Source organism: Polyodon spathula, chromosome 2, assembly GCF_017654505.1.
Source record: "Polyodon spathula isolate WHYD16114869_AA chromosome 2, ASM1765450v1, whole genome shotgun sequence".
In the NCBI taxonomy this organism is placed as follows: domain Eukaryota; kingdom Metazoa; phylum Chordata; class Actinopteri; order Acipenseriformes; family Polyodontidae; genus Polyodon; species Polyodon spathula.
Genome location: NC_054535.1, coordinates 82850879 through 82995057, shown reverse-complemented (window position 1 = coordinate 82995057; position 144179 = coordinate 82850879). Strand labels below are relative to the sequence as shown.

Genomic DNA, 144179 nt, shown 5'->3' with positions numbered 1-144179 from the left:
TGTACATTTAATAAAGTTTAATATTTAATATTTAACTCCTGAGTTTGGAAAAATTACCCAATTTCTCAAAAAGTGGGACTACAGCATGTAACTCATTCCATTTAAACTCATCTCATTGATATTGAGTGCTCTCTTTGTCCAGTGCAATGACAGATGTGTTCTTTTTTTCTAATATAATCTAGATAACACTTTTTAGACAAATGCTAGTAAATGCAGATTCCGCATGAATGCAGAGTCAGTCTATTTCATGGAAAGAGCAGGTGTTCCTAATGTTTTGTACACTCTGTGTGTATGTATATATATAAAATCTGTGTTACATTCTCACCACACTTAATGAAAGCTTGTCCTTGAGTGTAAACACAAGTGTGCGTCCACTCACCTAGGTTCAGAAGGTTTCAACATTAGGCTCCTCCTCGTATCCTCCCCCAGGGATCCAGAGTGACTTTAATAATAGCCACTGTAATGCCTTGGCATTTCAGCCCATTGAATTAAATAGATATGGATGACTGGATGCATATACCAAATAAAGGTAAAATAAAAATAATCCAGCCATATATTTCTGCAAAAAATTCCAGTGTTTAATGTCTTAAACAATGAGAAGATATGTTGAAAATGGGTTATTGTTCTTATCTGAAACATTTAGCTGTTAATTTATATTTCAAACATATGGCACAGATCTTAATGCCAAAACTGTTATTTTTCAAAACTGTGCAGCCTTTTAATCCTGAGATAAAAATGGAAAAATTGTAAAAATTTATGATGTTTTTGAAAGGAAATACAGCTGGGTGGTGTAAGTGCTAACTAATCCAGCTCCTCCAGTAATTGCCTGCTTTATGGGACCTGAAGAGAATTTCTACCAGTATGTCATTGGGCCATTTCAGGTATTCTCTGAGTTTTTTATTTATTTTGGTGCACAAAGACCCTTTGCTAATAAGCTATTTAAATAAGTGAAACCCTCAGCTTACCTACAGTGCAGTGACCTCACTTCCGATGGAGTAGCAGGCTTGAAAATCATATTTTCCAGTTTCCTTGTATACTTATTTTTGGGTTCAGAATGCAAGGGTTCTTACTAGTCATATATGATTTCACAGCAGTCTCTTAATAAATTAAGAAAACAATCAGCGATGGCCATCATTATCATCTTTGCATTAGGACCTGATTGGCAAGATTTAAGAGGTTGTGTTCCATTTTATTCATCTGTTATGACTACAGCATTGCAGAATATAGTAAAACACATTTTAACAACTTTACTAAACTCAGTGCTCTTTAATTTGACTTTATTTTTGTTTACATTACAAGGCAGTACTTATAAAAAAATATATATATCTATCTCTCTATCTAGGAAGCTTGACAAACATAATGCTCCTTGACTAAAAATCTTTTTTTAATGATATAAAGTCTATACCTCATACTGTACCTCTGTGAAGTAATTAATTCCAACAGATTCATGTTATGGTAAGCATAATTCCACTTGATGCAAGGAAATTCTGAAAGATCAGACATTTAAAAACATGTAAACACTTACCAATAAATTATTTGAAGTATAAAGTGAATTTATTTTAAAATTTAAAAAAAAAAATTCTTTCATATAAATTAAAAATTTTATAAAGTCACATTCCATATTATACAAATACAGTTTCCGTATTTTCCAATATGCTCCTGTGATGGAATATTTCCTATACAAAGCAAGTAAACAATGCTCCTTTTATTATTATTGAATGACTGTCAGTATAATATACAGTGCCTTTGGTCATCCTGATCATTGTATTATATATGAAAATAATCAAGTAGCAGTGATTGGTTACCAAGGGAATATTTACTAGTGGTCAACATTAGTAAACACAAGCAGCATCAGTAATAGGTAAGTGTGTGTGTTGGCCAAGTGTAATCTTGCCAAAGGTTACCAGGTGGTGTTGCTGGATTGCTTTTATGCAAAGCTTATAATTTACAGTTCCTTCTATCTGTGTTGATGTTGTGAGCTCAGTGGTGGCTGGTGCAGTGGTGACCAGTATGAATTAGTAATGTAATAAAGATGTGCTGTGTTTGAACTGGCCCATGGCAAATGCAATTATGGTTCAAGTTTTATCTGGCACTACAGTATATCTGCATGACTCTAATTACATAGTTAGCAATATAACTACATGGTAGATGGTATATTTACATGGTGTGAGTATATTTACATGGTTTAATATTAATTTGTAGGTGCTGTACTATAAATGGAGCAGCCAACTTGTTTTCTGTTTTAATTTAGTTTATTGCACTGGAATGATGGGAATCAGAGAAGTCTTGTTTTCTGTTTTAATTTAGTTTATTCCACTGGAATGATGGGAATCAGAGAAGTCTTGTTTTCTGTTTTCATTTTGTTTATTCCACTGGAATGATGGGAATCAGAGAAGTCTTGTTTTCTGTTTTCATTTTGTTTATTCCACTGGAATGATGGGAATCAGAGAAGTCTTGTTTTCTGTTTTCATTTTGTTTATTCCACTGGAATGATGGGAATCAGAGAAGTCTTGTTTTCTGTTTTCATTTTGTTTATTCCACTGGAATGATGGGAATCAGAGAAGTCTTGTTTTCTGTTTTCATTTTGTTTATTCCACTGGAATGATGGGAATCAGAGAAGTCTTGTTTGCACGTTGGAAGTGACCTTCACTTTCTTGCCTGTGTTATCGTTCTGGTCCCTTAGTGAAACTAATTTAAAGATTTATATCTAAAAAATAACATTCACTTGAGACTGTAATTCATCATTTTCTCGTTGACTTCAAAATAACATCTGTCAGGCCTCTAATCATTTTCAAAGGGACCATGTTTATCGAATGTTAAAATGTACAAGAAATGCCAAGAATAATCCTAGTTTTTTTTTCAAGAATTACAGTGTGGTTCCATTATAAGCATCACAGGAACAGGTTGCCACAGCATCCATTTTTAACCCAACCCACATATGATTTGCTAATGATTGATCAAAAACAACCCCAATTAGTACCCAAAATATAAGCAATTCAATTTAATAAGGGTACCCCTCTGATAATGTGAGCAGGAATATACCTCCAGCTGACCTACTTAGGCCTCCGTGGAGCCAGTGCCCGAATGTAGGGATTACACGACTAAACCACCCACCTTGTTTAAATGTTAAACATCTGAAAAAGAATCTACAAAGAAACTAAATGATAATATAAACAAAAGGACTGGCTTAAAAATTTAAAGCAGCAATTGTAGGCCTTAAATGTTATGATGTCACCCAATCTTCTGAATAAAATTACTGCCTTGTATTTTCATGCCCTGACATCCATTACACTAGAAGTATATGTATATTTGTCTTTTGTATCACTATCCTGGAAATTATTTGAGTTTTAAACTTTTTTTTTTTTTTTTTTTTTTTTTTTTTTACATTTGTCTTACTATTTTGCCCAGAACAACTCAGAATAATTACAAATACCATAAAATAGTAGTGTAGCAATGTGAAAAAGAAACGCAATTAAAATGACATTTGAAGCACAAAAAAGGTTAACCTAATTTTCATGGCAAGTTTTTATTAAAGTTCTGTTTTACTCCTTAAAATATAATGACAATTTAATTTATAGCTTCCTACTGATCAGCTTACTACACATGTACAATAGTACTAGCATCATGTCTATTTGACAGTGATACATAGACTATTTTAGTTCAGCGTAGGAGTTTGTTGAACACTGCAGCTTTCATTTTAAAAATAATTAATTTTATTATGTCTGAGTTTAGATTTATTAGGCTTTCAATGTCATGCTCATTTCAAACAAAGTCAGTTTATGTGAACCCTTACGGTTTCCATCAAATTAAATAATGAACTTCTCTGAGGAGTCCGACAAGCTGCATACACTCAACTTATTTTTCATCTTAAACCAGATTATGTTAAAACATGGCTTGGCAAAGGTCGTCATGCAGTTACTGACACCAACAATAAGGCACGAAACCCCCAAGCAGATGAGTACTTGAAGCATATATGATTGCTGTAAATCAAGGTCAGTACATTATGCCTAGCAACAAAAATCCTTTCCTCCTTCTTTTTACTTTTTAGTAATTTTAGTATGGTACAGATTACGTACAATAATCTGAACAAATCATGAATCTGAACATCTTGATCAGCACATGTAATGTTGCTGTTATTCCAATAAAAATGCAAGTTCATAAAAATGATGAACAATCCCATATTTAGCAGTATTATAAGTAACAGTAATCTTAAATCCTTTCCCTACATTATGGTTGTTTACACACCTATAGGTCTGCCTTTATAGGCTATAATTTATTGTTACTGATACAGCTGGTAGCACTCCAGCACCAGTTTATTCCTTATACAGAAACACTGACGACTTGCATCCACAGTTTGCTGTTCATAGGCCTGTATTATTGTATCCTGGTTTTCTGAATGATTTACAAGGTGTTCGTGGGGATGTTGAAATCTGCAGCAACATCTTTCTTTTTCTTCTATGGAGGTACATTATTCACAGCGTTTAACCTCTCCACTTTTGTTGCAAGGATAGTGTACATTTTTGCAGTGCTTCATGGAAATGGCATTGATGCGTGAGCACCATGGCAATTCAAAATGCATCATAGGATCAAAACAGCACTAAAATACAGAACAGAGGTTGTAATTGGATGCAAGTTAATACATTTTCCAATATTCTTTGCACTCAGCTTTTCAAACTAGGGCAATTCATTTATTTGAAATAGTTTTCCCCTGGAAGGGCTACAAAATAATTAGCACTAACAGGAAATTTGTGTTAAGTGAATTTGTATTATAAGAAGGGCTTTACAATACAGGTAAGCAACTGCTACATTTAGCTGGGACCATGTAGAAATCTACATTCTCAGGAAATATATCTAATCTGTTTTAACAAGAATTGACTGTATATTATTTTATTGACTGCTTATTGGTCTCTTTTTTTGAGAACACATCTGAGAGTTTTGGAAAAAAAAAAATCTTTAACTTAGTCACTGGCAATGATTTTTACCCCGGATTTCTCCCCAATTTGGAATGCCAAATTATTATTTTTAACCCGGTTCACCTTTGCAACTCCCGTGCCAACTTGGGATATGGTGGCAGGATACATCCTCCGAAACGTGTCCTGCCGAGTCGTCTTTTTTCGTGCTGCGGGTCTACAGCGAAGCCAACAGACCCATAGTGCCGGAGGACAACACAGATCTGAATGGCTTCTACAGCAGTTTTCCATTTAGTTTTCCGTTCAGCCCTCTGTTTGGGTGAAATTCTACAGTATGTCTAATCACAATACAAAGATATTCCAGGTGAATACCCTTGACATAATTCATGTGTGCCCTCATATAGCCATGCAGTATTAATGCTTACAATCAAACCATATTAATTTGAAATGCTGAGAAGTAATTTACATATTTTTCCTTGACGCAGACTCTGATTCTCCTTTGCATCCACTTAATTCTATATACAGTACATACTGTAAATGCAAACCTAACTCCACAAAATCCTTTTCAAGATACAGTGTACTTTGTTTATAAGAATCACTGATATAAGAATCAACCGCATATGGTGATCAAAACCACTGGGACAAAATCGTTCCTATACTAACCAATGTAAAATAATCTACTTGTAATAGTCAAGCAATCAGCTTATAAGAATCATTTCAGAGCAAACTGACTACATGTAATACAGTACTTGATCAAGTCCAATGACATGTACAGCCAATAAAGGTGTTTTTGAATTTGAATTTGGTCACATCTCACGTGATTAGGTACGTACACATCATGGATAGTGCAATGATGCAGGAAACACTGTTTGTAATCAAATGTGACTGCACCACTGCATTGAGCAGGTATGTTTTTTGTGTTCTCTCTTAGTGAAAATGTGTTTCAGTAAAGTGAATACACCTTCAATGAATAAATACCGAGTACAGAGGAGAGGGGAGGGGAGGGAGGGGGTTACGGAGCCTTGCATTTCCGCTTAGTGAAAAACTGTGAGATTTGCATCCCAACAGAAAATAAGTAAGCCACAGATGCTTAAATGCAGTGGTACGTGACAGTAAAATACTGTACTGTAATGTCATTTTAATTCAAAGGCCATTGTGCACCACAGTAATCATATCGGTTTGCTTATAAGAATCAAAACACCCGGGATGGATGTGATTCTTATAAACGGACTGCACTGTACTTAGTTTGAACTGTTTAGAATCCCTGTCATTCACACAAAACAGTGTTAAAGTGGAGCTGACATATACATTACATTCTATCTAATTACTAAACATCTCCCAGCTTTTGGAGACTTCATATTTGAAATGTCATGAACCATCTTCAATAATAAATGCACACAACACCCCTAAGCTAATCAATTTGAACAGTGTTGCAGGGGCAAAGTTAGTTTATAGATTTTATATGATTTTCTCACTTTATTTCTGTATGTATTATTTGCACATTTGGAGACACTTTAAATATTTTTTGGAATACAGAGCATCATCATTGTTATTAGTATTTGTTATGATTATTATAAATAGTAGTAGTAATATGATTAGCCACTTTAAAATATTATATTGTAGAGGCAGGGGAAACCCATATGGAAAGAAAACATATTTTCAATGTATCTAAAAAAAATGATATGAAGAATATCGTCAAACTATATAAAATATGTGTTTACATATGTAAAGTGTAGGAACAACCTGTATATTATAAAGCTATATAATGCAAAGGTATGGACGCATGGATCAATTTTAACATGCCTGTAATGTAATTGTTTATTTTAAGATTGGACTTCCACATTGTTTAAAAACTATATTGTTACACAGAATTGATGTTACATATTTGTTACTTTTATGGTTTGAGGTATGTTTCTGGGTAAATGTAGTGCTGCACGCTGAGAGTAGTTTGGTCGAGCTCTTAGATGGAAGGGAAATTTGATGTAATTGTCTAAACTGGGGTTAAGGGTAGCCAGTACCTTGCATTAGGTGAGGCTGATGTAATCACCACCCCCATCCTCGACTGGGCAGACGGTTAGGTAATGAGGTGATGAATGCGGCTGTGTTTAATATGTTTGGGTCTTTTAAATGGATTCCACTGTATTTTTATTATTTATTCTTTTTAAAAAAAGCAGTTCCTTGTTTTAATATAAATAACTCTCTCCTTATAATTCTAATATACTAGCATGGTGGTCTCTCTCTTCAGGTACTGTTACTGTAGTGCTGCTCCTCACTAAAATAGACACTAACCTGTGGGCTGTGGAGAGCTCCTTATGCTTGTAAACTTAATGCACCGTATGTCACTACACATATCTTTATGACGTGATACAGAGACATGGCAGTAACCAGCTCTGTCACATTGCTACATCCCATTAGCATCATTTAATGAAGTTAGCAGATACTGAGACTGATACTACAGTATTATGTACAATTAAGTGAGTTTATGTGTTGGTTTAGTGGATTAAATCCTACTTCACCTTGTTAATTATAGTTTTGACTTCCAGAGTCAATGGGATGCAAACATTGCAGTGTAATGAAAAAAAAAAGCCAGTGTAGTTCAAACTGGAATTAGAAAATGATTCAGTACCATCAGCTTCCGGCTCTAGTGGGCTACGGTCAGACGGTAGATACTTGCTGCTACGTCATGGCACAAACTGTATATATATATTTATGAACATTCAGGTGGAAAAAGTGGTTAAGTGGCCAGTGTTTTTTATGCCGATCTAAGAGGATATGTTTGTGTCCCTGAGTTGTTGTAGGGTATGGTGTGGCTGCTAAATGCTCAGACTTGTAATGTAAGGGTTTTTTAAAATTTTTTATAGAATTACAACCACTTTATTTTGTAGGCCTACCTAACTAACAAATATAACTTTGGCTTACTCAGTGTTGTACCGCCACAGTCTATTTTTCCTCCCTCACCTCGCACAACCTAACCTGCTCCCTTCTCCTATAGTAAGTAATGTTACTTGCTAGTAAGTAATGTTAAAACTGTACAATGCACTAGTAAGACCTCATCTTGAATATTGTGTGCAGTTCTGGTCACCTCGCTATAAAAAAAATATTGCTGCTCTAGAAAGAGTGCAAAGAAGAGCGACCAGAATTATTCCAGGCTTAAAAGGCATGTCATATGCAGACAGGCTAAAAGAACTGAATCTGTTCAGTCTTGAACAAAGAAGACTATGTGGCGACCTAATTCAAGCATTCAAAATTCTAAAAGGTATTGACAGTGTCGACCCAAGGGACTTTTTCAGCTTGAAAAAAGAAACAAGGACCAGGGGTCACAAATGGAGATTAGACAAAGGGGCATTCAGAACAGAAAATATGAGGCACATTTTTTACACAGAGAATTGTGAGGATCTGGAATCAACTCCCCAGTAATGTTGTTGAAGCTGACACCCTGGGATCCTTCAAGAAGCTGCTTGATGAGATTCTGGGATCAATAAGCTACTAACAACCAAATGAGCAAGATGGGCCGAATGGCCTCCTCTCGTTTGTAAACTTTCTTATGTTCTTATGTTACCTTCTCCTCCCTTAGAGCTGCCCTGCAATACCTTTCTCTTTCCATGATTAGCTACTTCAGAGACTTTTACAGTTTTAATGGCTCATATTAAAGAGCTTCTGATGCATAACTCCCATCATGGTCTACACACGGTAGAGCTTTCATCTACCACTTAAATAACTTCCTGATATGCAGCATGGATAGCCAGTCATACAGTGTAAGTGACAAACACAGTTGAAAAAATGTGTGTAGCTCACATTTCAACCCAGCTGGAGGCTTTGGGATCCTAACAGGAGAGGTTTGGGGACATACAGTTACAGAAACTGCAATGTGAGCACGCCATGGGCAAATAGCAGAAATACCACTGAGTATGAAAGAATTTAATGCTCTGGGTAGATAACTGGTGGTGCATAAATTAATTGTCAGCTGAAAATTTAGAACGGAACACTTTACTTTGATAAGGTTTAATATTGTGTTAAAGCACAGATCTTGTTTCAGCAGGATGGCTGTTTAACCCTTGTCATTGTTTGGACAGCTTTTGGTGTTGCTAAGTAACCCAACATGGTGACTTTGGAGAAGCTCTATGAAGCTATTAAAAAAGTTGGCTCCATCATCTCTTTTGCAATTATGCTTCTTAGTGAAAAATTGTTACATTATTTTCTGTTTATTCTTGACACAAACAAATCTCCTTATCTCAAAAAGGAAACGAGAAAAGTAAGCTTTTGGAACAAAAAGGTGCCAGACTATTATTTTGGTTTCATTTTCAAGTCTAATATATATAGTTTTTAAATGACCATTAAGAGAGTGCAGAGTAGAAGTCTTGTTAAGTGTGCCAGCAGTCAGGAATGAACTCATTCTAAATTCAAAGCAGTCATTCTTGGCTCAGGTCCCTCCAAGATTGCTGAGTGCAAATCCAGCTGGCACGTACAGGTAAACTCTCCAGCCACATCTGTCTGATGGATTTGGCATGTGGGCCACTATGAAAGAAAAAAGAAATGCTGTTTATACAAATCCTGTTTTTGCCATCAAATTATGTAATTATGTAATTTTTGTCTCTATATATCTGCTCCACTGATTCTCAAGGCAGTATTCAAATGTATTCTCTGTTCGCAAAGCAGCAGGAGAATCTCTTTTTACTCAAATGAATTCAAATTGCGCATTCGCTGTTCCCAGTTGACTAATGCCCACCCTATCTCCTCCAGGATGCTAAAATGACCCAGAGGCATAGAAACCCAAAGCCGATACCACTTTAAGATGGACAGGTAGGGCTATATTCCTTTCTAACGGACACTCTGAATCGTCCTTAATCGCCTCACAGAGATCCACAATCGCAGCCTTGACTAGTCTGAAGGGATTGGCTCTCGGAGTGTAAGGGCAGCTCTGCAGCATACAATGCCAAATCAAACATTTCAATGGGCAGGTGGCTTATTTGCATGCTAGCTTCAGATTTAGCTGGCAAAATAAATATTTATTTTGTGAAAACCCAATCAAAATATATGTCAAGAAAAGGGGGCGGTATAAAAAAAGGTTTGAGCACCACTGATTTGGAGGACAGATCTCAAACCTCAGTGCTCTAAGTGGCCATTTTGAAACAGACTTTAAAGTTATAAGTGTAAAAAGCTGTCAGGATGTTAACAATGAAAAGAACAATTACAGGTACGTTGTTTAAACAGTTGCAGCAACACGTGGGGTCATGGAACGCTATATTTTTCAGAACCCTGCTACTTGCTTTTTAAACTGTTGGTTTTTTTTATACTAATGCAAACAAAGCCTTTCTTAAATAATTTAACTGTCAGCACATTGTCTAAACAGCAAAAGGTGTTTGTGTGGTTCAAACTGAAAACGGCAATAACAAAGAAAACCACAAGAACAACAGATAAATGACCTATGTTGCAGCTTAATAAGTAAACCAAGATATATACAGTTTAGCCTCTTAAACAATTATTCATGTAACTAACTACGCTTTGGAAAACTTTGAGTTGTGTAAATTACTATAACCAATGCTGCAACTGAATGCTGTGTGCATTTTTATTATAGGTTCTTAGTTATGCATCTTTCAAGCAGAGAGGTAAAAGAATGAATTGTAATATATGTTCAAAGGCTTATGTGATTTACTGTAACAGAAAACTGTAATTTGCCAATTGCGTAAAATAATGAAATACAACTTTTTCCTATGAGAATGCCAGTGTTGAGTGTGAGTTATTTGAGGTTCACCGTCTTGGTAAGGAGTTTTATTAAAAGGTAGTAATCAGTGCTCAACCCCTATTGGTTTACTGCCAAACGTATAGAGCTACCCTTATATTCTTGTGACATCACAGGTAGTGCCACGAGTTCCCACATATTCCTGCAACACAGGGTCCGTCACAGTATCAATATTAAAAACAACTAAATACATATTTGGAAGCAGTGCTTGTGCATCGATATGTTTTCTATCAAAATTGAACATTTTTGTGCGCTCATCCAGCATGCACTCATTTTTTAAAGAAGAGAAATATATTCGTGTTTGTTTATGTGACATTCATGAAGGAATCCTCATTTTCTGGTGACCTCTGTAGTAAATATCATTCTCAAATTCAGAGAACCTTGGTGAGCAAAACCAAAGATATTGTGAGGAACACCTGCAGCTTGAAGCATCACTGGTTTCAGATGTTCATTACAGAGCAGTTGGTACTGCATCGGGCTTGTAAAAACTGAAAGCACTGAATGCCATGCTCTGTGTATACTTCTATCTCTTATAGACAACAGCTGACAATGAATCATAAAAAAGTCCCAGCCTATCCAGACACATTTATATTCCAGGTGTCCTTCCACAATATTAGGCTGCAGATGAGATTATGTCTGCCTTTTTTTTTTTATATCGCTCGCTCTGTTGGCTTTACAGCACAGCTTCCCTAGTGGTCTGTTTAAATACGAATTTAGACACAATAGTTGGTCAGTTGTGTTTTTTTTTTTGTTTTTTTAATTATTCTCTGGATAAAGTCAAACTAAAGGAAATGCTATATATTAGCTATTACAGATGTCTTCATTGTACTTCAATTAACATATATTAGTATTGCATGTTGGCAATGTATTTATTTTTTAAATTTAGTAATAAATAAAGCAGACCAGTCACTGTGCAATGTTGGAATGTTTTGGGTCAGTGTGTACAGCTGTACAGCCCACTTTTTAAATTTTAAAATGCACAATTTCTTTTAACTGAAGTCTATATTATGATCCAGGGCCAAGATCCATGGAAATGGCCTGAACCGCTTTATTAGGCCTGTTACACATACCATATGGGACTGTAAAGAATATACACTGACAATTTTATCAGTTGGCCACAAATAATAATCTGGGGGCTGATTAAATCGAAATTCTGTGCGTCTCATGAGCTAATGCGGGATAAATGCTAGTATTAACCAGAAATTCAAGGCACCACACAAAGGGTATGCTGCAGCTTCTCTGACACACCACATGAGGGGGGGAGTGGGAGGGGTCATTTCATTTATAAAAATATATTCATGCAAGTGTTAACGGTGGCTTCTTTTTTAAAATAGCTTTGAAGACGCTCATGTACAGTGTGCTTCAAAATTCACGTTTAAAAAACCGTAACGTAACAAACAAAACAATAAATGGGTTATATATCATCTATAGCCTACCCACAATGGCAATACTTCTACACACTTAAAGATATGTACATATCTGGGCGAGATGCTTCAGGTAATACATTAGATAACACATGTTTCTCCCCTTCTGTTGTTTCCATGCTCCTAATGCAAGTGTTTGTGTTGTTCCAGTCCCTTCTTTTACTTCAATAAAAGATGCCTGACTCATGGAAATTGTAACTTCAGTTCCCTCCCAAAAAGGCCAAACATTCCTGTCTGCTCCCATTTTGTATTTTTAGAATTAGTTGTTTTTTTAATTGATGCTACTGATATAGAAAACATATTTGCAGTATAATTCATGTATAGTGAGTAAACATTATGAACACTGTTACATTAACTTGGCAGAAGCACAGAAGTCTAAATAATAATAGATGTTTTTAATAGAGGGTTCTGTCACTGTGCAGCTATCCGCAGAGATATTTGAGAGAGACAGAGGGTTTGCATTTGAAACACCGCTCAGGTGTCCAGATTTTATTAACAAACAGCCAGTGGCAGTGGTTGCTGGCCACCAATAGGGTAACAGCAATGGCATCACTAGTGCAGAAGGACATGCACACAGGTGTACATAATACAAAAACACAAAACAAAACACAGTGGGCAAAACAGCTAAAAACAAAAGGTTGCCATCCAATGCTGCTCCCACTTCAGGAACCTTCTCCCTACCACACTGTAGATAAACTGGGCTGAGATTAAAATCCCCTAAACTAATCCTGAGCACTTGTGAGAATTCCCAGCCAATTAACTTCCAGTTTGCTGACAAAGAACAAAGAACAACAAAATAGAAAACAAAGGGCTTGGCTTTCCAGACACTTTTTAAAGGCAGGTGACCAGTGTTAATTGATCATCAAATATACAATTGACACCTGGCCACCTGCTGTACATTCCTTTTAATTAGGCCCTGCCATATCCAGCACATACTTTTAATTAAGATAAGTATACATTTTTATTACAAAACATCAAACAAATTCCACCAAACCATATTTATAATGAAACAAAACTATATTTTACAGGGCAGGTCTCAGCCTAGCCACAATGTTTTACTTGCAAAAGCCAAATAACTATTTTAAAATTAAGTTGACTGCAATTTTCTGTCTGCATTTACCCATCCATGCAATTAAACATTTGTTAAAACAAGTTTAACTTTGCACAGGAAGTGATTTAATGGGATTTGTTCTTGATTGTTAGCATTTCAAACATTTTTGCTGCTTTTTTCCCAACTAAAAGTTTGGTTTAAAAACACCCATTTGCTGATATAAAAATAAATATAGCTGATTTCTGATGCCTGCAGAGAACATAGCACAATCTTATTTTTTGCATCTGTACAGGGCACTTCAACTGCATATTCAACACATTTAAGGTTTATATTTAAATGAATGCTCTGCAGGGTTAATGGGATTTATTTATGATTTAACTACCCTTGTGCAATAGCTTGTTTATACATATTTACTTCAGAAGTGAGAGACCATGCTTTTAGAATGGTCTGAGCTTAATTACTTTGGGATGGCTTTTTTTTTTTTTTATGTAACCCTAAGTTTAATTGTATGTGCCCCTCAGTGTGTTTATTGTGGTATTTTATTTTTTCTGGAGGTGTCTGAGTGCCCTTTATCTAGATTGTAGGGTTATATTATATACACAATGGGTTTGAAATATAGTGGCCCCAATACAGTGGCAGACTGCAATGGTACTACAATGGATTAGCAGTGGGCACAGATTAATACCAATGTGATTCTGTCAATGACCTTGTATCTACACTACCATTTTGCTGTTATAGTCAGTGTAATGCACAGTAGCCCTACAATTCTCCCCAGGTCAGATTAGAATTAATGCATTGCCCCTGCTAAGTGTACTGATCTTTAATTTATCACAACTATTTTCTACGAATTTCAGTTGATATAATTCAGTCAGCTGTTGAGGGAGGAAAGACCATTGGTTTTACACATCTTGTTACAGCCCTATAATCAGATTCATGTGAAGATCTCCATTGAAAATCAGCCTGCAAGGGGCTTGGCTATATTCAGAGAAAGAAAACAAAAACGGAACTTGCATGTAGCTAAGGGTCTCTTTTTGAATCAAGGAATAATGCTGAAATGTTTTATCTTTTAAAGCATTTTTTTCATGATCTTGCCACCTATTTAATCCACTGTAAAAGCTCCTCTGAACCGTATGGTTTACACCAGAGCACACATTCAGTATGAAAGAAAATGTGTTTATTAAGCACATGTCTAGAATAATTTAATTCATATAATTTGTTTTACATTTCCAAGCCTAATGAGACATATAGATCCTTTACTCTGTATTTGGCATGAAGTACAGTGCTGTGAAAAAGTATTTGCCCCCTGTCTGATTTTCTGCATTTTTGCACATTTTTCACATTGAATTTGTTCAGATCTTTTTGTGGGTTGTAGTAGTATATATAGGGAGTCTGAGAGAAAAAAAATGACACCAAAGTTTGGTGCTTCTTTCATTTGTTTGGTGTGCAAGATAATCAAACATGCAATCTTCAGGTGTGAAAAAGTTATCCCCCCCCCCCCCCCCCCCCCCCCCCCCTCAACTCAATTAAAGGGATAATTAGGGTCAGCTGTTTGAATACTTTGGTTAACAATCAGGCCTGATTTGGGCCAGCCCTACCCAATATAAATCTGACTAACTTTGGCCCTTACCATCAGAGTGAAGTTGTCAGCACACAGGTTCTAGAGCACATCATGAAATGATCAAAAGAAATTCCTGAAGACCTCAGGAAAAAAAACGTTGACGCCTATCAGTCTGGAAAGGGTTATAAAGCTATTTCTAAGGCTCGGGCTCCACCAGACCACAGTCGGAGTCATATTGTTCAAATGGAGAAAGTTTGGCACAGTAGTGAATCTTCCCAGGAGTGGCCGTCCTGCCAAAATCTCTCCAAAAGCAAGGCGTACAATCGTCCAGGAAGTCACAAAGAACCCTAGAACAACATCTAGGGATCTGCAGGCCTCTCTCGCCTCGGCTAAGGTCGGTGTTCATGACTCCACCATCAGAAAGACACTGAGCAAAAATGGGATTCATGGCAGAGTAGCAAGGCGGAAACCACTGCTCACTAAGAAGAACATGAATGCTCGTCTCAAGTTTGCCATAAAGCACCTGGATGATCCTCAAGAGTTCTGGAACAATGTTCTATGGACAGATGAGTCAAAAGTGAAACTTTTAAAATCAAAATAGGATAGGTTATGATGTCTAAGTAGGATACAGTAGGTGGTGACCATCTATTAAATAATTTTAATTCTGTCAACTCAGACTGAATGTGAACTTGCAACTTTAAGGAAGAGCGTTCTGCTAAGCCACTAGCTAGACCCTGTCAATTAGTTTGTTGTAATATTTAACAAAAACATACCTTTGTATGTATTACAGCTTTGTAAATAAAACCTTTAACGGTTTAGCCCCATTTGTGCTGTTAACATGCCAGCAGACCATTAAGAAATATAACAAACTGTATCCTGAGTTTTTACTACCTTATTTTGTTTAACTGCTGTATGTTGATGCAGGACATACTGCTTTTTACAAAGGAGATACCACCGAAGGAATAACCGTGTCATTAAATATCATGGTGAGTAACACATAAAAAGCATTTAACAAGCATGGTGACACTTTAAAGCCACTCACCCTTAGAGGTAAGAACCATACATGACGCTCAAAAGCACTTCCTAATGACTAAAGCAGCTGCAGAGGAGCATTGTAGATCCTTATCCTTAGAAGTATTTAAAAAATTCAGAACCTATCAGAGGTGTCTTTGACAGGCTACAAAGGTAACTTTTTTTTTTTGTTTACCCAGATTTTCTACTAGGGGTGGACAATGCCCCACTTTAGATGGTCTGCTCATAAATTTGAGATTTTAGCTCACATGTATTTGACACATTGTGAGTTGCATGGAACATTTTCTTTTGGTACAGGGTGATGACTTGGGTCATACAGTGGTCACTCATATCCCTATGCTTGCTACAGAGGAAACTTATGGTGGTGCTTTAAGGGTTGCCTGTTAACTAGATATGGGAGTCTTTCATCCTAATGTCTGTTAGTTTAACCTTAAGGGCTACGGTTATGCAATTGTGAAACAGGACGCTGACCTTCCAGGGTTAAGCATTTCAGCATTTCATACCCATTTTATGGTCAGGGTTTCAAGGGGCTATAAATGCTCTCAATCACACGTTTTTGAGAGTGTGGTGGTCACTTAGCATACAAGTGAATGATATTTCATCACTTATTTGTGCACAACTACATGCTGTCTAAGAATACTGTGAAAGAAATAATTGAAAACTGTATATTTATACTTTAAATTCAGATATCAAGAAGCCTTAGGGAGTTATGCAGATTCATTTGTCATTGTCAAAAGTCTGATTTGTCCATGACTGCAAACGTAAACAGTATGTGCTATTTAGGGCAAAATTAGAACAAGTCTGCATTCGTTGGCTAGAGTACTGTCTTTGTCATGGGTAAAGTATGCCATATAATTTAGGAACAATTTTTAACATGATATCCAGACGGCAGAAATGGTAAACGATAACCAGCTATTGATTACATATAAAAGTTAAATGTTAAGTTGTTGAATTTTAGGCAATCCTCGATTTGCTTCCCTATATAAATTAGTACATCCTCCCCCTAATACTCCCAACCTTAACATTGACTCCTCTTATAGCTGCAATGACCGCTTAAATTATTTTCAAAATACAAATCTACAGAGGATCCCTTCATAATTATATCGATTAGTCCTTGGACTCCAATGTCCTGAATAATTACAGGCTAATCTCCAATCTGCCATTTTTAGCGAAGGTTCTAGGGAGAGTTGTATGTAATCAATTACACAAATGTTTAGCTCTTAATATTGTACAGGAAACATTTTTAGATTTTGTGCTGCACATAGCAAAGAGATGGTCTTTATTACTGTAGTAAATCATGTTGATAAGCTCTGACTCTGACTTTCCCTCAATTCTCCTAGATCTAAAAGCTGCTTTTGATACTGTGGACCACTCCATTTTATTGAATCATCTTGATTCAGTGGGTATTTGTGGAAGGTGTCCTATCTTAGTTCAGGTCTAATCTATCCGATAGATTTCAGTTAGTCTATGTTGGGGAGGTGGAATCGGCATTGTCTGTGTTGTTCCAAAGGGCTCTATTTTAGGTCCTTCTTTATATAGGTTACCTTTAGGTGACATCATCCGTAGACATGGAGTGGATTTACATTGTTATGCTGATAATACTTGGCTATATTTGCCTTTTAAAGCCAGGAAATACTTCTGCTGGGGTGTTATTAGCTGCTTGCCTAGCTGACATCAGGTGTTGGATGTCTCAGAACTTTTAATGTTAAATTCTGATAACAGAGGTTGTGCTAGTGGGCTGTCAGAACCAACTAAAATATGCCAGACTTTAGCAATCTCTCATCAGAACTAAAACTAGAAATGCGAAATACTGTATAGGCTATTTGTTTTAGAGGCTGCTCTTTCATATATGTGTTATGGCATTGGCTTAGGACACTTGACTTTTGCCTTAGTCAATTGTCTAGGAGGCAATGCCTGCCGCTGAATTAACTAAAGAGATCCTGTGTGTAGATCAGTGTTTTTATATACTGTCATGTTTGTCACAATGTAGTATTAGATTAACAAAGTGGAACCTTGTTCTTAAACTGTGACCAGGGCAGCACACTAATCGCTGCCTTTGAAGATTATCAAAAACCAGATGTTTTATTGTAGATTTTATTTACAGATCTTGCTGACACAGTATATTGTTAGGGATAATTGGGGTATTTCAGTAGCCTGGCTGATTGGAAAGTACAGTAGCATTTGCAAGATCGTAAGAGATGTACTTGTGCCAAGCTCCAGTTGGATGGCTTTGCTTCTGAAAGTTATACTGTATCAGAAAGGCACAGCTATTACAAGGACCCTGAAGTAATGACCAGTTTTTAATGTCCTCATTCATTTAATGCTTGCCATAATGTGTAGTTCTTTCAGACCCCAGAAAGTAATACTGTACCTACAGAACATAGGGAATTGCCATTTATTACAAGTAAGGTTGTGGGAATTAATTAGCTTTGTACAGTAACTCCAAAATCCCCTCAGCTGTATATCGTTTTAAAATGGTGTTTGCATACTTGTGTTTGAGTGTTTTGTGTTTGTGGGATTGTATTTTTGGACTCTTACCTCTTGTGTTTTGCATTGAGAGAATAATCTATTCTGTATTCTTCTGATAGAGCTTTTAAGAAGGTAGACAACACACATACAAATTTTAGAACCAAATATAAAACATATAAAATAAAAATACTAATATGACAATTGGCAATATGATTAAAAGCATATGTCCCTGGTTTTCCTTTGAGACAGCAGTTTATGATTTATCTCCTGTCAGAGAACAATTTTAAATCAAAGCAATCTAATTGTTTCTATCAAAGACACAGCTACTTGGTGTATCTGCTAACAAAACTTAGTAACATTTAGCAGAGGAAGACAAGGTTGTGTTCATTATGAACTGACAATAGCCATATATAATTGTTTCATTATTTTTTCCTTTGTTTCTTACTCCTCTATTGTTAATACAGGGAATAGAACCAAGAAGACATTTTGTTAGAGGACTGAGAATTGATGACTGATGTTGAGAGAGGAGAGGGGGCGGGGCGATCAGAGTGGGCCAAAGCTTGATGTCATACCTAAATATACCCAGTTAAGCATTACACCATAAAAGACCTTACACACTGAACTGTTTAGTTATATTTTTAGTCTTTCAAAAATCACAGACTCACTGGACTGCAATACATGGATAACAGGCCCCTATGTGTTTGGTAACTTTCTAGGTTTTGCATTGTAGTTTTTTAAATATCCTTAAAATTGTATATACACACGAGTGACAAAAGCAATGATTCCAGTAAAAACGTATCCATCTACTACATCTTAAGCGTTTTGCATTTTCGCCTCCTCTAAAAAGTAATTTTGCTTTGGACTGAGCTATTGTGAATGAACCACTTGCAGCACAGCCAGAAAAAAGATAGTAACTTTGCCTGCTCAGTTCAACTCTCTTTGGAGTATTAACAAATAAAAACTGCTGTGCTGTGTGCATGTTAGGTTGGTGATAAAGTTTAATTGGTCACTTGGATGTCAACTGTTTAGAAATTCACTTGAAACGAATGCTGCCTGATGTACAAAAACATCCTAACGTTGTAAATGTCAAAATTAATTATGATCAATAAATAAAGCATGTACTCTAGGGAGATATGTGCATGCAGCAGCACAATCTTTAAGGGAACACTGGTCTTTCTCTGAGGATAAATAACTCCACTTTTCAGTTAACCTGGCAGTACATTTTTAAACATAATGACTGGTTACCCTTAACTTTAAAGGGAATTGTAGAAGCAAGTAATTAAGAGCTGTATAAAAGCACACACTGATGCGACAGCACTTAACGCTTGTTGAGGAGAAACAGGAACAGGTTCAGAGAAGGGCAAGACGAAGAAGACCATGCATATTCCCAGTCACTTTGTTTGGGATGCCAGGGGATGTGGTGCTAAAGCATTATCGTCTCACTCCGCAGGTCATCCTAGACCTAATAGCTGGATTGAGGGATGAGCTAGACCCCACTGTCAGTCTAGGGACTGCTATCCCTCATGTCAAAGTGCTGTGTTCCCTGCACTACTTAGCCTTTGGTTCCTTTCAGACCACAGTTGGAATGTCTGGAGGTATAGCCCAATCCCCATTTCCCAGAGTGCTAGGCAAATTTCTGGATGTCATGCTAAAAAGAGCAGGCCAAGACATATCCTTGTCTAAGAATACTAGCATAACTGATGTTGGCTAAGGCTTTTCCAAACAACTGTTTCACGCTGAGTGACCTTAGCCTTTAAGACTCTCAGCTCTTTCTCAGAAAACTTTTCTTTTCTGTGCAGCAAGAAGACTTTTCTGCCCGTCCTCATTTTTTTGGTTTGTATTTTTATGCTACACAAATGTCATACAGCAACTACTGCTCTCTGTACTACTAACTAAAAAATATATATCGATGTGCTCATTGAGACCCTCATTATCGTAACTGCGGATCATTATTTGTGTGTGTTGAGTAATTTGCATTGCATTTAAGTTTACATAGGATGCAATGCAATTTGAATTTTGCATCCGCAATTATTTGCACTGCATCTATACTTATGTCACCACCACAGTGTACTAATTTCATATTTATTTGTTTTTTTTTTCTATTCCTTGTGCGTCAATTGTTTTACCAGAGTAAAACAACTGCTTCCCGCTGTGTACAAAGTGAATCGACTACCAGGAAGTAGAACTTGGAAGCTGGAGGGAAGTCAATAGAGGGAAGTTTCTGTGCATCCCAGCATGGAAGTGATTTTGATCGACTCCTGCTACCAACACACTGTGCTAAAAGACTTGTGCTTTTATTAGCAGAGATGACACACAAAACTGTATATTCATTAAATTATAATGGGTTCATTATGTTCTGCACCCACATTAACAGAGTACACACTTTTACTGAAAAAGCCAAAACATTGCTGAGCGTGGCGGAGATACATTAAACTACACAATGACACCATTGTCACACAAGCAACAAAAAAGATAGAAATGCTTAGAACTAAATTATTAAAATCCTTCTGAATAGTCCAAATGACCTCACACAGGCTGGCATGAAAGCCATAGGACTTTAGGAAATGTTATATTGTAGAGGCTTTTTAATTAAGTCTTGGCACAGAGAGCAAAGAACTCGCTACCAGTGGTTAATTATCAAATTCTGGCTGATTTAGTATGCAAATGTGTAGGAAGCAAGTGCTTTCCACTTATTCAACTGCAGATAAAAAATGTAAAAAAATACACAAGGTTTTGATTGTACGTCTCTTCTAAAATTTCTTTGTGGATACATAACAACCAACAATCAATAAATAATAATAGAACTTATATCAGTGGTCTACATAGTAAGTTATACAGTAAGTCCACCTCAACACATTTTAGGATGCACTTCCTAAGTGTTTAATAGTGTTATCAAAAGTAGCACAAATTTTGTGCACTTCTTGTGGATCTTCCCATTTGTATTATTCTCTAGCCAGAAACAGAAATCTACTACATCAGCATTAACATGATTGACATGCATCTTGTGTACACCCAGTAGTAAAAATGCTAATTAGGTCATTCATATTTTAAACACTCATTTAAAATCTCAGTAAAACTGAAAATGTGTCCTATTTTGTATGGTATGTTTGGTTGCATAGCATTGACAGATACAAAATGTGTAGATGCAACCAAAAAATACAAAAACACAACTATTTATTCCCTGTTGTAATAATGCAGTTATAAGAAAGTGGTGCTGCATTTTTAAAGGAATCTAGCTATATGAAGCTTCTTTTCCCCCCACTACAAAGAAGTCAAATGTTTCTTAATAGTGTCATAGAAGTTGACAGAGAATTCTGAGTTGACTTTTCCTCATGCTTATTGGTTTTATGATGTATTCGTTTTCCAATATATTTCTCTTCACTCTTTAAACAAACCCTTTCTTCTCACAAGCATTTCAACTTTCATGTTTTGGATGGATGAGGGAGTTTGTTCAAGTGAAAATCTCTCAGCACAGGGAAACAAATACAGGAACTATTTAAATAAACAACCAGCTTTTTATCCCAGTGCATAAGTCTTTGATCTATATTTGGGAAAGGAGAAAAAAAAAATCTGATCCTAATACCACCCTAATGTGTGCCAACTTTGAACTTCCATGAAAAGTCACTGGACTGGCAGAGCTGGTTGCTCTTTGTTGTAGCCAGTGACAAAATGGTTCAGACAGTATATCGTAAAAGCAGATGTCATTAATGGGCTCTACTAAAAAGAGGCAGTGGTTAATTGAGAGAACATCAGTTTTGGTTTATTAGATTGATTGAGTGGGGCTTGTCTGAGGGACATTGTCCTGCCACTATAACCACACAAAGCTTAAAAATATTTAAATGTTTTATTTATTTTAAACTGGAAATTGTGCCTATTGTGCTATACAGTGTATAAAAAAATAAGTGAGCCTTGGTACAAAGACAGAGTTTTCATGAGCATTAATTTGTAACATATTAGCATGATTTTCCTTTCAGAAGAAAAAGAAAAGGTGTAAACACAGAAATGGAGAAAATACTCTGGCCTGTTTAGTTTTCCTCACAGGACTGGGTGCTATTTAAGTTCAAGTATTAAAGTAAGTTTCATGGAAAATTGCTTCAGGCTTGTAATTTCTTTCTTAGAACTACTGTATTATGGATAAAATGGACCTCCATTATTGAAGAGACTTTTGAGATTTGCTTTTTCCAGAAAATATAAGGCAAAGGCAGTGCTTAGTACAGTTTGGTGTACTTTGTTGAAACATTACATTACATTACATCATTTCCTTGTTATTAGAAATCTCATAATTCTCTTTAGACTATTATATTTTTATTTATTTATTTATTTTTGCAGTTTTACCCAATCAGAGCGTCAATGCAGTTTATGAGGAAAATTCCAATCAGATTTAAGTGTACTTCTGTGGGTGCAGAGTAAAGTTTGCAAAGTTTGCCAACATGATCTCTAAAATATTCCAGTGGGATTGTATTTGGGGACCTTTCACATCAAACCAGATTTTATTTTAAACAATAATCTGATTCATGCAGAAATGTATTTGGATAAATAGCTGTCATTCATACAACCACTTCAAACACCAACTTCACAGTTATTCTGGAACATTTTATCATCGTTTTCTGCTAACTACATGATGTACAGTTGACCCAATGGACAGTTCACTGCAGAGGTTCGGAAGTAGTTGCATGAGCAGGCCCTGCCTGGCCCTTATGCCTTGTTAGGGAGAGGTCTGCTCCCTTGCAATAGTACAATTGTAAAAAGGATATATTACCAGTGTATTTAAAAGAGCCAAACCTGGAATTATGAGGGGGGATGTGAGGCGAGAGTGTATTAAATGGAATGTCCAGACAGTAATTTATGTGTACAGAAATAAAATAATTTATTTTTATTATCTATACACAACAAAATAATTAAATAACAAAAGAAAACAAAATGGTGTGAGGGAAGGAGTTGCAGGGGTGAAATCCAAAACAGACCGTGAGAACTCGTCTTTAATCGTCTTCGTGGCGAACCATACATAAACAAAAAAAGACAAAAGAATTGTTAGTGTTTTTTAAAAAATCCCGCTCCACGAAACTAGTCTCTCCGGCCACCCGTTACTCCTCCTATTTTACTTTCGGACCAACCCCGAACACAGTAGTATGTTCCCTTTAGTATGTAATGTCCCTCCTCTGTAGTCAGTGGAACACCAATCCCCAACTGACAAGTGTCCTTATCCTTCACTTGACTCCAGTGGCTGGAATTTACATACTCGTACTTCCGCCCCTCACCAAGGTACCACCCCTCAAAAAGATGACTTTTGCCATGGTCATGAGATCTTGGTAAGGGAAGTCCCGAGTTGGTTTGATGCCATCTACTGTCAGGAGGCTGAATCACAGACCGAAATCCCTTTGACTCATCACAGGGGATTATGGATCTAATGTACTTTTTCCACACCACACCTTGTTACATTACAAGCAGACCTCAACTAATGTTGTTTTTCCCTCTGTGATTCTCCAATCTAGAATTGTATGTGTTCATTCAGTTGCCAACAAGCCAACTGGCCACCACATAGTACCTAAACATCTATAATGGAGTTGCATTAGAGATCTCCTACAAAGTGACTGACTCTGGGAGTGTCACTCTATTGTTACATGCACAGTTGGGCAGTATTGAAAATACACGGGGGGTGAACTATCTATCTGTCTATCTATATATATATATATATATATATATATATATATATATATATATATATATATATATATATATATATATATATATATATATATATATATATATATATATATATATATATATATATATATATATATAATGTAATATATATTTCAGTTTTGTTTATTAAATGTATTTTGTAATTTCAAATTGTATTTTCCCAGATATAATTGTATTTTGTATTAGAAATACATTTCCTGAGTATTTTGCCTAACCCTGGTGACATGTGTATATATAGTACCATGTAATGGGTTACTGCTTTTCGAGGCACTAGTACACCAGTGTGTATAACTGAAAGTTACACTCATCAGAGATCAACACCACTGATTCAGAAGTATAGGAAATATTTGCAGCACAGCATTGCATTACCAATTCCAAAAACATGTGTAAATTGACTGTGTTGAATTCTGTTTTTTAAACAAAATATACTCTTTCTAGTATTCATTTCCAGTACCCGTTTATATATTCACTTCTATGTCTGTCCTCTGTGCTTTATTTTGTTTACATTAAATCGATAATTTCACACCGTTTAAAATAATTAAATGTGGCAAATTAAAATGCCACCACTGTCATTTTGTAAGGATCTAAACAGCATAAGATCTAATACATTTTTAACTCTATTAATGCTGGTGGTGTTTTCCCAGGGGTGATATATTGAATTTCTATTAACATTGTTAAAAACAATAAAAAAAATAAAAAAAAATACAGAAGAAAAAGGTTTCCCATATTACAGGTCGTTGTTTAATTATTTAAATAGGTGTGCCAGCTGCGTTCAACATGTTACTTACAGTAGCTCAATGTATATCACTAATATTAAACTATATATTATTTTTTTAATGTAAAATGCACTTCAGATGTGAATTTATATACGTTATCTTGATGTGCCGTGTTATGAAAAACAATATATACATGATTGTTTTTGCTGAAGTAAAATTAATGTCAAAACATGTGACAACAAATAAGCCCACTATATTTATTTTTTACTTTTACAATAATGTTGTTTTTTGAAGATGAGCTGTGAGGTCGATTCACAGATTTGTACAAATAATGTTAAACATTCTGAAACAGAAAACAACAGGACTTCCATGTGAAAATTGTTTATTAAAAATTCATCCATTCAACATTATTTCCATTTGCTGTTTAAAAATTATTTCCATTTGCTGTTTAAAAAACTGTTTGGCCTATAAATGTCAATATAGCCACTACAGTTAATGCTGCATGCCCCATATTAATATATTATACATATTTATTTATTGTGCACTGTTAATATTAACTCCTTACTCTCAGGTCCAATATGAATATTCATATTTTTTGTAGGGTTAGGGTTTGTTGCCATCTCAATAATACTTCTTTGTCCACTCGCCAGCCGGTCACAGGCACACATGGAGGAAGTGGCTACTCTAGTTTGATACTATAATGCTCAGGTAAAGAATCAAAGGGCTTCAACTGAGCTTTCAGCTTGATAGGATTTTTTTTTTAATAACGTGGCCCATTGGTGTGCATTTCATATTTGTTATTGTACTGTATGGAAGGGGGCTTCAAAGAGGATACATGTTTTTTTATTTTACTGTAAATACTGTGTAATTCTGATTTTTTTATTTTGCTTTTAAGAACATATTTTAACTATCATTAAGCACTGTTATATAGACAGTTTGGTGTTTACCAGAAACATGATGTGACTTTCAAAGAGATTATACAAACGGGTGTATTGAATAAATAAATGATGTGTTTTCATGAGCAGTCTCCAAATTGCACTAGTTTAACTACAATCATGCACATGTTTATGACACATGTTTATCATAGTATCTTGCTAAGCAAGCATGCCAAAATGTAAACTAGTTGAACAGTGGATCTCACACAGCCTATAACTTCAGTAACACTTCACATTATCTCTAACTACAATGTCCAAATACACATACACACACATGCAAATGGAAAAGGTATTGCCAGTTGTTTGTCTTTTGTAATTACACTGTATTTTTACATACAATTGTGTAATTACTGTGTAACAACCTCTGATTACAATGATTTTTCTCTGCTTTATGGTTAAACTATTGCACATTTATCCATTGTTAATTCACAGTTCGGCCATGTAAATTTACGTGGGGTATATTTTAGTGTAAGGACCCTTCCCAAATTTCACAATTTTTATTATTATATATTATAGTGAGAAAGCAAAATAACAGGTGAGCGCTGTACTATAACTGTCCTTTTTTACCTATGATTTGGCAGACCAAATAAAAGAATCTCTGTACTACAAAATGTGGAAGTGGTGAAATTTTGGACTACTGTTGTGCATTCCATTTTTTACGAGTTTTATATGTATAGGCTATCTGTTTCCCATGAAGCTTTGAACAGTATCTAAAGATATTTTACTTTGTTGGCTATCAATCAACTAGTAACATGAGGGATGTCTGAACATAATCAGTTGCTAATAAACCATACTGCAAAGCTGCCCACAATGTTGTGAATAATTTGTCAGATGCAAATTGTCAAACTAAAGATGTGTAGCAGCATACATCACCTGTTTGTTTTTTTTTTTTGCTATTTATTTGCTAAAAATGTAATGCCAAGTCTTTTGGGGTTCTGAGAAAACCTTTACTGTTTTATGTTAAGGCAAATACGTTATGTACCATAAAAGCCATTGAAAGCAGTATGATATCGCACATAAAAACAGGTTATTTACTGACAAGCTGCAAATTACTGAGACATATTGTAGAACAGGCAGTCAACATTTTGTCCTGTTTATTAGTCCATTTTTGTTTCTTCTTTGCAGGTTGACAACAGAAGTATACCTTTTATCATATTAGTGTCTAAAAAGTAGTTAGAGCGACAAAAAAGAAATACATATCTATAGATCTTAGTAGTCATGCACTCCCATTCATTAAAAATATGCAGTTTTGATAATATCATATGCTATTGCAAACATAAATTTTCATTTTAAAACGTGAAATCTGGTACAGCACTAGGTAAAAGGAAGTTCTTAGTTTGTTTGCCTTGCCCTTCGGGATGAATGTTACACTTGCTTTTCCTAAGTCCTTTCACCCCAGCAGTGTCAAACATCTTACTGACTACTAAACATGTCAGTCATTAGTGAAAGCAGTGGCTTTGTTACTGACAGGAAAGAAAGTGATGACCAAGTGCACTGAAAAGCTGACAGTAAGTCCTGCAAACCAAGATTTCTTCAACCCAGTGAGTGCCAGATTACAATTTCCTTCACAATTACACATTTGAGACCTATATAGTAAATGGATGAAATTTAAGGAGATATTGTTAGCTGTAGCCACATTCATTATACACTACTGTATATCACAGTTAGAATAAGTGGAACAAATAAGCATTTTTTAAATTGGATTATAGGTGTACTTATAATAATCTTCCATGATAAGCCACCCTGATCATTTAACATTACAATAAGAAAGGCACAAACCTCAGTGATTAACGGACAAGAAGCTAGTAATCTGCTGATTATCTGTAATTCTGGTGCTGGTTTCCTTGTCAAACTATATGCCAGGCATTCGGAAGTTCACAACAATTTATTTATTGTATCACTTTTGATTAAAAAAGAGACACAACATCAAATGGAAAACTTCCCTTAAATAACCTTCCATTCGTCTCTATCACTTTACTGGCACCAAATTCCCCTGTATGTCTTTCAGAGTGGATCTGAATTTACAGCAGTGAGCTTTAGTTGACATGTGAAAAGTGTTGAATTTAAATCAAGGGAAGTAATGTTAAAACTGTACAATGCACTAGTAAGACCTAATCTTGAATACTGTGTGCAGTTCTGGTCACCGCGCTATAAAAAAAGATATTGCTGCTCTAGAAAGAGTGCAAAGAAGAGCGACCAGAATTATTCCGGGCTTAAAAGGCATGTCATATGCAGACAGGCTAAAAGAATTGAATCTGTTCAGTCTTGAACAAAGAAGACTACGTGGCGACCTAATTCAAGCATTCAAAATTCTAAAAGGTATTGACAGTGTCGACCCAAGCATAAAGTGCTTTCAGATTTCAGCCTGAAAAAAGAAACAAGGACCAGGGGTCACAAATGGAGATTAGACAAAGGGGCATTCAGAACAGAAAATAGGAGGCACTTTTTTACACAGAGAATTGTGAGGGTCTGGAATCAACTCCCCAGTAATGTTGTTGAAGCTGACACCCTGGGATCCTTCAAGAAGGTGCTTGATGAGATTCTGGGATCAATAAGCTACTAACAACCAAACGAGCAAGATGGGCTGAATGGCCTCCTCTCGTTTGTAAACTTTCTTATGTTCTTATGTGTTTGAATGAAAGTTTAGACAAGTGGCTTGTAGGCACTGCTGCATCAATTCAGCAAAAGCTTAGAGAACATTAAATAGCGTGCAGTATGCCTTTCATGGTGAACGAAATGCCATTTAGAACACAGAGTGGACGTCAGCTTGTAATAACTGACACGTGCTCTTGATATGTATCAGGGTAGGGGGTATTGTAACAGTGTTTGCCAATCCATTAAAGAGAACTCAAAAGAAAACAAAGCTACTGCTTTTGTATTCATTTACAACAGAGTGAAACGTGTTCCAGTGGTATGTGAATAATAGTTTTAGATAATTTCTAAGACACAGCTATAATAAAGATACAGTGTGTATACTGCATGTTGGTTTATATATATATATATATATATATATATATATATATATATATATATATATATATATATATATATATATATATAATATATAATCAATGTTTGTTATTATAAATTTAATAGTATCAGTTTGCATATTGCAGTACATGTGAATTCTACTAAATTACTGTTTTAATGTGTATTCAACAAATGACAGAAAAAGCTGACGGAAGTAAGCTCAAGCAAATAGTAGCTATTTACATATTACAAAATAAACCTGTTTAAAAATGAAAAGGACCAAAATAGTAAAACAATGTGACACAGGTAATGTGCATTTGTGTATACAAAATCTACTTAACTGTTAAAAGCAAATATTTGAGATAACAACCCAATCCATTTTTATGTGCAGAATGGAGAATTCATATATTTATGTATGCACATTTAGTTACCAGAAGAATTTATTAACATGAAAGTAACTATACAAAATGTACACGCCATGTATGTAATCTGCATTAAATTATGACTGAGGGGGATAAATATCCTTACAGTTGAGAGGTATATGGTGGAGGCATCTGTAAGTAAGTCACACTTTCATTTTTTGTTAAATTTTAAGGTTCCCTCGTTCAGTTGTGAACTTGTGAAGACTTAGCATTGACAGTTGAAGCCCTCAGGGCAAGTACTTGATAAGTCCCACTTTTTTGATAAAACAGCATTTTAAGTTTCTGGCAGACTAATACAAGTTCACTGGTTCTTTTACTAAGATAGCGCTACTGAGCTTTTCTCAATATCTTTGAACAACTTTCATGAACCTGTACCTAAGCATGTTCTGTGCATAAACACATTCTATTCCACATGCTGTCAGTGTAGGTCATTGTATTCACCTAATTTTCATTGGGCCTCATTTACGAAAGGCTGCTAAACTTTATGGTGTACGATAGTTGCAATTACTGTGCACATTAATGATTTCCGTATTTACTAGTGCAATTTTATTAATTATCGCGCAAAATAGTGGGCATATTATAGTGCATACTAATTTTATTGTGCCACATTATGGTAATCAGAATGAGTATGTGATTTGTATGGTAATACATGATCAGGGCCAGATTAACCTACACGTAAATTACGCTATAGCGTAGGGTCTCCAACAGAAGTGGGGCCCCCGTGATGTCGCCGTTTGTTTGAGACATTTTACACAAACTGCATGCAGGCAGACGGGCTCACACAGAAGAGAGGCGCACAGAAGCTTGCTTTCAGTTCATTTTGTTATTTTATGAAGGCTTCTTTCACGATTACAGCATGCCTGTTCTCTGAGTCTCTCACGCAAGCAACTTCCTGCTAATGTACAAACAATACCAAATGCCTCATGGCCTCTACCTGGGAGAGATCCATCTCGAGTCCTACTACGTCAGAGGCAAGCTAAAAATGTACAATGCGGGAGGCTGAAGGAACTGTCAGCCGGCAAGAACGGTTTAAGTCCATAGTGTTTGTTTCTCTCGCTACAAAAAAAAGCAAAACAAAAGAATTTGTTTTGATATAATTCTGTTGATACATATTAGCTGCTGGATTTTAATAACAAAACCACTGACCCATTAATGTCTGTGATCCATATTGTATCGTTTTGTGTTCAATGTTCCCACAGATGTTTGAATGTAAATTAAAATGATTACTAACAACAGAGAGATTTAATTATCACTTGCATCCTTTAGTAAAAGGCAATAAAGGCATACACAATTTAACAAGCCTCAAGCCCAGCTATGATCAGCAAAGTAAAAAGCCAGCATAAAGTGCTCAGATAAGTTATCTAATTTAATTTGAAGCAATGACAATCACATTGAACATAAAATGCAATTCTCTAGTCTGCAAACATAAAAGTGCCTAATTTTGGTTTGAAACTGGAAAATGAATGGCTACCGTGCACAGGTATGATGGAAAATACATGTTGAATGCATATATTATATTAAAAAGAAGGGTTGTTTTAAAGAAGAATTCCAAAACGATACAGTAGTCAGTATACATCGATGCAATTTTATAAACTAATGGGTGGGCCGCCAAATATTGCAGCATGTTTTACATCCCCGCTTTAGAATATTAACTATTAATTTTAAACTATGTCATTCAGCTTTAACTGCAACATATTTAATAAATTGCAATTCATACAAACAAAGCCCTGCTAAAGCTCATGTGGAATTATATTAAATTTCCCACACGGAGGACAGGTTTGCTCTGCAGGGTGGCAATGCCGACAAAGAAGAAACTTGAGGCTACGTCTCATTGATCAATATTTCTCGAGTAAGCAGAACAAAAAGAAAAATACGCTTGCACAGCATTACTCACATGCATGAAAGCAGAAGGAAAAGGGCTTTTTTCATTTTGTTTTGTTTTGTTTTGCATCAGACAAGGAATACGTGGTAAAAGTAAAAGGTAAGCAGTGCAGCTGCACTTTAGGTTGTCCCCTGCTGTGCTGCTCTGTTGATTGGTCAATGTAAGCCACCTCCACCAACAAAATAAGCTACTGACCAAAAGATACACCTGGACTGCTGGGCTTTTGCTATCATGATGGTCACAGGTAAGTTAACCAAATACTGTGTATGTAAAGTAATGCATTCTCTGTTAGTAAATGGGGCACTAAATTTAGATTTATCATGCACGTTAGGTTCACTACTTCACGTGTGTGCTAACTCCAAATTTAGTGCCCTTTGGTAAATTAGACCCATTGTATGAGTTCTATCATTAATAAGAGATAGGCATGCTATTAACACTCCTTGGAGTAAATTCTCAAAGCTATTTACTTCAATTCGTCATTCACAAATTTTAATCGGAAAGAATAGACAAAGAGGAGATGTGATACCTTTTATTGGACTAACTAAACAATAATTAATCACAAGCTTTCAAGACCTCAAAGGTCTCTTCTTCAGGTGAGAGTAGGAAAGAGAGATTACACTCTCACCTGAAGAGGAGACCTCTAAGGTCTTGAAAGCTTGTGATTAATTATTGTTTAGTTACTGCAATAAAAGGTATCACATCTCCTTATCTTTGTATATCTATTATCTCTGGACTAGTATGGCAAACATTATTTCAAATCAGAAAGAAGAAATGCATCCAATAAGCGAAGAGCGGCACAGAAGAGACAGGTAGAGAGTATTTCAAACCAGGCAAGGCGTTACTAGGTAGGGCTGTGTGAGGCGAAGATAATAACTAGATTCAGAATAAGCACAGATACAGGGCCCAGGAAAATTCACGATATCACGAATTTCACAGGAACCGTGCATTTGAATGCCTACCGTGAAAAAATACGCATTTTATTTTCCTTACCGTATTTTACATTACTCTTCCTCTGTGACACTTTCATCAGATACAAGTTACAGTAGCCGTGCACCATCCGGCGTCAATGTCGTTTGTTTCGTTAGTACAGCAACAGAGTCAAACAAATACCGGCTTCATGATTGGTGAATTCCACATACTGTGTAAAGACGTAACATGCGAGTCAAAGGCGGGAAGTTTAAAATGGTTATTTAGAAATTATTTAATTTTAGTTTGCAGTGTGATTAACATTAAAGATGCTGATAGCTGACAAATAAAAAAAAAAAGCTAAATTAATTTCAACAGAAGATCGCGTTCAGAGTTACGAAAAGAAGACGTTGCATAAAGATGGCGGGATTCTGTTTTGCTCAACTGGTAATGTGTCTTTGGATCTAAGAAATGGTCCTATTGACAAGAATCTTAACAGCGTAATACACAAAAACAAGAAAATCAAACTTGGAGTTCAGGCTAAATGATTACTGAACAAGCAGGTCTCAATCACAGGAAGTGGATAAAGACATGTCAACACGTTTGAATTGGAAGCCTTAGTCCAGCGAACATACCGGTAAAACAGCTGGTCAATGAAATATTAGAAAAAAATGTAATTAAAAATGTCCCGAATGTAAAATGTCACTCAGACGAGAGTATCTCCCTAAAGCGTATGCAGCACACGAAAAATATTTAAATGCCAATGTTTGTGTTGTATGCGATGAGGACATTGATGATCGAGGCAACTGTTTTGTACATTATTTTCATCCCACACAGCGTTACAACTGCTAATTCAGAGGGACAACCTGCTTACTTAGTAGATACACTACATCTTGACTAACCGCACAACAGGTCAGACTATCACTAAAACGCTTGTGAAGAATGGCATTGATTTCAAACGTGTCTGCCTTTGTAACAGACAATGTAACAGAGGGAGAAACATGAGCTGTTTACATTTATGCTTAGTCGTATAAATATTTTATTATTATTTTTATTTTTTTATTATTATTATTTTTTTAGGTTGATAAGCTCGAGTGGCATATATGATTTTATATATTTTTTTTTTAAATATAATCATAATTTGACTGTATGTATGGTTTTAAAACTGAAAGAAAAAAAAAAGAATTATACACCCTACTAGAAATGTACAGTGTGTATAGAGAAAAACACAAAAGCTTCGGTTTTGTTATTTCAGGCCTGCTGTTAACGTGTATCTGTTTAATATTTTGGGATTAAAGGCAGCAAAATAGGCTATGGGAATAACACGGTAATTTTAATTAATGTGTCAACATAAGGTTTAGCAAACTCGAAAATGTTGCTGAACATGTCATTCAAGATTTTAAAAAAATCTATTTTGTCTGCTTGTTTCTTTTTTTTTGTTGTTGTTGTTGTTGTTGTTTTTTTTTTTGGAAATAGCGACTCGAGTTCCAGTGTTCGAAATTTCTCGTACATCCTCAGTCCGGGATATATGAAGATTACTAGCCAGGTGTATATACAATAATTTTGGCTATGTTAAAAACCTATATTTATATAGCCACCATGTACGTGTGATATTTAAGTAGGCTATGATTAAAATAGCGTTTAACTATACAAAAGAAAAATTACGGAACATGTAAAGGTCCAATAAATGAATGTACAGAGTATGAGTTGAGGTGCAGTCATAAATACAAGCAAGACATCACCTTTTTAACATTAAAAACGTGACGTTTCGCCAAACACTTTTTGAAATGTAAATAGTGTAGTTTTAATTGACTGAGCATGGCTTCCTTTGTTAAATTAATGTTCAATTAACAACTACTTTCTCCGCTTTCACTGTCTCGCACGACGCTGCGAGTCTTTTGAGTCATATATCATGGTAAAAAAGGTGACTGGCCAATAAGGGATGTATCTGTGTGACCCCTCCCCCCCTTACTTTCTTTTAGCACCAACCCTGTACAAAGTATGTGTTTATGTGTAGCATTCTGTTGCTTGGGGATGTCTGCGCTGCATATGCTGTCGGAGTCCTCTAGTGCGCTCTGCTGCTCAGTACGCACTATATACATACATACTATATGTGATCTGTACCGGTCTGTCTCTCTCACTCTCCCTCTCGTTCTTTCTCTGCTCTTCTGTTCTCAGCTCTAATTCTGTGCTGGCTTTTGAGCTTTTCTCTGCGGGACTCAAACTCATTCATTTGGAAACTTCAATCTCGTGTGAGAGAAAAAAGGGGCTCTAGTTTACCCGTGTTTGCTATAAAAACCTACTGGAGGTGCATACACAACACATTTGCATGTTATGCATCAAAGCTCTGTATCCTAAGTGGAGACTTCTGCATTGTTACCTGCTATCAAGGGCAAGTTCATTTCGTGAAAACTGCACTGAAGAGTCGTAGGGAATATGCATCTGGGCCACATCTGTGGGATTTTACAGCAGCTGTGGTTTTTGACTGCTACGGTAGCTTCAGGTAAATTCCTGTTTTGTGTTTCTTTGTTCGTTGACGCGATTATATGAAGAACAATGTAATTATAATGTTGCAAAATTAAAATGTGTCTAATCAATATCATTTTAATGTTCATTTATTTTCTAAAATACTATAATAAAGAGCAGACACTTTGCAGGTGAATTTGTACAGTTTTGTTTCATTTAAAGTAGCGCTGCACATAAGCAAAATTAAAGCGAATACAGGGTTTATAATATACTTTACTATTAATATACACTGAGGGAATAATATATATATATATATATATATATATATATATATATATTATATATATATTATATATAGCTATATATATATATATATCTTTATTTAAAGCACGTTTTTCTGAAACAGAATTTTTTCAATTAAAATTTACGGGAACCAGTTGACAAAACACCTGTTATTGTTTATTTTTTTTAAATTGTTATTCATGTAGGTTCACATTTCTTTCAAGACTTGGAGTCTGAGACAGTCTACCCTCTGGTTTTACCGGATGCCGCTCCGCCGGGTCCTGGGAGATTCGACAGCCAGGAGAGATATCCACATGCAGGCAGCAGTTCTCGGGAAGTTCGCTCTATTTCCAAAGGAGAGGAATACGAAACCCAGGAGTTATACCACTGGGAACCTCTTGGACCGCAGACACTGGCTTTTCCGGGGCTCAGGCTCAAAATACCCGCCTTTGGCAGTGAGCTCCACCTGATTCTGAAGAGGGACAGCAGATTTTTATCACAGAAATTCGTGGTAGAGAACAGACTGAAAGGTCGGAAAGCGTACCTGGACAATTCAACAGCTACCTCTTCCAGCGCTGAAAGATCGTGTTACTACAGCGGGGCTGTTCTTAATTCTACAGGATCCATCGCCTCCTTTAGCACCTGTGGTGGTCTGGTAAATTTACTTCATTTAACAATTCAACACTTTTTACTAAAGATACATTTTTTCCCGTGTGTGTGTGTGTGTGTGTGTGTGTGTGTGTGTTTGTGTGTTGGGGGGGGGGGTACACTTTTTGCATAGTTTCCACATTTATGTTAGTCTCTTGCTGAGGCACGTTCCCACATACACTTTACTGTCAAGACACAGTCAAGAGGATTTTTATGGCTGGAGGACCATAGTTAGGGTTAAGGCTATTCTATAAGCGCACTAAATAGGCCGGGCATTTCAAAATAGTTATGTTTATGTGTGAACCAATGGACTACATGTCTACACTGAATTACTGTATTGATCTTAGTTATTATGAGAAAGATTAAACATTGAATAACTACAAATATTTTAAAAAGAAAATAATAAAGGCAAGGAATGTTTACTGTTTAGAAAAATTGCATTAAAAATGATGTAAAAGTCTGGAAAATGTTATAAATTCAATTAAACAATGTAAATGACCAAAAACAACGTAATGTACCAGATTTAAATGGCTGTTTCCCTGCTTTCTTAGAGGAAGTTGTTTAGGCATGTGCGAGCAAGCGCACCACTTTTTAATGTGCACCTCAGAATAACACTACGCCAGTAGCTGGCTTTCAAGTACTACATCAAGATCTAGACTAACCCACTACAGAAACACATGCACACAGCTCTCACAGTGCATGCTACCTTGTATGATGTCTCTGGGGTCAGTGGCAGAGGAACAGCCACTGCATCCAGTGCACCAGCACATGGGCCCACACACTCAGAGGGTCCCGGAGATGCCTGAAAGTTTGGAAAAAAATATTTAACTGTGATAATATCGTTCACATTTAGATAATGCCATGTTACCACCTTTATGTAGTAGCTATCGGTGCATTTCAAACTATGTTTAATCACTGTTCTAAATCAATCCACCCAACAATAAGTAAATACAGGCCTCTATAAATGCCTAAAGAAGGAGGACATCGTCACCTCCATCCGTCAATGCGACGACTGGAGAAAAAAATTCAAATTAGCATCCTCATAAAAGACGATGCTAAATAAATAGGCATTAACTAATTAAACGAAAAACCGGTGAAAAAAGGACTGTAAATTACATTTTCAAAACCAAAGGGGAGGTGGTACAGAGCTCGCCCCATAGAGCCCACTGGTCGACAAAAGTGGCCATGTCGCCAGCAGACTCCGCATGGGCGTGCTCCAACTTAATCCGGGATTGGACAAGGGCCCTGAACATGGCCCCGCAGTCAAAGAGACCTTCCCCGATCATCTTGCGCTTCCTGGTCTTGTAAATTGTCAGTTTAGTGAGAGCCAGGAGCAGATTCACAAGGAGGTCTGTCTTCTTGCTGGAGCCACGAACAGGGTGCCCGAATATGAGGAGGGTGGGGGAGAAATGCAGCCAGAACTGCAGCAGAAGGTTCTTCAAGAACAAAAAGAATGGCTGCAGCCTGGCGCACAAAAAAAAAAAAGTGAAACACTGACTTGGACTGAACGCAGAAAGGGCAGGCGGCATCCGAGTCGGTAAAGTGACGCAGGATCTCTCCTGACGCGAGCGCTCCGTGCAGGACCCTCCATCCCAGGTCCCCTGGAGACCAGCGGGGAGTACAGGGCCTCCCACTGGGGACTGACGCCCTCCGGTGATTGGAGGGGCTCCCGCCAAGTGGTGTCTCGGCGGGAGACGAGGGCAAGGAAGTGGAGGGTGTGGAGCGTATCGCGTACAGGGTCCTCCTCGACGCCGATTGCAGGGGTGTCGAGGAGAACTGCCGTATGTTCTTTTCACATCAATGGTAATTGGTATACATGAGGATGTTGAGGCAGGTCTCTACAGGTCTTCAAGAAAGTGGTATCCCAAATAGGTGGTTTTCATGTGTTGAGCCAGCCTTGTTTTTATAAAGGCAGGCTGGGTCTGAGATATTGTGCAATGGGATAGCCACTGCTGTTACAGCACTTATCTGCAATGGCTTGGCTTTCAAGCTTACTGTAGGTGCATCAGGATTAATTGATTATGTGAAGGACTTTGTGAGAAAAAAGAAATGTTGCATTTTTTTCTTAAACATTGTTAACAGTGTACCTTTGTAAATGTTGTTTCTGTATTTAGCATCCTACTGTTAATACAAAATATACTTGTTGCTGCAAATTTCTCTTGGTTTTCGATATATGCTGTGAAAGTGCCATATCCTTCACCACGCATCCACAATAACAGTAGCTTAAGCTCTAACCTACTGTAATACCTGTTCCAAAAACCTGGTGTGCAGCTGCTTACCAAGGTTCTAAGTCTGTGTACGACTCAGCCAGTTAGGGAGCAATTTCTAATATTTTTCAGACCTCACAAAGCCTTGCCCAGTTTCTACCTAGGGGTCTTGGATGCAGTTTATGGAATTTACATAATTTAGTTAATTCTAAAAAGCTCACTCTTTCAACTCAAAGCTGCAGGGGACTTGGATCGCTTCAAATGATTGCTTAGGTTTAGCTAATGAGAGGATCTGTGTTATAGTTAAAGCATGTTTTATTTGGGTACAAATTGTAATAGTAATAAATTGCTGCTTCAGGGGCATTCAGCATTCAACTTATTTTGGATCACACGCCTAAACACAATATAAATTGTATAAAAGCCACAATGCTCAATTATCTCCTGAGGTTATAGGGACCTCCCGTGGTTTCCATGGTTTGGACATCTTCCGAAGTCTTGGCTTGGATTACTGGATTATATTCAATGAAAGCAGCACCCCTCAGTACTAAGTAACTCACAGTATGCAGCACAACTTGTGTGTGCAAGGCGCTTCTTTTTTTGCATCTTTATTAAGATAACCACGACAGCAGTAAAATGCATAGTGGAGCATAATTGAATGGCATAAAAGCTAATTTGTATGAAATGCAAATGGTTCCAGAGATGATGATGATAAATGAGTACATAGTGTGTGGTGTGCTCATAATTCATCATTTTGTTCATAGTTCATACTTTTTGCAGGAAGATGGAGCTGAATGAACAATTACCCATTGATAATATGCTGACTGGCCAAAAAAAAAGGGAAGCTCCCGGCGCACTGTTGGAGTGGAAGCTGGTGTGTCTTGTCCCATGTTCCAGGTTTCTGTTATCTGGTCTTGTGTAGCATGTCTGTTGCTTGTCACAAAGATTGCACTCTTACAATAGATATTCATTTGTTAGTGTATCACTGGCAAATTGTCGGAAAGGCACTGATTGGTTACAGGAATGTATTACTTTTAAGCAACTACTTAGAGGTGTTTATGTAATCAAAATGCAAGCAATTTAAATTTAAATGAAGTTAGCTGTTTTCTGGCTGCAGATGGTCTGTAGACACAAGTCGAGGTGAGTTAAATGATGTATCTCTAGTTACGTTACATTCAATTGGTGCTCAGTGTGAAATTGTTACACATGCTTTAAGATCATTTTGTTATACTTATACAATAAGTTATATTGCAATTCTTTTTCTGTATTTGCATAACCACCAACTCAATAGCTATATGTATGTATATGTTTCTGCGCCAGAGTACGTGGTAGTATATATTCATTAAAATATATTAATAATAACTTTTATATAACGCCTTTCATAGTGGACCACCACCACAAAGCGCTTTACAAGATACGAGACTAGGGTGTGTAAACTATGCATCAGCTGCAGAGTCACTTACAGCAACGTCTCACCCGTAAGACGGCGCACAAGGAGGTTAAGTGACTTGCTCATGGTCACACAGTGAGTCAGTGGCTGAGTTGGATTTTGAATCGGGACTTCCCGGTTATAAGCCAGTTTCTTTAACCACTGGACCACACAGCCTCCTGATTTGTCATCTGCTTCAAGATCTGCAGTCTGTTGACAGCTTTACAACAGCTTGAGTTAGCCCTGTTTCATAAGAAATCATTGAATTCAAATTTAGGTTTGGGCTGCATGAAAGCAATATTGTATATTGAAAAACATATAAGGCTTGCCATGTCCATCACAGTCTAAATTCATCAACTGTAAGCCAACTATATGCCATACAGGGGACTCCTTGACTAGACTGATAGACTGATGAATTCTGACTGACGGTCATACATTGTAATGCATTGAAAATATTGTCATGACATAGTTCTGTCATAATGATGTGACTTGTTTTCTTTGAGTTTGTAATGTACACACATTTTTTATAATGTCAAACTAGAACACAAACATCACACACAGGTTTTTTTTTTTTTTTTACAACACATTAGAATTAATTTGCACATAGGTGTGTGTGTATAATTTACTACTAGCATTATCAAATTAAAAATAATTTGACACGCATTTGCCTCAGTTCTTATGCACTTATAAATAAAATGGACAACAAATGAGCTATATTTCAAAATATATTATTTGATATAGTTATATCCCTATTTCACTTGATGTAAATATTTAAAGGTTTCCCTGTAGCCTTTGCACACAGGGTGCTGCTGGGAAACCCCGGCATCCTCATTCATCAGGATGCCTGGGTTTATAGTCACATACTGTCATTATCTGTGAGCCCAAGACCAAAGACAACTCTTGACAGTGTGGATATGCTTTATTTTGTTTCACTGAAACCATATCTTTGGACAGATTTAAATCTAGTGGATGTCCAGTAAGTCAGGCATCAAAAGCAGTATAATATACTGAATATGCACATTAGGACGTTCTCTGTCAAATTGGGCACCCAGACTTCTACTACATCACACGCCAAAATGATTTCAATTTGTACCTCTGCTTAAGAAATTGTAACACCTGAAACAACTATAGAGACTAACAATATTGCCTATGATGCCTGAATTTTGGCACAACCTGTATACTGTAGATGGGAAAAAGTTGTGCTTAATGTATTGATACAGACCATTCTTGTACCAGCTAAAGTCTTACTGAATTTTATCAAGACATGGACTGAGGGTTAGCACAGAGAACTTGGATGGAAAATAGATTTTGGCAAAATGTAACCTTTCTTTAACATAGGAGCTAATCCCATTTTTATGTAAACTGTAGGTGCTCAATGACAGGTAACGCTGGACAGTGATTTTGTTATGAAGGTGGTGATGTGGTCATAGGGCAAAGTGTGAATGGAAGTGATATCAATGATACCAGATCAATATAAGCATGTTTTAAGAACTAAACTAGCATAATTATAGTGTTCTTGTGAGGCTTATCTTTGGCATGTTAAGACTTAAAGGAATTAAAAAATAGACCCTCAAGGATTTGACATTTACAGGCTTCCCAGTAACAATGCTTTGTTATTTATTTATTTATTTTTTGTGTAACCAGGAGACAATTTTAGCAACAAATAAACAAAACCAGCGTAAAGACATAATGACTGACACATTGTTTTCTAGGAACATATGTTTGACATTAACTTAAACAGTGGATGTACAGTATCTACCTGAAGGTTAATTACACAGTCTGACATAAAATAACTCATTTATAGAAACAGAGACATGTTGTGCTCATCATTTGAGAACGTATTAACAATTAGTGTCAACCAGTGCACTTCCTGTGTTTCAATATTACTGTGTTTTATTAACTGGTCATTGAGGTAATTATTGAGGGATAATAAGGGATTAGAATTCACTGACATAATGCATGTAGTCGCAAAGTTATAGTTTCAGAATTGGCTTCTGGAGTGCTTTAATGCATGCAGAGTCTCAACGTGGTTGTTTACACATAGTCATTTCATTTTTTATTTTCATTAGAACATCCTGTGATTATAGTTTTTACCCTGTTGTTATATTCAAAAGCTAATTTGGGATTAGCCTGTTTTTTTAACTTAAAGAAAAAAGCTCCAGAAGTGGTAATAAACAACTTAAATACTACTTAAATTGCCATCAGGTAAATGTTGAGTTCTTTATTTCTGGTTTGGGAAATGTAAAAATCAATTAAAATGACATTTGAAATGACATTTACTATTTTACATTAAGATATACAATGGAAAATATATTTTCAAATTTAAATCCCTTTCTTTCTTCCTTTCAGATGGGATTTATTCAGCTCAATGAGGACTTTCTATTTATTGAACCTCTAAAGCGCACGCTGGCAGTGACAGGGCACGCACACCGCGTTTACAGACGGAAACGATCAGTGGAGGAGAAAGTCTCAGAGAAGCATTCTTCACATAAATACTGCGGGGTTCTTCCTGGTAGGTCTTTACCTTACTTTACACTTGTATTTCAAGGTCAAATTTCAAAGAATTAATAGAAGATCAGCGTAAACAGACTCATTTTCTAAAGGCTCCATGTTATACACAGTTTATACAGTATTCCTTATTGAGCTCTGTTTGGGTCTGTTCCAGTCTTTAATTATACTGAGAAACAAATATCTTGAGAGTGTTTAAGATACCTTAGTTACATTACTTAGACGTATTGTTCTACTGTTAAAGTGTTTTGTCTAATAATAAAATAGGAGTCAATCAAAGACTGTAGTAAACTCTTTGAAAGCCTTATTATTTTGGCATACTGTATAAATTGAGTCTTCTGTGTTTTGACAATTATGTTTGTTTGAAAAATCTTCAAACTAATAAAGAAAAACTACGTGTTTGAAGCAAAACAACTAATTAATGGTAATGAATTGCTATGAGGTGTTTAAGTGGTTAATTTAACCAAACTGTACTGTACATTAAACCTGCTGAATAACTGTGTTAAAGGGGTCTATTAAAGGAATTAGTCCTAGCAGAGAATAATTGTTTTAATGTGTTAGTTATCATGTTCAAGTACCTGCTTTATTATTTTCCAATATATTGTACTTTAGATACTTCTTATATATATATATATATTCGCTTTTAGAGATATCTTTAAAAAATGTTACACCTCCCCAGGCTATTACCCTAATAAGCATTTTTATTAAGGCAGTGTAGCTACCACTTATAGACATTTTGTAAACTTGAAACACATGATTTTATCCTTCCTGAGTGCGTAGGCTAACAAACATCCATTGGTACACCCCAAATTGCACCTGTGACTCCGCCTACAATTACAATTTTACCAAAAGTGAAACTACAAAATGGCTTCTTGCACTCAGCCATGCAGCTGATGTTTCTAATGGGAGCTTTTGCTGTGGCAACGGTTTTAAGGGGCAAAGGATTATAACAATTCAGTTTTCAACAAAGAAGGTTTTGATATACTTACATGTGCCCTGATTCACAGCTGGAAGCTGTCAAACAGTGGAAAACAGTAAAACTACTCCCATTATAAAAAGAGACCACTGAGATATTACACATGACTAAGAGAAGTGGGAGCACTTAAACCCCAGTGAAAGCCATGCATGACTGTCAGCATCAGCAATAGCTGAACGCACCTGCTGCCAGAATGACACTTAATGACATGGCAGTTTGTGCAGGAAATACATTCACTGCTGTCTAATTGCAGTACAGCATCAAATGGAGCCGCTTTCTGTCATAAATGTAAATTACAGATCTACAGTATAGGACAATCCTAGATCAGGGCTCTTCAGCTAGTTTTTTAAGGGGGCCAGACTGGAAATAAGTTAGGAGTAGGCGGGCCAGAAGTATTTTACTCTGAACATTTTTAAGCAATATAATAAATATTATGTAATGCAATGTCAGTATATTGAAGGCTTACAAATATTATACCATAATATACAGTCTGAGAGTGAGAACTGTGGGACAATGTGGTTGTAAATAAGGTAATGATGTGACTGAGTAAAAATAAACACAAAAAACATTCATCACACAATATGCAAGTTAATTTCTCATGACATTTGATGTTTCTGACCAAACTGTTAATCTTCTTTGTATGGTATATTTTTTTAATAAATCTCAAGAAAACCCAATGGATTAAGAAAATAAATCTACATTAATTTATGCACATTAAACTAGCATTTCTTTAAAAAGAAAGACTATTGTACAACGTGTATAGGTATAGAATGCAGAATAAGGCATATAGGACAGTACACACATACAGTATTTTTCAGAATAAAATTACATGCTGCAGCCTTTCATCACTCAGTGAACTGTGTGCTCTTTATCACGTTCTTGTGAGAAAAGCTGGACTCACAGGTATAAGCAGAGCCAAACATAGTGACCTGGGATACAGCTAATTTTCTAGCAATTTGGAAACTGATCCTGTTGAATATGTTCAGTCCAAAACTTGGCAGCACCAGCATTTTGTAAATCCAACTGCAGCGGACCTTCTTCAACTGAAGAGAGTAACTGCTTTGTGTTTGATGTAGAATCACTTTCCGGTGAAATGGTGAATGCATCCTGAGCAGACATCATGCCTTCTTCAGCCAGATGAAAATCTGTCATCATATTGGTGACTTTGGCTGATGATGAGGCGATAAAGTCATGCAGCTTTGGGAAGTGGAGAAGTTTTGGCAAATTTATATCAGATGAAAAGAGAGACAACTTACTTTGAAAGACATTCAGTTTCTCAACAATGTCGATTATGGTCTTACCCTTCCCTGTAGTTCCAAATTGAGTGTGTTTAAGTGTCCAGATGCATCGCTCAAGAAACATACTTTTGTTGTTCAGAACATACAAATAAATAAATAAGTATTTATTGGCCCACTGAATTTCTCTTACTGGTTAGAGTAGAGAGAGCCATGTTTATATCACTTCAAAATTAGACAGAGAAAATAACTCTTAATAGCAACAGGATTAAAAAAATATAATCACCCACAGATTACGCAAAGGGGAACTCATGGAGCTAGCTGGGTGAGTCGCGCTGACTGGCTTAGTGGCTGTAAAGGGGTGGTGTATTGCACACACTGCTTTGCCGGATACAAATATACGACACACATGTTACTGTTTTTGTTTCTGGTTTCAGTTTTTTTGTTTTCCATATTTTTGCTAATTTTTAGAATTTTGGCTGACTGTCGGCAGTTATCCCTTCTGGGACGGACGTGGCCTGTGGGCTGGCTGTTGAATCGCTCTGGTCTTGATGGTTAAAATGCAGTCTGGTTAAAACTTGTGTTTGAAAGAGATCAGTCTGTGTAAATTGTGGAAGATTTTCGTATACTGGCTAATAACTGTTATTATATATAAAAAAAGGAAATAAAAATTAAAACATCTTGCTCCAGATCCCCACCGCCATAATCATAGATCTTAAAAACCAAAGAGGATATCAAATAGCTCCTGTGTTCACATGAAATATTCCATCCTGATCTTAAAAATTTCCAGGTAAAAATTATTAGTGCTTACCATACAAACAGAGATACAGGGTAACCAATGCATGTAGCTGTTGGAAGAGGAGAGCAACACATACTATGAATATGTCTTTGATGAAATGATTCAATTTTGCAGATAAAAGGAAAAGCAAGAACAGACAGTTGACAGAAATTGGAAGAGGGAAAAGATACTCCTATAAATTACCTCATGACTATAACGTGGAGACCTTGGTTGTTGCTGACCCTGCCATGGTCAGCTATCATGGTTCTGATGCTGCAAAGAGATTCATCCTCACAATAATGAATATGGTAAGAGTTCTGACACATTGACATTAACAGAGGAGGATTGGGCTACAGTTTCGCAAAGTGGTTTATGTTACATTTAACGTACAATATAATTATAATATATTACTTGCATTGTTTAATTCACAGGTTATCTGCATTCTACAACTTCCATAAGTGCCTTGTATTCTAATTAATGGCCAAATATGGTTGCTCTATGATTGGTTTTTTACATGCAAATAACTGAATTGTACCTGTCAATGCTGTACCTTGTTTGTTTAAGAAAGACAGTACAAAAGAGAGAGCTACTAAACGGCACATTTTTGCTGATCAGTAATCCAGTAGAGCTGCTACAACTACAGTCAAGAATAGTACTTTGTATTAAAGAGCTTGCATTACCAGTTACATGTAATAGCATTTTGCTATACTGTGTGTAGTCAGATTGTGGCATGCAGGTGTACTGCAGTATTTCAGTGTGGCGCACAGAAAGTTTTGATGGAAACGACTGATTTTATTAAATTTGGCAAAGTTTCCACTTTAAGTTTCTAACGCATGTATAACCCTGAGCTGCATAAGTGTACTTTCCCAGAGACCTCTTTTGTTTTTTAATGAGACCTATTCATTTTATTAGCCAAAAAGCAATTATACTAGCCAAAACAGATTATCATTATCCAAATAGGATTATTGTATTAATATAACGAGGCACTATTGTACTGAAGTGTTTTCTATTTGGTTGAATACATCAAAATAGATGTATTCTGCTGTCTAGTGAATTAGTGAAGAGCGCTTATACAGTAAAATATAGAACTTGTACAATTTACTCTTCTTAACACGGTTTAACCATGAAATAACCAAACTGATTAATTATCAAGCTGAAATATCGAGGGAGCACTGTAGTTCTTTCCTTCTTCAGTATTTCATGGTTAATTCCATTGTTGTGGCAGTGAATCTCCAGATCAGTGTGTCCTAATATGCCTCTTTGAGATCTTTGAAACAAAGACCACAGGACCTAAGAAATCTACCTACCTAAAAATCATGTGAACATTATGTAAGGCACCACAAAAAGTGCCAACATCTGTGTTTCAGCTGTGCCAGTGAGTGCCAGCTACAGATGCGCATGGTCCAAAATAATACAAAACGGTTAAAATGTACATTAATGAAACCCAAATGTTTCAAGGCAAAAAACATCCCCTCATCAGTGAAATCTAACGCAGTATATGAAATGTCTGTAGGTAAACACACAATGCAGTTACCAGCAGCTGTGATAAGTGATACCCCATTGTGATGGTGTGAAAAAATCATCCTTATTTGTTCCTTGGATACCAGCTCGTTCTCTGGTGTTAATTATTGCCTTTTATATCCTCTTATCCTGGGATGACCCCTTTTCTGTGTTCCTGTCCAATTCCTGCTACCTGCAACCAGTGTTCTGAAAATGTGTATCTTTCCTTTCTGTTTATCAGCAGCATGTTAAAACACATTTAAAGTTAAAACAACATAAGGCATGCTGATAATGGTTTGTTTGAACTGTAAAAGCAGCTCTGTCTTTGTTTTGTGTGAAATAATAACCTCTTTGTTTCTTACAGGTTTTTAATCTCTTTCAACACAAGAGCCTTGGAGTACAAATGAACATTCGACTGACAAAGCTTGTGCTGCTTCATGAGACTCCAGTAAGAATTATGTCTTTATTTAATAACGTGTGTCACCAAGGAACCAGTATGGTACAGAAATGCATGTATTTTAATGATCTCAGTGATTTTAGTATGATTTCTTTCAAAAGCATGCTTTAACATGATAAAATGATGATAATCCAAGTGTTCATAGTTGAGCGGTGGCAGTACTGCATGCCACCTTGTCCCTTACTGCATGTTCCTTATGACGTACTGCATCTCCCTGACCTGGTGAAGAACATTTTTCCCTTTACTGTTTTATCTTGTAAGTTTTAGGTTGTATTATAATAAGACACACATTTATGTAATTACTAATGAAGTGAAATATTGTACATAATCATGAAGCACTGTGTTTTTGGCATGTGTGTGAAAACCAGTGAATATGTGGAAACAGAAACAATTCATAATAGTAAGTGTGGCTTGTTTTGTTTAAAGTTGATTACCCCTGCTTTATAACCTTAACCAGTTTAGCTGCTGTGGCACATGCAGTAAATGGTGGGTCTTGAACAAGAGTGTCTTTGCATGATTCTGATGCAGGACCAGAAATTGGGGCAAGTTCATTCAAGTTCATTCAAGTTCATTCCACTCCACTAGGCTTGTTCTAACCAGGACCTTAATTGACTCCCACTCTTACTGTATGAAATTCATTTGCGCAGTATTTGCCAATTCTTCAACCAAGTGTTTCTCTAGGCTACCATGCTTTTATTAAATGACAATGAAATGTATTCTTTACTAAACATAACCATAACCATGTGACTAAAGCAAAGACTCCTAATTTCAAATACATGCCTTTATGCAATGACTGCACTCCAACTTTGTGTGGCTTATATTGTGCGCCTCCCTCTATAGCAGGATGGGGAGTGATGGCTACAGGTTTTGATTCATTACCATCAGCTGACAAAAAACCCCCAAAAAACAATGCATATTTCAAGAGACATCCACTATGTCAAATGTGTATAGAATACAGCTTAACAGCAAAAAGATGGTAATCTACAAGATCCTTAAATAAAAACTAAACACACTGGAAAAGCAATTTCATGCATAACCTCAGTCTATTTCAAGTAATGTATATTTCATTTCATAGGCCAACATGTACATCGGACATCATGGAGAAAAGATGCTGGAGAGTTTCTGTAAGTGGCAGCAGGAAGAGTTTGGAAAGAAGAACATTCACACTGACTTCTCAGCGAGCTGGAGGGAGGATTTACCGTCCATTGACACTGCTATATTAATCACCAGGTCTGTAAAAATCCTGGTTTGTGATACTACTAGACAATGGTGTAAAAAGACTAGCTATGAGTGATAAAATATCCATGTTAATCCATCAATTTTCTGAGCAGTGCCACTGAATAAAATAAAGAAGCCTTGTAGTTACTCACTGAGCCATACAAATATTGTGTAAATTGGTCAGATAAATCTGCTTTGGGACTCTGCTAAGGTTTTTCTTTTATGTTTTAGAAAGGATTTCTGCGTACATAAAGATGAACCATGTGACACTGTAGGTAAGTAAGCACTAGATTTTTTTGTTTTCTCAGTTCAAAGACCTGAACGTGTATATGTTTTGTTGACATTTTGCTAAAAGATTTGGCCAGCCATGCCAAAATATGGGGTGGTTTTGTGAATTGGACTACTGTTCACTAGGGGCTGGATGGACCCAACTCATCAATATGTTGGATTTGAACCCAATCATCCAAAAGTGAAAGGCATAACAGGCTACTAAATTAACCGTCACACCCCATTGAAGTTTTTATTTATTTAACTTATTATTACAGTACATTTTTTATTCAAGATTTCCAGTCACTCTTAAACTCTTTGAAGCTTCACTGGAACAGGGGACGGAAGTGTGAATTCGGCCTAAAATATCTGAGTTCCAAGACCCCAACGTCACTTGCTGTGGTGCCGATTATTATTATTTTTTTTTAAAGATTTGAACTTTGTTTGAAAAAGAATCAGGATCTTATCTGCTGTGTGATTATGTAAAATCCCCCCTGAGTTTGAGATAGAAGAACTTGCGAACTGTTTTCATGAAACATCCCTTGGCAATATTGGCACAAGGCCTCTTTGGAAACATGCATAACTGAATGAATGAAGTATAGCCAAAAAGTGAACAAATAATTTCCCTCCTGCTTTTGCTCTGAAACGACATTAACAGGCTTGGCACTGTTCTTGTAAACTTCCTTTCCGTGAGCAACTTAAAGGTCACAGTTTTATTAAATTGTCCAGCGGGGTAAGCTTCATTGGAGTAATGACCACTTTGTTATTTTTCTTTGTTTAATTAAGAATTTTATTACAGTGCTGTTGGAGATTAACACCGCTGGTATTTCCTTCTCTGGATGGCTTCATGAATGCTTTACCTCACAGGTAGTCAGTGGAGGAAATAATAACATCATCTAATGCTGCTGTGAAATTTCCCTTAATCAGTAGGATGTTAAAATTGCTATGGCAATTGGCTTGTCCAAATGTATTGTTATAAGTAGACATAAGCAAAAGGGGTGCTTATTTAAAAAAAAAAAAAAAAAAAAGGGAAATCATTCATTCACTGTTGCAGGTAGAAAATAATTTGAGAACACTATTTTTTAAGTTGAAAGCTCATTTCTGAAGGTCACACAGTAGCATTTCACGCTGTCAGAAAACTCAACATTCCTCAAGTGCAGTACATTTATAGAATTGCTTGAAGGCTGTAAATCTTTAGTAGCTTGTTGATGTTCAATATGCAGGGCTCTATAGGATAATGGTCACGAATGACATTCAGGAAATAAAGAACCACACAGTAAAGGGAATTTTATGTCGATGTTCTCTTTGTTGAAATGCATGGCAGCCTAAATAGAATCTGCTAAATTCTCGAATTATCATCAAACATGTAAGAGCTTGTCAAGTTAAGTTATTTAGTTCTTGCACAGTGGACCTTATCTAGGCATGCACCATAAAGGGTTCTGGGTTGAAGTGTTCCTTATGCACTTTAAAAGCTAAAGGTTTCTATTGTAACCAAAACCTAGAATTTTATTATATTATGAAATATTTTCAGTTAATAAAACACACTCATTGTGTTAATTTAGTTATACAGAAGTGGGGAGGGATCCTGTTCAAATCATTATTGGCAGGAGTAATATACAAATGTTCTAAAATGTACCTAGTATAACCCAGATTTATGTGTTTTTAGACAATGGCTTAGTAACCATTAAAACAGCATTTTCTGCTTGATTTTAATATCCTCTAAATATTTCTTAATATTTATCAGTAATGTTTTGCTTTCTGTGTACAGATGGCAATCACGTCCTTGCTTCATCAGAATACCTTTTTACTACAAAAAATAAACTAATAATAATTATTATCAACAACAAATTCTTTAAGACACATTGGACCAGATATTAAAAAGAGATGCAAGTTTTGCAAGGGCAGTTGTAGGGATCTTTACTTCTTTTTTTAACCACAAAGATTTTTGTCTCAACTCTGGAGGAGTTGTGAATTATTATGCAAGTCCACCTACAACTACAAAATTAAAAAAAAAAAAATACGTTTTTCCGCAAATCTCAATGTTGGGGACAAACTTGTTGCGTGTATTTGACTTCACTAATTCGCAAACAGGCTAACATACTATTTAAAGAGTGATTGAGTGTGTGAATGTTCGTAGTTAAGATAGCGTTTTGAAATGTATATTTTCAATTGTGACTGAACAACAGGAACAAGGAAAAAAAGAGAAAATACCAAGCTGGAATTATAAAATATGCAAAGTTTAAACTGTAGTTGTTAGAGCGCTTCAAGCACATAAAAAATAAATAAATAGATACTGTCGCTAAATACACACTAAAATGTATTATTTTCATGGTTAATTTTCATGGACACATTCACTAATCATTATGTATTTTTTTTAATATTATCTTTAACTTGTGGAAGAGTTGAAAGAGCATTACGTTATCTGGACTGGGGGAAAATCAGGCGAAGCCTAAACTGCCCAGACTGGGCACTAAAACAGTGTAAAACGTATTGAAAAATATACCACATGATTACTCTTTATATTATTATTAATGAGTTCATACTTATTTAATCGTGTAGTATAATTAGACGTTTCACATTGATTTAGCACCCCATCCAGATAGGTATGTCTTGGTCCTGGAGTATTATGATTGATTAAAAAATATGAAAATGATATTTTTTACAGTATACTATAGTGACGTAATAATCGTGCGGTATAGTTTTTAATACGCTCCGTATTGTTTAGTGCCAAATCGTATTTTTCACACCTTGGATTTTTTTTAGCTTTTTCCTTTCCAAACAACTTGTCTTCATTTTCTAAAAACATTGTGAGCTATTATTATAATACATGTTTCAGTAATATTGCACTTTCTATGCTTATGAGCACTTTGAACCATTGGCTCACCTTTTATGCAAACACATTGATTGCATCAGTTAGGTATAGTCTGATTCATTTAAATGTATTCATTTTGACAGCCCTGCAATATTAACATTACTGCAGCAACTCTTTTGAATTTCACAGACTCAGGAATATGTGCAAGATATTTGCAGTACAAGTAGAGTTGCATAAAAGTTGTATAAATTAGCAAAATCTTTAACTGTCTGGTCCATTGTTTTTTGTACTGAAAAATAAGATACATAATTATGTGGGCTTCATGAATAAGGCAATGAAAATATGCTTGTTACTCTAACCCAGATTCACTGAAGATTATCTAAATGTGAAGGATTAACAAATCAATTATCAAATTAAGATTAGAGAAAATTGCTTTAAACCATTATTATTTTTTGCATGTAATTTTTTGGTATAATCAGAGAAGGTGTGCAAGGCATGGATCTTGGTGGTTATCTTATCAGTAGTTATATTATTTGTAGAGTAATGTTGTTGACCATGTTTGTTGGAGAAGGCTGTACAACAATAAATCAGTGCTCTGTCTGAAGCTGTGAGTTACAACTCATTTTTCAAAGGTTCAGTATAGCAACTCAGCTGCTTATTAGAGAGTGGTCCATTTATACATGGAATAATAAAGTTGCAGCCCCTAGCTACCTCAGTAATAATTACATAAGGCCAGAATTATTAGAGCCAAGAACTTCAGTAACGAAAAAAAACAGCGTTTGAACAAAACTGTGGCACATCTACAGTAAAATGTCTAAATCAGTTGTGAAGCAGATATAATTACACAGTTTGCAGTATAACAGCATGGTTGAGGGTATGTACTCTGGTGTTTAAATGGCTGGGCTGAATTTATGCAGCTCCTACATAATACAGTAAATGAATGGCTATCTGTGCTCCGAACGGCGGAAACATTGTATAAAGCCAGCTAACCCGACTGCTGGGAGCAGAGTAAAGCAGTTGGTTCATAGACAGAATACAGTACTGCTCTGTTTCATAGATGTGAATAGAAGTGAGAATCTAACTGTAATGTAATTACCAAATAAGCATCTAAGTACATTTCTGAATGATCCTTAATGAAGATGTATTTGTTTTAGTATGGAGTCATGTAGCACAGGATAGTTTCACTGCTTATACTGTATCTTTGTCGAGCAAAACCTATTTAATAGTGTTGAGTGTAGCCATCCCAAGTTTCTATGGAAACCCCAGCTATTCTGAAGTAAATGTGATGCATTTTGAGCTACCTTTGAAGAGTAAGAAATTCTATGCCACCACTGTCAACACGTGAGTTTGATCAGCCTGAAAGCCTGTGTTAGCTGTTAGTTATTGAAAGATTGATGACTAGCAATAAAATTCTGAAGTAAAAAATATTTTGATGCAGTGAAAGGCTTAAAGTTCATGCTCTTTCCCCCTTATTTCCAGTCTTGGTTTCTCTCAGTGTATACTTCATAAAACAGTTTATATGGACTTTTAACTTCCCGCTGACTGGTAAAGAACACAAATTCCATGGAGATACTGCTGCCTGCTTTATGTGCATGAAACAGCATCCCTTCGTTGAGATCCACACGTTGAACCACTTTATCTCAAGCAAAAGTATGCCTGATCAAGAGTACCTATCACATTCATTCACTTGTACCTTTCTCTGGACTGTAACTCATAACTATGTAATGCATTTTGAATATATCTTCCCAAATCAGTTATAAACACCAGATGGCCATTAAATTAAAGTCAAACATTCGTGATTTTTTTTTTTTTTTTCCTATAAAATGATTGGACTATCACTTAAACAAGCTTATCCTTCTTGATACAGCTCTGTGGGACAAACCCCAAAACAATAGATTAAACTATGACTGTTATTATTACACACATTTCAAAGCAAACAAGAATGTTTATATATCTTTGGTCATGTACTTTATATGTTTTATATTATTGCAATGCCGTAATAGATGAGAAAGATGAATGTTATTCTGTTGTTTAAACTACCATCAATTTTGTTCTGTGTGGTGTTGTTAAATTCTGTAATATATGTCCAGTAAATCGACGGTTTTGAGAAGGCTTGCTATTCTTATTGGGAGGGTTCTTATCACATACAGTGTTTTGCTACCTGGCTGCCCACTCGTACCTCCTTTTTTTCACAGTGGCCTCCACAAAAAGGAAGACCACCTAAGTTTGCAAACTGCAGAGGTCAAAATCCAGAATAAATATCCATGGCATAAGCATATTGTATCTGATGGGTCTGAGACGTGCCTTAGGGTTACCACAGCCATTTTTTCATGAGAAGACATTTTTTTTTCCATATGGTTTCAACTTTTTTTGTTTGTTCTCAAAGAAGTTGGGTCAGGCAAGGTTGTAATCCATCTCAGAGTTTAAATGAATGTTTATACAAAACTTGCTTTATGTATTTCCGCATAATGTGTCAGATCAGCTTTAACATATACTGCACATCATTTTAACTAGATGGTTGGTTGACATCTTAAGTGCCTGTTGATGATGAATTGAAATTAGAGTTAAGAATGAATGTGAATTCGTGTGGAACAAATTAATGTTTTATAAATTCAAGATCATATAATAACAGACTGGTTGAGTAGCAACATGAACATTTCAATATACAAGCTTAACAATGGCCGCATTTACATGCACAAGTCATGACAGTTTTCATCTCAAACTGTTTGCCATACTTTTCAGGAAATGCGTTGCTATGCAGTTCTGATTTAGGAAAAAAAATCGTCCGTATCAATGCAGATTACTCCATTCATAGTCATTTAGAGGAGGGGATATTTAAATGTCTGTGTCTGCTTACTAAGCAGGACCAGAATGACTCTCAATATTGTGAGGAGACCTTCATGCGTTGCCATGAAGACAAAAACATTTAACAAGTGAAATTAATTCACATGTTGTCGCGCACATTCTGAATTACACTGCGCATTAGCTACTTGTTTGTCTGGTTACCTTTCCAACACACACACACATACACACACACACAATATAATGAAATATAATTTCTAGTTTTACTACTTAGAATTTATATTCGTGTGTGTGTTTGTGTGTGTTTGTGGAACATCTAAAAGTTACATTTTATTAACACTAAAACTGCCTTTTACAATACATGTTTTTATTTTGACTATAACCTACAATATTCATTTTTTAAATATATATACAAGCCTGTTGTTATCTCTACTGGACCTGGAAGCCATCAATTCCTTCGTTTTTACAAGGTAGATTTATTTTGACCCAAAAACTGCAAAGCTGCAGGCTGCAGCACCTCCACCTGGATTCTGTGCTGCAAGTGACACACATGCAAGATAAATCATGTTACTTTCGTTTTAGATTAAAAACTACTTTTGTTTTTACAGTTTTGTATGTGAATATACCTGTTTAAACACAAGTTTATTTTGAAATGTTTATTTTATAGTTTATCAATCTTTGGAATAGTGCAGTGGTGTTTTGTATGGCCTTTCTGCTGGAGATTACGTGATATTAAATCAGACAAACGGGATCTTGCTTGCTGAAACCTCGTGAGCCACAAGCACGATTCCTGCTCTGGTTTGCATGGGTTTTTACAACTATTTTTATTGTGAGAAAGCGATTGACCCTGCTCTTAAAGTCGCGCTGCAAAAAGGTAATCCTTTTGCTGTTTCACGATGTATTCGTGACTGTAGAGTCGACTTTCAAGTGTATGTAAACCAAGCCATTGTCTCATAGGGTTTAAAGACAGTATAAAATATGTAGTTTAAAATTGGGATTTATATTATCCATCCAATAAATCAAACGTATAATGCATCTAGCATGACACCACCGTTATACTAAGCATAGTAAACCTACCTTGGTGTTAAAGAATAAGCAGTGGGCTTCCAAAAGATATAGTGTTACACGTCCCCATGTGTTGCTACAACTGTTTAAATAACGTAGCTGTAATTTTTCTTTTCATTGTTAACGTCTGACAACTTTTTACACTTACAACTTTAAAGTGTGTTTCAAAGATCTTTTCAAAGTTTCCACATTAGTGCACTGATAGTGTAAGGATTATTGCCCACTTTGTCAAACAGGTAACACAGCAATAAAGATCCACGATGTGGACAGGAACAGAAAAGCCACAGCACTTGATGATATTATATATTTTAATTGCTCTTTCTGCAGTGATTTAGAGGACAGATCTCAAACCCTGTGGACTAGAGGGACCATTTTGAAAAGAGCTTTGAAACAGACTTTAAAGTTAAGTGTAGCAAGTTATATTAACAAAGGGATATTAACAATGAAAAGAAAAATTACAGCTACATTATTTAAACAGTTGTAGCAACATGTGGGGACGTGTAACGCTATATTTTTCAAAACCATGCTTACTCTTTATGGAAACTCCTTGTGTAAAATCTGAAGGTACTCGTCACTTTTGCTTGATCTAGTATGGCTTCCACATTGTAGTCATGGGAGTTTTTGATTTCTGGATGCTCAAATGGGTTGAAATATTAATAATTGTATTATATAATTCTGTTGTCAAGTTCAATTGTGGGTATCATACAAAAACAGTATTACAAAGTAACTGCACTCTCAAAGCAGATATACCATTCCTCTTATGTTTTCCTCGTGTCACAGGATAGCTTGATCAGTGATGTCAGACCCAGAATAAACACACAACACTGCGCGGTGAAATGGTGAATGCGCTTGCTTGCGCCGGTTTATTGCAAATCAAAAGGTTTAAACAGAAAAAAACAAACTCTGAACAAAGCAAACGGCGTGGTGGCCAAAACAAATAGACAGACAAACAAACGGTGGATGAATGCTACACAAAGAAGTATCATGCTGGCCCTGTTTTTTTCTTATTCTTATCTCCTCTCCACACATGTTCTCCACTCACGAACCCACAACCCGAGTGAGTGAAACACTGCATCTTTTATGCAGCTGTACCGAGACTCGATTGCTAATCAGTCATTCAACTGGAATCTCAGTACATCTGCTTGTGAACTAATTGTGCTCCCTGTGCTTCCACACTATACACACTTTATCTGCCCGTGAATTGATTGTGCCATCCTCGTGTCTAAATACAAATATACATTTTAAATCACTTGTGCTCCACATACCCATTATATCCAGTGCACTGATACCTATACACCAACATTAACACACCACACGCAACATATCTCAATCCTAAAATTCTAGGTGATGCAAAACTTCTGGCCAGAGCTGTAGACCATGACTTATTTTGCTTTCACTGAGGTGATTTTCTACACGATTCCTGTCACAGGTCTGAATGCGTCACCACATCAAAATTCCAGAGAAATACATGTGGGCATTGCAATAAAGAACAGACTAATTCACTTTCTGGATTGTATAAAAAAGGCAGGCACAGATTTTTGACCATTGACAGAAAACCTTAACCTCAAAAATAAACAAATAGCAGAAACAGGAATAAACTACAATAAATTCAAGAAACAAAATACCAAAGTATATTTTGTAGGGATTTCTTTTATAAATACATACAGCATCTCAATGAGGATGTTAGCCAGTTTGTCCTGCAGCTCTAGCTTGAAGGAGGAGAAGCTGCCACCAGGGATACTTTTAACCCACTGAACATCAGCATGCAGTGCTGCCAACAAAAGGTTGTAAAATAGATGTGTCTGGTTCTAAATGCTACAGGAACATGTAACATAGCATTCCATTTATAGAGAAATAACATTTATATTGACCCACTGGGGGACTGACTGAATGTTTCTAAGGTGACTTTAAGGTTTCATTGAATTAAAGATTTGGGGTAAAGCTGTGATTTAGGGTTAGGATTAGGCTTAGATTCAGTATGATCCCAGAGGCTTGGATATTCCTGGACGAATCAATAACATGCCTGGCCATGGGCATGGGAATAGGAAAAGAAAGTGCTGATTACACCTGTAAGTGACAATGAGCTGATCCATGTAAAAAATGTTCTCTTCTGAAATGGAGCCACATTACTTTGTTAATGTTTCAGAAGGGTCTTGCAGCAATCCTAACATTACAGGTACCACACCACAGTGAAACGCTGCAGAGCAGCGACTAGAGTAAGATAGCTTTTGTAAAACAAAGACTTTATTCGTGCCAAATGTTTTACCCTTGGATCGATTCCAGGTGTGCTTTTAAGCTACAGGAAGTCAAAGCCCAGATATATAGAAAGAGTTAGAAATGATTTTCTTTAGCATGATACAACAGGAGCTAAAGACACAGCAGGCTTCTTAAAGTAGACAGTTCTTTACACATGAAATTAATAAGGATGAAATAAACATGGACTAGCCTGTTTGTAGTATCTGGCTGATTTACATCCAGTAGCCTGTTTTTTTATGTGTCTTTTATGTAAAAGCTCAGCTGCATTTAGGAGTGAAGGCACACCACATTAATTGCACTTGATGTATTGAGCAGATTTTAAAGATTAAAGTCAGATTTGATCCTGGGAGAATGCAGACTGTAGTCTGAAACTGAAGGCCCTGTAAATGCAAGCATGTGATAGATGTGTATTTAAACAAGTGATGATGTATGGAATTTCATGTAACCCTGTGAACCTTTTTCTTTTTGGAATACTGACGACTGTTTATTCCTTCACTACCTCATGCTGGGTCGGAGTTATAAGGCAATTATGACCAAATTTCTTTTAAAATGTGTGTTTTTGCTAAATTTAATTTTAGATTGTTTGTGATTTTCATTATGAAATGTGAAGGTTCTATTGTTTTCTAAAATTGACAAGAAAAAACAATTGCCATACAATGGTCCCTTTCCCCACTGTTAGATTCTTGTACATTTTAGGAGCCAATTATATTGAATGGTTATATGCCCTGTCTTGAAAGTGCCTCCAGGCAAAGCATATATAATTTTATTGAAATGCCCAATAGACTTTACCATAACACTTTTTGTATATTTCACACTTGCTGTGTAATGTGCCCCATAATTCTAATCGAGTAGACTGCACAACTTATATAAATAACACACAAACAGTGTATAATATACATAAATCCTCTCACAATTTTTAAAAGGGTGCACATTATATTCGAAAAATTATGGTACATGTTTTTACAGGTCCAAATCATGTTTATTGTATAGGTTGCTTGGATTTTAAAGCAATTTCATTTATATTAATGTTTTACATCTGCAGGTATTCATTTAAAGGCAAGAAACATGATCATTACGCAAGAAGCAATCCCTTTCCTTATGATTATTGAGCACCAATCAATGACAGTCTCTTCTTACAGTGTGATTTTATACAAAATTATATCTGGTTGCAAAAAATTGAATCCCATGTCCCATTGCCTAATCAATTAATACTACTTATATTGCAACTGTGGTTTATTTTCCTACTGTTGTTTCATCTGTTATACATTTTTTTAATTAAAAATTAACATCCTTTACCTTTGATAGATCCTGCCTCTTCTACAGATAATGTCCAATAATTGTTAAGTTTTAGTAAATCATAATCAAGCTTGTGCCCTTCCACATGATTGAAATGACAATTATTAAAAAAAACAAGCATTTAATGATGTAATCCTTTGCTTTCTCGTGATTGGCTGTTAAGTCACTCAATGTGAAAGATCACTGGACACAATGTTCAATGAGCCCTACTCGTTAACTCTTTAAACTTGAGTGAACAGAGAAATATATTAGCTAGGGACAGTCTAAGCATAACAGTCATGTTGCTAAAATCTCAACAATAGAATGTTTCAACTATTAATAAAAAGAGTAATAAACAGATCTATTTGAAAAGCTTTAATAAGCAGATGTAGTTTCATGTTCTGTTGCCTCTAAATCAATTTCTTTTTATTGTATATTTACATACCATACTAAGGTTTTTCACAATGGGAATGATTACGGTACCTGGCACCTTTCAACTGAAACTGATCAAAGAGATATAAGTGTGCTGTAGGCCAGATCTCTTTTTTGTGTCCATGGCTACCAAACTGTGGAATTCCCTGTCACACGGGCTGCATTTGATGTTCTTTTAGTCCCCTGAAAGGATCTGTTCCAAAGCTGATAGTTACACAGTTCCTACCATTGTGCTTCTTTATTGTAAGCCTTGCAGTGTTGTGTTTTCTGCAAAATTAAGGCAATGCAAGTTATTATTATTATTATTATTATTATTATTATTATTATTATTATTATTATTACATTTTTTTTTGTGATGAAACCCATGCCTGTTTCTTAATTTAGTTGAAATGCCCGTACCTGTAACTATGTCACACTTTAACAAACCTCACCTGTATGTCACACTTCTTTATTATAAAGTATTGATCATATCAGAATATGGACGTAAATAGAGGCATCTGCCTCTACATATATGTATACAGGATAGATACACAGAAACACTGCATACTGTAATCCTAACCCTAGCCAATAGGGACACACTGACCCCATTTGTAGTGCTTGTGGATTATGGACTGGCGAAAAAAAGAATAAAGAATGAAATATATCTCTATTCTAAGGACAGTAGGTGGTTCCTCTTCTTCTTTTACAATGTTGCTGTGAGGCGCTCATAAGTTACCTATGCCAGCCAGGACCTGAGTTGCAAATATAATCGTTATCAGAAAAACTGCGTGAATAACGTTGGATTATTGTAGCGCGAAATGAAATCAATCGTACGACGAGCTAAATAAGAACTAATAACACTGACATATTAATTTTTCAAACCCACAAAGATAACGCTGTATTCTTATACTGAGTATTAAATGTGCTACATTTTTAAGTGGAATTGAGTCATATGTGGTGCTGTGCTCAGTATAGTTACAGACATTGTTACAGGCATTGACAGTAGTCTACAGTAATGTACCTTGGTGGTTTTCCATTCCAGTTCTGTGGGACAGTTCTTATCTTTTGAGATCAAATGTACTCCAGTAATGTTTCATAAAGTAATGGCTGGAAGAAAATCAACAGATTCTGAATACTTCAAAAACAACCAGAGTGTATTTTGGAGCTGTGTGAAGATGATGCTGACCCCTGTATCTGTACAATGGAGCAGGCTTCAGTTGGGCCAGGCATGATGACATAGGACCTTCTTTCTCAGCTGTGCAGGAGCCCCCTCCATGATAAAATGGATATGTGATATAGAGTCTTGCTACCCGACCTGAGCCCGACGGGACCCGATAAAATGCACAGTATTAAAACACTGCTCTTTAATTCACTGTTCGTTTTCTTTGGGTTTTCTTTCTCGCACTTGTAATGTGCTGTCATAGGCAATCGTGAAACTCAGTTTACATCATGACCCTCTTTATATCATGAATTATGCCTGCATGGCAATCATGATATGAAGTGGGTTCATCTGTATGTAGACTGATGGAGTTTAAAAACAAAAACAAGTCCATGTGACTTTGTACAATGCAAATCTTGCAAAATATTACTGAAATATGACAGCAACAAGACAGGAAATTCATCTCTGCAGCGGCACACTGAAAAGTGATGTATTCATCCTGTAGCTGTTTTAAAAGTCATAGTGGTTGTAGTATTTGTTGTTGAACGTTAATTTAGCGGTTTGATATGATATAGGCTTGTCCACAATGAGTGTGCGAATTTGCAAGAGCATCTTCTGTGTGGCTATTTATGGTAACAGAGTTTTGAAGAAGCCTGTTATCTTCTTTTAAATCATGCAGTGTTGGATTACTAGGAAAGGAAGTAAATGAGATATGATTAACTGAGAGTGAGTTTTTCTTTATTTACGTTTTAACTGGAAGACAAGAATACTTTACACTGAAGGTAATTCACTTAGTTGCAATATTGTATGTTAGGAATATATTTGTGGAGAGGGTCGGGTATCTAAATATTTCAACGGTCTATGGCTCGGGCTCGGATTTTGTTTGGTCAGATTGGGTTCGGATCTGTTTTTAAATTTTGGCCCGAGCAGACCTCTAATGTGATAAACATTTTTTTGTTTGTTTTGTTTTACAGGTATAGCATACTTAAGTGGGATGTGCAGTGAGAAGAGAAAGTGCATCCTTGCTGAGGACAATGGACTTAATCTGGCATTTACAATTGCTCATGAGATGGGGCACAAGTAAGTCCTTCTTTTTCCTGAATGTTTGTAAGATATTGAAGGTCTGTAAAAATGCATTTGCTTTGCATAACTTTAACCAGCAATAGTGTGTGCATAAAAGGGACTGTATAAATGACAAACCTTTGACAAACCTTTTAAAAAAAGTCTAAAAATTCATACCATTGTTTTTTATGGACAAATAGCCTACATTCTTCGGAATGCCATTTGGGGTTCAGGCGTTATGATATATGTTGCTCATCTTAACTGAGGGTGTTTATAATGTACAGTACTGTAGGTACAGACAGTAAATAATTTGAGAAATGGAAATTGTGTGATAAATGTGGTTTAAGTATTTGGGTAGCTTTACACTTGGGAAGAACAGAGCTCAAACACTACTGTAACCCTCTGATACAGCATACTCCTCTCCATGTGAATAAAGCATTATGTCGACAAAATCTGACAAAACATTTATTTCATAAGTATAATATAACAATCGAATAGGTATTTACCACCTAAGACCCCCAATACCTGAAAATTGTGTACCGAAGCTGCTCTTTGAGCCTGTGACGCAGCCGTGGCCCCGCCACCGACAGCACAAAGGGACTGCGCTCACAGATCTTTGCGCCATTTTGCCTTTCAAGAGTGACTTGATTGGAGAGCCTTGTTCAGATAAGTACTTGTTGCTTCTGTCTCTATACATTTAGCATTTATTGTGTTATTAAACTAATCGCTGTAAAAGTTAATGACGTGTACTGTGCGCATTACAGCCTGTTGCTTGTTACATCCCGCTGTGGCCTTGTGCCCAACATGAAGCCAGTGGCTCGAGTCGCTCCTACCCAGGGATCCAGCAACATTACTTAGCTCATGAGGTGTTTTATATAATTTCTGTAATTGTTAATTGCTGTTTTTTGTTAGAGAAAATATTTTGTTTTGTGTATTTTTCTGTTTTACATATACTATGTGCAGGCCTGTCTGCAACGTGGTACTTAGTACACGAGCAGCAAAAGCAGCTGCTGGGCTCAGCAGCACTGCACAGGACCAAGATTCTCGCTTTGGTTGTGGCTGCTTACAATTCCAACCACAGTATCATGATGCCGTTTTGGTGACAGCTTTTAGCATCACCATTGCGAAGGCTGTTAGTCCTTTCTAACACGCAGGGTTCACTCAGTCAACCAGTCTGTGGAACTGGAGACTTTCCATCCACCTCCTTTCCAGTCTGACAGAGAGCGGCAGCTCCATACACTCTGCCCAATTCGGGCTCTGGAGTACTGTGTTGACAGGATGAAAAGTTGGAGGCAGTCCAAACTATTTTTTGTCTACTATGGTCCCATGTTCAAGCCCTGTCTGAGCAGTGGCTGTCCAAGTGGATAGCAGACACAGTCAGCTGACCAACTTGCCTCCTCTAGAAAAGCTCACTGCCCATTCCACCAGGGGTCTTGCAACTTTGTGGGCTTTATTCCAGTGTGCATCTGTCAAGCACATATGCAATGCGGCGGTGTCAGCTACTCTCCATACCTTCACTGGGTTCTACATGCTGAATGTCGTGGAGCCTCAAAAAATAAACAGTGTGTGTGAAAATAAATTGGACCCGACGTGCCTGACAAGCGCTGAATAAATGGACTGCAAAGGGTTAAGAGCGGTTTCTGTCAACCCTTACAACAGGCATAGAGGTGAGTTTCTTCCTCAATTTTTATACCCTAGCTACTTGTTACTAGAGTTCCGAATGGTAACGGACAGGATAACCTTCGGTTTAGCCTTGTAGCACTCCAGTCGTCTGCAATCTTGCCCTATTTCCCTGAAATAGAAAAGTAACCATTAACCTTCAAGGTCACTGCGTCCATGATTGCAGCAGACTTAAAGGAAAAATAGTGCTGTGATCTGTGAGCGCAGTGCTTTTGTGCCCTTGGGGGCGGGGCCACGACTGAGTCACAGGCTTGCTGAGCAGCTTTGGCATACCATGTTGATGATTCCAATATCCATTTGGTAATGGTTACATTTCTGTTTAGGGGAACCAAGGTTAAGATAATAACTTCACGTTCTATAGGGTGACTGTGGTAGGGTGTGGGTAGTCACTGACAGAAAGTGTGTCTGCAAAACACTGCACAGGTGCCCAGTTTTATTTATGTTTCTTTTCTTTTTAATGATTTATTTTAGCCAACAGAGGGCGCTGTTGTCCGTGGCCTGGCTACCAGCGATGGTATTCTGGTCCTCCTGGAATACCGCTTTAGGGTACACAGTTAGTTGTGGTCGCACTTGCAGGTGTTCAAAAGAATAATGAAAAACGAAAAGACGTAATAAAAAGGGAAAATAAAACACAGTAATAAAAACTACAAAATAAAGATGCGTTTACCCAATCGTCGCTAGTCGTACGACCCAGGTTTCCGTCCTTCACTTTGCCGTTCCCTCCACCTATACTTGTACATTATCAGTGGTCTGCCCAAGGGTTCCCTGCTCTCCATGTTTCTTTAGTTTCTTTCTTCTCTGTGGGTTTTCTTTTGTTTTCTTTTCTCCGTCAGTCCACGGTCTTCTTGAGCAGCACTTCTGCTAGCTCGTTTGTAGGTCTTCAGGGGCAGATCTGAGGGAATAACAAAGCATTATTTTATAGGCCCAACAATCCCCTCAAGGCCCTCCTCCCAGCCACTCAGAGAGAGGGAAAGCCCACACATCCTCTTCCCCACCTCTCTGTGTCACTGCCATGACTGACAGGTGGGTCCCACAGGGTTGCTGCCCTCTTCCTGCAGCACCATGCATACGTCAGATGGCCAGTCCAGGTCTCCCCTGTTACAGTGACGCAAAATCTTTGGCCGTAGATGTCGCTATAATTAAACAATGACTCACTCATCCTCTTGGATAGAGCAAAACGCATAACCATAAATCTGAGAAATAAAAATATCACTGAAGTATTACTCAAAGATTAAAATAGCGCATATGCATTTTTTATCTCAGATCTGCAATATTGTGTCTATTAAAATGTTATTAGCTAGATATGTAGATAGATAGATAGATAGATAGATAGATAGATAGATAGATAGATAGATAGATAGATTTACACTTTGTGTCTCTAATTTAAAGACACAAAAACTCTAACTAAATCATTGTGTGCCTTCATGTATGCCAAAGAGACTCAGCAAGGTTTGTCATTTCTTGGCAAGGCATGTACAAAAGCAGCACTCATCCATAGCAGTGATGCAAACAACCCCAACTTGGGGTCATTCTCAAGGCTAAGTGGCTTTAAAAAAAACCTTTTACAAAATCATGGGAAATTGGGTCAAATAGTCAAGACCAGTTTGTGCTAATGAGAGAGAGCTTTCAGATTTCACGAATGAGGCTTTGTTTGGCAGACATTTTGGAAAAGCAACTCTCTCCCATTATCCAACACAGAAGAAGACCTAGGGCACCCCAATTTCAGAAGTGCAGTACAGTATATTTTAGGCTAACATCTATTTTGACTTTGACTGTCTGTGTTGTTTAGACAATTAAATATATCTTTTGGATTTGTTTTCACAGAATGTTGTGCCCCATCCAGTCATATAATTGCTGTCCCTTTTATGGCAATGGTTTGCTTCCCAGGGAGTGAGTTCCAAAATCAAACCAGAGTTCAGCATCTTAAATCAATTTTGTTTCTTACTCACAGAGACTGTGAAGAAACCTTTCATTAAAATGCTGTGGTCCCATCAATTGTTAAGCCACTCTTTTCTCCAGAAGGTGAATAATGATGTTTACTTTTTTGCGTCTTCACTGTGACTCTGGTGAAGAGTTACTTTGGGTTACTTCACTCTATGTATTACAGTTTGCACATTGGGCCCTATTTACCAAGCTTTTACTTGTGTATTATTTAAATAGTACATTTTGTATGATTAAAATACAGTGTCATAGTGTTCATACTCATTCTAGACTGTCATTTGCTTCTTTAGCAGTAGTCTAGGACAGGGTGGCCTCTAGAACAGTTCCATACATTTTAAACTGTATTTAATTCAGACTTGGAAAAAGAAAACCTTTCTTAAAATAACTCTGGAGTTATAGATGGAATGTAAAGTTTATTTTTGTTTCTATGTAGATTTTGATGTGTGACACCCTCCCCCAACTGTATGTAGGCTATCACTGCTTTAGGACCTGTCAGAATTTGACTGTGTAACCCTTTAAAATTGCTATATATATATATATATATATATATATATATATATATATATATATATATATATTATGAGGTCGTTATAGGCAAGCATCCGTATTAAGACAGTAAAAAGGACCGGGCAAAATATTTAGTATTGATCTGGTAACATTGCATAGCAGTTTTGTCATTCCCCTTACATTTTCCCACCAGGAATGTTTTTTTTTTCATAAAACTCCCATTTGTATCAGTTGCATTACCTGTATTGATTCAACAAGCAATTTAGCTGCCCGAATCAATCACTCTTTCCTCTCTAGCCAGTGCTGAATGTTTTACATTACAGTATTGCTCTCTGTTATGTCTGCAACATCAGTTGGGATACCCTAAATTCGCCCTTCTATCACACTGTAATGAAAGGGGGTTTGTGTTGGAGCAAGTGTTTGTAAGTATGTCTTCAGTATAACAAGTCAGATACTTGTTCTAATGGCCCATATGAATCTTATCAATTTTCCTTAGTATGCTATGCCCATCTCTTCCTGTACTGTGTGTCACTGGAGGCCTGCTCAAAATGTGGCACATCTGTGGAACGTACAGTTTTGTTTATCATTCACTGTAGAAGTGCAGTCAGGCATCGATTCAAAAAATGTGGTGAAAATGGCATGAAATGTGAACCCGACACCACATTTTTCTACCACAGTGGATACAAATGTGGCCCAGTATGCATGTAGGACAATAACTAACTGTGCCTGAAAGCCAAATGCAAGCATTATATATTGAACAGAAATTAAACATTAGGCATGTTTTTGTTCCGGTGAAGGTGACATGGTGGTCTTGTCAAGATTCCCAAAAACATCTGCATGTTTTTAGTTTCTCTAGCCCCATTATGTTACCCTCTCAATTTCAATTCTTCTTTCATTCCTTCACCTTACTATATGAATTACATCACTTTCTGTTTCATAGTAGTTAAAAAGTTTACCTTGGCTGAAGAATGTGTACCTATTGAATGTACAGTAAGGGTGTCCCCATTGCCTTTTGTATGTAAACATTGTAGACAACACTAGATCAAACACTGTTGCAGTTTTTTTGTCTTCTTTTTTTTTAAATTTAGAATCTCCAAATTATTTTTACCATAATTTGGAATGTCTAATTATTGTTATTATTATTATTTTTCTCCTTCACTGCGATGATTCCCCATACAGCTCGAAGACCCGAGGCTCAGTGGGTGTCCTCCTATCCCACGAGCCAACTGGTGTCTTTTTACAGCAGGCTACTGGCCTCTGGAAGACAAAACCAGCCTAGCAAATTTCCGCCCCAAGTTTACTCTGCACCTGTCCTGTAGGGGTTGCTGCAGAGCGGTGAAGAGAAACAGTTTAAGCTGGATCCGATCTCCCCAACCCCGGAAGTCCCCAGCGAGGGCTGGCTGCCTCGCACAACCAGGATTTGAACTTGCGATCTCTGATTTGTATGACTCACCCTGCACACTGTGCGGCACTGCTTTTACCATGTGAGGGATTTGGGGACCCTCCTTGTTGTTGCAGTTTATTCAGACATCTGACCTATAGCAAAAGTACCAGGATGCAGCAGTTTATATAAAACATTGTACTTGAAGTCCGCAATTAACGTACACAAAAAAATGAAACTGAAGAACAAAAACATTCTCTGCACAATAAAAAAGGGGCAGTTATAATGTTTATAAAGCTAATTAGAGGTAATACATATATTTTAGGGGAATGGTTAACATTGTGACTTGTTGTAGTCATTCAATCTGCTACATTATTTGAAGATAATATGGAAGTTTGGCAATAAATATTATTAACTAGCTATTTTACACAGAGCATATTCAAAAAGTAGGTTGATGTGTGACACCACTATGTACTTGCTGTTTTTTGTCTAACACATAAATACTTCACATTGACGAATGAGTACACCTCTTTGCTATTATCATCATAAGAGAGGGATAAGCAACACACATAACATCTGTTAAGCAGACCTTTCAGAAGTACTTTTTTTTTTACATTCTGTCAAGTTTTGAATAAGTCACTATGTAGTACAACCCTACTTATTCGTCAAGTTAGAGATTGCACTGAATAACTTGGTTATTGACTGCAGCTGGGTCTGAGTTTCTTAGGTTTCTGCAGTCTTGCCAAGTCATTTAAAAAGCAATACCTATAGTAATGTGGCAAAACAGTAGCACAAAAACAAGCCTCTGAGGGAAGGAACCACTTAACAGGCACCAAAAAAAAGCATTGCATCATGATAAGAAAGTTGATGCTGTTATTATTGGAATTGATTCTGATTATTTTGTATATATAATTGTATGATATGAAAATCTCTATGTTATAAAAAATAACCCATTGGTATTTGTGACAGGGTAACGTCACTGGCAAGCTGTTTCAACTAGGAGGGAGACTCAGAGAAAAGAAAGCTGCAGGTTTAAACGCTGATGCGCACATTTAATAAACAAACTAATTATAATAAACACACACTGGAACAAAACAAAAGGCATGGTGGTCAAAATAAACAGTTTCACAGAACCCCACAAACACTTTAAATACAACACAGAGCATAAACACATTAATAAACAAAACGGCACAAGGGCCAAAACAAAATGTCTACAAAACTCACAACAATACAGGACAGGACAGCACGGAACACCAAACACATAACTTTGCCTATAACACCAGCATCAATCCTATCCTTTCTAACTAACACCAGTGAACCTGTTTATACACCTGTGACATTCCCACGTGTTGTGGCCTAGAGATATTGAACCCCTACCCTGCCAACCCATTATTCCCACACCAAGATACGCACACACACACGTGCACCAGCAGGGCTTTCACACTGCCACATATGCCATAATATAACCATTCCCTGTCCCTTTGAAACACTCTGGCCTCAATTCTGATGAACGCTAAACAAGTGGAAGACGATGAGCAAACTCAAGAGCGTCTGCATTGCCTCCTGTTCCCTCACGTTATGATTTTGAACAGAGCAAAGGCTGGACGCTAGTGCAATTTAGCTAGCGCTGGCCAATCCACGGAAAGTGGAAGCAGAAAGGGTTAGCAAATCAATAGAAACTGACTTTACCTTTAATGGGAAATACTTCTAACTGTGTATGCAGTTGTTTATGTATTGTGTGTTCAGTAGGTTTCCTGAGAAAGTGTTTTCTCTTTGAAAACAACTGCTTTGAGGATGTTTGTTTGGATTGCAAAGGCAAACTTTTGCCCGTCTTCAAAATCTCTTCGGTGAAAGTGATAATGAGGCCACCTGCAGTTTAACAATAACATTAAATCCAAAATTAAGGTAGCATTCATTGCCCCTGTTCCTTTGCTCTAACCATTACAAAAACAATATATTGGACAATACTAGTATAAGTTCCACATCCTGTAACATAATGTGCAGATGCACATATAGTAGTATTGGTAGTTAGTATATTCTTTTTGTAACAGTACATCATTCAAGAAGAATGCACAGTCTAGCAGTGGTACTGTAAGCCATTATGCTGTAGAAAGTTTAGCTTTGCAGCCAGAGCTTGACCAGTCCACTGGTTCATTCCAGTAGTAATTCTAGTGATTTCCCTGGGGTGTTACAACAGCTAAGGTTTTCAAAAGAACATGAGGATGAAGGACAGCATATGATTAATTGCAGGTGTAATGTGTTGCACAGCCAGACATACATTGCATTAGGGAGAAACTTACACTCAGCCAGTTATTGGTTAATGCATTCAAAATCAAGTACTAGATTTATAGTTCATCATATTGAATAATAAAAAAAATACGGTTTGTTAAAAAATGATTTCACTTATGTGCACATGGTAATTCTCAGTTCTGATTTTGTTAAATACCCCTAATGAAGCTTTACTTATGTGTTACTTGAAGAATGTTGACTGTTAGCATTTGTCCAAATTCAAAACCATGGCAACACAACATACAATAACATTTTTGTGTTATGTCAATCCTTAGTAATGAGATTTATAAGAATGAAGAAACTTTAATCATTACTGTTCAAAACAAACAACCTAATGTTCTAACCCAGTCCTAACCTTTTGTCTTGCATATGATGGCTTTTGCACAGAATACACAGTCTGATGAAAAATGTGTGATAGCATCATAAGATTTATGTTACTGTAATGAACTTGAAATCTGAAACATTTAATGTAAAAATAATCTAAAGAAAGTGTTCATGTATTTATCTACTGGCCTTAAATGCAGTTTTGCATTTTTGAACAAAAGCAACCATTCCAAATCACTCAACATAATCTTTTTTGGCAAACTGCTTTATGGGATATAATCTCAAATAATCCAGACATATTTTTTTCAGGATTTTTATTATCATTTTCAATATATTGTAGAAAACTACATACATATGTGTGTGATATCTTTATGATTAATATAAAATCACACAACCACACTCTTCTAAATTACCAAACAAGGAGTTATTAACTAAGATATTATTTAGCAGCTTATAAGTAGTATTTGTTTAAGAATTGTAATTGTCCCAATGAGGTGTGTTCAGTTAGATATTTGATAGACTCCAGCGCCAATACAAAATGCCCCCTTTGTGGCATCCCATAAGTCACTGTGTGAACACTATCTTGAGGAATGTTTTGCCATGCCAACTACAGTGCTGCAGTTAACTGAGTCCCTGTGTTTGGAGTCAGTTCCTCTCATGCACTGTATGACATAGTTGGCGTGTCCTGTGAGTGCAAAAGTCATAGCAGGATAACATTTTCCTTTTCCACAAGATCATATCTAGCCTACAATGTTGAGCAGAAGTGACAACTATGGGTCAGATGATCTCTTCATAGTAATGGGGGGTTGTGAGATACCAATCAATGCCACAAAGTTCAGTTCTTCCATTCTATATCATTCTATACCTTCAATGGACAGGACCCACATTTCTTTGTCTCTTTGTCCACATCACACAGGACATGGCCAACCAATACGTGCGATCTGGTTTGTAGTTTGGTTTTGATATTGTGCATCAAGGTTTGCTTCTTCAACCTGTACTTGCTGAAAAAGTAGCTAAAGGCTTTGCAGTAATACCATTGTAATTTGGGCCTGAATAACTTGGGACTGGATGTACAGTGTAATACAATACAGTTTACTCTTGTACACTGGCTTTCACTTAATGAAGTGTCCCTGAGCACCATTATTAGAAATAAAACATGAATAGACAAGGAAATCCAGTTATAAGTGAGGGGCCTTCTTGTGATGCTCTGACCCTCCCACAGGCAAATTACTGTGAAGTGGTAAACACCATAAAAGAAAAGCACTAGTGAGGTAAAGAACATTTTGTGACTAATAATGCTACATTTAAGTTTCCACTGTGTAGCGTCATTTAGAAAGATCCCAATGACATGCCAACTTTCATGTTCTTTTAATAATGGTGTATAAACCAATGTATTTAAACAGGTGTTGACTCCCTATTATACTGTATTCCATATTAATTTAGGGACACTCTTCCAAAAGACTCCTTTTTGTGCCTTTGAAAGTTCATTATGTTAACCTTTTGCCTTTTTTTTCCTGGAAAAAAAAAAAAAAAAACTAAAATAACATTGGTTGACAAAGTAATTCTGCTTATTATTGTAATTTAGGAACTTACAGTCTGTTTATCCTGTTGTGTAACTATGTGTTACCTTGGCTACAGGTTGTGTTGTCTTCCCAATACCATGACCATCACTCCATGTCTGTACTATTTAAGATGCATAGCTTTGTGCACATGGTCTGCTGATTGGGTTTCCTTTTACGTTCTTTCTTCAACATGCAACTCTGAATGGGCCTCAGGAAAAGGGGATTGACAGGCTGCTCAGGCTTTTTCCATGACCAGCCTCTTCTCCCAGGAGATGCAGCACTTATATTTACTCAGTACCAGGTCCGTCATTAAAGTACAAGATAATCCCAGTAAATCTAATCTAATATGTATTGCCATCACTTCATAGAACTATATTAAACACTCGCAAATTATGTTAGATTTGTATTTGAGTTTTTTTCAGCACATTTTGCACTTTCCCATGCTGCACTCGGAAGAAACAACTGACACATAAGTTGCTTCTGGGAGTTTGAGTTCTTGTAGGAAAAACAATTCTGAACATGACGTTAATTATACACAATGACTTCTCCTGATATACAAAAAAAAAAAAAAAAAAAAAAACTGTGTTCCATTTAGTTTCTTTAAAGGTACTCCATGCAGCTTCACTCGTTGGTTCTCCTTCGAGGGCAGACTTGCGATGACTGATCTGTTTTCAGTGTCAATGAGTTCCTTGATGTAACCTGTTGAAATTTACATTTTCAAATAAATTGCCAATTAAAGTCACGTGAGACCTATGAAATGATTGCTGAAATTATTTTATTAGCATCATGTACTTGAAGCACTGCACAGTAAGCAGTTTACTGTTAGCAAATGATAAGTTTTTGGCCAACACTTCAATAACCTTATATGGTATACAATTGATTAACATTAAGCTGTATGTGTCACTTTCAAATGTCAAACACTTGTGTGGTGTGGTGAACACAGTCGTTTGTAAAGTGCCATTGCACTGTGTTTGATCTTACAGTAACCTATTGAAATACAAGTAACCTATTGAAATACAGGAGCACCACCAGCTAGTAATTGGACTGCATGCAATCTGTCTGTTTGATGAGGTATATTAACTGGATTTCAATTCAGACTCTAGAATGCCTATTTCAAACCGGGAAAATTTAAACTGGGATCTATGATCAGCTTGCCTATTCTGACGTGAGGGGAGTTAATTAAATAGTTTATTTTTTTTTTTACATTACATTGTTAAAATGGATGATAATATTGTAGTCATCAATTTAAATTATATGTAATTTCTTTTAATGCCAACACAAAAATAAATACACAAGCAATGTTCTTGTGCTCCTAGGTAATAGTTGTATGATGCTACCAGTCAGTTACCACCCAAACAGTCCCTAATGCCTGGTAATGCTCTTGTTGGCTGGGTCTTACTGCTTAATTAATTAATGGTTAAGATGAGATTAAAAAGAAAGCATTAGGAAGGATAAGATACGGGATAAAAAAGTGTTTTGTGCTGCTGTACTCAGGGAAATCTTTACTCAAATACTAGAAGAAACTGAATTGGGTTAACTCTTAATTGTATTGATGTAGGTATGTTCTCAGCCTGCTAACACAATCATATTTGAAAACTTGAGTCTGAAAGCAAAAGTATGTCAAAAAGATATTTGTTATGGCGTTCTCATTGCCTCACATAGATCAGTTCAAATACCTGTCGTGCTGAGTTCTTATTTTCTGTTCGTGACCCATAGAGAGAACTGCATTTGGCCATTGCTTGGTTGACTCACCATGCTTCAGTAACTGATTCTGGTCAGGCAGCAGTTAAGACCAGGTGGAGATTAGTCAGACTTGCCTCCAGGGTGCAGTAGCTTAGCGTCTTAAGAACAACCACTGCTTAGGTTTGCTGGCTAAAAAAAAAAAGGCTGTTGAACTTCAATCATCCCAAGAAGATATATAGCATTTAAATTGGGGAGAATAAAAAATTGGGAACTCTTAACTGTTTGCTAATTATGAAAAAAAAGACAAAAAAAACAAGGCGTAAGGGCCAGAAAAACATGCACTCCCTCACAAAGTCACCTTGCTCACTCCAGTAGAGGGGGCCCTCATGCTTGATGCTGCCATCTAGTGTGAGCTGAAAATATATGAGTCACTTGGGTACAGGAAACATTTGGGTTAATTGTTGGGAGGGAAAAAAAAAACAAGAAAAAAGGTTTACACAATAGTATGCAGTAAGCACTAAATATCTGGACAATCTCACTCAAAAATATCATTAGCAGAAAGAACATGGGTTGTAAAACATGCAGCTGCATCAGTTTTTAACATCCATTACACTGAAATAAGCATTTCATATTTCAGTATGTATGGGGGTTATTTTGAAAAATCAGTTGGAGACTTAAGGTGGAAAATCTGTGGTTTCTATGTCTTGCACAGCTGTGTGCACATGTGGGGGTTTTCTATTGATAAAATAGGATGACATCTCTTTTATAGTTTTATTAACAGTTTATACAGAATTAAGATATAAATGCTTAGCAGATTGCCCAGGAGGACAGTATTAGAGTCTTCAATTTCTCTTGCCAGCAAAAATATCTATCCTTTGGATAACACCTGCAAGCCTCTGTGTAATGTAATATCCACGTTACATCTCCCAGGTTAAGCATTAGCAGGGAAGTTTGAAAGTGTCTTCAGGCTTTATTGTAGTTTGTGCAATGTTTGTGCGTGATAGAGAAGTTCCTGGTGGAGTCCTTTGAAAAAGTAACAGTTTTACAAGATACAAATATTTTCTAATTGACTTGACAACATTTTTTTTCAGTTTTATTGTCTGCTGCGCTAGTCATCCTTTGTCAGGATAGTTTTAAAAAGAGATTTTCAAATTGTGCTTGTTGGCTAAGTACTATTCACTGAAAAAAAAGAAGTTGTTTATGCATGCAAACCATTTGTCAAAGAATAAATTGTATTTAATACCAGATGACTATTTTTAATAAAACCCTTTGGCATGTTATGTTGTCTATTTAATGCTGTCAACATGCCTTTTTATAATAAAAAAAATATATATTTGCTTTAAATAGTTTAATTTCCTGCACATTTTAGGGCTGTCAGCACTAATAGTCTTTTATATAATATAAAAAGGAAAATTGGTACAATTAAGATTTCCCGTAGAAAGTGTCAATTCAGGTTTAACTTATGATGTTTTCTTTCTTCGCACAAACTCTTTTTGTAATTTTATTAGTATTATATTTATTTTTGTAATGTATAAAAAAAGGGGTTTTTTTTGTACATTTTTAAATGATCATCAATACATTGTAAAACATATTACCAAAAACAATTTCAATTCCAATGGGGTGACGTTGTTTCTTATTACATTGGGATTGAAGTATGGAACAGTGGGTTATGTTTGTGAGATCTTAAAGATATCATGAAAATGAATATATGGATCCATAAGCCTGCTTTTCTTGCAGCTCTGTTTCTTCCTCCGGGTCCAATTGTATTCAGTCCTCTGTGAATAGTGTTATTGCTTGAAGACATTGCTTTACATATTATATAGCTAAAATGGCCTTGATAAATGAATAATTTGTTCTTCCAAGACCGGTATTATTAATTCACAATTTACCATAGCTGTTAGGCAAACGTTCAAAAATAAAAATGGAAAATTCAGTAATTACACGCCAACTGTACAAATGAAAACAATATGTCAGTTTTGACTATAAATTCATTTTATACAAAACACAAATAAATGTCTGCACAGGGGAGTGGAATTACTGTAAAGTGGAATCTTGATTGTGGCCTTTTAAAATGGGCATCTAAAACTGGGGCTATTAGGTAAGTTTTATATAAATTCACTGCAACCTAAAATGCAGTTAAGATATAAGGTAATATGGTGTATGGGCTGAGGGGACATGTGCAGCAACCAGTGCAGGGACTTGTTCTTCCTCCCAACAACACTGCTGTGCTTATTTATAACTTTTTTTTAAACAGAAACAAAAAGACAACCAAAAACCTCACTCCTCATGGAGATCCTAATTTATACACACTTTCTTGGGTTCCCTAAATAAGGTCAGGACAGGTAAGCTTTTTCACAAAACACCAGTATCGTGATTAATTGTAGCGCACAGTTTTCCCACAAGCAAATACTGTGTTACTTTGTTACATAAATACTTTGTTCACCTCTCCTTACACTCCAAATCGAGTTGATACAAACAGGCCTTTATGCAGCTGGGCAATCCATTAATGAGGTCATTCCAACAGAACAATCATACAAGTGTAACCTCTATTTAAAGACATTTACTTTGTTAAACGCACATGATTTAACCAAACAATGACCTCTAATGGACAGGTAACTGTAATTACATTTTTAAAAACCCCTGTCAGGAAAAAATAGACCTTGATAGTCTTAAACTTATATCTTTCCCCCCAGCAACCGTACCACACTACATACAGTACATTGTGGGGCATGCATTTAATGGTACCTGCATGAGTGGGAGCATGCATTATGCCAATAGATATTTAAGCATAACAAATAAGATATATCTTTCAATGAATGTATTAGACTATATTATTCCACACCAAACTGTGATTGTTATGGTTCTCAAGGTTTGAGTTGAGTGCAGTATGTTTGTTCATCTTGGAAAGTGATTTGAAGAGCACATTTTGGTAGTTGTATTTAGTAGACTTTTTCTGTACTGTCTATTCTTGTTGTACCTCCATCTTTCAGTTTGAATTAAATTATGTTATTGCAAGATATAAATTGTATCAGCAATCATTTTTCAAACATACTGTTCCTTTTGCTGGCTTGCCTTTCTGTGTTCATTAGCTTATTCAACGACACTTGAATGTGGAATTAATTTGCATTGATAAGGCTTTGGTTTAATCCACTAAAGCATTTCTCCATGTTATTTCAGTTATTTATGCCCTAGTTTTTTGCCCTTTTTTTTGGACATCATTTTTTTTTTATATTGTTTCATTCTTCTCCAATTTTAGCATGGGGATAAATCATGACAATGACCACCCATCCTGTGCAGATGGCCTCCATATCATGTCTGGGGAATGGATTAAAGGACAGAACCTTGGAGACGTCTCCTGGTCTCAATGCAGCAGAGAGGACATGGAAAGGTTTCTCAGGTAATGCAACAGTTTACAGATAGGGAAAGGGATCCCTTCTATAGTCATTTCAGTTTGAGACATTTGATTTGAACAATTTCTTTACAATTGTAAGTCTTTCCAAATGAAGGTTAGCTTCTTGCAGTTTTGCTAACAATCCAGTTGGTTGTGTAGTTTAATTAGTTTGTTAAAATCCATTGAGCTGTAACAGGGGTGTACAGTTACTGTGTGGGTATCCGCTGAGAGACACAGAGGGTTTGATTTTGAAAACGCCACTCAGGTGTCTAGGTTTTATTTATCAACACAAGGGGTGCAGCTGTTTGTGACCACCACTAATTCCAAAAAGGCAAAACAAAACACAGTGAGAACACAGCTATAAAGCAAAAGGTGTCCAAACTCAGGCCATGCGCTGCTCCCACTGAAAGGGAGGTCCCACACCAGGAACCTTCTCCCTAACACAAACTTAAATAAAGTTTGGTGCGAATAAAATCCTCTATATGCATCCCTGCCATTAACACACTTTCAGACTTCAGGTTCAGACTCCCTCGCTATCCGCACAGTAATAAATCCTAATGCTGGGGCACAGAGAAGAGAGCGCAGCACAGCACAACCACTCGCCAACCTACCAATCCACCAATCCACCCACCCACCAACCTACCAATCCGCCCGCCCACCAACCAACCTACCAATCCACCCACCCACCTACCAATCCTCCCGCCCACCAACCAACCTACCAATCCACCCACCCACCTACCAATCCTCCCGCCCACCAACCAACCTACCAATCCACCCACCCACCTACCAATCCTCCCGCCCACCAACCAACCTACCAATCCACCCACCCACCTACCAATCCCCCCGCCCACCAACCAACCTACCAATCCACCCACCCACCTACCAATCCCCCCGCCCACCAACCAACCTACCAATCCACCCACCCACCTACCAATCCTCCCGCCCACCAACCAACCTACCAATCCACCCACCCACCTACCAATCCTCCCGCCCACCAACCAACCTACCAATCCACCCACCCACCTACCAATCCTCCCGCCCACCAACCAACCTACCAATCCACCCACCCACCTACCAATCCTCCCGCCCACCAACCAACCTACCAATCCACCCACCCACCTACCAATCCTCCCGCCCACCAACCAACCTACCAATCCACCCACCCACCTACCAATCCCCCCGCCCACCAACCAACCTACCAATCCACCCACCCACCTACCAATCCTCCCGCCCACCAACCAACCTACCAATCCACCCACCCACCTACCAATCCCCCCGCCCACCAACCAACCTACCAATCCACCCACCCACCTACCAATCCTCCCGCCCACCAACCAACCTACCAATCCACCCACCCACCTACCAATCCTCCCGCCCACCAACCAACCTACCAATCCACCCACCCACCTACCAATCCTCCCGCCCACCAACCAACCTACCAATCAACCCACCCACCAACCTACCAATCTGCCCGCACGCACACTAACCAACCAACCAACTTACCAACCAACCAACCTTCCCAACTCCACACAACGCAACCCAACCCACCCACCAAAACTAAACCAACCAACCAACCACCCACCCACCCAACCAACCACCCAACCACCCAACAACAAAGAAGAGCCCAAGAAGACAAAGAAACTAGCTTTTCAGACTCTTTTTAAAGGCAGGTGACCAGGGTTAATTTATTATCAATTGTTCAATTCACACCTGGCCACCTGCTGCACATTCATTTCAATTAAGGAAATTAAACACAGCTTTTTGTTTTTAATTGCAAACAAAACCATACTATTTATAGGGGCAGATCTCAGCCTGGCCACAAACTCTGAAACTTTCCACGCTCTGTTTGAGTGGATATTAGTCTTTTATGAGCTAACCAAATCCTTTCAACAGAGGCTAGTGGAAGTAGGGTTTTCTTGTGGTGAAAACATAATGGTGGCATAAACGACAGTTGGAAACAAGAACTGCCCTGAAAAAAATCAGAAGAGCTTAGGGTTGTGAGGCATCACATTTAAGTAAAGCAGACTTAAGAATTACCATGATCAGTATAAATGCTTGAAACCACTTCCTTTATTCCCATATTAATGCACATCGAAGTTCAATTAAATCCCATTCCATTTGGAAGTCTACACATTGTTAAACATTATTATTATTAAATTATGATCATCCTACGGGAAACAGTACAAAGAGGATTAAACCTCATTAATATGTTAATTTTGGATATTCAAGGACTTAAGTTAATCAGGTACAACAATACCTTATTTTGCCTGCAAAAGGTTCCAAGTTTATCAGCAGGTTCAGCCCTACAGTGCTGTGAAAAAGTATTTGCCCTCTGTCTGATTTTCTGCATTTTTGCACATTTTTCACATTGAATTTGGTCAGATCTTTTGTGGGTTGTAGTAGTATATAGAGGGAGTCTGAGAGAAAAAATGACACCAAAGTTTTGTGCTTCTTTCATTTGTTTGGTGCTTCTTTCATTTGTTATTGCCCCAAATGATAGGGTCAGCTGTTTGAATACTTTGATTAACAATCAGGCCTGATTTGGGCCAGCCCTGCCCAATATAAATCTGACTAATTTTGGCCCTTACCATCAGAGTGAAGTTGTCAGCACACAGGTTCTAGAGGCACATCATGCCACGATCAAAAGAAATTCCTGAAGACCTCCGGAAAAAAGTTGTTGATGCCTACCAGTCTGGAAAGGGTTACAAAGCCATTTCTAAGGCTCTGTGGCTCCACCAAACCACAGTCAGAGCCATATTGTCCAAATGGAGAAAGTTTGGGACAGTAGTGAATCTTCCCAGGAGTGGCCGCCCTGCCAAAATGTCTCCAAGAGCAGGCTAAAATCGTCCAGGAAGTCACAAAGAATCCTAGAACAACATCCAAGAATCTGCAGGCCTCTCTCACCATAGCTAAGGTCAGTGTTCATGACTCCACCATCAGAAACACACTGGGCAAAAATGGGATTCATGGCAGAGCAGCAAGGTGTAAACCACTGCTCACTAAGAAGAACATGAATGCTCATCTCAAGTTTACCAAAACACCTGGATGATCCTCTGGAACAGTGTTCTATGGACAGCTGAGTCAAAAGTGGAACTTTTTGGGCAACATGGGCCCCGATATGTCTGGCAAAAACCAAACACTGCATTCCACAGTAAGAACCTCATACCAGCGATCAAGCATGGTGGTGGTAATGTCATCATTTGGGGATGCTTTGCTGCATCAGGACCTGGACAACTTTATCATTGAAGGAACCATGAATTCTGCTCTGTATCAGAGAATTCAACAGGAAAATATCAGGCCGTCCGTCCATGAACTGAACCTGAAGCAGAGCTGGGTCATGCAGCAAGACAATGATCCAAAACACACAAGCAAGTCTTGAAGATCTGATTCATTCATTCATTGTCAAAAATATGCAAAAATGCAGAAATCAAACAGGGGGCGAATACTTTCACAGCACTGTACAGCCGACTGAAGGTAAGTTATAGCTGGTTAATAATAAAAAAATAAACATTATTCACAGAATATAATCTGTTATTATTTTTGGGAGCAATTGGTTCAGATTTGTGGTTATTACCATAGAATTATAGTCAGATTTCATTTGAAAGGTGTTGCTCATTGGAAAACTGGCTTGTACAAAGTGGCATTAAAAACCCTGCCATTCAGAAACCCACAGTGAAAAGTCTAGGTAACGTTAATCTGTAAATCAGCCTGCAATTGAGAGAGCAATAAGGATTCACAAACTCCTAGCCTTTCAGGGGTCTTTGCTGGCATACCCCTTTGGAACAGGTTTCTAAGGAAGAAAGCATTCTCCAGTTTCTCAAATTTAAAGTCTACTGCTGTATTCCCTTGTAGAACACTCTGAGAATCAGATTCATTTTTAAAACAAAAAGGAAAACAAGAGTTTTACTTTCATCTCCACAATTATGTTTCCATTACATTTAGTTTTCTGTTAAACTGTATGCATTCAGCATTTTTTTAAACAAGTACAAAATTCTATATTTTATCCATAACTTTAAACACCTAGTAAAACATTCTAAAGACGAAGTAAAATAAATAAGGTCAACCAGACAAACATTTAATCAAATGCTTTTGATCAGTGCTGTTATTTCATGAGCCCAACTCTTACTGTGGCAGGGTGAAGGCCCTGCAATTTTAATGTATGTGTTGTGTGTGGAATAGTGGGTTGGCAACTTGGCAGGGAGGGGGTTAAATTTCTCCCTGTCAAAACACGTGGGAATGTGGCTGGAGTCGACAATTGAATACATGATTAAATGATTAATTATAGGTGTATAAAATATGTGTTCACAAGTGGTAATTGAGAATTAAAGAATTAATGTTGGTGATAGAGGTGGAGGTCCGTGTTGCGTGTTGCGTGGCGTGCTGTGCTGTGCTGTCCCGTCCTGTCCCATCCCGTCCCGTCTTGTTTACGTTCGTGAGTTTTTGTAAACCCTTTTGTTATGGCCCTTGTGTTGTTTGTTTTGTTAAGTGTGTTTTGTGAAGTTTTTTGTTTTGTGTTATTTTTGTTTATTTTTTTTAATTAAAGAGTGCCTTAATGTATTTAACTTGGGGCTTTCTGAGTCTCTCTCCCTGAAAATACCATCTGGGTTGTGATCCTACCACGCCACACTTAATTTATTTGTAAAAGTATTTCATGTAATATTGGAAAATGATTCTGAAGCTAATTTGAGCTACCTATCTACCTGAGCTCTGCATCAGCTCAAACAGTATCTGTGGAAAGCAGAAAAAGGCTATGTTTTGAAAAATATACATTCCTATTTAATTCAACTTATATAGAAATTTATGGAGATCTATTCCACTGTATTGTTGTAGTAATGCTACTATTTTAAGTGTGTCTATAAATCATTCCAAGGGCTACCACAGCATTAAAGAATGGCGATATTTAGATCCTCCTCTGTGTAGATTTAAATCCACCATTACAGTAATTTAAGCTAATAAAATAGCTCCATAAAATGTCTCCACCATGCACATCTGTTCATTTTATAGATCTCATCAGATGTGCAGTTTTAAAAGAAACACATGTTATAGCAAACATGTATTTGCATTTCAAAACACGATAGCTGGTACTTTACATTAGTAAAGAAAATTGCACTTCCTGGGCTTTCACTTGGAGAGTGAAATTGAAATTGTCCCCACCCCATTCACTAACTGCTTTACTGTCAATAACCAATCATCTGCTTCCCCTATTGAGTGACATGCATTCAGCCAGTACATGATTTGACCAGGAAGACACTGCTGAGGTAAAATGACACAGAGAGTACAAGTGCAAATGGATACGCCAATAAAAAGACATGGAAACTGAGAGATTCCTTTAACCTAAACTAGCACCAGATATGTTCATGCATTATTTTGTTAGCTGCAGTTACTTTAAACATAGACCCCACAGTCTGATCAAACTAGTTGGACTTCAGTGCATCTCTAAGTTACTGAAGAACACCGTTTGTCATATCACTTAAATCTGTGCCTTAATAAATTCATGTCATGTTTGAAAAAACATTATGTATTTAACTGAAACATAAAGGAAATAGCTGTGCACATGTGTCTGCTCTCTTTCCTCTTTCTTATTTTATTCTATAACAGTGTGCTTGTACTTTCTGCTAGGTCAAAGGCGAGCAGTTGTTTGCTGCAGACAGATCCCCAGAGCCTCAATTCTGTGATTCTGCCTTCCACATTACCTGGGATGACGTACACTGCAGATGAGCAATGTCAGATTCTGTTTGGACCAAAAGCTTCTTATTGCCAGAAAATGCAGGTATGGAGTGAGTAATGAAGTCTCTGGAGTTGAACAAAGACATTGGTCTTTCATGTAAGATAAACAAATCACAGTCATACAACTAAATGTTGATTTCACGTTTGATATTTCTGGATCTGCAGCTAGCCTCTATTCATTTGGATTGCCATATCCATAAGGATTTTGTATTAATATCAGTGAAAGGTAATACGATGCATATTCAGCAAGTGGCATTGGTGTACATACTGAGCGATGCTATGGATTTTCCCAGACACTGAATGAGAAATCTAAAGCTTCTTTAGTGGTCTGAATGAAATATCCTAAAAATCTTTGAGGAGTTTTGTACTGGTCATGAGTAGCATATTATCCACACTATCAGTGAACAGGCTAAATAGGCAAGTAGACAGTAAGCCTATTAACCTGGAGTGAGGGTTCCTTCCAGATCAAGGGTGATTCGCTTTAACAGTGCAATGTGCATGTTCCTGCTGTGTTACTGCTTTCGCTTAACCAGATATGTGGGCCACATCTGTCACTGTTTTCAAGTGTTTAACGAACCAACAAAAAAGATACCATTAAGTAAGCAAATCAACTGTTAGTATCATGGCAAAGTAGATTCCAATATATGGAATAGCTTCTGTGTTCTCAAGATGTAAAACCATAGAAATTATTTTTGAAAAATATCTAATAGCTCTAGAAAGAAATTAGCAAGGATATATGTAGGGCTTGAAGTTTTTTCAGTTTTTTTTTTTTTTTTTAATCACATGGCGTCCCTTTAAACTTATTTTGAGCCAATTCTGTTTCCTAATTAAACCCAGAGAAAGCTGTTAATTACAAAACAATGTAACTTGTTTTTACCTTCATATCTTGACTGGTTCTGATGTTTCGCAAAAAAAAAATTGAAACAGACGCTGATCCTAATTGCATTTCATTCTTGCAGTCACCTAGTTTATCGTTGTGCTTTTGTTACTTTCGCTCGTTTAACAGAGTTCTCCTCACATATTTTCTTTTCAGCATAAAATACCCAGTACAGAGTGTACACTGATAGCAAGTCCAGCATTTATAATCTCCTTCATTTGTAGGAAAAAAATAATAATCTTAAAGTCTTTCATTAGTAGTTTTCACTTTATTAGGATGCAGAGACAGCTTAACAACTAATAATTTACATTTAAAGGGCGGTAAAGATTTGGGGAAAAAAAAATAAATAAAAAAGTTAGCCAAGCTCTGATCAGGTGTGTCAAACTCCAGTCCTCGCCTCGAAGGCTGCTGGGTCTTCTGGTTTTCATTCCAACTTAATCACCCAATTAACATAACTGATCTAAGCATTTGTTCAGTTGGACATATTTCATATTTTTCAAGGCCTTTTACAGTTGATGATTTAAAAAATGCACTTGGTTCAAGGTACACGACCTATGACACATTGAGACCTGGAGAGAAGTGTTACATTTGTCCAATTAATCAAATCATTAGACCAATTAAGTAATTGAGAGCTCGGGTGGAACGAAAACCAGAAGACACTGCGGCCCTCCAGCAACTGAGTTTGACACCCCTGCCCTAGATATATGTAAACATACCATTGAAAACTGCAACAGAGCGCCTTTATGTTTCTTTTCAAACTCCATCTTCAGCGGGTTGAATTAAACTTTCCATAAAAGTGACTGAACACTTTATTACAAACATGGCCTTTCTTGTGAAATTACGGTGGAGGCAAACATTCGTTTATATTGTACTCTTAAGTTCTTATACATGCATGACACGAAAAAGTCCATTATTATCGCAAAACCTCATCCTGATTCACATACAGAGGTGCATACTGTTCTGCCACGATGCACTGGCAGATAGATAAAGAAAAAGCTATTCATTCTGCATCTGATTGTCAATCTAAGCATTTTTACAGGATAAACTGATACCAGTACTGTATATGTTATGAACAGTTTATTGGTATATATTTGTTAGTAAACACACTTCTATATTGGGTGTGAAGTACAAAAACATTTTCTTTATAGAGCTGATTGGAAAAAAATAGTACATTTTTGTGTTTTTTAAAAGCAAAATTAATCGTATACAGTACTGGTAATATTGTTTTGGAAAAGCAACACAATCTTCATCTTGGAACACCAAAAAAACACAGCTTTGCTTTGCTTGGAAAAATTCAAGGAACTTCGGTTTTATTTTAAGTTTTATTTAGAGTTCAGAGGTATTATATAACTGACTTGGAAAGCTGTTAGCAGACCATCACATAATAAAACATTGTTTATCTTTTTGCTCTTTCTTATAGTTTTAAATATACCAAACACTGTTTCATTCAGCACACAACAAAAATACAGCAGATTATCCACCAGTTCACGTCATTTTATGCTCGGTGACAATAATTCTAGGATGTTGCAGATTTCACCTCAACAGTCCAAAGCACCTTTGACCATTGTTCCATAGTCCACTTTCTGTGTTCTTGTGCATATATTAGCCTTTTAGTCTTGTTCCCCTTTCTTAACAGAGGTATTCTTACTGCAACACATCATATTCTATTTCTATTCTTAAGGATGTTATCTTCAAGTTTTGCTCATCCTTGTTAGACAGCTTTTTTGGTCTTCAGCCTGGGTTTGTCAATTACAGAAGATGTTTCTCTGTACTTGTTGGTTATGCTTCAGATACCACACCTTGAAAATCGAGTGATGCGAGCTATTTCACTCAATGTTTTTCCTTCTTTATGCAAGTCAAGGTTGTTATGATAGTATAGAACACCAGTGGAGGCTTTGAGTAAATTGTTGATGCCCATAATGCATCAGAGTAGAGAAATGCAACATGTCTAAGACTTTTGCACAACAGTGTATATGTTTTAAGTCTTTCTAAGGCAGCAGTGTTTTCTTTCTGTTTTTGCTTCTTTACAGATTTTGTAGGCATGTGAAAAAAGTGAAGATAGTCATGGAACTATGGATGCATACACTGTATTCATTAGAAAAGAATGCCTTACAGTTGCTGTGTGTTCCAGAGACAATGATGGCTTTTGACATCTATGACCCAGCAACATTCATTAACACCTCACACTGGGGATTAGTTCCATGCCAGCTAGGACATGTACATTTTTGTTGTGAACGTTATGTTTACACCAGGGTGGGAGCTTTACAACAAGGTTAATTCCTCGCTGCTTGACTGCACTGAATTCTGCTGAGCGTGATATTCTCGGAAGCTAAGCACTGGAAGATAATACAGCAAGCATAACTTCCAACACTAATATGTAAAACAAGGATGAATAGCTTCACAGCCGTTATTCCTGCAGTCTACAACCCTGTTATAGCCTTATAAAACATAATCCACTGTGAATTTAGGTATTCAAAATCATAAAGTTGAAAATCTAAATGTATGGTTATTTGATGAGCCTTTTCAGTCCAAATCTGTTTCGCAATTCCTTACTTCCCCAAGCGATAATTTAAGAAGTCTTTTTCATCTGGGAGTGACATCATGCCTTGTCCTTAATAAGGGTTCGTGTCTTGGTTTACACTCGGTGGAACAGCAGCTGGATGACAAACCCTCTGTGTTATCAACAATCATGTTCTGGCATTATGTTTGATGGGTGTTACTCATTTCACACTAAACAGATGAAGAAGAGGAAACCATCTGACTGCAGTCCAGGGTGCACAACTGTTTTTTTGTGCTTTTGTAACCCTGACCTATTAAACATTGGACAGCATTATTGTTCAATATATGAGTGCATTCATTTGTCACGATAGCAGTGGTCAGGTCTTCAAGAATATAGAAGAGTTTTTTTTCTTTTCTTTTTTTGAGTGTGCAACCAGTCCTGACTTAAAAATATCAACAATGAAATGAGGTATGCATGGATGGTTTATTCACCATTACTAAGAATGGTTTTAGGACTTTGTGGATATTATTCTTTATTGTACAAAGTGCCTTATATTGGTCAGCACCTCTTTTATAAAAAGCTTTGATGTACACGAATAACAGCACTAAACATTTATATATATTATATTATATATATATATATATATTATAATATATATATATATATATATATATATATATATGTCATTATATATATATATACATACAGTACTGTGCAAAAGTTTTAGGCAGGTGTGAGAAAATGCTGTAATGTAAGAATGCTTTCAAAAATAGACATGTTAATAGATTATATTTGTCAATTATCTAAATGCAAAGTGAGTGAACAGAAGAAAAATCTAAATCAAATCCATATTTGGTGTGGCCACCCTTTGCCTTCAAAACAGCATCAATTCTTCTAGGTACACTTGCACAAAGTCAGGGATTTTGTAGGCATATAGTCAGGTGTATGATTAAACAATTATACCAAACAGGTGCTAATGATCATCAATTCAATATGTAGGTTGAAACACAATCATTAACTGAAACAGAAACAGCTGTGTAGGATGAATAAAACTGGGTGAGGAACAGCCAAACTCAGCTAACAAGGTGAGGTTGCTGAACACAGTTTCCTGTCAAAAGTCATACACCATGGCAAGACTGAGCACAGCAACAAGACACAAGATAGTTATACTGCATCAGCAAGGTCTCTCCCAGGCAGAAATTTCAAGGCAGACAGGGGTTTCCAGATGTGCTGTCCAAGCTCTTTTGAAGAAGCACAAATAAACGGGCAACGTTGAGGACCGTAGACACAGTGGTCGGCCAAGGAAACTTACTGCTGCAGATGAAAGACACATCATGCTTACTTCCCTTCGCAATCGGAAGATGTCCAGCAGTGCCATCAGCTCAGAATTGGCAGAAAACAGTGGGACCCTGGTACACCCAACTACTGTCCGGAGAAGTCTGGTCAGAAGTGGCCTTCATGGAAGACTTGTGGCCAAAAAGCCATACCTCCGACGTGGAAACAAGGCCAAGCGACTCAACTATGCACGAAAACACAGGAACTGGGGTGCAGAAAAATGGCAGCAGGTGCTCTGGACTGATGAGTCAAAATTTGAAATATTTGGCTGCAGCAGAAGGCAGTTTGTTCGCCGAAGGGCTGGAGAGTGGTACACGAATGAGTGTCTGCAGGCAACAGTGAAGCATAGTGGAGGTTCCTTGCAATTTTGGGGCTGTATTTCGAGAAATGGAGTTGGGGATTTAGTCAGAATTAATCATCTCCTCAATGCTGAGAAGTACAGGAAGATACTTATCCATCATGCAATACCATCAGGGAGGCATCTGATTGGCCCCAAATTTATTCTGCAGCATGCAACGACCCCAAACATACAGCGAAAGTCATTAAGAACTATGTTCAGCGTAAAGAAGAACAAGGAGTCCTGGAAGTGATGGTATGGCCCCCACAGAGCCCTGATCTCAACATCATCGAGTCTGTCTGGTATTACATGAAGAGAGAGATGAAACTGAGGCTGCCTAAATCCACAGAAGAACTGTGGTTAGTTCTCCATGATGTTTGGGCCGACCTACCTGCCGAGTTCCTTCAAAAACTGTGTGCAAGTGTACCTAGAAGAATTGATGCTGTTTTGAAGGCAAAGGGTGGTCACACCAAATATTGATTTGATGTAGATTGTTCTTCTGTTCACTCACTTTGCATTTTGTTAATTGATAAATATAAACTATTAACATGTATATTTTTGAAAGCATTCTTACTTTACAGCATTTTTTCACACCTGCCTAAAACTTTTGCAAAGTACTGTGTGTGTGTGTGTGTGTGTGTGTGTGTGTGTGTGTGTGTGTGTGTGTGTGTATATATATATATATATATATATATATATATATATATATATATATATATATATATATATATATATATATATATATATATACGTGTGTGTGCTACCTATTGTCACAGTAGAATCCTCCTTATCAATGCAATTGCATTGGTGACTAGCGCATTGTTAGATTCTGACAGATCCGTTCATTTAATGTGTTGTACAGTAACACTTGTAAATTAAGGATACAGTTAAAGATCCCTTTTGTAAAGTGTATTCAATGGAAGTATAATACACTGTAAAGTTTCTACTATGTTATTTGTAAAGAGGAAGATCTACTCTGTGTGTATGTGGGGAATTAAAACCAGATTAAACTTTTTTTTTCTTTTTTTTTAATTTATATTTTATTCAAGATTTAACCCAAATGTTTAATGCGAATACAGTGAAAAAAAAAAAAAAAACATCAGTAACCCTATTTATCTTTATCTTTAGAGACATCCTTCAACCATTTATCAGTAATGAGAAACATTGCCTTCATTTTCAACATTAACAGAATGCAAAACCTCTTGGGGAGAAATGGCTTATATTTATTTTCATGATGGATAAACAACAACTGACTTCAGCTTTGTTTAGTGGGATATTTATGTTTGCTGTGAGTTCACTGAAGCAATCATTCATGTACAAAGGGACAGCTAAATATGATATCATACTTTCCAGTATTGTCTTTCTTTCACTGGGGACTAATACATCTATGTTAGTTCCTTTCGCTTATTTGTCGCCCTGCCAAATCTGTGTGAATACCCTACTGATTTAAATAAAAAATTGCATTGATTTTATTGCTTACATTGTTCTCAGCAATGGTCCAAGAAAAGAAGCATTGAACAAATACCACCTAATAAGCCTTGTGCTTTCTCATTTAAAACACAGAACAAAGCAATTGCATGTGAAGGACTAGCACACGATGAATTGAAGATATACATCTCTCACATGATGTACCACGGAGTAAAATACAGAGTAGTGTTTGAAGGCAAGTGCAGCACAATAAAACTACTGAGGACATTAGTAACTAGATTGCGTGTTGCATGCTCATTACTACCTATATCACAATCCACTACACACTGCCTGTGTACTAAACAACCCTCCCGGTAAACAATGGCAAAGAAAGATCAAACCATTAATCCAGTCGCTGAACTTCTGCATTAGGTAACGTCCCAAATTGTTGCCGGTCCATGCTGTCTCTGGCATTTTTACTCAGGCGCAGATCAAACGCGTTCAATTAGTTGTCAAATATAGTTGTGTTTAGGCACAGTGTTCTTTATTAACTATTCAGCATCCATTAGTTGCGATGTGAATACCAAATTAAAATTCTGGGTGTAAAAGCTGTAAAAATGTGAGTGAAAACAATATTAGGAGTCTTTTTAGTGGCTAAACTGCACAGTTGGTGCTTTTAGCACGTTCTATAGGCCCAGCCACCTGTAACTGGTTGTTAAAATCACTAGTAAGAATTATTATTTCCTAAATACACTTTGGCAAGTAGTGCCCTCCATGAACTTTTATTCATTTTTGTTTTAAAATATTCTTTTTTTATTCGTTTTTGTTTTGCTCAGATGGGGTTACTATCTTTCACACAGGAGACTCATGGAATGACATGCAGTTCTTTTGGATTTATAAATGACTTTAAATCATTTATTTACTATACATGCCAGTCAACCCTACAGGCTTAAAGGTGCATTTTGTGCAGCTGAGGTGAAAAGTTTTCACAGCTACGTAGCTCCACACAAGCTACTACATTATCTTCTTTAGTCTTTTTGCTAACTGCTACTGGCTCTGGTCATTAATATTTTGAAGGATGTGCTCAATAGTGGAGCAACAGAGTCTATTAACACTCAGAATTACTTCAAAACACCATACCATTGTAAAATAGTGAGGGAAACGGCATGTGAAGCACCTTAAATGACAAAATAGTAAAAGTAAATTAAACTGGTCGTTTCTCTTTGTGGCACATGTTATGAAAACATTCCTAAAAAAAACTAAAGTACTTATTTATGTTTTACTGAATGAACCCCTTAAGAGTCTTTTTTTAATATCTTTTCAGTATGTAATTTGCTCTGGGCTCTGGTGCAAAGTCGAGGGTGAGAAAGAATGTAAGACGAAATTGGATCCACCCATGGATGGAACAGAGTGTGACACAGGAAAGGTACGCTATTTTCGGGATTGTGAAACTGGATCTGTGTAATTATGTGAGTTAAGGAAGTCACCATTTTAATATTTAAACAGTATGGCAAATTTTATTTCCTTAGCAATGTTTAGGTGCCATAACAATGCTGAAACACTAATAAGGAAAGAGACAACATCTGTGTTGTTCATGGAGAACATCTTCAAATCTCAGCTGAAAATCCGCTTAAATGCACCAAATGTTTATTTTCTGTGAAGACCATATTGCCAAAAAACATTTAGAGTGGGACAAAAATAGTTGCAGTCAAAACGTGGGTGAAAACTGCAGGAATTGTTTTTATTTCACCTGTTTAACTAAAATGAGCTGTCATATCAATTTTACTTACAGCTTTACAGGAGAAGTTTAATCACTTTTTATTAAATAACTCAATGCCATTTGAAAGAGCAGCCCTTGCATACAGCCAGTTAACAACTCTTAGGACCAAAGCTGCCTGTGCCAGATCTATTCTATCGGTTGAAATTAAGGTCAAGCGGCTGAGCCAAAATTCTTATTTTATTTCAGATTAGCAGAACAATGTTTCATCTTTTTTATTTTATTTTGTTTCGGCTGCTAGAATGATTCAACCTGGCGTTCTCCAATATGCCATTTAAAAAAAAAAAAAAAAAGATTAAAAAGTGGTTTGGGAGCCCTGAAATATAGATCCTTTTATCGTCATTTAAAAGCAGCCAAACAGTGTAAAAAGAATATACTCATAAGTAACACAAATCTAAAATTCTTGCTAAAAGTTAGTAATGTATTTAAAGAAAGCCCTCAGATGACCTCCTATGAGAGAAACATCTGTATTCTTGACTGTCTTAGAACGCTTTATCCCGAAGCATCCCTGCTTTTCCATCTCTCTCCCCCGTAGGCCCATCTCTGGCTAAGTAAGCATGCTGCAGTAAACTGTGGCCAGTAGCATTAGAAAACTGGAACAAAGTAAAAATGGCTGGGAGGTGAATCCCTTCCATGCAATTAAAATACATTTTAAAAGTTCTGCAGTGCAGAAATATTTTAGTTCAACATGTAAACTGCCTTATTCCCCCTTTTTCTTAATGTATATAAGATTCAAATTGAACCACTTGATGTAATTCACACACTTGGATATTTTCCTGAAATTGCAGAAATGTCCCATTTGGGTTCTCTGCTCCTGGCCCTTAAATTATTTTTATACAGTGTTCATAGGCCATTCAGCTGCATAGTGAATTGTCTCTTTGGATATTGTCTGCTGAAGGAAACCATCATCCCGTGAACAGGGGTTATGAGACAGCATATCTTATGAACTAATAGAGATTTGAATTAAAATCATGTCATGTTTAGACAGCTGACCTACCTTTTAAGAAATTATTTAAAGTTTCTCTCCAGGCATGATCCCCCTAAGCAACAGGTCCATTACCTTGCAAGCTACAAGCAACTTTAGTTTGGTTTTATTATTGGTTATTAGTGTTTGGTGTCAGTACCCACCTGTCACACCATATGCAGGGAATGGCATTTGATCTGTCAAAGTAAAAGGAAACCACAAGCAATTAGTTTGATGTATTGCGCTAGAAATCATGGGTAATTCCATAACGGTTGCTACTCTGGGCACGTGGCTAGGATCTCTGGAACGCCATACAGTTATGCATCCAAGACATTTAAGAAGCCTGCCAAGAATAGTCAATAAAAATCGTTGACAGGCAGGGATGACGAGTGGCAACTAAATCATGAACAGATGCTGTGACCCTGGCCAATAGCACACTAATGGACAGTTCAGCACGCCAGGATCATTTATGCCTTGTTAAAGTATGACAGAAACTTCATTTGGTTGCATGTTTTGTTGATTACATTTTTTCTATAACCAGATTTTATGTCATCATTGCAGAAGGTAGTAACCACAAAAGCGTGTGACTGCAACAGTGATGGTACAGTATGTGCTATTTTTTGACAAGTAACGGTTCAAGTTGTCTCAAAGAGGAAAACCTCAGGGAGTCCGTCTTTGATAAGCTATGGTTTGTGATGGGGTGGTGTTATATGGGACGGATATAATTCATTTGTTCCACTGAAAGGTCGTTAAAGTCGCAGTCTACACACATACATCTTGGATGACCAATTACTCCTTAGTGCATAAGTGATGGGCTGCTCCAAGATGACAGTGCTGTGATAGGCAGGGTCAGAGTGGTCTGATTAGCATATATCTATATGTATATTTTTTAAACGACTGTCAATCTAAACTACTAAATGTATCATTTTGTAGTGGTGCAAAGCTGGGGAATGTGTCAGAAAGGCTCTTTTACCTGCGCACACAGATGGGGAGTGGAGTTCATGGAGTGCATGGGGAGCCTGCAGCAGAACCTGTAACACCGGGGTCAGTGTCCGTCAACGCAGTTGTGATAATCCCAGGTAGGCCTTCTGTCAGTTCACCTTTGAAAAGAAGCTTTGAAAGCTGGCCCTCGGTTTGTATTGCACTTGACTGTGGTGTTCTTTTTACACCCATTTTTTGTGAGTTGATTTTAATTTCAAATGACCTTATAACAAACGTGAGTTGTTGTGGGGTGTCACCATTTCTTGGGTGTGCCATATATTGCTTCATTAACAATAAACAGGCACTTATTTTTCAGTACAATTTCCTTTCTAACAGCGACCTGCTCCGATCCAGTGTTGTGTGTGATTTAGGACTGAAATCAGAGAATACAGTTATGAATGTATGTATATTATGTAAAAGTAGCCTCAACCCCTAACTCAGGAAATTAGACTCTTGTGTATACTGTTTTATATTATACTTAGGGGTCTACTTAAATCGCTTTAAATTTACGTATTTTTCACTGGTCGGTTGCAGAATAAAATTAGGATTTTGCTGACATTTCTCGGACATGTTTAAACATTAAATAAACCTAAGCAGACAGTAGTTCAGAGCAGTATAAAGTCTTAAAATAGTGGTATGTGCTTCCTTACTAAAACCGAATGCTGTCATTTGTTAAAGGCAAGCATGCAGCATCCCCCTGCAGTTGACTTGCCCATACATTGAGACTGCACGTCTACATCCACTGAATTGGTTGGAAGTTAAGGCAAAGCTTTGACATGTTATACAGATGTGGAAATCGATTAGAAACAGGACCAAAACTCGTTTACCCAAGGGCATCTGGCATACTTTAATAAAAGCAATGTATGCAGCTTGTTCGCTGTTATGTTATTTGTCCCATCCAATAATTTATTGTATTAGTACAGAGTCAAAACAAAGAAAATGTGGCTATTCGGGCCTAAAATTCCAACTGCGAAAAAGTAAGCACCAGGTTGAAACCAGGGTGTGCTAGATCGTTGCAGTACTGACTTAACTTGCTGACAGGAATACATTATGTATAGGCTGACTTTCCAGTTTGATTTCTGAAAGCTGTTTATTTTACATTCTGTTCAGCAGCCTTTGTTTAATGTGTGATTCCAAAGCTAAATAGCGATCGATCATATTTTCTTCAAAGACACATTAAAAAATGCAAAACAATTACCTCGATCTGCACGTGCAGTTTCTTTGGGAAATATCTTGATACGATCAATCACAGAAATATTCTTGGCTTTTTTTGCTTTGTCATCCATTTCTACTATTTTACCTCCAATGCTGAAACTGGATTTTAGCAAACTAAATCAAAACAATGCAGCACTGACTTTGTCCCACCCACTACTGCACAGTACAGGTCACAGAAAAGCAGTACAGACACGCTGATAGGCTGATTGTTGTCATTTGAATAGTAAACAAGAACGTTAACCGCTTTGGAGAATTTTTTTTGTAAATGTTATTTTTGGACGTTTTTTGTTTGTTTTTTGCTTAAGTGCAATGCACACAGGATGGCGAAAGAAAAAAGGGCTATCTACAGAAGGAAGATACGTAGTTTACATTACTTGCATTGTGCAGTAATTCATTTAAATGAGGTTTCTTTTTTTTTTTCCTCTCTGTACTTGTACGGTATGCATTGGCCCCTAAGAGGTGAATTTCACGATGACCCCAGAATTTCACGATTTCCGCAAAATCGAGATTTAGGTAGACCCCTAATTATTTTGTATCAGGAGCATGCTGTTGAGACATAGCACAGCTGTCACCGGGGTACTCAACAGTACTCAGCTACAATGAAACCCATTTCTGTGTATTTCACAGATTTATTTCTGTTGTTTGTATTTCCACAGACCCAGCACCGAAGGTAGAGACTGTCCTGGTGTTAGAGTCCAGTATCAAGTGTGCCAGAACACTCTCTGTCCGGCAGGGGTGCCAAGCTTCAGGGATTTACAGTGCCAGTCCTTTAACAGACCTTTGTATCAGAAGCACTCGTTCCAGTGGTATTCTGTCACAGATAATGGTAGATAAGACTGCTTTACTCAATTATTTATCTGCATTACTATAATGGATTTATCACTTCCAACACTGATTCTCTTCTTCTCCTATGACGTTCATTTATTTTAGCAGTCTCCTTTTAAAGTGTACTGTGAAAACAAAACTGAAATATATATAAAGCAATGTTTGCTTCTGGAAAATCTGGAAAATATATTTACACTGTAATACCCTGTTATGTGCGTCCGTTCAATTGTTGCTTCTGATTAGATCATTATTTACCATGCCTACTTACTATTTCAGCAAATACTGACCACCAGGGGAGTATAGAGAGGGGAGAAATTACAGCTGCATTCCCCTAGTGGATAATATTAAAACCACCTCACTTCAGAAATCCAGCTCTTAGAAGTGGTTAGTAATTATGCATTGTAGATATTGATCTAAACAGAAACTGTTATAGAGAAGAAGCACGTAATGCTTTTAAACATATGATAAATTAAACACAATAAAATGTACATGTTATAAAGTATCAATTTATAAACAATATTTGGGAATATATGACTTCATTAGGTGGGAGTCATATTGAAAGCCAAAACACTTAGTCAAGCAATCAATAATCAATCAATCAGGAAATTCAGCTTGTACTACCAGATTGAGACTAGCTTGACCACATGTCTACAGTCAGACACAAATAGATACTCCATTGCAGGTGGTGATGGCCATCGGGGTGATGTCATATAATAAGGAAACTCAAATGTAATGTATTACACAAGAGCTATTTGTTTTCTTTACAATAGATTACCTACTCTATATATCCCCACAACCCAAGCTTTTAGCAAGGTTGTCTCCCTGGTGAAAGCCTTGCAACCCAACATATTGTAAGCCTGACCTCGGCAGAGTTGGGCAACATGTGCTTATTTAGATTGATTTGCTGGGACTGTTTTTTTTGTTTTTTTTGCAGCTGGGTGATCACTAGACCATCAGCTTTTAAAATATTGGTTGTCTGAAACAATACGTCTGCAAGTAGTTAGTGTATACTGGTAATTTGTATATGGGCACTGATTCAGCCTGGCGAATGGAGATTATAAAATGTCTCTTCATTCCTCTCTTGCGAAACAACTTTACAATCGAGCACTTAGTATTGTAGCCCTCTATCAAAACATTTCAGATCTGCTAATAGATGATGAATTAATTCCAGAGATCTTACCTGTTGTGCACTTCCATTTACCATGTAGATCTTGTAGGTGCACTTAGTCCCATACTAATTTAGGAAAGATATCCGTTTGCATACCTTACATTCAGGTAGTCGGCTACACTTGCATATCCGGGGTGATTTCATTCTTTTGATACCAGATACCATGAATATGGTACCAGATACCATTTTGTAAAATGAAATATATGTGCAGTAACATGTGTTTTTTTCAAACCCACACATGCAAGATCTATACAGAGAAAGGAAGTACATGACAGCTAAGATTCATGGAATCATTTCATTAGCTATAACCCCTTTAAGACAGTGGATTAGCCTTCTTCCATTCACCTTCATGAAATTGTGTTCTGGTGGAATCAGAAAGATTGGCATTTTTTCATAATATTTTGTGTTTAGAATTGTGGCCATTGTCTTACAGTCACAACTATGTTTAATCTGAAAGGGTTTGAGTGTGGAAGATTTTAGACATGGCAGACAGTAAAATAACCATGTGTGAGATTACATCACTATTGTCCTGGTCCGCCTGTCTAAGTACAAAGCGCCTTTTATTTGGCAGCCCTTCTCCCTCAGATCTGGAAAGCACTCCACAGATTTGGTTTGACAGAGACCAGAATTTCCTATTTTCTTCAAGGCCCTTTGGCTCTAGACAAAACACAAACCTATCTCTATAATCTATAATCTTATACACAGATATAGATAGACAGGTTTATATGCTCTTAGAACCCTTCTGAATCTGCCAATTCAGCAAAAAAAACAAAAAAACTAACCAAACAAAAAAAAAAAACAACACAAAACCTTCTGGATCAAGGGTAAATGAGATGTTGTAAACTGCCTAATGATCTTCAAATAAAAGAAATTGATGGGCCTTCAATAGAACAGTATCTTTTTTTCTTGATTATGTCCCATGATTGTTTTTCATTAAGTATCATGCATTGTTAATAGTGCTAGTTATAGTATTTAGGGACTGTGTAGCATGTGTCTGCAGGTAGACTGGATGTCTCAGCTGAACAGCAGCTCCTAGCAGTACAGCACAATTGTGTATGCACACTGTGCAAGAGTCGTATCTGATGAAGCAGGACAACTTAATCCCAAGGAGTAAATCCAATCTTTCACTTTCTATATAGAGGCAGGTGTGTGGCTTACCGACTTTCCAGTATAACCCTAACCTGTAGAGACCAACCTTGACTTCGACAGTGGCGGTGACTGTAGCAGTTTAGCTTCCACACTTACTGTAGACACGATTCTCTTATGTTAGCACTGTTCTTTATTAGAGGTTCAAGTCTACACTACATTTATGTCGTAGTTTGGTTTAACAGCTGATAACTGAAGTGCATTGATCATACCTTTAAAATGGAATAGATTACAAACCAAATATAGCACAGGAAAATAACAGCAAGTGTAACTTTTCTTAAAACAATAGGAAAAGCAGCAAACACGTTCAAGGTATCAAACAAGATTTATTTTAGAAAAACAATGTAAATCCTTATATATATATATATATATATATATATATATATATATATATATATATATATATATATATATATATATATATATATTTTTTTTTTTTTTCCTCCCATCCAAAATTTTTTGCACCTGCACAAGTGCAGAGCTCAGCTCAGAGTGCCTCCCACTCCGGGTAGCTGCAGCTTCAAACCTGTACTTGGTCATTTGAGTAGGTGGAAAACACTTAATATATATTTAAAATGTTGTGAAGAAAATATTACACTGAAGTCACTAAGTGGGCTTTGGTTTTTTGGTTGCAGATTTTATAGGTCATTCTGGGTGTAACACAAACATTCTGTACTGCAGAATGTCACACCAGACGTCAACAGATCTCTTAATGAGCTTCAGTAATAATGTATGTTGATTTTTTTTTTTAATAGTTTATCTTAGTTATACAGATGCTTGGGCAGGGAACAGTGCAGATTATTTAGCATTTGTATGAAAACAGTCTGCATGGCTTTTAACTAAGATTCTTGAGATACCAAGTGTTTGATTCTGGCAGAAACCCATGTCTAATGGATGCCTTGGACTGGGGTTGCTCTCTTCTGACCTCAGACAGTGTTTTTTGCCAAGTCTTGGTATATTGCATGGATCAGTATAATATAATAAACCTGTCTGTTTCTTCAGGACTTACTTTAGTGAGCAAAAAGGGAGCAAAAAGGGAGGAAAAACTAAATTTAAACTAAACTGTAAAGTTTATTTCTACTTTGAACATCTGAAAATGATTTTTTTTTAAAATAAGAATAATGGCCTGCATCAAACATATGTGTAACTTTTTACAGTCAGTTCCCTATTGCTTAGCAATCAGAAAAGTCTTTGCAAGATAACTGTCAAATCTGTGCACCAAACATCCCTGTCCTACTGTGCTTCTTCTTTTCATTCCCATGCATATTTCTGTGCAGAGCGTATCTTTCTGAGCAGTGGTTGAAGTAGCTCAGGATGCTTGCCTGAGGTTGTGCTGTAAGAGCAGGATCCCTTTCAGAGACTCGCCAGTCAAGCTGTCCCTTTCCTTTGTCCACTGGCTTTGCATCAGTGAAAAATCTTGTTCTACATTTGCATTGAGAGAGGGAACAGCAAATAACTGTGCAATCTTTCACAGTGCTGAGTGACATTCAATGTTTTTGGACCTGTCAAAATATTTGGCCCATTTTTGGAGTGCTAGCAAGTTCTTGAACTCTTCATCACTTTTGCAACCTTCCACACATTTATTGAGATTTCTGAACTGATCAAAGCACTTACCTAAACAACAAGAAAACGTTTTAAGTTTGGAACTCACTGTAGCGTGGTGTTGTTTATATTATTGTCTGTGCACTGCTGCAATTTGACGTTCAAGCAACATCTACATATTTTCAGTGATGGAAACTGAGTTTAGGATCAACCCTGATGCTTTTAGTACAACCCAATACGTCACAGTAGCAAGATCAAATCCGAGATCCAGTACAACCGACCCAGTGAACAATGCAGTCGCATGCCATCTGCGCAGGTGCGGCATTCTTAGCACACGCCGGGAATTGCAGTTGTGTAAGCATCAGCAGCAGCAAAGGGTAGAGCAGGCGAAATCCTGGACATTCATTCATTTTTCAAAAATCTGCCGGACAGAGATCGGAAGCCCAAAAAGAGGACATGTATTGTAACCCTACACAATAGGAGGACATTGACATTCTGAGGAGTTATTATTCTCCACAGAGCTCTTCTAGCAACAATTAGGAGATTTTAAACCTTCCTGTCTCTAATTATTTTTCAGACTAGGTCATACATGATTTTATTGGATACATTTCTCTTCACTATGGTGTAAGAAAGCATGACCCGGTGGAATTAAGCCACATGACCAGGATCCAGTGGGTATCTTCAATACAGACTCCATGTATGACCTAATGCAGGGTGTCATTTTAAAAGTGCTTATATTCCACATTACACATTCTGTGATAATTGGAATCCCTAAGTGGCTCACTGCCAACTGTTTCTCATCAATGTACTATTCCCATTGAGCTTGAGTTGACAACTGTGTTGCTAGACTTTGTGCTCCAGGGAATGGAGCTCCTGGATTTAAAGTAGCACTTGGTTGTTGGATTGAAGGGCACCCAATGAACTTCAGTTGTCCTGAGCTGTTGTGGGGAGTTGCTGTAGTGAAGGAATATAGTTGGAGATTCTAAATTGATGAGCAAAACAAGAGTGTAAAATAATAGAAAAATATAAAGAAATACTGTGATTCACTGCAGGATTTAACTGTGCTATTACTGAAAACCAGGAATCCGTTACTATGTGACTTGCTTACCTTATTGCACATGAGTGACAGTTGCTTATTTTTATTTCGTGCTTGAGTGATTGAAATTAGGATAAGATGGAGTTGTTGCCTTTTTAAAGATGAGCATAGTAATAACAGTTACGGTATTTTGTTTATATAATACAGGATGCTGGGAAGTAAACACCACCTGTTTTTAACATGGTACTGTTACTGTTCCAGACTTTGACAGACATCAGCTTTTTCTATTTACATGATCTTGATAACGAGGTATATTTACTTCATACTTTTGCGTTTTCTTTTAAAATAATGAAAACACGGTGTCAGTCTCATCCAGCTTTAAAACTAGTTACCTGACTTCAATTGTTACAGGTGTTATTTCCCTCTGTCAGTCAGTAAGGAAACCCACATTAGAAAAGCTAGAAAAAAATCTCAATTTCCAAAGATTGTTTTTATTTGGAAGCCTCATTTTTTAAAATTCTACTCAGAAGGCTCACCTGATCCAATCTCACAATAAGAACCATTTAGAAATTGCTAGTCCTGTGTGGTCTAATGCAGTTTAAGACTCCTTTTTAAAGCAGACCTTTTTTTAAAAGGAACACAACACTGAAGCTTTGAGATAAATGAGTAATGGACCTTACAGATTCCAAGAAGATGTTATCCAGTCCAGTATGTTGTTGAGTTAAAAACAAAAAGTGATTATAACATAAACAGGAGCACATTTGGGATATTCTTTTGTTTAAAAAAACAACAACTTCAAAATGTCCCAGCGCCATAATAACACAGCCAGCACTGAAATGTGATTCACTTTTGTTGTTTTAAAAAGCTGTGATAATACAACGATACAGAGAGGGTGTGTCACAGTAAATGAGTCGCATCCCACTGCTCCTTAAAATTACACTGTGGAAAATATAATGTCATATAGATAAATCTGACTTCCTGGTCACATGAATGTATTGCCGGCTTTTGCAATGAGTTACTGCAGCAGGTTGGTGATCTCTTTTTAGTTGTTCTTGCCAGCTAGGGATGAATAGCTACTTATCTGCCAGATGTCAGGCACTTGCTGTTGTTTTTCAGGAACTCATCATACAAACTTTGATCTACCGATAGTTAGGCTTTCTTAAAACTATAATGTAATACTGTAAAGGTTCTTCTTAATAAATAAGCTAATAATGTTAAAAGCTTTACTTAAACTCCCTATACAATGTGGCACAGCTGGCCAGGCTTCCATGCATACTCAGAAAGAGAGCTCAAGCCAGTTCCCATCAGTGTTTCAAACCCTAACAGCCTGATTCTCAGACAATTTGAAAATTATGCTTTGTACTGAAATATGTTGCAAACATTTTTTCAGATTTCATTTGAAAAAAGTAGTTATGGTTATTATATTTGTATGATGGTATACAAATTTACTAAATGTTGACCTAAATATTTAACTTAATTGGATATGACATGTAAAGCTATAGGAGCTTTTAATTATTAATTAACGCATTGTAAAACAAAACAGGCATATATAATTTGATATCATGTTTTACCTATGTTTCAGAATTATTAGTGTATTAGTGTATTGTGTAGTTAACTGCTGAGTATCTGTTCAAAGGAGTCAGCCACTGTAAGTTTATATTTGCTTTACACACCACTCTGAACAGTAACAACACATGGGAAAAAAAGTATATATTAAATGGCTAAAGAGTAGATTTGAAGTTGAGTGGGCAATTTGCTAAATGTTTAATAATAACACAAAGGATATTGACATCTTGACAAAACATTTGTAAGAATTGACTGCTTCTGTCACAGAGGTCCAGGTTAAGCCAAAATGTTGTGACTCTCGTAATGTTATGTACACTGTCACCCGGATATCAAATTTAAAACCTTTTGATCGAATGCAAAATCAGCTGAGCTATTACAGACAAGGACAGCATATAGGCTTAAAAAAAAACAACGATTTAGGGGCTTTGAAAGGTCAACTTCTTTTCAGGCGTGTGGTTTAGTTTTTTTAAGGCAGATCAGGCGCTTGGCTGAACTAAAAGGCTTTCTAATAGTAAGTTACAATCTAACTTTATAAGATATTGTGGTAAACTGGGAATGGTTCCTGCTCATCTGTTCTTAGTGAGTGCCTTAATAAATGTTTTTTATTGTATGATTTGTTTTGTCTGAAATGAATTACTTATTGATCTTACTGCCAGCAGGTCACCACTGAAAATAGGATGTTCGGTCAAGTGCAGCTTAAATCATTTCACATCAAGCAAGCCAGCAGAGGGAGTAATCATTGATTTAAAAACATTGATTAAAGAACCCGGTAATGAAAAGCCTCTGACCGATCATAAAATATCAAATAATGAGCCCCAAATAACAGCAATGAAATGCTTGATCAACCATGAGAAATCTTTCCAGCTCTAATGTTTAATATGTTTTTTCCTGGTAGAGAAACCCTGCACTTTATTCTGCTCCACATTGGGGAACGACCAGCCAATACTGCTGGCTGACAAAGTACTTGATGGGACTCTGTGTGGACCTCAGGAATCAGATATCTGTGCAAACGGCACGTGCCAGGTGTAGTACAATCCCCTTATTACTCATTTTAAAAAATGCATAACTTGCCAAAACAACTGCCCACACCTTTTTATGCACAATTTTAACACTGATACCCAAATACCCATCGTGAAAATACTACCCTTCTCCTATTCTAATGATTTGGCTGAGACGATCTGTGAAGTGAATTGTATTACTATGTCCTTATAAAAGTTTACGATAGTTAAAGCATAGTAAAGTGTAATAAAGCATACTGAATACATGGTAAGCAATGTACTGTAAACACCAGAGAGCTATGGTAAACCCTATTAAAACATGTCAAACTAAAGTAAAATATAGTAAATATAGAGTTTAATCATAGGAAAAGCATGAACAAACTGCAAAAATGCCATGCAACAGTACTGTGGTAAACTGTTAAAAGGGTGAGCACACACAGTTTCCTTCTGTGTTCTTGTTTGGGTATTTGTTTGTTTGTTTGTTTCTATAACAGATTGTGACACCTGACACCTTCTGGACAAAAATGCGTGTTTGTGGGTTCATAATGGTGGAGAAATTACAGATTTCACAGTTACAGATTTTAATAACAAACATTTTCCCCCTAAAACAAATCCACTAACTATTAATATTGTATATTCATGAGCCTGATAATTTGCGAGCACGTATAAGTTTGATTTGCTGTGTTAACCAAACTCTCTTCTTGTTAAAGATACCAGTTAAGCATACATTTTTGAGGAAATTATATACTATTTTAAGCAACAGAAAAACCATTCCTGGGAACAGGCGTGAACATGTTAATGATACCCATAGAAGGAAGCTGAAATGATGAGTCATTCAGACATTTGTGTGCAGGCATCAACGTTTTGTATAGTACATGCCTTGATATGACTGGACTGGTTTAGTTATATATAGATTTGTGTATTTGTCACATCCCCCTGTCGCAATAAAGTTTACTAACACACATTGTCAGATATAACCATTCAGGGTCAGTGGTTATGCACTAGTGTAAAATACATCAAAAGCTTTCATGAAAGGGATTTACAAGTGCACATTTTATCATGTGTCAGGAATATTCTTTTTTTTTTTTTTAAATTGTAGTCTTCCAAGAACCAGCTTATAACACTTAAGAGGCTTATGTAGGTGGGCCATGAAAGTTCAAAATAATAATAATAAAAACAACTATTTGAAATTCATTACTATCATCACATTAAATAATGCTTTGAAACTACAATATTTTTTCAGTATCTACAACTGTTATAAAATGTGAAAGGTCCAGTAACCATATTTTCAATGATCCTTGTCAGATTCCTGCCATAATAATCTGACCACACTCATTTTTAAGACTTATTTTTATTTTATACATAACTATTTTGAAATGGGCCATAATAGTTTAATGAAGCTTTACTTTTGGGAGTCACTGTATATTTGTATATTTGTTCACTGATGCAGTACGAACTGAAAGTGAAACCAAACACTCTTGTGTAATGCCTCTGTGTTCTTTATTTATTAGGTCAAGTTAAAAAAAAAAAATCAGCAAGGAAAATAGGATCGCTGAAACCTCTTGTATACGGATAGTGTGTTTCCGTTACTATAATTTCCATTGAAAGCTCAGTTTGGAATCACAGGGGCAGCTTTAATCTGCTGACCAACAACCCACTGTTATTAAGGACTGTTGCAGAAAAAATGAACTTTCTGGCATTTTTTTTTTTTTTTTGATATTTTGTTAAAATCCAGTAAAGTTTTGTCATGGCACAGAAGACAGTAAAATACAGTTTGAAAAGGAAGGAACACTGGAATGCTGTTTATAAACCGTGTTGCTGTTTTACAAAATATTGTATATAATACACATTTGCATCATATATAGGGGTTCATTTGTGCCGGATTGCAGGAGATCCCAGATCTGGTACCTTTGACAGTCTAACTGGCAAGAATTATATAGTTTGCACATTTTTAACCATATGACCCCCCCCCCCCCCCCAAAAAAAAAAAAAAAAAAAAAAACCTCTATATGCATAACATGGACAATACAAAATGCTTTCCTGTTCCATGTAGTGAATGGCAAAAGTGTCCTGTAACAATATGTTTAAGGATGTGACATATATGAGTGAAAATGCTACTATTTTTGAACTGGTATGGCTCAGACCTGAAGATTATGTTAAAGCATAGCTTGGCAAAGGTCAGCATGTAACTACGGACACCAACTTGAAGCATATGTGGCAGGTACTGTAAATCAAGGTCATTACTTTAAGTCTGTAAACCAAAATGCTACCCATCTTCCTTATGATGATATCTGATACATTTTTGTTTACAAATGAACCCCTGATCTGCTTTTATATAATACACACACACACACACACACACACACACACACACACTCACACACACACACACACACACACACACACACACACACACACACACACACACACACACACACACACACACACACACACACACACACACACACACACACACACACACACACACGCACACACACACACACACACACACACACACTCACACCCCCACACACACACACACTCACACACACACTGACATACTCACATACTCACACGCACCCGCACATGCACACACTCACACTCACACACACACACACACACACACACACACTCACACACACACACACACACACACACACACACACACACACACACACACACACACACACACACACACACACACACACATATTTCTACAATGTGCTATATATAACTAAGCAGAACACAAATAGTCTAGTCTGTAAAACTAGTAATCATCTTTCTAACCCCTGGCTATCCCACGTTTTATAGACCTCCCTGAAATTGGAATATATGATTTATTTCAGTCTAAAAGTCCCTGCCAACCCGCTTCGACACTGAAGAAATTCCCAGTGTCTGGTATACCAGAAAAGTATGACTTTCAATTAAGTAGAACGAAAATATGATTTCCTTTAGTTTCTGATTAAAGCATCAGGGGGAAAAAAAGGTCATGAACTAAGTAGTCGCCCAAGATCGTTCCCTTGCAGCAAACAGGCCTGTTTCATCACCACACAGTATTTCTACAATGTGCTACACATATGCAGCGTCCCATTCAGTCATAATTAAAAAAAAAAAAAAAAAAAATATATATATATATATATATATATATATATATATATATATATATATATATATATATATATTAAAAAAAAAATATATATATATATATAAACTGTTTTTTGTAACATCATGTAATAATAAAAAATACAAAATGATATCACAGAAGTCTACCGGAAGCCATTCTAGTAGTATTGTATTTCATGTTAGATTTTGAAATGTCACATTTTTCAATTTTTGTTAGTTTTTCGTTAAGTATATAGAAAACTACAAAGCAATTTGTAATTCAATATGTTAATGTAACATTATTCAGCAGGTATTTTGTATGAAGCAAATTATATAACAAGGTTGCTAATCCAGTTCTCTTTGCTGAGCGACACCACTATTTCACAATTTGAGAAAAAGTAGCAGATATTGTATTTAAAGCTGGATATTGATACAAGTTACTTTTTTATGCACTTGTTCTGACTCTGAGAGGCAAACTTTAAAGGTCACAATGAAATAATATAATATAATGCCTCCCCTGCTGCTATTCCATTAAGTTGGCTTCAGACTGTTTGTTGGTTGCATTTCACAGTTCACTGGTCACTTTTTCCATGTCTGTTTTCTCAGTAACATTAATGTATGGTTTTGCTAGTTCTGGTAATCTTCAATTACTAAAATAAACCCCAAGCAAGTCCTGAGAGCCATTTATTTATTGTAGGGAGAGAATAAAAAAAAATCCTTTATTTTTATTTATCCCTGAGCATAAATAAATTTATTTATGACATTATTTTACATAATAAAAATCTAAATAAATTGCACAGGAGTTAAAGCTTGACACCAATGTTACAGTATGTCAGAGAAATCCATAGAAGTGTTATTTAGTTGATAAGCATTTCTCATTTTGCATATTTCAGCACATTCAGATTGTTGGCTCAGGTTGTGCAGTAAGGATTTATTTGGCTTTCAAGCACAAGCAGGTGCTTTTGCCTACTGTTTTTACAGCTATGTTTTCTTAACTGGTATTTATATATTGAATACTGGAGGTAGCACTTTGGAAATATGGCCCTATATATCTTGAATTATACAAACAAGACCTAATCTTTTTTTTTTTTTACTCAGCTTGTATTGCTGATACATTAAGAAGACGGTCAGATAGAAACATTCCAGTTACATGAGTAATCCCAGTCCAGTCAGGTTCCAGACATATTAGTATTCCCTTTTTAACAGAGTAACCCTTCTGCAGAGATTGATATGATACCCTTTCCCTTTTCTTGTACAGAAAATCAGCTGCGACGGTATACTGGGATCTTCAGCCAGAGAAGATAATTGTGGATTGTGCAATGGAAACGGCAAATCATGCAAAGTCATTAAAGGAGATTTCAACCACACCAGGGGGGCAGGTAAATATGTTATCCGCACCTTTAGTGGGAACCCAGTTGAATCTAATGGGGTGTACGCACCAGGACATTGTATAAATCCATAATCCCACAAGGTCTATCATTAGTCATTAAAGCAAGTCTACTATATTGTGCACCAAGCAAAAACAAAACAAAAAAGTCACCTTTAATATGTTTCATGGTCTCTTTCCAACTTCTCTTCTCTGTAATATTATTGCCTCCCCTGCCCAGGGTTAGTCACAGCTGGGGATCATGTTGCTAAGTTATCAGCTAGTTGAGCTTGGACCTTTCTTAGCCCTGAAAGGCACTTTCTAATTTGTCAGCATACCAGAGCACCACACTTATCCTTATCATGGATTTAAAAAGCACATACAACTGCTTAGTAAATGTAATTATTATTTTTTATTAGTATTATTATATATTTAAAATGTTTTAAAAAAAATTGAAAAAAACATTACGATGAGCATCTCATATCTAGGGTGTCCTGAAAATGTACTGGAATAGGATAAGTCACTGCAGATTTTACACAAACTGCAGAGTACCTGCATTGTAGCTGTAGCATTTCAGCTGCATTAACTACACTGTGCTATAATTAAAGCCCCTTTCACACTGGCATGCTCTACTCGGATCAGGACCCATTGTCATGCAGCCGGTTACACGATTTCACACTGCTTTTCATAAAACAGGGTTGACCTGGGTGACAGACACGTTCACAATGTGCGTATCAATGCCCCGGAAGCAGCTTGTTACTGACGCTTCCATCCAAGCTTCTCAAGATTGAACCGTTGGCCCAAATTTTGATTAGAGCAAATGTTTCTTCATCTCTTTCTTCATTTGGCTCATTCTGTATCTCAATCAACAAAAACATGGCAAAACAGAAATGTTCCTTGTGGAAATGAAACCTTCTCACAGGCGTGGCTGTGTTATCTCATTGGCTTACAAATGGCCGTCATGCATTTTGTCCCTCTCAGCCTGGGTCAAAGCGTGTCAACCAACATCTTGAGGTGGGTCACTGGGATCCGGGTTAACCCCAGGTACGACCCAAATACATGGTTTCACGCTACGTGGGATTGTGACCCGGGTAGCCAGAACCCGGGTCTGGACACGAGTAGGAGTGTCAGTGTGAAAGGGGCTTAAGTCTTGTCTGCAGCCAGTGTCATATTGAGCAAGTAAATGCTCCAGCACAACAAGTAACAAGTTCAAACAGTCATTTTGTGAATGCAAAGGAACCATTAGCACTGTTTTGTTACCTGCTGCTGACAACTGTAAACCTCCATTCCTGTGGTCAAGTTAATCACTTCTTTTCATCCAAGCAAAGGTTGTTACCAAGCTACACTGCTAAACCTTGCACTGTTAGCTCATGGGGCTGATGTGTCGGTCACTGAAGCGTGATGAGAATTATACTCAGGCACATAGGCCAGTGCAGAGCCCAGGATCAGGATCAGCATTCAAACCAGGGAACCCATGAAAGTGTGGCTCATCCTTCATTCCCGCATGGTAGTGCTGTTCCTGTATGAGTTAGGGGACTCCTTGCCATTTTTAACCTTGGTTGCTGCTATTCACAGGTTATGTTGAAGCGGTGGTGATACCAGCAGGAGCAAGAAGAATCAGAGTAGTGGAGGAAAAACCTGCACACAGCTACTTAGGTAAAGAAAATATTATATTCTGAAATACTGTCTGGAATTTTCCATTGTTTGATAGCTGTTGCTTTTTGTATTGCTTTTTTTTCCCTTTAAACTTAAAGAAGACCTAAGTGAAATCTGCATATGTGTTATTAAATGAAACCCTAAAGAATTCAAGAGCCGTCAGTTACTGTTTTTGTTTAAAAAAAAAAAAAAAAAAAGGTGGTGTTCAATCCAGTCCATAAAGAGTGTTAACCAAGAGTTTAAAATACTTTTTATTATTTCTTATTAGCAACATTATGACCTGGGTCCCCCTTTTCTTTGGTTATATGGTCATATGCTTGTATTACAGTATATACATAACCTCCACTTAGATTGAACTATTTAAAAGGCAATGCTGAAGTTGAAAAGTTGCTGCAGCCTCCTGAGTTGCGTTTAAAATATGTGCATATTCTAAATATGTCAAACAAACAAAAAAAGTGCCAAAATATTCCCAGCACAATAAAAAGGGGTCAAGTAATAATGTCAAATACCCTAATGAGGAGTAAGTGTGGTTCGTGCTTGTATTTCCCAAGAAATACAAAGAATGTACATTTCACAGATTCCCATCATAATGTACTGGATACCCAGGTCTTTTTCGGTTAATGATACAAATTTTCTTCCAAAAAATCACATATATTAATGTTTTAAGTGCTTGATACGTATTTAAATACTATACAGTACACATACATTTAGTCCCTTCAGATCTGTAGACTTGTGTAACCTTTTTCAGTACTGGAAACATCATAGTAATAATAGTAATGAAACATCTCAGTTTAAATACAGTTATGTATCATGCTGCAGGATTCTTTGAGACATAGATTGGCCATATTGCGTTGTTTGTTGTTGTTGTTGTTGTTGTTGTTGTTAACATGGCTGTTATGTTCAGTTATAAAACTAGTGCAGTCGTACAGCACTGCTATTATGTTATGGACTGTCACAATAGCTACTGTAAATTGATCCAGCTGGGTTTTTGACGGCATTGGTAAAAGGGTTAGTGGGACATGTGCGTCTGTTTGGTTGTAACCATAAAGTGTCGTTCCTGATCACTAAATTTTGCGGAAGTGTTTTGCTGCCATACATAAAAAAAAAAAAAAAAGTTAATTATATATATACACACACACACACATAATTACGTGGTAGGGAATTATCACGTAATTACGTGGTACTGCAATGCTGGGTCACATGGAAGCTTTCTCTGTATTCAGAAGGACTGTGGTCTTTCATTTCCATATACTAGTGACATCAGCTTAAAATTCAGTTTCCGCAAGTGTGTCGTATGATACTTGTTTCTTGTTGTTTTGTATACTCTTAGTAAATTAATGGTATAACCAAAGATGTTTTTTTAAATCAAACAGCATTTATTTAATTTAACAACAGGTTTATAGAATAGCATAAACATTATGCATGGACAAATGTGATCACAGAGTTACATTTTTCCAAAGCTGGTAAAGGATTTACTTATGAGTAAGGACAGTACATGTGCTTATTAAAGTTACTGTATCGTACTTGCAGCTTATCTACTCAAACAACATGGTTGTAAAAAGTCCCAATAAATGATCCCTATCACGTAATTACATGATAATTTGTTATCACATAATTACGTGATCATTCCCTATCACAAAATTACATGATAGTCTTCACGTAATTACGTGATTTTATTTATTTATTTATTTATTTATTATGTTTGGCAGCAATGCCCTACTGTAAAATTCTGTCTTGTGAACACATAATAATATTTGCACCCAAGCAAAGCATTGTGTAGAATTTCTTTACCAAGCAGGAGAAAACATAATTTTCAAACTCAGCCAAGGAATTATTTTATTCAAAAGGATGAATAACTAGCACACTTACTTGTGCTCCACAAATATTTTTTATTTATCCCAAACAAAATAGATCAATGTTTCGTAAGTGTGCGAGTAATGTTTTTCTCATGCTGAGTTACTTTTGTACTTTGCTCCTTACACATTTTGCAGTGCATATGCTTTTTATTAGTTAATCTACTTCATTAACATAAAATAAAAAATGTTTGTGCTTTTCAGTCTGTTTTCTAGGGTACACCACTCACTGTACTTTATTTTTTAATAAAGGCTACTTGTTTGCTCTTTTTGGTAAGAACCAGTATCTGCACAATCACTAGAGATAAACATTCTGTATTGGAAGCCACGCGGTTAAATGGATCACAGAGCTATCACTGACATAAACCCAACAGGATGGGCCCATTAAACTAAAGTTACTATGTAGTCTGTATGAAGTCGGAAGAGTCTCTTAAACCAACCAAGAAAATCTTCAGAAATGGTCTGGTATGTGATAGATATCACAAGCAATCACCAATTCCTCTACTCCAGATTTATTTTAAGCTAAGACAGGCTTCACCAAGGTCTGAATCCACAACCCCCTGGCACAAAAGCACCTTCATTTAAATGACTGTAATTTCCTTGGGTTAGTGTAATAGGTGATAATAGTAGTCAATGAAATACTGATGTGGGTTATGTTTCATAGATGGGACTGAATGGATGAGATATATTCCTACATCTTCATGTGTACACATTCCGTGCTATAATTATATTTTTGTCTCGGCTAATATTTTTTCACATGGTGGGACCTTTTTGAGGTAACCAGGTGAAAGAGTTTCTGAGATACATGTTTTTGATAGTACATCTAATCTCCTTTGTCTCCTGAGATGTTGTTTCAGGAGACAAAACTGTGCTCTTATCTAATGGTATGTGTGCCAATATCTGTATCTCATGTGGTTTTCATTGTAAGTAAGGAGCTGTACCTTGTGTCAGCTGAGAGCTATCAGAAAAAAAAAAAAAAAAAAAAAAAAAAAAAAAACATCTGCCAAGAGGCTCCCTTTCATGTAGCTAGACAAGTCATACAGAATGGCTCACATCAATCAAAAGGGCTTATCCACTGGCAGCCAGCTCTGTTCTTCAGTATAGGGAGGTACATCTCTGACCATGGTGGTTTTAAAGAGATATTCAGATGACATCTTAAGTATTTTTGGCCACATTAAAATCTGTTTCATGGAAGTGTTTTTTGCAAGTTAAAAAATATAATATATGTTTTTAATTGATGGAAGACAGACCCTTATTTGGTATTATCTGCTTCAGTTTATGTTTTTTTTTTTTTTTTTTTTTTTTTTTTTTTTGCCATTTTAAAGAGTAAGTAGCTGGTTCTGAAAAATAGAGCTTTCTTTTTATTGTTAATATCTTGACAACTTGTTACACTTTATAAAGTTAAAGTCTTTTTCAGAGCTCTTTTCAAAATGTCTGCTCCAGTGCACAGGGGTTTGTGATGAAACCGTGTTTGAGATTCACAGTAAAACTGTGAATAGACTGATTATGTTACCTGGAGTGTGTATTTATTTTTTAAATTTTTTGCAGCTCTACGGGATGCCAGTAAACACTCCATCAACAGTGACTGGAAGATTGAACATCCAGGTTCATTTAACATTGCTGGGACAACAGTCCACTATGTCAGAAGAGGATTATGGGAGAAAATCTCTGCCAAAGGACCCACTACTTCTCCGCTCCATCTTTTGGTATGAAAGCATTGAATATTGATTACATACCAGTAAATCTGAAAATAGGACTCCTAAATGAAGAGCCACTTTAGTAGGATGTTCCCCTTGCTTATCCACATCACATACCAAGCAGGTTAAGGAAACTAACTGAATCATTGCAGCACATTAGGACACCCAGCAACACGAAGAAAGTGATTTGTAGGGAGACAGAAGAAGAAATCCAAAACAAATTCCACTTCATACATCAGCCAGAAAAATATAGCAATACCGTATTACTTCAATTTGGCACCGCCCTCGAATTAAGGACACCCTCATATTGACGCCGCAGTCATAGATCAGCTTTATAATAGAGGCCTCCCTCGAATAAACACCACTATCAATAAAGAAATATTAATGTATTTTTTCTCCCCCCACTAAAAAATACACACAGTAAACAAATAAACATGCAACACTATGTACATGTAACGCCCCCAAAGAGACAGGAGCCTCAATCTAGCACGTAAATTACAAACTAATGTACACACACACATAGTAAGCACATTTTATTTTATGATATTTCATTTCTGAAAGAAAATCCAAGATAAACTACAGTACCAGTCAAAAGTTTGAGTTCACTTGCTTGAAACCAGGTTTTTCATGATTATCTATGCTTTTAACTGTATAAACTTGTCTGTAAACACCTAATATTTCATTATATGATACGTGTACTTATATAATCTGATAATCATAAGTGAATTACATTCAAAAATTTAATTTTTAAATGAAAATGTAAATCTTGTCAATTTCAATGAAATGGTCACCCAAAGCAAGAGGATTTCAGTCTGAAGCCCAAGCCAGTTAAAAGTCTAAACACTGGCCTAAGTATAAAAGTGTCTTTGTTAGATGTTCTCTGAATTAACTAGCATGTTACCTAATTAACCTTTTGTCACCAATTATTGTTAACAGGTGAGGGTCCATGATTACTATAAATATAGGTAGCATAGCTGCAAGTTTGTCATTCCTAAATGTAAGGGAGCAGAAAATGACAAAATATGCTCAGTTAAGCAAAGAAAAAAAGTCTGTAATTACTTTAAGAAATGAAGGTCAATCTTTAAGACAAATCGCAAGAACTTTGCAAGTCTCTGTAACTGCTGTGGCCAAGACCATCAAACGATTTGAAGAAACTGGCACTCATGAGGACCGAACAAGTTCAGGCAGGCCAAGGGTGACCTCAGAATCAGAGAACAAGTTAATTCAAATCAAAAGTCTGCGAAACCGGCGATTAACTGCCCCTGAAATACAAGCTCGGCTAAATGCTACTAGAAGTGCAGATGTTTCAAATTCAACTGTTCAGAGGAGATTGCGTGAAGCTGGCCTAACTGAAAGAATTGCTGCAAAGAAACCATTGTTAAAAGTGCAGAATAAGAGGAAGAGACTTGCCTGGGCCAACAAACACAGAAACTGGATGTTTGAGCAGTGGAAGTCAGTCTTATGGACCGATGAGTCAAAATTTGAACTATTTGGGTCCAACTGCCGAGTATTTGTAAAACACAGAGAGGGTGAGCGCATGAGTTCTGCATGTGCGGTTCCCACTGTCAAGCATGGAGAAGGCAGTGTCATGGTCTGGGGTTGTTTTGCTGGTGACAGAGTTGGTGAGCTTTACAAAGTCCATGGCAAGCTCAACCAGCATGGCTATCACAGCATACTTCAGAGGCATGCCATTCCATCAGGATTACAGCTAGTTGGGCAGTCCTTCTTTCTTCAGCAAGATAATGACCCGAAACACACCTCAAAGTTGTGCAAGAAATATCTGGCAAAGAAGGAAAGTGAAGGACAACTCAATCTAATGACCTGGCCTGCCCAGTCTCCAGACCTCAATCCCATAGAACTTGTATGGGGCGAACTGGACAGGTGCCAAAGGTAAAGTTACCCACAGTGCAATACATCTAATTGCTGCAGAAGAGCTGGGAAGTCATGTCAGGTGATTTCCTGCTGAAACTTGTTAACCAAATGCCTCGTGTTTGTGAGGCTGTTATTAAGGCAAAGGGTGGCTATTTTGAGGAATCCAAGATTTAGAGACAATTTTCTTGAACATTGCTTATGAACTCTATGAACTCTTGAACTCCTTATGTTTTGTTTTGTATATTGTAACATGTGTTTTCATTTTCAAGTATTTACAGAAACATATGCAATGTATAACATTGTCAATTATGAAAAAAGCCTAGTTTCCAGCATGTGTACTCAAACTTTTGACTGGTACTGTACATACAGGACAGCAGTCCTTCTGAAGTTCTTGTAGGTGGTTTTTGTTGTTTTGTTTTTAGTTCAATTGTAATTCCCATACTCAATCCCGTGCAAATAAAAAGAATGTGCTTACTATCTATGAGAATGTTTAGTTTCAGTTTTTCTTGCAGAAAAATTACAAAAAAGCAAGTTACAGTGAGAAAAAAAATAACCGGGTAGGGTTGTGACAGGATAGCTACAGGGGAAGACTCTGAGTCAGGAAAATGCAGTGAAACAAACTACTTTTATTTATAAAAACAAAATTAAGGCTCCAGCCACATTCTCACATGTATTTGGCAGGGAGGAATTTAATCCGCTCCCTGCTGATCTAAAACAAACAATAATGCAATCACAAATAATGAAAACAGTACAAAATGATAATAACAAATTATAGGGTGGGCACTTCATCACAAGGATATATTGTAGTTTTTATAGAAAGCAAGCTGATATTCTGAGGTCATTTTTGGTGCAGAAAAACATCTACGTCACACTCTTGAACTTAACTGCGACACCAGCATTGTCCCGCCCCTTAACACCCAATACACACTCCTGATTCACTGGTACAGTACTCCCCTGACCTTCCAACTCCCACTTAATAGGCTCAAAATTTAGCAGCATTTGAAAATCGTAGTATTATTAATAAAGGTGACCCTTGTATAACGGCTGCCCTCTTTTAAGTGCCGCAGTCATTCTGATCAATTTAAAATAAACGCTGTCGCGACAAATTGAAGTAATACAGTATATAAATACGATTAATCATTTAATAAATGACATGTTTTTAACTATTTATATATTGTGTTGCTATAAATAGAGATGCACATTCCATACTGTTTATAAGCTGAATCTACATCATAAAATTTATCATGCGCATCCCTCAATTATAATTATATGTACCTTGTCTATTTAGAACAATACTTATCTGGAGATTTATAATGGTACTTTAGACGCCTCCTTACATACTTATCTAAAGCGCTCATTATATTCCTGTCACTCAGATAATATAAGTGAACATGTGTATTTAAAACCTACTTGTAAACCTCTACTGTGAAACAGTGAGCTATTGCTTTTTGTTTAATTCTGGAACACTAGACAAATCATGGAAAGAGGATTGGTCAGTGGAAAGAACAGAAGACAATAGAGAAACCTTGTTTCAATTGCACACACACCGGCTTAGGCATTGATGATTTATTGCAAGACTCAGGGGCATATAACTTTACCTCTGTGCACCTCCTTCCCACCCTACTTGAAAGCTGTGTTCAGGCAAGACGGTACAGGAAATTAGCAGACTGATGTTACCTGGCATTTATTTTTGGAAACCAGCCAAACCAACCAATTACTTTTCCTCCTCCTGCACACACCCTGGGGTTATCATCTTAACCCTGTTCCTCTCTTCCAGGTGCTGCTGTTTAATGACCAAAATTATGGAATCCATTATGAGTACACCATTCCTGTAGACCCTCCCCCAGAGAACCGGAGTGCCAAGACCGTTGAGCCTCTCTTCATGTGGACGCACTCTGGGTGGGAGGACTGTCACGCTGTGTGTGGTGGAGGTAGGAGGGGGTACCTTTCATTTCTCAAACGCACACAAGCACAACAAAAGAAATGCAGTTGCTTTTTACTTAACTTGCCCCCTGTTGACAAAGTGCAATGCACACAACATTAGATTACGACCGCTTTACTGCTATACATCATGCAGGTTGGATTGGATACATTTGAGACTTTATATTATGTCCCTAACTTACAAAATGGACCACTGATACTCAAGTTAGGCGTGGTTGTTGGAATGAATAAGACCTGGAAGTGTGGGTGAGAGTCCTGTTTCTGGGGTGGGTTTGAAACAACTCCTGTGTCCCATTCTATCTTGCCCTTCCATGCCAACTGCCTTTAGTAGTTTCCATTTTCTCATTTATCGAAAATGTAAAAACTCTCTGGTTTCTGGCTGGTACAATATATTAAACCTGGCTGATTTCTGGCAGGTAGCTGTCGATACAGATTAATTGTTACAAACACATACCCAGCCATCCTTCCACCAGGCATCTGAACAGTCTGTTTTTAGGTATTGTTGACTTTCCGTGACAATCTAATCCCTTTAAGCCTGCTGTTGCCCCAGAGGTGTCATAAACTCCAGTTTGTTTCATACAGTTCTTGAGCAGTTCTGACTTCAGTATGCTTCCACTTTGAAATGTGATAAGTGCAACACAGAGCTTTACATGTTTATTATTTTACAATAGCTGTGTTGTGGCTGGATTACTATTCAGCCTTTATGTATGCCAAATAGAACATGTGTGATTTTTTTTTTAATTGTCCAATTATAAGGTAACAAATAATAACATCCTAGTTCCTGTTAATCCTACAGTGCTGTTGACATTCATAGTTTCATATTTGCCAATATAACATATCAGTGTTGGGTCAAGCTGTATCGTCATAAATATAAGGGTGTAAAATAACATAATGAACCTTAACCTATTCAGGGTTTTTGTGTTGCACTTACCTGAAATCTGGCAGAACAGAGAAGCTGTGCTGTGTCTGGTTTGCCTAGGGAGAGAAGTAAACTGGGTTGAAACATCTCATATGTTGAGTATTCAAGTTAATTTAAGTTGTCTGTGTCCTAAAGGACTGCAAATAAGTACTACACTTTATATTGTTGTTGTTATATTTATATATTGTTATAATATATATTTATATATATATATATATATATATATATATATATATATATATATATATATATATATATATATATATACAGTACTGTGCAAAAGTTTTAGGCAGGTGTGAAAAAATGCTGTAAAGTAAGAATGCTTTCAAAAATAGACATGTTAATAGATTATATTTATCAATTAACTAAATGCAAAGTGAGTGAACAGAATAAAAATCTAAATCAAATCCATATTTGGTGTGACCACCCTTTGCCTTCAAAACAGCATCAATTCTTCTAGGTACACTTGCACAAAGTCAAGGATTTTGTAGGCATATAGTCAGGTGTATGATTAAACAATTATACCAAACAGGTGCTAATGATCATCAATTCAATATGTAGGTTGAAACACAATCATTAACTAAAACAGAAACAGCTGTGTAGGAGGAATAAAACTGGGTGAGGAACAGCCAAACTCAGCTAACAAGGTGAGGTTGCTGAAGACAGTTTACTGTCAAAAGTCATAGATCATGGCAAGACTGAGCACAGCAACAAGACACAAGGTAGTTATACTGCATCAGCAAGGTCTCTCCCAGGCAGAAATTTCAAGGCAGACAGGGGTTTCCAGATGTGCTGTCCAAGCTCTTTTGAAGAAGCACAAAGAAAAGGGCAACGTTGAGGACTGTAGATGCAGTGGTCGGCCAAGGAAACTTACTGCAGCAGATAAAAAACACATCATGCTTACTTCCCTTTGCAATCGGAAGATGTCCAGCAGTGCCATCAGCTCAGAATTGGCAGAAAACAGTGGGACCCTGGTACACCCATCTACTGTCTGGAGAAGTCTGGTCAGAAGTGGCCTTCATGGAAGACTTGTGGCCAAAAAGCCATACCTCCAATGTGGAAGCAAGGCCAAACAACTCAACTATGCATGAAAACACAGGAACTGGGGTGCAGAAAAATGGTCATCTGGACTGATGAGTCAAAATTTGAAATATTTGGCTGCAGCAGAAGGCAGTTTGTTCGCCAAAGGGCTGAAGAGCGGTACACGAATGAGTGTCTGCAGGCAGAAGTGAAGCATGGTGGAGGTTCCTTGCAAGTTTGGGGCTGCATTTCTGCAAATGTAGTCGGGGATTTGGTCAGAATTAATGATCTTCTCAATGCTGAGAAGTACAGGCAGATACTTATCCATCATGCAATACCATCAGGGAGGCATCTGATTGGCCCCAAATTTATTCTGCAACATGACAACGACCCCAAACATACAGCGAAAGTCATTAAGAACTATCTTCAGCATAAAGAAGAACAAGGAGTCCTGGAAGTGATGGTATGGCCCCCACAGAGCCCTGATCTTAACATCATGAAGAGAGAGAAGCAACTAAGGCTCCCTAAATCCACATAAGAACTGTGGTTAGTTCTCCAAGATGTTTGGGCCAACCTACCTGCCGAGTTCCGAGGGACAATGATTAATAGCACTGTGGACTAAAGGTTTATTTTTTAGGAAGCTGCATTGATGAATAGCATTCTTGGTGGGTAGTGTAGTTCAAACGACTTGGAATGAAATCTGAAAATTTTAAACACAAAGGGGTACATTTTCAAAGGCGACTAAGGACTTTAGATGGGTGCAATTTGGCTTTTTAGACACCTGGTCTAGCGTCTAGTGTAAGAGCGATTTTCTTAAGCATCTAATATTCCCACCTGATGCCCTTAGACATCTGTTGCCATCTATTGGTGTCTGTTGTTTTTTTTTTTTTTTTTTTTTTTTTTTTTTTCTTTACCTCATTAACATTTGTACATGTGATTGTCAGACTATGTAGGCATCTAGAAACAATAGCTCAGATGTAGAGAATTATACCTGCTGCAACACAGTGTAAAGCACTTCTATAAAATGGGAAGTTGTGTGCGAATTTAAAGAAGCAATGGCAGATCTATTACTAGAACTGGTTTCTGTGTGAGCTGCTCGAAGAGGAGCAAGAAGATGAATTAGGGCATATAGTGAACGAGTCTACCGCCCCAGACTTACTTATGTTTCCGCCTCATTACACAAGAGATTTTAAGTCTGTGTGAAGAATTAGCATTAGCAGGAATTGAAGGAATTGACTTGTTGCAGTAGTACCATCTGAAAAAGAGATGGTTAATTGTCTCATAACAGCACATTAACAATTGTATTTAATATGCATTATATTACTCAAGATTGATATTACTATAATATGAACCATTAACAATACTAGAATCAGTGGGCATCAGAATTATTTCTAAACTATCACACAGATATATTTGTGCAAACAGTAATTCCTTATATATACAGTGGCTTGCAAAAGTATTCAAACCCCTGACCAATTCTCTCATATTACTGAATTACAAATGGTACATTGAAATTTCTTTAAGTTCGATATTTTATTTTAAAACACTTAAACTCAAAATCAGTTATTGTAAAGTGATATTGGTTTAATGTTGGGAAATATTTTTAAGAAAAATAAAAAAACTGAAATATCTTGCTTGCATAAGTATTCAACCCCCACACATTAATATTTGGTAGAGCCACCTTTCGCTGTAATAACAGCTTTAAGTCTTTTGGGGTAAGTATGTACCAGCTTTACACATAGTGTCGGAGTGATTTTGGCCCATTCTTCTTGGCAGATTTGCTCCAGATTGTTCAGGTTGGTTGGACGACGCTTGTGGAGCGCAATTTTTAAATAGTGCCACAGATTCTCAATGGGATTGAGATCAGGACTTTGACTGGGCCACTGTAGGACATTCACCTTTTGTTCTTGAGCCACTCCAATGTTGCTTTGGCCTTGTACTTGAGATCATTGTCCTGCTGAAAGGTGAATTTCCTCCCAAGCTTCAGTTTTTTAGGGGACTGAAGCAAATTCTCTTGCAGTATTTTCCTGTATTTTTTGCTCCATCCATTCTTCCTTCAATTGTAACAAGATGCCCAGTCCCTGCTGATGAGAAGCATCCCCACAGCATGATGATGCCACCACCATACTTCACTGTAGGGATGGTGTTTCTTGAAGCATGGGCAGTGTTAGGGTTGCGCCACACATAGCGCTTTGAGTTTTGGCCAAAAAGCTCTGTCTTGGTCTCATCTGACCACAAAACCTTTTCCCACATTGCAGCTGGGTTACTCTCATGCTTTCTGGCAAACTCCAGACGTCCTTTCAGATGGTACTTTTTGAGTAACAGCTTCTTTCTTGCCACCCTCCCATACAGGCCAGTGTTATGCAGAGCTCTTGATATAGTTGACTGGTGCACCATTACTCCACTCCCAGCCACTGAACTCTGTAGCTCCTTCAAAGTGATTGTTGGCCTCTCTGTGGCTTCTCTCACAAGTCTCCTTCTTGTTTGAGTGCTAAGTTTTGAGGGACAGCCTTTTCTTGGCAGTGCCTGGGTTGTGTGATGCAGCTTCCACTTCCTGATTATTGTGCTCACTGGGATATCCAAACACTTGGATATTATTTTGTACCCTTTCCCTAATCTATGCATTTGTATTACTTTATCTCTAACTTCTGTAGAATGCTCTTTGGACTTAATTTTCCTTCAGATTCGCAGCCTTACCAATGATCCTTCAACAGTGGGGTTTTTATCCAGAAAATGTGAGAGCAACTTTAACGGTTCACAGGTAGAGGCCAATGGTAAGGTAATTGTGTCCTCGTTTGGGCAATTTCTTTCATCGGTGCAAACTGGGAGCTTCCACAGTACAGGAGTTGAATACTTATGCAAGAAAGATATTTCAGTTTTTTATTTTTCTTAAAAATATTTCCCAACATAAAACCAATGTCACCTTACAATAATTGATTCAGAGTTTCAGTGTTTAAAAATAAAATGTCAAACAGAACGAAATTTTAATGTACCATTTGTAATTCAGGAATATGAGAGAATTGTTCAGGGGTCTGAATACTTTTGCAAGCCACTGTGTGTGTGTGTGTGTGTGTGTGTGTGTGTGTGTGTATATATATATATATATATATATATATATATATATATATATATATATATATATATATATATATATATATATATATATATATATATATATATATATATATATATATATATATATATATATATATATATATACACACACACACACACACACACACATATATATATAATATATATATATATATATATTCCATGGTAGTTAGCTTGAAGTTGAGATTCGTTTCATATTCGCTACCATCTGTCCTTGACCTTTCAAACCAACTGTCGCGTGGAGGACCAATTGTGAATTCTTTCTCAGTCTCTGTTTTATCTGTGAATCCAAATAATTAGTAAAATGATATACTATTATCCCTGTACGACAGAACCCAGCTTGACATTTATGGCTTGGTATTTCCATCCACAACAGCTACACTTTTCAAACATTTAAATTTTTTATAAAGCCATTATTTACAACCTTTACTTAATTTGTAATGGTTTTCTACAGCACCACAGAGAGGGTTTCTGGTTCAACATTAGGTAATAGCATTGTTAAAAATACAGCCATTACAGTTACTTTGTAAAGTATCACAATTATCAGACTTCACAAATTTCTTGGTATAAATAATAAAAAGGTCTCCCCAACTAGTTCTGTTAGCGTTCTCATTCTTTTCATAGGCTGTTCAGTAAAGCACTTCCATTCATTTACAATGTTTCAAACTTGTTAGCTTGTGCATACTTAGACAACTAAACCCTTGCATTGTTTCAGATTTGCAGATAGCTTTGAGTTTACACAGCAGGTAACTACTGTTCAGAAACATCTGCACACCATACTGAAATACAAAAGCATCAAGTAAATTGCTCCGCAGCAAATAAATAAAAGCATACACTTGAAAAATGAATAGCCATCAATGGAGCTTAAATAACATATCAGTAGGGTGAATATAATTCACTGAGGTTATGAAATAATTTACAATGGGTCATCTTTAAATTAAAGTTGATTTAGTTTGGAATATGAAGTTTACTACATTCGTGTCAGATTAGGCTACTATATGCGTCTATGAGATGCCATTGTACTTTATCAGGGTTATTTACTTTTGTTTTATTTAAGTGGATTATGCCTAAGCAAGATGGGTCTGACATGTAAATTTAATGATTAATAGTGAGCTTTGTTATTTCTACTAAACATTATGTTATTGCAGCAGCTCTAAAATGTGTGTTTATTTAAAAACGAATAGTCTACTGACACATATACAGTAATGGGCGTATATACATTGATTTATCTGATTAATGTTGTGGACATTTCATTTAGGCTACCACTTTAATTTGTGTTTCGGCAGTCTCCTCCACCTATTGATAACAGGAATAGCACCAAGGGCTTTTTTTTTCAAGAGAGGTCAAATATGTAATAGTCTGAGTGGGTCCACCACCCATTTTTTTGGTAGATGAGGCTATTTGAGCTGCTTTGTATTTCGCCTTTCGCCTAATGTCTCTCCATCTCTCTTTTTAAAATTTCTTCACTATTTCGTTTTGTCTGGGAAACCGCATGTATCTTTTGTAACACAGTTTCCCAGCCCCGGTTTGTAATATTTTGTGTCTGTCCTGCATGATTTATATATTTCAAGAATTTCATCCACTAAGATTTCATTTTCTTCTTTTGTAAAGTTTGTTTTTCTATTTGTAGCTGTTTTTTGGATGCTGTACCAGACGCCCCAGTGTCATTGCTGCTTGCCATTGTGTGCAATAAAGACGCTCATAGATCTGTTCTCAACTAGGTAACAGGTGTAGCCGTCATCTAAACAGCTAATTATAGACAAAATACATCACTTCCTGTTGAGCTGCATACATTATAATATGACTCAATCATTTGAATAGACAGAGGGCTGACTAACGTCTAAATCTTTGACGATCACATTTACATTGAGACATCTAAATCCAATTAGAACCTACGAAATAAGTTAGCCGTCGCTACCATAAATAGCAGACTTAGGCATCTGCAAACATCAATTTATCAAAGTCATTGTTGAAAATCATGACGATAATTTAGCCGTCTAAGAAAAAGTGTAACTTTAACTTCTGACTAAAATTGAGTCACCTTTGAAAATTTTCCCCCTAGGTGTACAGTTGCCACCCAAAACAACCATCATCTTTCTGTAGGTGGGAATTCAGTACAAAGCGAAACCTGTCTGTTGTGTTTCTCTCTTTTCAGGGGAAAGGAAAACAAAAGTTACTTGCACCAAGATCATGAATAAGACTACCAGTGTGGTGGACAACAAGAAGTGCCGCTACCTGACTAAACCCGAGCCACAAGTGCGCAAATGCAATGACCAGCCCTGCCAGACAAGGTTTGAAATGAGTGTTTAATGAGATTTTCTCATAATGAACATGCAAAGAATTACCCTGTGGATGCATGGAGGGTTTGTTTGTTTCTGACACAAAGATCCTAGTGTTCAGTTTATTCAAGTGAACCAGAGAAACAGCTTAACCTGGCACAAAAAGTCGAACAGGTCAGAACTGCATTTATGTCTTTTTCGTTGGGGTTTTAACACACCTGTACAATGTCTATTTCAATGTCTTCCTAAAAATAGTGTGATAAACCCTTTACAATGTCTCCACTGACATATATAATCAAAGGTTTCATGTTTTATAGAAGGATTTGACTCACCCTTGGCTTCGTACTGTTCATAATCCCTGGTAATACCTTCTGTATTGCCTAAATATTACATTACTTGTACATGTTTTATGAAAGTTTAAAACAGTAATTTCCTCAAAGTCTTGCTCAGTTATTATGAACTGTAACCATTTCATTTGCTTGTCTGCTTGTTAACTGTCTCTCCCTGCATCTGCAAGTTGGCTGTCTTCCCATACTTTTGTTACCACACATTTTCTTAAAGTTTGTTTAAAAAAGCACTTCATACATCTAAATATAATCTCTGCTCACATCTGTCTGTCATATGTAGGTAACTTTTTTGGCTTTGATTTATTTGAGCATGAAGAGTATTGAAATGTTTGTCATGCCTTTGCCACTGAAAGCTATCTACAGCTGTCAGAAATACATAACCCCCAATATAAAGAAAAACTACAACTTTTTTTTTTTTTTGGTTATGCTCAGAACACAAAGAAGCTCAATATTTTATGCCACACCTGTGTGATGTCATGTAGAGAAAGTATAAATATACAAGCACTGGATGTTTTCATAAGAACATAAGAACATAAGAAAGTTTACAAACGAGAGGAGGCCATTCGGCCAATCTTGCTCGTTTGGTTGTTAGTAGCTTATTGATCCCAGAATCTCATCAAGCAGCTTCTTGACGGATCCCAGGGTGTCAGCTTCAACAACATTACTGGGGAGTTGATTCCAGACCCTCACAATTCTCTGTGTAAAAAAGCGCCTCCTATTTTCTGTTCTGAATGCCCCTTTGTCTAATCTCCATTTGTGATCCCTGGTCCTTGTTTCTTTTTCGTCATGGTAACGCATGTGCTTATTTCAGGTGGATGATGACAGAGTGGACTCCTTGCTCAAGGACTTGTGGAAAGGGATCTCAGGCTCGTCAGGTGTCCTGCACTCAGCAGCTACGTAATGGGACTCTCATCAGGGCCAAAGAGCGGGACTGTGTGGGACACAAGCCGGCTGCGGCCCAGCGCTGTGAGGGGCAGGACTGTATGACAGTGTGGGAGGCTGGAGTCTGGTCCGAGGTAGTTTTTGCTGTTCACTGTATATTATATAGTGTAGGTTACATGCTCTGGATAAATTCCTGTGGTTTCTGAGATACAACCATTTATACAACACATGGTGATATATCGTATGTTATAAATCATGTTACCATCTGCAGTAGAGGAAAAACATCTTTGTGTTTCTTTTATACATGTTGTACACAAAAAAAAGAAATTGGGTTCATGTGCAATAATTTTTTAATTTTTTAATTTTTTTACCACGAGCATGAGGATGGCCTGACGTTGATAAACTCTTAAGACCACACATGCTGAAGAGTCGCACCTCAGCGAGCAGGAATCAGATCTGGAGAGGAACATTGCTTCACCCAGTCTCTTTCTGCAATGTTGGTTAAATGTAGACAGCCTTTAGGTTCAACCTTTCCAAAGAGCACTTTATGACCCATGAATTAATCCCCACTTGATTTAGATATGTAAAGGCCAATAATTCACCTGTGAAAGTAAGCAGACTCGAAAGTTTAAAATCAAAACAGCTGTGAGGAGGGTCTGCTGACACTGGTGAGAAGTGGTTTCGCTTCCCTGTGATTGGCCCTCCCAGCTGTTGTCACAGTCTCAGTTTTTCTCCGAGACATGTCAGAAGAGATGAAAGGAACGCGGGGTGACCTCTCTAGACAAACTGCTTAAATATATGTAGCCGCTTTGCTTCATTGCAAATCATATCCACCTGTGGGGTTTGTATTTCAGTGCTCTGTAAAGTGTGGCAAAGGGGCCCGCCACAGGACTGTGAAATGCACCAATCCTCGCAAGAAATGCGACTTGTCCACACGCCCCAGGGAGGTGGAAGACTGTGAGGATTACTCCAAGTGCTACGTCTGGAGAACAGGAGACTGGTCCAAGGTTGTACAATATCACTAAATCTACCTCCTTTATTTATTGTAGGCTGTCTTCCCTGCTTTCGTAGTTGCTGGATTCTGTGTCTGTCTTCCAGTGTTTATTAAAACCAGCTGCTATAGGAAATAACTCTCATAAAGCACGTATTTGTGAATATTTCACAGAGTTCATATTCTATGCAGAGCATTGTAGCTTGGATGTAAATCGTGTAAAAAATCCAGGTACAGTAAGAAAGAGCCCTTTTCATAACAGCTTTGTGTCAAGGCTTAATTACTTTTGGGTGCTAAATGCAGACACACTTCGACAATACATTAGTCTCAACACCTTATTCTTCGAACTGTACTTAGTCTATGATTTTTTTTTTTTTTTTTTTTTTTTTTTACGTAAACCATGGAGTTTGAGGCAGGTTTCTGTCATAATGCTTACATGAACATAGAGATTGCTTTACATATGGACTGCCTTGCTAGTATATTAAATGTATCTGTAGCTCACTGAGTAATGAAGAACACACAGTATCGTAACCATGGGTACTAGCTTGTCTTGATGGATTGCCAGTAGGGGGAGTCTGTGTGTTCGGATGATACCAAACTGCAGAAGATGTGCCTTCTGCATCATTAACAGCCTCTGTTAATGACACAAGGCTTTTTCCTTCACAGCCCTCCATTGTGGAAGGTCTTGACAGACAGACATATGGAATCTAGGGGCGCATGTGTATCCAATGACATGCTGATCCTGTCTAGAAGAGCTCCTCGATTCAGAATTCTTAAATGTTCAAATTTAACTAAGACCTGTCAGCATGTTGTGCTTGTCTAGACAGCAATGTTATGAGCAAGAGAAAGTGAGGTGACCAGCCTTAGAGAATGTAGCAGTACTCCAAGCAACAGAGAAAGTGTGACAGAGGTAGTCCAAGCATGTCAAACTGGGTAGGGGTAGGTTCTAGTAATGTGGACACACACATACTGTGTGTGTTACATTTACTGTGCATATCTAGTAAAATCAAATTGGTAATATTCTATTCATTTTTTCTTTTTGGAAAATTTCACCAGTGGCCAAAGACTAACCACTTTTGCAAATTATATGCATAACAAAAAAACAAGGTCTTAAATTGTGTAGTTGTACAACAGTATGTGTTCTTTAAGCCTCTTAAGCACAGGCCTGCAGTGTTTCCATTTCCTAGAAATGGAAACATCTTTAAAAAGAAGCCCAATAATGTGGACCTAAAGTACATTACCTAGTGACAACATCCCTGTCATTATTGTAAACTTATTTGAATGAAGATTTACCTAAAAGAACAGCAGTACAACCATATTTGGTTATCAATTTTAAGTTTGTTTTGTAAGATTTTTTTCTGTCACCACTCATATGTTTACTTCCTTGCATGTCATATTTTTGACGTTATAAAAGTACTTTGTTTATGATGAAACTCTGCTCTACTGTCAGAAAAAACACATTCCTGGAAACGGTACTAGCTGAAGCAGTTTTTCCTAAAGTTATTTTTCCTAAAGTTCTTCCTCCATGCATCCCTGAGAGAATTTGTAATGTGAACACAAAACATGTCAGTTGTTGGCCAAGCTTTACAATAGTGGCCAGTATCTTAGTTATCTCTTAAAAATGTGTATGTATTCCATATCTGATTGAATCTGATTACACAAAACACTGTAAAGAGGATGTAACTAAGGTTTAAAATGCACAGTTAAGTACCCATTTTTTTTGTTTACTGAATCTCATTTTTTTGTTTCATACTTTTTGGCGTGTCTGTGTAGAGCATTTCCAGTATGTTGCAGGTAGTGTTAGAGCAACTCAATGCTGTATGTGTTGGACAGTGTCTCCCGTTCAGATAAAAAAAAAAAAAGTGAAATCTGCCCAGCCACTGTTTCAGTAAACTAGGAAGGCACCTCTTCTGTTAGGCAGAGGTCTGACTTCTAAATTATAAATTTACTGTCCAGAAAAGAACGCATTAGGACTGAAATACAGCTGTTGGTTCCCAACAAAGGGAAAAGGGAAAGTGGTAATGTACATTTCATATGTTTTTAATGGGGAGTGGAATCCCTCAAAATTAATTTGATACAATAGTTAAACTGGATAAACAAAATAACACTTAACATATAATGAATTACTGCACTCAGTAGTAGTCCTGAATTTGAATTCTTACTGTACATTGTCGACTTTTGTCACCCTTTGGAAATGCATTGTTGACAAGAAACCCATTTATTACTCTTCGGTCTTTAACGTGCACATAGCTGCACGGTAAGTAACTTGTATTTTAAAACTACTGTAGGTTGCAGAAGTACACACAAAAAACTGAAACATCAGATGGGAAGCGAGATGTTTATTTATATGCTCTGCTTATGGGTGACGTGCATACTAATTTTAACAACATTTTTTTTTTTTTTTTACAACATCAAATGTTTAGCCAAATAGATTGTTGTTCAACATGTTAACATTCCTGACAGATGCTTCTCATCCCCTGTTTTTTCCCGTGCAGATCCAGTCCCAGAGAACCCACAGACTCAGCCTCTGGTTCATTTCTATAATATCGCCATCATTATTTTCATTTGGGATGTAGCATGCTGCATTTATCCATCTCTTCATCAAAGCATTGCCTAAACTCTTGATGTTCTGCAAGCTGTAACCAAAATAGTACAGTACAGTATAAAAATGACTAACTTAATGTAAGCTTTGTGCTTTTCGGTATTCACAAGCTTCAGCGTGTGGTTCACCTGCTGGTAAAACACTGTATTGTATAGTAATCTGTAATCTGTATCAAACTAGTTTCTAGTCAGATAACGTTGTCTAGCTTGCAGAAGATGCAGGACAGGTTAACTAAACTACATATCGCATTGACTTCAGTTTTATCGTGCAGAGTACCACACCATCTTTTGTCATTTTTTATGGCTGGTTTTGGCTACCGCTGTACTTCTGCTTATATGCAGTGCTGTAGGAAAATAGATTTAAAAAAATAGATGTTATTCTAAACATTTATCATAATAAATTTGCTCAGTAAGTTTTACCATTGTTTGACTTAAATTGCAGGACTCTTTTGGGTTTGACAGCGTTACATACTAATAATCACCAATGTTGGCAATGAAGCCGTGGAGCAGTAGTTCACATTCATTTTTTCAGTTGTTAGTTTCTCCATTTTTTTAAGCATTTAAACATGTCTAGCTAAGCAGGTGGTCTAGAACTCATAACAAGGGACCTAAGAGTGGGGTCTGTTCAGATTAGTTTATGCATGGGTCACTAAAATACCCTAAGGAGAAAACACCAATGGCATTAATCTAGATGAAAAGAGTGTCTGTATTTAGATACCACACAAATGTTGGGCGGAAGCAGGATTTACTTCAAAGGGTATTCATTTGATGGACAGTTTGAGAATCTGGTGAATCACAAAATAACTTCCTTGTGGGCAGAAAAGTCAATGGAGCAAAAACAATTTCCAAAAAGGGGCCCATCTTTGCAATTGTACCATAATTGAGACCATGGTATACAAGTCTTTTACAATTTAAGTAGCTTGGTCTATTACAGGGATGGCGAACCTTTTTCAGCTGGTGTGCCAAAAGTTGGATTTTTTTTTTAATATACATCACTAAGTGCCAAGGGTGCCAATGATTCATTAGGGGTGTAAAAGGTTATGCAGCGGCTAAACGGTAACTTTTTAAAACAATATTTACTTTCCTTTTTTTTGTAATTAAGTTTTTATTAAGCAAACATACCAAAAAAACAGCAATCCACAATACAAAATAATCAAGAACATTACATGAACTAGGACAGAACCCTTCCATCTGCCCTCATCCTCTCGCAACCTCCCCAAACCCTCAACCCCCCTCCCCCCTCTGTTGTGTGGAGAGCAGGTGTGAGGGAACAATATTTACGTTCCTGTGACTAATGGGACTTCTGCTGCTGAATATCCACTGACATTTTTTCAACCCGTCAGTCATTTTTAGAGCAACACATGCATCACTCATGTCGTCTGTCAGCCTGTTGCGCATGTCTGATTTGATCAAATTCATGCCAGAAAAAAGCTGCTCACAAAAATATGATGAGCCAAAAAAAGTTAGAAGTGAAATTCCAAGAGTTTTCATTGCTTTGAAAGAATTTGGCAAAGAATTCCAGACTTTTCATATCTCATTTTCTGCACTTTCTGCTTTTTCCCCATCTACTCTGTCACACTCAATCTGCTGTAATGTTACATGCAGATCAGTGAATTTTCTTTTCCACACTGCACTTTCTTGAAATTCCAACAATTCCATTTCCAAACTTTCAAGTCCCAGCCATTCCAACTGGGAAATATTCAGCTGGTCAAACATGGCTGTGTCAGGACTGCTCATGAAAGACAGTGTTGCCTCCATGTTGCGGAACTGAATAAACCTGGCTGCAAATGCTTCCCTAGAAGTCCCCACGATTTTGGAAAACTGGTGGTAAACTTCCTGCAGATTACTGGGACTGTCTGCAAAGTGTGCAGATTTCTGCAAATGTGTTTTCAGGTTTGGGAAATATTTGAGCTGTCCACAGTCAATGTCTCTTTCAAACACCTCTAACTTTCTTTCAAAAGCCCTGATATCCCCAAACATGCTTTCAGCTGTTTTGCCAAAACCCTGCAATTTTTGGTTCACGTCATTAAAATGTTTGGTGAAGTCAGTGAAAAACATAAGGGTGTTAAGCCACACAATATCAGTAAGTTGTGGACAGTTTTTCCCTTTTTCATCCATGAACAGCCTTATTTCATCTAAACAGGCCACAAATCTCTCCAGCACTCGTCCTCGGCTTAGCCACCTGACATTATTATACATCAATAACGTTGAGTACTGTGACTGAACCTCATCAAGAAGCATCTGGAATTGGCGGAAATTTAGAGCTCGAGCCATGATGTAATTTACAATCTTTGTGACTATCTTAAGGATGTCATGCAGTTTATTGCTGCTATCTCTAGCTGACAAGGCTTCCTGATGGATCAAACAGTGAAACTGGACAACTGGATGTTTTGCCTCCTGCACAAGGTACTGAATGAAACCTGATGTTGCACCAACCATGCTAGGTGCACCATCAGTTGTAACAGAAACTACTTTTTCCAAGCTGATATTTTCAGCCAAAAATGCCCCTCTGACAGCATTGAAGATATCATTCCCTGTTGTCCTCCCTGACAGAGGTAACAGTTTCACTAATTCTTCCCGCATGTTTTCACCAGCTGCATAACGCATGATTACTGCTAACCTTGCATGGTTACTGACATCAGTACTTTCATCCAGACACAGTGAATAAAACTCTGACTTTTGCAACTCAGCAGTGAGTTGCTGGCTAACATCTTCAGCCATGCGCAGGATTCTGTCTTTGACAGTATTTCTACTGAGTGGCATATCTGTGATGCGCTGCACAATTTTATCCTTGTTAGGGAAGTCATGAAATAAAGAACCAGCACTAGCCAGCATGGCACTCTTGATATATTCACCTTCTGACAAGGGTTTGCCATGCTTTGCAATGCAATGAGATAATTTGAAGCTTGCAGCCACCAAATGGTTTGTTTTTTTAAGATAAGTACTAAAAACAAGAGTCTGGATTTGATACCTCCTCATTGCCCTTTGAAGGAATTCTTTCCTTTCACTCTCGTTAAGATCTGTAATGTTTTTGTGGTTGGTGTCAAAATGGCGTTTTACACTTGAGGTTCGATAAACAACACTTTCATTACAAATAACACACAGCGCTTTCCCTTTACTGTCAACCATTCCAAATGTTTCTGTCCAACCCTCCTGGAAGGATCTACCACTATCTGTCTGAAGTTTAGCTTTTTTGATTGTGCTCATTTTCTTAACCTTCACTTCACTTTTCAGTTAACTGACGAGAATGTTTTTCTTCAGAAGCACGCTGAAACAAGTTGTCTTACTATCTCCCCAGAAGAGGTCTCTGTACAACAGCAGCTTTCAGCATGAACAGCTATCCCACTGTTGCAGATATTTGCTGGGTGCCATACTTAACAAAAAATGGCCACAGTTAATATTGCCCACCACATCCCCTCCCCCCAGCCCATCCATATCCCCATCCCCATCCCCATCCCCATCATAACTGCCAGACCAAACAAACACTCTCTCTCTCTTCAACCCCATTCCACTCCTGTTCCCCTTTATACTTCACTGGGCACTTAATGCTGGTCTCCCCTCACCGCCCATAATTTCCTCTTGTCCCTGAGAACTCGCAATCTGTTCTAAGCAATTCCCTTACATTCCCCATTCCCTGCCCCTAAGTACACTGCACATTCTAATCTACACTCACATGCTGTTCTTGCTGGAGACTGCAGCCGGGGAGCATGGTTGTAGTAGAAGGCAGTGGAAGACTACTTCGCTGCAGACCAATGGGAGGCAAAGTGAGGCAGCAAGACTGATCAAATTCAGACAAAAAATGAATAATCATGAATATGCATGTTCTTTCCGTCCCTAAATCCATTTTTCCTCACAGATTATATTATATTGTTTTGTAAATTTACAGACATAAAAAGCAATAGTGATAGTGCACCTCACAGGGACCCATCAACATTTTTATATGCCCCTCTATATATTTTGGACAATGACTCTTTAATCCTTATTCAAGTAAGATCAATCAATCTTAATTTTATATAGCGCCTTTAATAGTAGAACATCATCTCAAAGCACTTCACAGCTTGTCAAAGAATAACAGTGCATACAATAAATACATAGTTTCAATATTATATTGCTAAACTACAGTAAAATACATAAATCACATTTCATGACGCATTAAATTTAAGAATTATAATGCTAAAAATCAGTAAAAGCAACAATCACAGTGCATCATACAATAAATATAAGACATTTGCTCAATTGACACGCTGCACCAGTAACCCTGGCCATAATTGTTTTGTTTTTTTGTTTGCAATTGCACACAGTGACAACCATTACCGGTGTACTGTTATTTTTTCAACTGTATATTTACTTACATAAAACATATCTACTGCTTTTACATTTTGTAAAATAGCTATTTAAAAGACGAGTAGCAGATAACATACTTATTAGAGAAAGATTTCTGTGGTGTCAAGCTACCTTGAAAAAAAGGACTATCCACAAATGTACTCTACATATCAGAGGCATAACTTATTTTGAGATGATTGTTTTTTGAGAATTTACAACCTGCTTTAACAACATACCACAGTATGACCCATAATTAAGATTAAAATAGTATTAAAAAAAATAATAATAAAAAAAAACTGCATCAAACAAAGAATACATAGTTTGAGATACGAGTATGTGACAGTGGAATATATTTTCGGTATTTATGACAAGGGAAAGGTTTGACAATCAAAACAGTTTGGGACATTTGCTTTATGCAAATAAGTTTAATGCACAAATACACGTGTTGCCGCCAGTGACATCTGCAAAAGACCTTGCACTGCACATTAACACGTGTACGAAAAGTTGTACAGGTTTTTAGAAAAGACGTAAGCCGAAAGTGTTTGGTTATGTAATTTAGACCTATTTAAGGCTCACAGACCCACGACCCAGTGTAAAGTATGAAAGATTGTGGCCATTTCTCCATTTAGTTCAGGAGATGACGGCCAGTAAAATGCTACAAGCATCAGGCTAACGATCCCTTCCTCCCCGCGTGTCCCGCAGACACATCCATAGCTGACCACAATAACATTTGATCCTTCATGGGACAGACTTTCTGTTTCCAGGGTACTTGAATAAAGCAGTTAGTATTAGTTTCAATTTGAGGCGTTAGGAGGACTTTTCAGAGTTTTACTCTGAAGTCTAAATAACTGAGTAATTTACATTTTTGTGTGACAATCTTTAAGTGTCAGTCATATTATCTGGATCATGGTGTAGTGGTTAAAACAACAATAGCTGAAAAGACATTGTTTGCTGTTATATCATTTGTAACTGAGTATCGCTGTTGTGTTTTTAAAAAATCCCATTTCTCATTGGAATTTGGAAGTAGCCAGTGGAGGGATACTGCAGAATTATAATTAATACTTTGTTATGAATATATTAAAAATGGGTTTACAATAGTTACATGTTCATAAAAATAAAGTAATATGTGGTCGACCAGGTGGCCTACAAAATATGGCAACTGATGAATGACCTTCCTTATAATTCCATTGAAAACAACTTGGCAATTCCTCAATTAATGCATGCAAGTGGTAGTTCATTACATCCCATGCGGTAACCTCTATACTGTATCACCAGAGGGCTATATAGCATGAGTGTACAGATACAATCCTATGTGTTTTGCAGCATGGCTTTACTTTATGATCCTGGTTCAAGATACTTAAGGTTTATTGTTTGTGGAAATGTTGTGCATTATATAAGAATCAATACTGAAGTCTCAGCATATTAAGTCTGAACAAGCATGCATGCTCAGAAATGTGTTTTCTGTATAAATGTGGATAATAACAGCAGAAGCATTGAGAGGCTTTACGCAAAATCAGCTGTGTAGTACTCTGTAGGAAAATGTTGGGAATTTTTTTATATTTGAAAATAAATTGTCAAAATCATTTGGGATGAAGCTGTCAGCAGAGTAACAGACCCCAGTGTGAAATAATGCAACCCAGATATATTTATACAGATTGCACTGTTTCTCCAATAACAAACATCACAGCCTGCAAGCTTTGCCAGTGTCAAGCCTCCGCATTCATTCCATATTGCTGCTGCGAGACAGCACTACATAGCACCACCTCTCCCTATTGGACATGTAGCCAATCGATGCCAGTAAGGGGGAAAAAAAAATGTGTTTCAAATCAGCTGTGTTAGCAGGGTATATAGTCTCAGCATTCTTATCCTAGTATTCAGTGAAAAAATGGAGGTTGGGGAATAGAGTTCAAATAATAAACGCAGGTGTGATGTGGCAAGACTTTTGCACATTCTTTTACTGGTTCTGAAAGATACTGTAGGCCAGTTGGAGCATTTTTTATTTATTTTCTCGATCATATCAAAAATAACTACGGCACTTAACGATTGGGAGTTTAGAATTCTACCAGTAAACTAGACCCCCAAAAATACTGAGGTTACAGGTATATGTTGATACTCTATATTCAGATTAATACATTTACAAAGACGGAGCAGTATACAGTGGTTTATAAAATCGGTGTAAAATCCTGACACCAGTAATGAATTGTAAACTGTTTCAGACAGGAGTGTGTGTTTGCAGTGATTTTAGTTTTTTTTTTTTTGTGGAAAGCTGAAATCCACCTTTAATTATTAATCTTTAGCTTGCTAGTGACACTACATGGATAATGGCATGTGTTGGTAATTAGGAAACCTACAGGTACTCCAGTCCATAGGAATCTATGATGAATTATTGAAATCTCTACATGGGTTGTGCGTTGAGATCAATGGAATGGGTACTAAACTTGGCTTCTTTCCATCCACCCATCCATTATCTGTAACTGCTTAATCCTATAGAGGGTTGCGGTGAGCCAGAGCCTAACCCTGCAGATATAGAGGCGCAAGGCAGGACTACACCCTGGACAGGATGCCAGTCCATCGCAGGGCAACTAAGGGACAATGTAGAGAGGCCAATCAATCTGTGGACTGCAGGAGAAAATCGGAGTAACTGGAAAAAACCACACACGAACACAAGGAGAACATGCAAGCTCCACACGGAGAGACCTCTGAGGCCAGAATCGAACCCAGGACCCTGGAGGTGTGTGAGGCAGCAGCACTAACCACCACGCCACCGTGCCGCCCACTTGACATTTTTTGGACCTCCATAACCTGGTCTCCTGTTGTTTAAAAATGTAGAAATATATTTCTGCAATTCAGTTCTTGGGTTGGGTTTAGGGTTGTAATAATGTAACAATATGATCACAACCAATTGACTTCTCTCTTTTACTTACACACGAAAAGGTCAATTCCAAAGGTTTCAGCAAATACTGTAACACTGATGAAGACGTTAGTCAAATGCTAGCTGTCTTATGTATAGTGCTTAAAACTTGGGGTAACTACAGTCTCAGAATTATTTTGCTGCTGTAGTGCTATTAAGTGGGCTAGTGAAATCTGCAAGTGGGATAGAGAAAACAAAAATATATATATTTTGTGAGAAGCTTCCAAAAGCCATCTAGTGCAGTAATGTAGATAACTAACAAGTTGTGCTACTGGCAGCATTATAAATAAAAAAAATAATAATAATAAAAAAATCGGCAATCAGAAGGAAAAAAAATCAGTTTTATATTTTAGATCTTGCATATAAAGGAGTTTGACATCTGCTTCTTACAATCAGTGCTTTTTAATCATGGTGTCTCCAGTGTAAATGCTGTGCTGTCTTAGCAGAGTAATATGCAGGTCTGTGTGACAGACTTTTTGTTTAATGAAAATGCATTGCCAACGAAAGGCTTAGATGGTAGGGGCCAATTGCAGGCCTGGTGTTTTACTCATGCCTTGGCAAATGCTACAGAGATTTTAAAGTTTGGCTTTCCTTATTATATGATGTTATGGTACTGTAATGGAACTAATTAAAAATAGAAGTAGCTGGGCTGCTTAAAAGTACAGACCAGTTATTAACAAATAGGATGAATAAAGATGCAATATCCCTTTATCTCTGCAATCTTAAACAGTGTGTGCCAAAATTATATATATATAATATATATATATATATATATATATATTATATATATATATATATATATATATACACACACACACACATCGCTGTGCAAAAGTCTTAGAAATGTTGCATTGTTCTATTCTGATGCATTATAAGCATCAGCAATTTACTCAAAGCCTCCACTAGTGTTTTCTACTATTATAGCAACCTTGATTTGTATAAACAAGGAAAAACATTGAGTGAAATAGCTCGCATCAATTGATTTTCAAGGTGTGGTAGCCGAAGCATAATCAGCAAGTACAGAGAAACATCATCTGTAATTGACAAACTCAGGACTGGAAGACCCAAAAAGCTGTCTAACAAGGATGAGCAATATTTGAAGATAATATCCTTAAATAATAGAAAGAAGACAAGTGTTGAATTGACCATCAAATCAACATTACGAAGGTCACTCTTGAAATAAGGACTTAAAGGATGTGTTGCAGTAAGAATACCTCTGTTAAGAAAGGGGAACAAGAACAAAAGGCTAAAATAAGCACAAGAACACAGAAATTGGACTATGGAACAATGGTCAAAGGGCTTTGGACTGTTGATGGAGGGGAGGACGGAGGAACAAAATGGGCACAGGTAGAAATGCTTGAAAAAGGGTTTAAATAGCAAGCTGATTGAAGGTAGGTGAGAAATCCTTGCTACTGCACCCCAAACCACCCCTATGGTTACAATTAAATATGAACCATGTTATTTACCAGTTCCTGTATCATGACATTGGAGGACACTCCCCCAGGCACAACAAAAAAAGAGTTAAAAACTTGTGTTAACTTTGAATTTGTTCTTAATAATGTTTGATTTAATTTTATCTTGTAATAGTTTTTAGGAATGGGAATTTTAAAAGTGGTTAAACGTTTAATAATATGCTAGATGTAAAACCGGCCATGTGACAAATGTCACCAAACGCATATTTTTTTATGCATTAATTTTAGTAATTTTTCATCTGTAGTCTGTCGTGTATCAGACTGCTTTAGTGCCATAGTAAGGGCGGATATTATAAAAAGGAAGAGGCTTGACAATTGCCTCCAAGTAGCTTGGTGCAACAGAAAGATTGACACTGGGGCAGGTTTTATTCTTGGTCGATCTGGCGCTTCATTGGTGCACTTTGTGTGTGTTCATGCCTGTAGTAGGCATGGTGTGGTATCGGTTCCACGATGGGTTAATAACGTTAATGACAAGTGTTTTTTCTGAGTTTGTTCTATATTTAAAATGGCATTCCTAAACAAAGGAAGCCACATTTGCAAGTATTTTGAGGAACCGGACGAGAAAATCGTGGTATGTAAATAATTATGCCAAACAAAATTGCCATACCACTAAAACATAAGTTCAATGCTTCTTCGTTTGAAATGAAAACGTTCACAATTATTGTGGATGGAGCTACTGATGGCAGTAAAAAGCAAACATAAATAACAACATTTTCTACAGATTTGGCCGAAGAGGGCATGATCACGTTATTCCCTATGAGGACAGTGCGTGTGAATCGTGAATGCAGCAGTTTTGAAATCGATGTAAGATTATCCCAATGCTGTGCCGACCCATAAAACAATAACAGTGAGGCTGGAAAAACTTAAAGAAAATCGTGCTGCAGCTGTTCATACAAAACTTTCAAAAGGGAGAAAAAGTTACAATTACCACAGACTCGTGGACCCTATTCCCCAATCTTCCCACAGGTGGAAGGCTTTTTTCACTTGAAATTGTTCTCTAAGCTGTTGGACAGAGCGGCTGTTTATGTTTAGTACAGTTTTTATTTGTATGTTGGAACTACTGCACTAAAGTAAAGGACCCCTGAGACACACTTCAAACAGATAGGCCAGGCATCTCTTTTTACAATTTAATGTAAAGTTGTGTGGATACGTGAATTTGAATACTTTAAGTTATTTAGTAATACTTGACCATATACAATTGACTGCACAGGAAGGCAAACATTATATTAATTACTTAATATATCACTTGATTGTGTGTTAGTTTGGCATTTAAAATAGGACTTGTGGCAATGTTTGGGAGGTTCATGTACGTTCAAGTACTCAAGCAATATATTTCAAATATCCCACCCCTACTATCATAGACTGCAAACTTTTAAATCTCTGAGGCAGACTTTTTAATATCAGTCACAGTGCTCTTTAAAATTCCAAAATATTGTGCTATTTTATCCCTGGTAATTACCTTTTTTCCAGAACAGAAAGTATTCCCAACTTTTTTCAATTGGAAGCACAACTCACTTTCGCTCTCCTGTGGCCGTTTTTCATTAGCACTGTACAGGGGGTGATGTAAAAAAAACACTACAACATGGAATAGGTACCTGTTTTTTTGTTGTTAAATGAACCTTTAAGAAACAAACTATTCTAAAAACATTATACCATCTGAAAATGTGTGCAGTATGTGTATAGTATATAGTTATATCTCCACTAGCAACTTTAATTACAACCATAAATATAAACATTTCAATATATACTTTGATGTGTATGCGTTTTTTTTTGTTTTTGTTTTTGTTTTACTTTGTAGTTAAATCTTTGCAATGTTAAAATGTTATTTGCTTATTTAGGGGTTATTTGCTTAGAAAATACTAACCAGGGTGCCAGTATAAGAATGACTCCTCCTTAGTAATACAATTGTCTTTTGTGCGAGAGGACTTGTCTTTACGACTAACCTTTTTAATAATACATTTAGCAGATTCACTCTGACAGTCTGGTTTACATTACCACTGGAAGAAGGCAACAGAAGTAGGTACTCTGGGGATCATTGCCTGGGTGGCTATGAACACCAAAACCTTTTATAATGTTACATAGAATTTTATGTAATGCGATAGTTAAGATATTTCAGCCTCCATATATTGCAAGTATTTTTATATATTGATGTGTGCTAATACATACTTTGCCTCTGTAGTGTTCAGTAACCTGTGGCAAGGGAATGCAGTCCAGGGTAATTCAATGCATGCACAAGATCACTGGAAGGCATGGAAATGAATGCTTCTCATCCGAGAAACCCGCTGCTTACCGACCTTGTCATCTACAACCCTGCAACGAGAAAAATAATGTGAACACCATCACCTCGCCTAGACTGGGTGAGTGACTATCTTGCATATTTTAATCGTTTTAAAGAAAGACAATCTAACATGGAAGGAGGGTAACTGGTGCTGTGTTTCTAGTTTCAGTTGCTATGTACTGTTGTCCCATTAAGGTGGCTACACAAAATGCATGATGATGTTCATTCAGATTAATTTAATACCTGAATGCACTAACATTTCACCACTGGAGAATTATTATTTGTGAAACAACACCACAGACAGCTGTTCAGTAAGAGTATACTGCAGAATCTGACAGTAAAATAGTAGTTACCTGTATTGCTGACAATAACTTACACCATGAATAGGGACATGCAGTAGGCCATGTATGTAATGTATTTGCTAAGTAATGAATTAAAATTTCGTCATAGACATCTTTTTATTGTGTTTACCTGAGATAACTGCTCTGAGATAAAATAAATAAATAAACAAATAAAAGGTTCCAGTTAGATATTTAAGGTGGTGAAAATTAGTTTTTGTTAACTTTATGCTTCTGTCTGTTTTGTACTGTAGCTGCCTTAACATTCAAGTGCCTACGGGACCAGTGGCCTGTCTACTGTAAAGTCATCAGAGAGAAGAACCTCTGTCAGGACATGAGGTGGTACCAGCGCTGCTGTGAGACCTGTAGGGACTTTTATGCACAAAAAATGCAGCAAAGAAGTTGACGTCCAACACAATCAGAACTCTTACAAGATTGCCCTTGTTATTTATATTAAGAAAACACAAGCAAAAAACACTTTTTCAAGCAAGCAGATTGTGGATAATTGAATTAGTGTAATTTATTCTTGTGCTCTCTGAGGTCATTTTTGTAGAAAATAATAAGAACTGTTTTATATATATATATATATATATATATATATATATATATATATATATATATATATATATATATATATATATATATATAGTTGGTTCCACACTAAATGTTATTAAATAAGTGTAAACGATACATACTGCTCTCTCTCTCTCTCTCTCTCTCTCTCTCTCTCTCTCTCTCTCTCTCTCTCTCTCTCTCTCTCTCTCTCTCGTTGAATGCGGCCCCTCTCCTGATATTGTCAAGGTTTCTAGGGGAAATCCTAATTCCTTACTGGTTAGTTTATATTGGACAGCAAACATCTGTCATGTTTCTATATACAGTATAAAGGCCATGCAGATGAAACATGAAAGAAACAATGTAGCTTGGTACGTTTTTGTTGGCTGTTGTTTTACCTGATATATCTCATACAGTCTGTCATCATTAAACCATGATATTTATATCAGTGTATCTATGGAGATTCTCAATGTCCGTGACTTGCCTAAGCTTTGCTACCTAGAGGAGTCGGTAGTGGCTTCCGAGATTACAGGTTTGTTCAATGAATGAAAAAAGGTTGGTTCATCTGTGTTCTAGGAATCCTTGTGAAGAAATTACCTTTGCACATAAGCCATGGGTGTCCCCTTACATGTAAAAATTCCAAGGATTCTTGAAAGCATGACCGACAAATCCAAATCATTAACTCTGTTGCATCTCACCTTACCCTGTTAATACTGTATATACCAGATAAGCACAGTGATGCACTTGCCATTTGTTTTCCAATCCAACAGAAGGAAAATTAGACTAACTATAGTGAACAAGCAAACCTTAAATAGCTTCCAACACTCACATCAGGGTTGGACTGTAAGAAAACACGAAGTGGCACATTCTTATTCTCTGACATGGAGTCTAAGGGAACCCTGCATCTAAATAATGGTTGTTTCAATTGAGAGTTAACTGACACAACACAGGCAGCCTATGTAATTCACATACAGTATTAAAATAGTAAGAATTATTGGGAAGTGCAGCCTTGGCTATTTTTCATCCTGAGTAGACCTTTCATTCCAAGGTTATAATTTGAGAGCAGTATTCATACAGTGAGATTTAAATTCACATTTCAGGTTTAAGTAATGAGTTTGACCCACAGTACCAACTAAATCTGCCTTCTAGTGACCAAAGTTGAAATACAAGGATGGAGCAGGGCACTGCAGTGTAAAAAAAAAAAAAAAGATTCTTACAGATTTAGATTGGGAATCAATAATCCCCATATTGCACTGGGACCAAAGTATGTAACTTTTACATCAGATGCTGTAAACTCAGTGGGAACGTCATAAACAATGCATGAATAGGCTAACAAGAGCAACCTCAATCATCTAAAATACGACTTGACATAAACTCTCGATTCAGCGTACTATGAAGTGATGTAATATTCAAGTCTAAATACTGTATTAAGGTTTTGTTGAAAAACAAATGTTTTCTGAAAAAAATAATAATACCTTTCAGCAGCCACAGGAAGCAATGCCTTATAGTTGATTTGAACATTACATAGAACATTAGTGACACCCAGTGGCCAGAGGCTGTTGTCACTTGAGATTCTATTTTTGTCACACTCTTAAAACGCTTTAGATGTATTGCACACTACTACACTACTAGATTTGGCTACTTTGAACCTCACTGTTTTTACAGTTCATTTTTATTGAATAGTTCAGTTTTCAGATCTTTGAAAAAGTGTCTTTCCATATTCAATACAACAAAGAGACTTGAAACTATTCTATTGATGGTTCTATGCAAAGGTAGCTTCTAATGGCTCTCTGTTATACAGTAGATTCTGTTTCAGTTACAAAATTAATAAAATTTTACAACTTTATTGGTAACTAGTTGGAATTAAAATAAGCATATCAGTGGGGTACTAAAAATAACTAACTGAGTATGGGCAATTTACAGTAGCTGTTAGTCAGTTGGCTACAAAAACTTCTGAAGCAATAAAGGTGGGTTACAGCAAATGCCAACTTATCATACCAGCTTTAACATAGAGTGGAACTGCAGCTGCAGCTCACGGAGCACCATGCTCGCCGAATCAACTGGTGGGTGATAAGGGAAGACAAAGAAGTCAATCAATCAGTCTTTGGGTATTTGTAGCTGCAATTTTGAAACCAAATTGAAACCATTCTTATAGGAGTAATTCGGGCATCCATTTTCCAGTGATGCCACAATACTCAATCTGGTGATTCATCCAATCCTCTTTAAACCATTGTATGCGTCTATCTGTAACTCGGCTAACAAGTTCAGTGCTTCGGTCCACCATGCCCCACTGTTTATATTTATGACCTTCATGGAACTCTTCTACTTGTGCACCTTTGAATCAAGACAGCCTTCATTATTCTTTCCGGTCGTAGCTTACATTGTAATGCTGGCTTAAAACTGTAATGTGTCATTTATAATAGTAACTATACCTATCGCTGTTATAGTTTATTTATGTCCACTTTGACAGCCTTTTCCAGTTATGCTCAATTATCCTTTAATATAAAAGGCCCCTCAGTGATAGTAATGAGTCTTTGGTAAGGGATCTGGAAAAAAATGCCTCTTCTTCAAAGGCACTTATATAGTAACACAAAGCTAAGGAGAAACCAAGGGGCCACATATTAATCACCACGTTCTTCACTTTATTTATCACTTTAAACAATTACTGTAAGTGTTTTTTTTCTGTTTGTTTTGTGTTTTGGTTCAGCACTTGTAGAGATATTATTGTTCACTGTGTTATGGAATCTCATGTCACAAAATCATAAAGCAACTACGAGACCAGGGAGGTGCTAAACACAGACCTGCTGCTTTTAAAGGAAAGTAATCTGCTGTATATCTTGACAAATATGTTTGACCAAACAATGACAAAATGTTAAATAGGTCGGTAACGATTATAAATACAAATTCTATACTTGAATAAAAGTATTAATAAATGAAACACTGTAACTGTTTACACTGAATCACTGTGGCACTGATTTAGACTTAAAAGTTCTTCAGTCAGGAAACAGAAACATCTTGTGGTGCATGAATCCTGCTCCTTTTTAACATTTTGTCATTTGATTGAAAACATGAATTATATGTCGATGTCCGCTTTATTTAGCTTGTATAATATGAGAGGTTTTTTCTCTATACTCCTTGAACTATTTTTTTCTCTTTCGTACACATACTTTTTTTTGTAGCAATGTTTTGAAGTTTTACAGGTTTGTGAAACTATGAAATTTGAATTCTTTCTGAGAAAATAAATTCTGTACATGATTCACATGATCTTAAGTTTTCAATTAAAAAAAGTTAAAACTTCTTATTTATTGTCTTCCTCTTTGTTTTACAGTGAGCTATGTTATTGCAATTAAGATAAAAATCATATTTTATCATCATATCAGAAGAACATTCTTGATAATACAGTTATTGTTTTATTTTCTGAAGACAAAGATGAAGATGAAAGATGAAATATCTTATATACTGTATATTTAAAAAGACTTGAGTCACGACCTTCCAGAGAATACAATTTTATTTGGCATGGATGTAAAATCCTTGTACCCAAGTGTCCCTCGTAAAGAAACTTTAGAAGCTTGTCAAAAAGCATTAGATAATAGACTAGATAAATCAATACCAATAGCAGAAGTGCTGAACATGATCAACGTAGTTTTAGAAAACAGTTATTTTACATTTGTTAAGAATTACAAGCAGAACGACGGTACAGCAATAGGATCTAAATTAGAATGTATTTTGCCAGTACATACATGGGAAAATAGGAAGACCAATACTTAGAAAATTGGAAAGAGAACCTTTAGAATACATTTGGATTGTAGGTGATATTTTGGGGGTTTGGACAGATGGAGAAGAATCTCTTTTCCAGTTTTATGAAATACACTGTAATAATAAGGTGGACCTTCGATGGACAAGAAAAGAAATATAATTTTTAGATACAGTAGTAAAACTTGAAGAAGGTTCAATTGAGACTGACCTCTTCTGTAAACCTACTGACATGCACCAGTATTTACACATGTCCTCTGCACATCCAATACACACTAAAAAGGCAACCCCAAAGGGTCTAGGAATAAGAATATGAAGAATATGTTCTAAAGAAACAAAGTGACTATGTAAAACAAAGAAATGTATTAAAAACAAATCTTAAAAAAAGAGGATACAAAGAAAGAATTATAGAGACGGATTTAAGAAAAGTGGATAAACTAAAAAGAGATGATCTACTAGATTACAAAAATAGAGATAAAAAGGTCAAGAGTCACATTAGACTTACTTTGAACTTTTGCCTAATATTTCTAAGATAGTTTGGAAACACTTGCAGATTCTGCATAATTCAGAAAAATTGAAAAAAGTATTTCTTATGGCCCCAGTTTTAGCATTCAAAAGAGAATCTAATTTAGGTGATATTTTATTTAACAGTAAACATAAAAGAATAATTGACAGAATAGGTTCTACAAATACTTGCACTAGTACATGTGTAGTGTGTAAATACATGGACAAAAGTAACAATACAATTAAACATAAGAACAACACATACCCACTAAAAACTAATACCTACTATAAAAATAGTAATGTTGTTTATGGAATAGCCTGTGAAAAATGAGATGAAATAATAAAATAAAATAATTCAGAACCACCTTTCATTAATTAGAAATAAAAAAAAAAAAAAGAACCAAAAGTACAGTACGTCACCTTTCAAGGACATGACATAAATGATGTAAAGTTTGTAGTATTAGAACAGCTAAAATTAGACAATGCGACACATAGAAGAATAAAAGAAAGTAAATTAATAAATAGACTGAAGATGATTATACCAGCAGGACTCAACAGAAAATAATTAACTAGTTAACTTCAATAAATATACAGATTATCAAAAGTAACTTATCACTATTATAACATGTTAATTAAAAAAAAAAAAAAAAAAAAAAAAAAAAAAGGTATATAAATGATGAACATTGACGAAATGTTTTTGGTTTCTTTTTAATCACTTGATCATTCATCCTTGACCATGACAGACCTGAGTGACTATGACTGAAGCATATGCACTTAATCACCTAATTAGTGAGATAGACAGTTGATTGGACACTGGATATAAAGTGATTTCAGCTGTTGAGTTGCAAGCTTGAATAAAAGGAATAAAGAAAATCAAAGAATATAAAAAAATATGCCACCTCTGTCAAGAGAGCAGCGCCTTCGTGCAATCAGCATGTTGGAGGCTGGACTGGGGCAGCGTACTGTGACTCACGGCCTTGGGTGCTCACAGCCAGCAATTTCAAATCTTGCGAGACGGCATAACCAGACACACTCTATCAATGACAGGCCATGAACTGGGAGACCAAGAGTCACAGCACTGGCCAATGATGTCAATTGTTAATCAGAACAATAAAAAGTCACTGCACCTGCTCTAAAACAGAGTATCCAAATATAAGTGATACGTTTCTTTTGATACTTAAATATAAGTGATAAGTTGCTTTTGATGCTCAGTACATAGAACATTTAAATAAATAAATAAATAAATGCATAAACAAATTAATTTAAAAGTTATGCATGCTGATGCACCGGGGAGGTCCCAACTCAAAGGTGATTAATTATAATAACATAAATATAGGTTTATATAAAATAATGTTAATTCGAATTAATACAGATTTAAAGATAGAAGTAAAAAAGATGTCACAATATATAGAACACCATTACATCATGTATGAATAAATCATAGATTTGAATATAAACAATAACAAGTATAAATTATAGAGGTTGCAAAACTTTGATTCAAACATATCCTCTCTTTCTGTATATATATAATCTATTATATATATATATAATATACCATATATATTCGATATATATGTGTGTGTGTGTGTGTGTGAAAAAAACATTTTTGAGTTTGCACAAACAGTTTGTCAAATTTTAAAAAAATTTTTTTATTTCATGATGTTCGGACAAAAAGCCTTTCGGCTGTGTAGAAAGAAAAGGGGCCGTCAAAAGAAACTTGA

At 36.8% G+C, this 144179-nt stretch overlaps 1 protein-coding gene across 1 annotated transcript; it reads left to right on the top strand.

The window, feature by feature from the left end:
* Nucleotides 1-33764: 33764 nt before the first annotated feature.
* Nucleotides 33765-138183, top strand: LOC121302267 (A disintegrin and metalloproteinase with thrombospondin motifs 19-like). The gene is made up of 23 exons (XM_041232116.1): nt 33765-34221; nt 34673-35121; nt 41097-41259; nt 44380-44552; nt 46109-46192; nt 47277-47431; nt 47651-47694; nt 60441-60546; nt 75152-75292; nt 80906-81056; nt 88794-88895; nt 91144-91289; nt 93063-93232; nt 100585-100712; nt 105048-105168; nt 106731-106811; nt 110213-110370; nt 114011-114164; nt 121383-121518; nt 122665-122869; nt 123590-123742; nt 137213-137390; nt 137904-138183. Exons 1-23 carry the CDS (start codon nt 34155-34157, stop codon nt 138053-138055), a joined length of 3417 nt encoding a protein of 1138 aa, XP_041088050.1. The 5' UTR covers nt 33765-34154; the 3' UTR covers nt 138056-138183.
* The last annotated feature ends 5996 nt before the right edge of the window (nt 138184-144179 follow it).

Excerpts from the sequence above, each read along its gene's own strand:
- LOC121302267 (XM_041232116.1), top strand. The coding sequence starts at position 34,155 with ATGCATCTGGGCCACATCTGTGGGATTTTACAGCAGCTGTGGTTTTTG. Across the intron at positions 75,293-80,905 it reads GACATGGAAAGGTTTCTCAG|GTCAAAGGCGAGCAGTTGTT; the intron begins GTAATGCAACAG and ends ACTTTCTGCTAG. Across the intron at positions 114,165-121,382 it reads TCACGCTGTGTGTGGTGGAG|GGGAAAGGAAAACAAAAGTT; the intron begins GTAGGAGGGGGT and ends CTCTCTTTTCAG.